Below are 144179 nucleotides of genomic sequence, written 5' to 3' on the forward strand. Positions count from 1 at the left end.
TGACAGAGCTCAGATGAGAATGAGGCCCTAGGAACCTAACTCCTGTATCCTTTCTGCTGTGCTCTGGTGTCTGGCTGCAGCAGAAACCCAGACAAGGAAAGGTGATGACGGCACCAAAGAAGGCAGCTCTGCCTTTTGTCCTTTCATTCTCCTCTCTGTCTTGGGGAATTTCATCTGTTCTATTTCCTAGTTGTCACAAATTGGGTTCCCTGGGAGCAGCTGTGAAATGGAGTTTAAAGGACAGGGTATTTATTAAGGAGTGCCCTCAAGACTGACATCAGTGAACAGGAGGAGGAGGACAGCCTGAGTGTGACAGGGAGCAGTTGAGCAGTGGTGCAGGGGAGACAGCTTCAGCTGACCCCGTGGGGACCTTGGGGGTTAAAATGACCAAATGCTAGGCCCTTATATGCCCTCTTCGATCTGCCATTTGCCTTGGACCACACTGGTCAGGCATCTCTTTGCAACTGAGGCCATCGGAGGGGGGGCCCACAGCCCTCCCGGCAGCTGAGGCCAGGTGTCCGTCATTGTGGGCGGAGTCTGGGCAGCATCCCTGTGTCTACGAAGCTGGTCCAGGCTTCCCGCTTTCTCTGCCTAACTGATGGTTTCTCCTTTGCTCCTCCGCCTTCCCTGCGTATGCAATCACCGATCAGTCTGGAAAGACTTCTCCCAAATGAGTCGCTCATGGTTTGTAGCCGAATGACCAGGGGTGGCTGTGTGTCTGTGTGTGGGGGTCTTCCTCTGTGATACTAGCGTGACGGTGGGGCCTGAGTACTTACAAATAAGCAGTAAAGGTGAGAGGAGCTTACTTGACCTTTTCCACTAGAGTTGTTCCTTTTCCAGCCTAGAGTTTCTATTCCTTTAAGTTTAATTTCTACAAAACTGAATGATTGTATAATGCGTATCCTTGCAAAAGGCCCAGTGGTCAAAGGCTCTGCATCCCAGGGACCAAGCTTCTGTTCTGCACTTTGTCATTCTTGGACGGCTTTCCCACGTGTGTGAGCTCCCCTATCAAGGCAGGCACAGCAGAGAGCCACACCTTCCTGGATCTGAGACGACATACAGAGGTGGGTATCATCTCAAGGCGATGGTACCACCTCACAGTAGGGCCAGGAGGAAAAGGTGGGTCTCTCAACACCCAGATCTCTTCATTCTCTTGATTTTTAATGAGGTCAGTCCCAGGGAGAGTATCCTTTTGCACAGTGGTTTAATTTTTGTGTAAATATCTCGACTCCTTTTATTGTCCAATTAGATTACTCAGGCTTTAAAGCTTGAGGTAATTTGCTTTCCTTTTGGGGTCAGAGGGGGCAAGAGTCTTTTTTCTTTTTTTTTTTTCCACTTTGCTCCTGTGAGCCTCAAGGGCCAGAAAGTGTAGACAGCAGCGGAAGCAAGCAAGCGGCTCAGTGGATGTCTAGTTAAGGTGCTGTCTTTACAGTAACAACAATGATGACAATGCTCCTGGCTGTGGTTATCATCATTATCTGCCTCTCTGGAAAGATGGGCTCTGATATCAACCGAGTGAAGCTTTACATTCGCTCTTATTTTTTCCCACCTCCTCTCTGCTCATCTGGGCTCTGAAAGGCGGTCTGTAAATCCCTGCCACAGACTACGGTTTTCAGACAGGCTAAAGATGATTTCGACTGGACTCGAGACTGATTTTAATTTTCCAGAAATAGACACAAGCCCGCATGAGCCCCACCACCTGGCAACTGCTGTGACTCGCAGCTGGTCTCTGTGTCCTTTCCTGTCTGTCCGCAGGCTCCTAATCTCCCCTGGCATCAGGGCTCAGACTCTTGCTGTGGGACCCGCACCCATGGTCACCGCTCAACCAAAGTGACCCTGAGACGGCCGCAGCATAAACACAGCCCCTCGGGAGTCGGGCGTCTGGGCTAAGCGAACACACGCTGGCTGCAACCCGGAAGTGGGTATTGTTTAAGGACTGTCACCTGCCCCCGACTCTGCAGCGCAGGGCTGGCCGGGCTCTGGAGTGTGTGCCTAGTCCGGAACCACACGGAGGCCAGCGTTTTATCAACACTCAACAGTCAAGTAAACACTTGATTCATTTACTTCTTCCTGGCTTCGCTCTCCTTGATAACAGAGGAAGTGTTCCGGGGGGAGAGGGGGACGGCAGTGTCGGCGGAAATGACTGCGCGGGTGTCCTTTGCGATGGGCTTCGTGCTCGCCAGAGCTGACGCTCACTCCCGGGCTGGTGCCGTGGCCGGGAAGGGGCGTTTCTCACCCAGGTCGGCCACAGTCTTTTGCAGCCTGTGAAGCTGCTGCGTTTGACTTGGTTGAGGTTGAGGCTGAGGAAGGGACTCCGGTTGTCATGAACTAGGAGAGATTGCGATTGTCTCACAGCCCAAGTGACTGAGAGCAGCACATTAAAGGGGTTGGCCCTTCAATCATCACACGATCCCCGCCATTCTCAGAAGCCCTGCTTGGCTCTAGTCTACTGCGATGCTTTGGGGCATTTATGAGGTCAGCATCTAGGGAGGAAACACAAGGCCAACTCTCGTTATAAATATGACTATAAAGCTGTCCATGACAACGTATTACAGTAGACAACCTGGGTGCTTCAGAGAACTTTACTCCTAATTTTGGGGAGTTTTGGGGAACTCCAAAACTTCCTGGGGAAGTGTGGCAGTACAGGTGGGGAAATGAAGAGGAACTTGAGAAGATATCTGTGAAGGGAATGTTCCCCCCTGGCCAGCTGAGGAGCTCCTGGGCTGGAACTCTCCATATACTTCTGACCACACTTGGAGATCATCTGGGGAAGTAAGATCACAGAAGAGTTCCCACCCACGTCTCACAAATGGGTAGGAGAGAGCAAGGCGCTTATGAGCAACATATTCAGAGACACAACCTTGGTTATAAGGAGCTGAAGTTTTCTCTCAGGGCAAAGACCTGACAGCTTTGCTCTTGGAGACACTCTGAGGCTGGCCTATCAGAAAGCAGGGAGAGGGGGGCAAGTCAAGCAGAGAAACAGGATGAGCACAACTTCGTCTTTCCACGAGCCTGGTGGAAACAGGCTCACCTAGCAGAGTGTGGAATTTCTAATCCTTCTGGTCTACCTGACTATTCCGCTCTACTTGGCCATAGTCAGAAAGGGTCTCCTGTTAGAAGCACTGGAGAACATGAATGTAGGGATGACAGGTAGAGCGGGCGAACTGGATGAGGGTGACCCTCACCTCCTGTGGGGGTGGTGATGAAGCCCTGCAAAGAGATCTTGCAAACTCTGAATTATTAGAGCAAAAGTGGTGATCATCAGTGAATTCTTGTGTCTGATGGAGTGAAAGTCTTGATAAATGCCCTCTCAAATCAGAGCGATTGCTTATTCCATCAATGTCTGTTTAACATTTATCAGCTGTCAGCAGTGAGCTATGCATCAGGGGTAAAATAAGGAATAAGACAGCGATGTCCCTGCCGTCACCGAGCTGAAGTGCTGTTCCGTGGAACAGCATGGCAGCAGTTAACTGGAGACATGGCTACCTCAGACAATGGTGCACACTTTTCTGGAACCCTGGCAGGCTTCACAGCTTTTGGTGGAGAGCATAAGAGATCTGAGCATGAGATGCTTCATGCTGAGCTCTTTGTATGGCCTCAAGGATCAAGATGCAAAGGTGAAGACTCAGCACAGAAGACGTCCATGTAAGCCTCCTGACCTCGCCAAGGCTGAGACACCTGACTTTGCTATATCAAGGGAATGGGAACTCTCGGTCACTCCAGGGACACCTTGGGCTCTAGCAGGGGTGTGTTTGGAACTGCTGTCTCTGGTGATGACGTCACATCTCTGTTTTGGCCTGTGGCATGTTGCCTTTGGCCGTTGGTCTAGGCTCTGCCCACATGTATCTTCTGGGTGAAGTTCTGATGATCACATGAGGTGCCTTTCCGCAGAGGCAAAAACAGGGTTTTTGGTCAGCGAGCAAAGCAGACTGGTGCCCCGCTGACCAGGATGCTGGCTGTGACTCAAAGTCACTGGGGGTGGGCACAGAAAATCCTCCCTTCTGATAACTGGTAGGGGCCTTGGGGAAAGAGTGGAGACTTGTGGTGGGGGATCTACAACTCTGGGCAAAAATAGACCTGGAAGGAAAGCAAAGGCGTGACTGCCAGGAACCAGGTCTGCTGGGAACTACTGGGGAGAGGGCCAGCCAAGAGCACCTGGCCAGGAAGCCAAGGGCACTGCAGCCTGTGTGCCTCCAGGCCCTGCAGGCTGGGCGAGAAGGTGCGTAGTTACAGGAACTATGTGTTCCATACCCCTCTCCCAAAGAGGGCAAGTTATCTGACAGCCCTGAATGTTCCTTGAAGGATAACAAATCAAAGTAGTGGAATCTGGGATCTATCTGGACTATGTGACTGTCAATTTTGCAGGGAGGTGATAATTCTTCCCCACCCCACAGGGAGGGCTATCCATTTTATACTTTGGTCTCCTATTCATCTTACTGTTTTCCTTATTAAATACTTGAGAACATGGGAACATATGAGGAGTTTTATTCTTTCCTATTGATTATTATACTTTATATTGTTCACATGCACCTTAAAAGAATGATGAAAAACCTATCTACCCCTGCATGTATTTGTAAGTTAGCATATGCCTGTTTCCATCATAAGCCTGAAAAAGTCAATTTCTTGGTAATAAATAAGACAAACATACAATATTCTATAAGATGAAATAAGATGATGACAATTGATGACAGTTAGAATAAATGTTATGTGACTTGATAAAATAGGTATCAAGTATTTTATTGAGTAAAACATATGAAGTCTAAAAGGAATCTCATAAAATTTTTATCTGCACATTTTATATAATGTATCTTGAAGAACTCAATAGTTGCACAAAACGTCCTGTTTACATTTAGAACAAGTGACAATGACCTAAACGGCTTTGACTGGTCTATATTCAGAACATCATAATATAGGTCCAGATACACTATCTCTAATTCCAACCTTCACCAATTAACAGAAATACGTATCAGATAAAGAAAGACAGGAGCCCTGCTGGTTCAATGGCCTTTATTTAATCATAGAAACAGACGTCTCCTCTGGAGCCATGGATGCGTTCCAGCTGAGGACAGTGGGCCACAGTATATTTGAAGTGGGTGAGACACACTCATTTTTTTCTTGTTTTACAGTGAGAAAAGGACTCGCTCTCAGAGAGATCAGTTTTAGGAAAAGGTACTATCCTAGTATAGGTACTTTGAAAACAGACTCAGAGAAATGGACGTAGACATTTGCTGGGAAGTGTTCTTGGGAGGTGTGCATGGAAGGAGGTGAGGAGGACAGAAGTGAGCCGAGGGAAGGGCTGCTGACAGCTGTGCCCCAGGAGGAGCTGGAGACTGGGCAGCGCGCACTGACGACAGGTACACGAAGCTGCCAGCACTGGCTGATGGAGCCGCCTTCTCTTGGCAGGAGCCCTGTGCCTCTGGTGAGGAGCTGACTCTTGGGCTGACTTTCTAACCAATCATTGTGTGTCCTGCCGTCCAGGGTGACGAGAGAGCAGCCCCCACCCACCCCAGGCAAGTCCTCATGTGAGACGTCTTCTTTGTCAGTTAGGTGCACCGTGAGTTGGGACAGGTTTGGAGAGAGAGTTAGTAGATGGAAATTAGAAAGACGTCCCGCAGATCATTTCGGAAACTTGAGATAGAAGAGCTTCCTCTGTCGGGCCATGCGATGCTGCCCAGCGGGGAGAGGAGGGCGTGTATATGGCAGAAAGAACCGGTTCAGAGTCTGGGCTCAGCAGAAAGCGGGACAGATAATCAAGAAGTAAGCTCTTCTGTGCCACCCTCCATAAAAGGTGTCCCAGCTAGGCAGGGGCAAGCAGGCTGGCTGTGGGGACCAGATTCTGATAAGGCTGAACTGGGTTCAGGGTGGAATCCGTCCACTGGGAGCAGGACACAGTTCGGCCCAGAGCAGGGGGGTAGGGAGACACCAGGGCTCTCTTTGGCTGCCCCTTTCCTTCTGTCAGGGAGGAGAAGTCTCGCCCAGGTCCCTTCCAGCAGATTCCCTCCGGGTGGAACATCTGGAAATGGGTCATGGGGTCTGTCACCTTAACCGCAAAGGACGCTGAAGAAGAGGGTATGTGCCTTCTCTGACCGTTATAGAGGGAGGGGGGCCTGGAAGGAGGGACTCAGCAGGGAGTTTAAGAAACGGACCCAAGCAGGCTACGCCCGAACCAGCTTTATGACCTTGGAGATGCCACTTCCCCTCAGCTTCTTTACCTGTGAAATGAGAGGCTTGGCTTGGATAAGATCTACGGTCTCCTTCAGTGCAGAGAAATTTATTCTAGAAACCCAAGCCCTGCCAGCAGGCCCAATGTGCTCGTGCAGGAGGGTGACTAATTCGGGGCCGTCCCGGGCTGGGGATTCTGAAGCACCTGGGAGCTGCTTGATCTGCTGGGACAGGTTCTCCTCCTCTGCGCTGGGCACTCAGAAGCGTGTCTGGAGCAGCCGGGCTTGTAGGCCTTTCAGGGGCCACTGATTAAAGTGCGAGGTTGAACATAAGAGGCAGAGCCGGTGGCTGGTGGTCGGTGGGGCTGTGACATTAACCCGGCTGCCTTCGGGGGAGGTTGTGTGGGACCCCGGAAAGTCAGACAGTGAACGGCGAAAGGGACTGTGTGTTTAAACTGAGCTTTCTGTCTGCGGAGGTGAAGTGTGCTTGCTGACCTCCCTAGTGTCTTTCTCTTTCCCCTCCTAACCTGTTTCTGGGGTGGACTGTCCCATTAGCCCCGGAAACAATGGCTTCTGGGGTCAGGCTCTTGGATTAGCAAGCCCAGATTTGGATGCCAGCTCGGCCACTTACCATCTGGCTAACACTGGACAATCCACGAGCCTCGAGTCCACCCCCTGTAAAGTGATGGGATGGTATTTCACAGGAGGGTTTTGATAATGAAGTACCTGGTGTGAGCCTGAAACTAAGGCTCAGTATGATGTGCTTCCTTGACATCTGTTCAAATCAGGAGGGTCTCAAATGACCTAACCTCTGCGTCCAGTTCCCTCTGAGTGCTGCCCCTGCCAGTAAGAGCCCCCTAATCAAGCAAACCTCCTTATCAAATAGACTCAGTGCAGTTCTTGCTTATTCCTGAGTAGCATTTTTTTTTTCAGTTCCCTGCTAGCCTGCAGAATTATTCAAGCAAGCCAATCACATCCTGGTGCCTGCAGGAACCCTGGGTCACCCTACTCTCTTGTTACTACAAAGCCTGCCCCCAGGTCCCAGCTTGTTCCCTCTGTGCCCAAGTGCACCCCTTGTGTGGTATGCAGCCTCTTCCTCCCCTGGGCTGAGTGTGTGTGATGGAGAAACTGCTATTGATCTCACTTCCCCATTGTTAGATGTTGTGTCATCCCCATAAGAGGCAATTAAAATCCTGTGTGACATCCTCAGAGCCTGGGAGATGCATTTGGAGCCCAGCAAGTGTTGGCTCTTGCTGTTGCCATTATCTTGAAGGAAGATGACAGTGTGGTTTTCTTTTAATGAAGTTTGATTTTGATTGGTCAGTGTGTTTATCTTGTAACATTAATCTTAGGTTCTTCTGAGTTTTCTGGACCTTTCTCTCCCTTCTCACATAACATATAGACACACCAATGTATGCCTGTGGGGCAAGTGACAGCTACATGTTTGAGGGTCACACTGAAAATATATGGAAGTTATCTAAGTTCCTATCAATGGATGAATGGATAAAGAAGATGTGACACACGCACACTCACACACACACAATGAAATATTAGTTAGCCATTAAGAAGGAGTGAAATCTTGCTACTTGTGACAACATGGAGGGACAAGGGCATTATGCTAAGTGAAATAAGTCAGACAGAGAAAGATAAATACTGTAAGATCTCTCTTACATGTGGAATCTAAGAAGAAGAAGAAAAAAAGAGCAAACAAATGAAAAAGAAGCCCATAGACCCAGAGAACAGATTGGTGGTCACCAGAGGTGATGGTTGGGGGCGGGAGAAACAGGTGAAGGGGGTCAAAAGGGAAAAAGAAAAAGGATAAAGTTGATACAAAATGGACTTAGAAAATTTGAATCATATTCAAAGTATTTACTTTACATATATACACATATATGTTTATATAGGAAAAAATAAATGGAATTTATAAATGAATGAATGAATGAATGAATGAAGTGAAAGCTTCCTTCAACAACCCATTTAATCTCTAGTGACTCAGCCTTCACTCTGGTCCTCTTCACAGCGTAACTTCTTGAGGGTGTAGTCTGTACTCACTGGTACGATTTCCTAACCTTAATTTTCTACTCGACCCGCCCCGTCCATTAATTTCCCCATCAGAACTGCTGTCTCGGAATCATCAGTGACACCATGACAGTGAACTCAGTGGAAACTTTTTTATCCTCATTTTCTTGGCTTTTGAGCAGCATTTGAGATTGTTCACCATGACCTTGGCTTCTGTGACGGAACTGGATTTTTTCTTCTCTTGATATTCAAAAAATAAAAAAAAATAAAAATAAAGGTCCTTTTTAAGTTAATGTAAAGCTATAACTCAACCCAGGGTGTCCCACTTCACCAGTCTGATGTCTCAGACTTGAGCAACGAGGGCCGCACATGCTCAGATGAGAAGGAAGCTTACTCTTCCCCCGGCTCCTCATCTGTGTTTAGGAGGCAAACTCAGCTCCCTGAGGCTGCAGGACCTCCCAGCCCAGCTGCTGCGGCTCAGAGGGAGTGCCGCTGCTCTTCCAATGTGGCCCCGAGATCTGACATTACTGTCCAGGTCTAGGGGGCTCTAAAAAGGTACCCCTTCTCACTGCCGCCAATGTCCCCTGGGGCCTGGCAGGCTAACGCGACGTGTCCATGCTGACCACACTCTCCAGCTGTCTCCTGTGGCTGCTGAAGCACTGCCAGTCTGAGATGGTGTGACTCGACTGAGGCCTTGCCCTGTCTCTTGGTGTAGGTCCCACCATGGGCCCAGCCAGGGGTGGGCCACACCGGAACTGGACTAGGCCCCAACACGACACCTTTCCAGGCACTCTCACAAACCCCTTTCCTCAGGGTGCAAGCCGGCCCCCAGCACGGCCGGGATGGACACTTCTGCCACCAGCAACCTAGCAGGTCGAGAATTCCCACCACTGTCCAGTCCCACCGCCTTCTCTTCCACGGTGAATGCTATCTCATCCAGCAAACTAAAGAGAATATTCAGCAAGGTGCCTATTGCACGCGGCATGCTTTCCTAGGCACTGTGGGGACGGGAGAAAAGAAGAAAACCCCAGCCCTCAACCGAGCCACAATTTCCGGTGTTATTGCCATTTCTTGCCTTTTGGGCTTAAATCAAGACCAGCTTCACCAGCCCATTATGTATTATGCAAAGTGCAGTGTTTCTCTTTCTCTTCTGTCTTTCCTATTCTGTTTTATTTTATCATATTCTTCTATGCAAACTCCCAGTCTGTACCAGCAGTCAGCGGGCTGTACCACACTGGGCACCCTGGGAGGTTGGCAGGCGGTGGCCACATCAGAAGAGGGCTGCAACTCCACATTCCTACACAACCAGGGCCCCCGTTACAAGAGAATTTATTTTTTCTGCATCACGTCGAATGTAGCTTATAATTTACAGCAATAAATGACCAGGAAGGCTTTCATGGCCACCTCGACATCTCAGTACGCAGCTTCATGGCAGGGGGATGGTCCACTTATTTTGAATAGAAAGGGTTGAGTTCCCTTCATTGACTCGTGAGACCAGGGAACACAGTAAGAAAGGAGTAGTTCCATGATTACCCTCTGCTCGCTGACTTGTGGCAGCTCCCTGAAGGCCCTCCTCCTGACCTGACGTGCAGCCCCCATTCCATCCCCCTCGGCTGCCTGCAAACCTGACCTAGGGTGATGGTGTGTGTGTGCTCTATGTCCACAGGTTCTTTGACCTTCTCTTGAAAAGGTAGAGCCTACTTGTCTCCTCTTGAGTATGGACTGGATTTAGTGACATTGCTAATGGACAGGGAAAAAAAGCCGAAGTGACAGAGCTGCAACATCAGAGGCTAAGCAAGAGAAGGCATGGTGGATTCCTGTCTGCTTTCTCTCTTGGATTGCTCTCTCTGGAAGATGCTAGCTTCCATGTCATGAGAATGACTGTGGAGAGGCCCATGTGGTGAAGACTGAAAACTCCAGCCATGAATCAGTGAAGAATTGAGTCCTCCCATCAACGATGCTTCCTCCACCCCTGATCAAGCCTTCAGATGACTGCAGTTCCTGCCAGCACCTTGACTGAACGTCACGGAGACTCTGAGTCAGAATCATCTGACTAAGCCACCCCCGCATTCCTGACCATCAAAAACTTGAGATAAGAAATGTTTATTATAAACCACCATCTTTCAAGGTAAGTTGTTATGCAGCAATAAGATAACTAATACAAGGTTCCATTACATTCTCAAAAACGTCTAAGAATCTAGCCTAAAATCACTAGTTTTATTATTGTCAGGGCATCATAATGACACATTTTAAATTAGCAACTCAAAGTTTACAGCTTGTGTCAGTCAGGCTGGTTACCACCAGCTGCTATAACAAACAAGCGCCCCTCCCCCCACAAATCCCAGGGGCTTAGCAGGCAGAGGTTTAGTTCTTCTTTGCAAGAAGTCCAATGTAGCTAAGCTATCTGGACAGACTGTAGTCCAAGATCACCAAGGGAAGGAAAATATGGAATGAGATTTTACTGGCTTAATCAGAAAGGGACACACATCATTCATGGTCATACTCTGTTGGCCAGAACCAATCGCAAGTCCCCAGCCTAGCTATGAAGGAGCCAGAAACGTCGGGAGTCCAAGGAACATTGATGACTGCTATTGTCACTGCCACGTGGCCTTCTGAGTCTTCTATTTTCAAAGCCAGAATAAATGTAGTTTTAAAGAGATATGTAATCTACGTTTGCTCTTCGTATACCAGCCTGGGGATTAAAATGGGGGCTACGTTAATCACAATAGACCTTCTTCTGTTATTGCCCCCTGCATAAAGTCCCTGCCACAAATTGTTTTTTGGGAATCCCCGGGTATGTGTCCCAGGCACCTGAGACAAACTTTGTCAGGTACTCAAGGAGCCCACCATTTCCTTCTTTTCTCCAGCTGGGCAGCGTCCATTACTCTACTAACTGTCCCTGCCACTATGAACAGAAGGGGGTCCATGAGGGTCTGAGGAGTACCATGCATCAAGCACAATGCAAATGGGTTGCTCCGTGAGAGGGGAGACAACTGCCTCTCTCCCCTTTGTGTCTTCCTTTGTCCCCTGGAACCTGAAGATGACCTGTAAGGGAAAACAGCTCCTTAGAACTCACACATGACGCTGTGGTCTGAGCCACACCTCTGAAACAAAGATGGCGCTGGGCATTCCTCCTGCCCCACCTGTGTCCACTTCCTGTGGCACATTTCTTCCCCCTTCTCTGGTCATCCATCCACTCCTAAGCATTCCATACCAACTCCTTTACCACATGTCTTAAAAGAAGAGACACGTGGAGAGTGCTGGCGATCCGTGGTGGTGGGGAGGCTTGGGTGCTGACTCTGCTCCACTCTGCAATGGCTATTAGGCACGTTGCCTGAATGTAAGAGATGAGACAATCTGGAGCTATTTTACACTATGTTGTATTTTCCAGACTTCCCCGAGCATATACCTATTGAATTTACCCAGCTTTTCCTCACTTTCCGAGAGATTTTCAAATACATTCCTTTAGCACACCTAACATACATGTAATTCTGGGCCCTCGGTCCCTGAAAGCGTAAACGTTCACCCAGACCCACATTTTCTGGCACACTAGTTTCCCAACCTTCTGCACTGTTTCCTCTCCCTACATAAACAAGTTTGAAAAAAGGCATAAAATATTTCTCAGACTTCCAGGAAATTGTATTAAACATCTTGATAGGTAAAGTGCGAAAGAAGTTGAAATATGCAGATCAAATTCCCTTTCAGACCTTGAAGGCTTTTACACAAAGCAGGGGAAACGTGCTTAGCAGAACCATGCTCTTGGAATTTCTGAACGAAAAGCACTTGAAAAAAAATATCATTGGAGACGTTCAGCAATTCCAAACTGTGGCTGGACTCACCCATCCCTAATTTCAAGGGAAATTAAATCCATGTGTTTCTCATTCATTTACACTCAGCTCACCAAACTACCATTCGGTAAGAGGGATGAGTTGACTGGGGAAGCTGCCCAGGCTGGTTCTAAGCCGTGTTGTCGTCAACTGGCAAGTGGGCTCGGCCAAGGGCCGTCAGCTTCTCTAGTGGTTAGTCTTCCATCAGGAAGCCACAAAGTCCTAATGGACTCGAAACTCGCTGAGATAGACTCGTAGACGTGGGAGGGCTTGGAGAGGTCAGCGGTCCAGTTCCCTGCCTCAGGCGGATCTACGTTCAGAGCACTTCTTACTCCAGCTTAACTCTGTCTTCTTTGCTAAACTCTTCTTCTCACCAAGAACCTTCCCCTTCAGCAAATTCCTCCTTCTTGCTGCCCTGAAAGATTCATATACTGCGCTGGGCACTGTCAAAGCATCACTTAGATTTCCTTGGACACCTTTTGCCAGCCTTCTGTCCCCAGCCCCCACCTTGTGCCAGCTGCTGCCAGAAGTTCACCCAGGGGTCCTGAAGCTTTCTCACCCTCAGCTCAGGAGAGGAATCATGGATTGTAAAGAACAATTATGTTGCTTAAAATGGGTATTTTTGATGATCAATCTGGTGTGGATACAGAACCACACCACAGAAGCGTGTGGAAGTGGAAGAGGTTTATTACAATCACAGGTCCTGAAGGAGGAGGCACAGCTGGGCGTACAGGGGCCACAGGCGCAGAGCATCCAGGGAGTGGGCTCAGCCAGGCAGGTGGGGAAGAGTGAGGACCCAAGAGCCAATGCCTCCCTAGGGCTCAGGTGGAGCACGCAAGCCAAAGACAGGAGGGGGTTTCACTGGTGTGTCTGAACGTCACAGTCAGGGGAGGGCAAGCAGTGAAGCCTTGTCACGTGCACCTGGTCACCTGGCTGGGGTGCTCACAGCCTGTTTGTGGGGATGATGAGGCAACTGGAAAATAGGGAGTTTTGAAAATGCAGAATTCCAATCAAAGACTGCTTGGAGGATGGATAATGAGCCCAGGTTCTTAGCTGCTTCCCTGGAGATTGGCTGGATGGAAGTGATTGACAGGCCTATAGGAGGGAACTCCAGAGTCATCCGTGCTTACAATTACATCTCAGTGAGTATCCTCCAGTTGCAGGGGTGGGTATCTTAAGAACACTCCATTTCCGGTAGCCAGAGATTGAAACGGCAGCCCAAGTCCCCAGAAGCTCACAGCCCGGATCTCTCATAGTGTGGGCTCTCTGATGCGAGAAGACACAGGGCAAAGCGTGGATTCTGGTTCTGCTCAAACATGACGCTGCCACTGGGAGGATGGAGGAGGGTGGTAGGGAATGCCAGTTGGCCTTCTTGGCAAAAAGCTCAAGGAGCAGACACTGCTCGGATGCTGGGTCAATTGGCAAAGGATAACAGGCTTTTAGGGAAGCATACAAAGAGCCGGCCTGTCTCGTGGACAAAGCCCGATCCGTGGCAAGAGCTCAATAAATATTTGATGTTGAAACAATAAAGCCCTCCGTAAGGAACAGCAAAGCGGGGAAGATTCTTGGATGTGGACCAGAGATTCTGATGTCTGGGTCGGAACCTGCCGTGTCTGGAGCACGATAATTTCTCTGAAGAGAAACCATAGAGCACAGGGTTAAGTGCGAGATGCAGGGGGTTTGAATCTGCCACATCTGGGTGTCAGCTCTGACCTTGGGCAAGTCCCTTAAACTTTCTGTGCTTTGGCTTTTGACATTTGTTATTATGGGATAACAGTAGTTCCTGCCTCTGTGCTGAGGATTAAATGAGTAAATTCACGTGCAGCCATGAGAACAGCATCGAACACTTAGTGCGACTTAGTAAATGCCAGATGTGATCGTTACTGTTGTTAGCAGTCTCGCAGACTGGTGGCACCGGGGAGGAAGTTGTGGGACATGACACAGCCCTGTAGGGATGAGAGACGTGGTGCTGACCACACTCGGAAAGAGGATTTATGATACGCTCTTTAATTATATCTTACCTAGATTGTAGCTCGGTCTCCGGCTCCTTTAAGTGTTGGCACTCAGACCAGCAGCTTGGAGGGGGAGGGTACAGCTCAGTGGTAGAGCGTGTGCTTAGCATGCACAAGATCCTGGGTTCAGTCCCCAGTCCCTCCACCAAAAAGTAAAATAAAATAAAATTAATTTAAAAATACATAAGTATGTGGGGAGGGTATTGTTTAAGTGGCAGAGCGCATGCTTAGCATGCATGAGGTCCTGGGTTCAATCCCCAGTGCCTCCTCTAAAAATAAATAAAGAAATAAACCCAATTATTTCCCCCCCCAACAACAACAACAACAAAAATACGTAAATAAACCCAATTACTCCCTCCTGCCGAAAACAAAACAAAAACAAAAACAGACCCACAACTTGGGTATCACCTGGGAGCTTTAGTTACAAATGCGGAATCTCGGGACCCAGCCCAGAGCTAATGAATCAGAATCTTCATTTTTAACTAGCTCCCTGGTGGTTAGCAAGTATATCAATTTTTAATCTAATTTATTATGTATGTGAAAATTAAGATATAATAACTGCATGGGTTTAAATTGCCCTGATTGATGTGTGTGTGTGTGCAGCTTATGGAGGTGTAATGATATACAATAAGTTGTGTGCGTTTTAATGCATATACCTTGGTGGGTTTGGTCATTGCTGTCGCTGCAACCAAAGTACTAAACTTATCCATTGCTTCCAAAAATGTCCTTATGTTTTACTGTGTGTGTTTGTGTGTGTGTGTGTGTGTGTGTGTGTGTGTGTTAGACCACCTGGCATTAGATCTAGCCTCTTATTTTAAAGTGCAGAACACTGTATTGTCAACTATAGCTCCTGCCACACAGCAGATCTCTGGAACTTAGCTTTGAGTGATGTATAGACCTATGAACCATCACCACAATAAAAATTAAGAACACCTCCATCACCCCAGGAGATTTCCTCACGCCTTTTTGCAGTCCATTTCCCTGTCCACCCCCGACCCCAGGCAACTACTGATTAGTTTTCTGTTACTGTAGATTATTTGGAAAATTTTAGAATTTTATATGGACGGAATCATATGGTATGTACTCTTTTTGTCTGGCTTCTTTTGCTGGGAATAATGTTGTAAGATTCATCTATATTGCTGTCTTCATCAGAAGACCATTAGTTTTTATTTATTCCATTGGATGGATAGATCACATTTTGTTATCCATTCACCTATGGATGAACATTTAGGCTATTTTTCTAGCTGTTATCAATCAAGCTTCCATATTCAATGATGTGTAAGTCTTCGAGTGGCTGTATGTTTTCATTTCACCTGGGTAATGCCTAAGGATGGAACTGCTGGGTCTCTGCTCACCTATACGGTAGATATGTGACATTATCTCACAGGTCCCTGGGGCTTATTCACTTTTTTAAAGTCTTTTTTTTTTTTCTCTCTCTCTTCTTTAGTTTGAATAATTCTACTGATATGCATTCAAGTTCACCTCCCCTTTCCTTTTCATTTCCATTTGCTATTCAACCCCTCTAGTAAGTTTTTTATTTCAGATATTTTATCTTTTCAGTTCCAGAATTTCAACTTGGTCCTTATTTATACATTTGGTATCTCTGCTTTCCTAATTTTTTTCCCAGTTCATTTCCACTGTATTTTCTCTCCCTCACTGAGCATAGCCTGAACAATTGTCATCTTAAGGTTGACCTCTGTTAATTATCTTCTCTCTTGAGAGGAGGTCACATTTTCCTGGTTCTTCATATGTCACTTCATTTTGGATCGTATCCTAAACATTGTCAAAGTCATGTTCTAGATAATCTGAATTCTGTCCTCCTCTTACTAAGTGTGCTAATGTTTTCTTTTAGCAAGCCATCGGCTTGGTGAGGGCCAAACTTCAAACTTAATCTCACGTGTGGTTGTGCAGTAGCTGTGTTCTGAGTTTGGACTTTGCAGTCTGCCCCATGTGTGTATCCTCCAGGGGTCACCCACAGACTTTTTAGAGTTTGTGTGCAGCATTCAGGGGTTACCATTCCATGCTCTTGCCTCCCCACTGCCCTCCAGTAGCCCTGGCTGCCCTGGGCACCTTCCCTTGTCTCCTGAGCCAGAAAACTGATGACTTTCCATTGGAGTCTTAGTTGCCCTATGGCACTGTCACAAATGCAGTTGTCCTTAGAGCAAGGCTGAAAAGATGGGAAGGTCCTCCATGCGTGTTGCTTCCTATGAGTTTCAACTCCTCAGAAGTTCACTGGCTTCTGTTCACTCTATTGTAGAGCCCTTGGGTAGTTGATTGTATGAATTTTTTCCAGTATATACAGCTGCTATCTGCGGGAGGGTAAGTTTGTTACCAGAAACAGAACCATTATTTGTGAATTTTCAGTTTCACTGATTTCTATTATGTTTTTAGTATTTCCTTCCTTTGATTTATTTTGGATTCAATTTACTTTTTTTTTTAACTTCTTGAAGCTGAAGCTTAAATCATTAACTTTAGACCTTTCTTCTTCTCTAATAAAATAAACTCCTGAAACTATGCATTTTCCTTTGCGCACTCTTACTAATCTTACCCTTATCTGAAATTTTGATAGTTTGTCCACCATGGATTTTTTAAAAATCCAAAAATTTAAAATTTTTACTTCAAAATGTAGTCTGGATTACTTCGTTTTTTAGCATCCGTTACATTTCGCACCTGAGGCAAGTGTCTCATTATGCTACCTTGCCCCAGCCTAGTCTCCTCAGGAGGGCCGGTGTCAAACCCCTCACCTAAGTGAGCCAGGGCCTGGGAACAGCCCAGCTGCAAGGCTTGGCTCTAGAGACGCCTCTGGGCAGATGTGGAATGTTATCCAGAGGCAGGGTGAGCCCAGGCTCCACGCCAAGGAAGCTTGCCGGGATGTTGGTATGTCATGGAGAGTGGATGGAGTGGCTCCCTTATCAGGAGAGATTATTGGCATTGCCAAGAAAACCCCTCATGCAAGGCAGCAAGAAGACCCAGCAGCGACGTCCCAGACAGGGGGAGAAGCATCGCCAAAGACCCAGAGGATGGCAAGAGGGGAAGCATTCAGGGACTCGCTAACAGCTGGGGATGTTCGAAGACAGAGCGCAAAGGGGAGGAGTGGCAAGGGAGGAGGTTGTTAGAAGCCAGATCAAGGAGCGCAATGATTCCCATGGTAGGACACTTGGCCTTTATTCTGAAGGATAAGGCTTCGAGTGAGGGAGACATAGGATCAGATTTTAATACGATCCATTTAAAATGACCCCTCCGGGTACAGTGTGATGGCGTGGAAGGGAGAAAGATGAGAGGCAGGTAGAACCAGTGTAAAAGTTTTCCAAAAAACCAGTGGGAAATGATGATGGCCTGAGATACGGCAGGAGTGACTGAAAGAGAAGAAACTGACTTGAGAGTCATTTCCGGGGTGGTGTGGACTGGGACGGGTGAGGAATTAGATTCAGTGGTGAGGGAGCAGAAGACAGGGTGGGCCCTAGGTTTCCAGCACTGGAGGAAGAGACGACTTTGGGGTGAAGAGCAATGTGTAGGAGCAGAAGCACTGTTCCCAGAACAACGTAGTGCTGCCTGATTCAGCAAAATGACGCAAGTGTGAGGACCCAGCAGGCACACCTCAGCCAGTGAGCTGGCGATGGCTGCCGAGCTGCTTCCACCAAGTATGTCTTTATAGCGGAGACACAAAATGCCAAAAAATGGCAGACACAGAATTATGAAACGCATTTAAAAGTCAAGTGCTTTCACTTCTTGGGAAATCAGCAAGCTCTCTGTGACAGCAGTTGAGAGGGGAAGCCCAGTATATGATTAACCTGTAGAGGCTACCACTGGCCTCTGACTCTTCGAAAACCAGGGTTATAAAGTCTTCCTGTGTTCAAAAAGGTGGTGAGAACCTCCAAGGAAGAGAATACTTTGTTCTCTGCACTGAGAACTGAAACCCTCTTGGGGGTTCTCAGATAGCCCACTGGCACGGCTCCCACAATGGAGCATCTGCTGGAGGTTTGCTCTGTCTGTTGCTTCTGCAGAACTGGGAGGCCCAGAACAGTCGCCATCACTCAGTGGAGCCTCTTATCCTTTCCAAGAACAGGAGGAGGGATGAGTGTTGAGAAGCTGGTGATGAACTGGAAAGGGAAGAAGAGTTGCAGGTTGAATTGGGCCCCCTCAAAAGGATACATGGAAGTCCTAACTCCCAGCACCTCGGAGTGTCACATTTAGGAATCAGGTCTTTACAACGGTAAGCAAGCTGAGCTCATTAAGTGGTCCCTAGTGTAATCTAACTTCTGTTTTTGTAAATACAAAGGGGAAATTTGAACACAGAAACAGACCCACAGAGAGGACAGATAATGTGAAGACACAGGGAGAAGTCCATGCGAAGAGGGAGGCAGAGATTGGAAACAGGCCACCACAAGCCAAGGGATGTCTGCAGCCACCATGAAGCTGGAGGAGGCCAGGGAGGAGCCTATCCCACAGGTTCAGAGGGAGCACGGCCCTGCCAATGCTGATTTTGGACTTCTTACTTCCAGAACTGTGAGGCAAGAAGTTTGTGGTAATTCATGACAGCAGGCCTAGGGAAAGAAAACAAGTGTCATGGCTCTCTCAGGAATCTGCTTTTATCTCTTAATATAATAAATTTTGCCAAATCAATATTAATATGGAGACCACAACACTCTAAGGACCCGGCTTGGTGATCGAGTGACTGTTAATGCGTCTAATTTGGCTGGGTAAGTATTAAGGGAGGCAACAGACCACTTAACCCAACGGTGAACCACACGCATCCTGCTGTGAGGATGCACCCCAGCCTCCTGGCCTCCAACCTCTGCCTTGGACGGCACTGAGGCCTGAGCTGTGGTCTCCAGCTTGGATTCCCACGCTGGGGGAAATGAAGGTGCTCTGGGCCATTGGCCCCTCACCCGGGCTGCTTGGCCCAGGGCTCGCTCTCCTTGAACCCCTCTTCTGGTGAGGAAGCCCTACTATACTACCCGTTCTGTGCCTGTCGTGGCCAGCCTCTGGCCTGAGTTCCAGCCTGAGTTTTTCACCCCAGAAATAAGCCTCTGCCTGTTTCCCTTCTTCACTGACTTCTGCTAGGAACAGAGTCCTGCTTCTGATTTGGCTGCCTTCGGTTCGGATCCTGAGACATCACTCCCTTGATGTCCACTCTTTGTTATGGACACTCGCCACCTCTCTCTCATTCACCCTTCCCTTCACCCGCCTGCCCAGGGAGCAGGGAGAGTTGCAGTCTAGTCTTCCTGAGCATCAGGGCCCATCCGTCAGCACCTCCCTCTACAATCAGCTTCCAAGGACTCCCTCGTGGGCTTGGCCTGTGTTTCTGCCTTTTCTGGGTGTCTGGGTCCTGATCCCGCCTGCTGAGCCCTGGTCATCAGTTACAGCAGTGACCGTGTGTGACTGGGGCCACTCACTTGTCCCCGTCAGACCCAGGCCCCCTACACTCAGGATCCAATTCCAGGGATCTCTGCTGGGTCTGTAGTGTTTGCTTATCTCTACAAAGCCCTCTTTGTCTCTCAGCTCCATCAACCAAGACTTTAAAATGATTGCTTACCTTACAGTTACTCGGGAGAGCCCAGTATAAATGCCCCTTGCAAATCAGGTCTTCGGAGCTCAGCAAAACAGTCAGTTGGAAACTCAGGACTCTGTATCGGCAGCACAGTGGTACATTCCCTTACTATTTGTGCTGTCGCTCACCAGTTATTCATTCAGCGCCCTGGGGTCAGGTCTGTGGCAACATAGCCGCCCCACCATGGTTTGTTTTCACTTGACAAAAACATGTGAGGACCGAGCAATGGCTGCTTTGTTCCAAGAACATCAGCCACTAAATCCGTGAGGCTCCTTTAGAGGCTCCTGTGCAGTGAGCGGTCCCTCCGGAAGTCAGGCGAGAACTCCGGGAAGAAGACGGACTTTCACTTTGGTCAGTCCTGGCTTTCACTCCTGGCTCTGTCACTTCCTGGCTACGTAGCTTTGGACAAGTTACTTAACTTCTCTGAGCCTCAGTTTTATCATCAATAAAATGGAGATCCTGACAAAACCTGCCTGCTTGAAGGAGATACTTTGCAATCATAATGGCTGTGAGGAACTTTGAACTAAACTAGGTATATACACTTGATCAACAAGACCTTCCTCTGGGGTTTCTTAATTCTGGTCACCCCCATGTCTGCTTTTTGGCCAACTGTTTGTCCTTACTGAGATAAACAGCGGGGCTGTAGATTTTGTTTCCATCTTAGCGAGTGACATTCATACACCTCTGCTCTTTTCTTTCACTTGATTGATTCATATCATTTCTACCTTCTGGATACTTACCCTGTGTGCTCAGCCCCTGAATAACAAACCCCTGGCAACATGTGAGGCCTTCGTGGAATTCTTCCAGGCTCCCGGCCTCATGCTTTCCCTGGTGATCCATTCTGTCATCACTTAGCCCTGATTTTTTTTTCTTATTCTTTAAAAAAAATTTTTTTTAATTGAAGTATAGTTGGTTTACAACATCGTGTTAATTTCTGGTGTATAGCATCATGATTCAGCTACTCATTATAGGCTATTACAAGGTATTAAATATAGTTCCCTGTGCCATACAGTAGGACCTCATTGTTTATATTTTATGTATAGTCGTGTATATCTGTAAATCCCAAACTCACAATTAGCTCTGATTTTGACCTATTGTACATAGAAATCAGCTCCACAGTGAGATCCCCATCCCCATGTTGTAGATTTAGGGGATGGATCATAAGGCCACAAGGGAAAGGCCTGGATTACAGGCCCTGGCTCACTGGGTCACACTGGGTGAGACATTGAACCTCAGTGAGCTGTAATAGGGTCTTCCATAAAGTATAGGAATTAGACTTGACCTACCTCCTTCATTAGGTATAAAATGGACTATCAAATATTTGAAGTTGCTTGAAGCATTCAGAACCCTAGGAGTGTGAGTGTTGCTTGTTTCTCTGCAAGTCCAAGGTGTGAGCAGAAGCCCTGAGACTGGTGTATGTGCATGTATGCGTGGCTTGCACGAGCAGAAGAGGCGTGCTGTGACAGGACACGCTACAACATGCTTCCCACGGGCAGGTCAGCCAAATTTGTGGTGGAGGCGGGGCAGAAGGAAGAGCACAGGTTGTTCTATGTTGATGTCAAACTGGGAGTCTGTTGTTTGCAGCAGACTTATGGGACGTCTTTAAATCACATGTAAACAGAGTTTCCAGCAGACCCAAAAGAGGCAAACCAAGGAAGATACAGAAAATAGCCCTTGGGACACTCAGATACGCTATGTGCTAAGCACTGTAATGGAGGTGTTACATTCAAGTAAAGGGAAGGAAATTTGGAGAACAACTACTCAAACAAAGTAAGAGTTTCTGGGAAGAATATGGACCTTTGCATGAAAAATTAAACCATAAAACTTGTCTGTCTGACTCTCTGAAGGCAGGAGAATGCAATCAAGGAATTCTGAGAAGAGAAATGATGGCTACCAAGGAGGCTGTGTTTCCAGCTCAGAACCAAAGCTTCCCACGCTGCTGTAACAAAGTCCCACATAGTCACTTCCTCAGGGACATGGTGTGGTGGGGGCAAAGCTGTCTTATGTCTTGGACGTGGACAGCTCGGTTCTCGGCCAAGGTCACCCTACAAGGGCAAGCAGAAGCTTGAGATAATAGGAGTGGAAAATAATATGGGTCTGAGAAATTTCATGCAAATTAAAATTAATAAAACGTATCTCACTGATGAGTCTCACGACTGTGTTCCAGATTACTGCACTTTCCGGAAAACATGTTGTTTTTTTTGCCCAAACAGCGTCCTCGAATTTGACTTCCTAACATATGCTCCAGCCTTTTTTTATTTCCACCTGTCACATTCTCACTCAAAGAGTGCAGTCTTGCCACCCCTGAGAATGTTGCAATGAGTGATTCAGAAAGAGCGGGTTCCAAAAGAGACACCTGCAGAAGGTGTGGAGCTGCTGGTGTGTGTGGTTCCCCCAGGAAAGTGCTTTGAGGACAACAGCTGTTTCTTGGGTGCATTTCTCTGCAGCGTGGCTCTTAGATGGTTGTGTGGCCTTACTGTCACACCCATAGCGATGCCTTTAAGGCTTATGTAACTATATGTTTTCGTTCTTTTAATCCATCAGTGGAAAAGAGCAATGGAATGGAAGAGACTCTGATAATGTGCTGAAAGGATTGTTGTTAAGTTGTTAACTTATTTTTTAATCATTGACTAAAATGAGCAGTAGGGTATTAAGGCAAAAAGAAGAGATGGGGAAGGGAATTCATGTTCTTTTCTTTGATTAGAAAGGAAACAAAGTATGTCCCTTTCGGCATTGATAGAAAATGCCATTTTAACCTAGTCATCCCCCCAGTTCTTGTCGCCATCATTGGAAAAGGCTGTCTCACATGAGTTTGTCTCTCAGCTCTCTGAGAAAATATTCCACCCCTCTCCCTGTAAGAGCACCACCGATAGCACCAAAACCTTCCCGACAAATGAAAATAAAACTCAAGACTATAAAATTGGCTTTATTGTATTTGCTGTCATTTCACAGATTAGAGTGATTCCATGTATATATATAAAGAAAAGATGATGGAGATACAATAAAAACAGGAAACGGTTTGACAAACAGAGGTATGAATCTGTAGATTGTAAAAGTACATATTTAAAGCTGAGTTGTCAGAGCATGACGGGGCTCAGCAGTGACGGGGTACACACATATTGGTTAGTCTGAGATTTCTAATATGTCCCAAAGAGTAGCTCAACCTTAAGAAACACGTCACTATTATGCTAAAGCAAATTTAGGCTGAAGACTAGTTTAAAAATTGGAGGAAAACAAGAACACGCATCTGGTAGCATGGTTTAGTGATCAGATGGAGTGCTATATATAGCAAGGGAGTGAAGTGTGATGGAGATTTTGGTAAACGCACACCGCCAGGACTTACAAGTAGTGGGACTATTTGCTCGTAAAATCTGCATGTCACGTGGGATTTCCACCTTCATAACATTCCTGTGAATTTCATTAAGTCGTATTTTGGAGCGGGTCCTTTTGGAATGGAGATGACTGTTTACTAAAGCATTCTTTTTTGTAACTTACAATTCCATGACACCCTGCAGAAATAATTCTTCAAAAATAGATCCAAGTTGGCTGTCATCCTGATGACAGCCTTCCTCTCCTGATGGCTGTTTAATACTCTGTGTCAGCACACAAACACAGCTTCCTCTCATGATCTGGAAGTTTGTTTTTGTAAAAAGTCCCTGATACAGTCATACTTCCTGCAATGATTTGCTTTAATACAACATCCTTAGTCTTAAGATTTGATTGCAGATGAAAGAATATGGTTAAATTAGAGTAAATGAAAAACAATCATTCCTTTGAACTCCCCTCCAATCACATTCTTGGAAGCTCTTTACTTTTTCAGGAATATTAAGGACATTTGCAATAATAAGAATAATAAGCCAAGAGCTCACATTTATTAGCTCAGAATTAACTTCTGATTTTTTTTTAAGAGAATAGGTACTGTGTAATCTATTGTAGTAGCTCCATTGGAGTCTAATCTTAGGTGGTTTCTATCTTTAACTTGAATATTTTTGAGGGATGAAATTGGACATCTTATGTGGGTGGAAAGGCATGGATACTAGATAAGATTTTGGCCTTGAATAAAGATCATAGTTAAGTACTATCTCATAAGATGTGAGCTGCTAAACAAAAAAACTTGGTGATGGACTTTTAGGTTGATGCCTTCATCTTTGGTTTTGCCCATCCAGCGCTGGTTAGGAATACAAAACCACTGACCTGATTCTCTAACAGGGGTTGGGAATCAGGGCTTCTGTGCACCATGTATAGGAAGACTTGGAGCTGCAACCTTTCCATGGAGGACAGGCTCAAAGAGGTCGCCGCTCCAGGCTGCACAAAATGTACCAAAGTTCCCTGCATTTGGCTGAAATTTACTTGTACTAGATTTATGGCCTTTACCTCCCTTTGTGACATCTTTGGCATTTATACTCATGTCCGTTGGGCCCTTCGACTTCTACAGCCAATTCTTGTGATTTTATTAGGAATTAATTATCAACTCCAATCAACAGCTCTTTCTTCGTCTTTTCTTTTTACGCACTAGTAACATACTAAATGAAAAATAAGAATTCCTGTCCCCAGTTTTTAGGCATCTAAATGCTCACAAATTATTAATTCGGGTTGATTATTTTTAACCCGCAGGATTTACATGACTTGACAGAGTGGGCAGCAAAGAAGATGAACAGTCAACCAACCATATGTCAAGTTGCAAGGAAACAGAGCCTAACAGGAGAACTGACAGAGGATGAAGATGAAATCAAATGGGTAGAGCTTTATTTCTACCTCCTGTTTATTTTTCATTAAGTGGCTAGGAGAAGAACTTGGGGAAAAAGCTGGACAAAACCCATCAGTGTTTCTTAAAGGCTAGGAAAACGGCTACTCCTGGAATCCAGAAGAAAACGTTGACACAATCTGTTGTAATGCAAGAACGAATGACCAAATTCTCCCCTGCAAAGAAATTCTTTTCCACTAACAGAAGTCTTCTTATGTGGAAGTCTAGTTGACCAACTATTAGTTTTTATCTTTTACACATTTCTCACTGCCTTCCTTACTCTGAAGATAAAGACTTTGTTTCAGATTTCTTTTAGAAAATCAAAACAACACAACAATAAAAACAAAATCTACTGACAAACACTAATGCCTCAAGAAGTTAAGTAACTCCTTTATTCTTTAAAATTCCAATTAAATTCTAATTATACTGTTTCATTGCAAATTCTCACCCTGGAGATTTGAACTCTGTTCATAAAGCAGCTTACTCTGAGAGCAAATCTATTCATTACTGTTCACAGACCCAAGGACCAGTTGGTAGATCATTCTGATTAAAGATAAACTGAAATTCACAAAAGGCAAAATGTATGTACTCAATCAGTTAGAAGGGAAGTGTTAAGGTTTAGACCTTCAAGAGTAAGTCTTCCCAGCGGAAAAAAACTTAAGTGCACCTTAAGCCTATGCAAAGTCGAATGCTGGAAGTGGAGTACACACTACGGAACGTGGAAATCAAGACTTGAAATGCTAATCCCTTTCATTTAGAAGAAAATCCCATCCCAGAAAACTATGATAAAATAACTTGCATTCAAAACTAGTCATTTCAAATATTTCCCTGATAAAATCTAGCAAGAAGAAAAGCCCAGACTGAGAGACTAAAAGGTTTCTTTATGCAAATGGTTGGATGTCTGACCCTTTGACCACAGTGACCAAATATAGAACCAAGCCCAAGGATGAGGGGGATCCTTGCAAAGGAGCTACCATGCAAAGGCCTCGTGTCTTCCTAGCTTTGCTTTTCTCTTTTCTTCTTTCTCCAGATGGCGTATGAGTACTGAGGATCTAAGCAAGGGAGAAAGATTCATACTGGAGCAGGTGTCGTTTTTCATATGTCTTAACATTTTTTTTATGGAAATGTAGTTAGTTCACAATGCTGTATTAATTTCTGGTGCACAGAATAGTGATTCAGTTGTGCATATATCCTTTTTATATGTCTTAATTGCATTTTGATGGGATTGAAATCAGTCAATTAAAATTGAAAGCTTGATTTAAAGAAAAATAAAACAAATGTTTAAATTCATTTAAATACCTGGTCCACTAACCAAAGACGGCTTGTGACTGTCAACGAGTAAATATTTGCTATGCTGTCTGGGGCCATTGGCTGCTGGGTACCAAGTAATTACAATATATTTTATTATTGAAATAAAACACGGCTTGCAGATTATACTGATTTGCTTGCTGCTTTTTGTGATTTCTCAAATAGAACACAACATTTTCAAATGGTCTCACTGAGATCTGATGCACTGGAAATGCTACAAAATGCAAACAAAAACTTTTTTGGGGGTCAAAACACCCTGTTAGTTTGACAATTCTTAGTTGGGTGTTAAGCATGAATCTGTTTCAGTCAGAGTCATGTCCAAATATAATCAAATAATTCTGCCACCTGAATCCTTTTGTTAGCACATTAACACAAGAGGATTTTGTACAAAGTAATAATAAGTAAGTGTGCCTGGAAAATGCTATTTTCAAACTGGACATAACTTTTGAGCTATTTATTGAATATTGTGTTATAATATGATTTAATGACCTGTACAAATATTGGATTTTAAGGCACTGCATATTTATTTTGTGTGTAGTGCAAGAGATCAGATGATCAAGTCTTCCAAATTTGGCCAAAATAAATATGCTAAATCAACACACAAAAAGATTTCTCAATCTTATGCTACATCTTTGCACGATATACAAGAATGCAAGATTCCTAAGCTTGATCACAGTCAAATCAGCACACCTCTAAATATTGTGAAAAAAAATTTAGTTGTGCAACAGAAAAACTGTAAACATGCCTGTGGCATTATTTTCCTATCATATTATACAATAAAAAAAAGGTTTAATAACTAAAAGAACTAATATCTATCTACACTAATTTGATTTTTTAAGAGAATGAAGATCTAAAACAATCTGCCATAAAATCATCAATAGAAAATAAAAACCTTCCTGAATAATTAAAGATAATAACCTCTTGTGCATTGAGATTGTTTCTTTAAACCTTTACAACTTAACCCCCATTATTCTTACACCTGCATTAAATGTTCAGTACCAGGTCAGAGGTCTTAGCCACATTTTCTGTTAGTGGAAGGACACTTGAAAACGTGTTAACATCATGATGTGACCAGATGTGCTGTAATGCAGAGCATCATTTCACTGATAATCGGAATCCAGATTCCTTGCCCCTTCTTCTCTGAGTCCCGATGTTCCGGTTCTTGTAGAACAAAATATAGTAAGCAAACTTGTTGAGGACTCGCTCTGTTAATCACAAAGGTCTTCATGGATGTTTCCGTCATTCGGGTTGAAGAGCCAGGGCACGCATCCCTCTGTGTGGGGGTTTGTGTGCAGGTCTGTAGGTACACATTTGTGGGCTCACGGGTACCTCTGCGTGGTGCCTACGCACTTACTTCCCGTTCTTCTGGAGTGAATACACAGATCTGTCCCGGTTTGAATGAAACGAAAACTCATCTTTTGCACCTTTAGCCAATCCATCCCATGTATTCTCTTTCCCAAAGAAATGCTGGGTGTCTGGCCCCTAAATTCAACCAAAGGCAAAATGTTACCTCTGTTAACACGGAGTTGTAAGAGATTTACTTAAATACTGAGGGCATCTTTTACATGATATCAGATTATGAAATTTTGTTCACGCTTCAAAGAGTCCTCTGCATTTCAATTCCTTATCCTCAGCTCCTCTTGTTCCTCACGGCCCCGACCAACCATATGAGCTTTCACATATGAGCAAGTTTCTGACTGTTATGCAGCTTAACTTTTCTCTCCTGTAATCAACAAACATGTACTTAGCATGAGAGGGACAGCCATTACTCCCAAGAGCATTATTTTGTTCTTGGAATGTCTGTGGCAGCTCCTTTGTGGACAAGGTATTCTAATGGATAAAGAATGAATGGCTGAAAGGAATATTGACCCACGATAATGAACTGGAGAAAGGACAGGTCCGTCCAGAGTCCCCTGGCTTCAGAAAGTTACTTTGAAAACATTGTCCAGAGTAGAGCTTTTCAAACTTCCATTTTTACATGAATCACTTAGGGGTCTTGTTAAGATGCAGAGCCTGATTCCCCAAGTCCGGGTGGGGCTAAGTGCCTAATAAACTCCTGAATGGTGCTGATGCTGCTGGTCTGCGAACCGCAGTTTGAAAAGGAAGAGTCTAGTATATTCCAACAAAAGCATGAGTGTGAGCCATCACATCAGCTCCATTTGCACGTGTTTTCATAACTGTTAATTCCTGATTCAATCAATTTCACTCTGTGTAATTAAAGTCACTGAAAAAGGTAAAAATGGAATTATTATATGTTGTGGGTGCAGAGTCCGTCTGCCCCTTTGTATGTATTATCAGATAGCCTCCATTATAAATCACATTTTCGCTGCTTGAAAAAAAGGGTTTGTTTTGAAACAAAGATATAAGTGGATACTGAACCACATTTCACCTCTCGGCTGGAACATCTTTGATACTTAGAATGAATAAATACCTTGTACTTTATATAGAAATGCCTTTCCTTTCCATATCAGCCTTGAGAAAGTTCTATCCACCCAGCAGGACATTGTTTCAATTGCCTTCCACTGAGTTCTTTGGGAGGCAGCCCCATTTTAGAAAATTTGAATTTGGGGAGTTGGTTTCAGACAAAGCGTTAAAAAGAAAGGAACCCTCTCAGACATGGAAATGCTTGTTTTCCCTCCAGATCAAAGGAAAAGGTCTGTACGTCTGCACAGTTTTTCAGAGCATGTCCACACATTTTCCTTTTTGAGGTGACTTTTGCTTTTGCAGGGAGCCCAGACATGGAAGCAGCCTAGAGTTAAGCTGAGGGGACATCACTGCCATCAGACATTGCTCTGCTGCAGCAAAAGAGTCCTCAGTTCCCTTTCCCTCTGATCTTCCTGCCTGTACTTCTCCTCAAGTTTCTGCTTCTCAGAATCTGCACAGTAAGAGATGCAATTTGAGCTCTTCCGGATCTGTTCAAACTGACTGAAGTCAGCCACGTACTTGCCGTTTTTGGAGAGAGAAACCACAGGCACAAACTCAAAGCCCCAGTAGATCTCCTCCGGGATGTAAGATGTGCGGCTCTGGCAGACAGCGCTGGTGGACTCCACGGTGGCATTGAGGAGGACCACAAGCTCAAACTCCTTCTCCTTGAGGTTCTGGGGGGTGAGGTCCCTCAGGGGGCTGGTCTCATCCAGCACATGGTAGAAGGTCATGGGCAAGATGAGGAAGGGGCTCTCGGAAGAGGAGTCCACGTGGAATTTGACGGTGGCCTGGTTGAGGAGGATCCGCTCGCCCTCCTTGGTGACGTGGGTCTGCAGGAGCTTGCCCGAGAGCTGGCACTGAATCAGGAGGCTCTTCCTCATGTTGGCCACCTGGATCACCAAACACAGCTTCCCATTGTGCTTGGTGATGACAGCACAGTGGCTGAACTTGATGGTCTCCGCCCGCTTCTTGGGTCTCGCGATTTTGGCCAGGAAGGTGCCCGTGATGAAGATCTCAATCAAGGTCGTGATGACCAGCTGAGCCACCAGCAGGAAGATGGCGTGAGGGCATTCCTCCGTGATGGAGCGGACGCCGTAGCCGATGGTCGTCTGGGATTCCAGTGAAAAGAGGAATGCCCCCGTGAGGGAGTCCACTTTCATGATGCAGGGGGTGCGGTTTGAAGAGTGCCCACTGGGCTCTAGGTCCCCATGAATGAAGGCGATGGCATAGTAGATCACTCCAAAAAGGAACCAGGTCATCACGAAGGTGGCAGCAAACAGGGTGAGCTTGTATCTCCACTTCATGTCAATGACAGTGGTCCACAGGTCTTGGAGGTAAAGCAAGTATATGCCATCCACTTTGTCAATTCGCACGTTGCTGTGTCCACTCTTGGACATGACTCGGGGTCTGCTGGTCTTGAGGCCAGCTCCCATCGTGGGCTTCACCAGGGGAGGACTGGACATGCCAACATGGATGGCTTCCATTGTCGGACTCCTGGGACCACCTAAGGAAATGACAGACGAAGACTTTCCATTACTACTTTGGGTGGTAGAAAGTCCAGAAAATAGAAACAGGACACTCATGTGAAATAAGTATGAATGCACATGGACATTTACAAGAAAGAAGAATTCTGAAGGCAATACTAATCAACTTGTTCTTGGGGAAGGCAGTAGGGTGGCATAAAGAACAGAGACTCTGGAGACAAGCAAACCTGGGTTAAATGCTGACTCCACAACTTATCTGCTGTGTGACCCGGGGCCATCTATTTAACCTCTCTGGACCTCAGCTTCCTAATCTTTAAAATGGGAATAAAGCTCACTTTTCAGGGGTTTTGTGATGGTTAAATGAGATAATGGCCATAAAGTGTCAAAACAGAGCTTCATGCTCAAAAAAATGATGCTAATCTTCTCTTTGTGGTATCACACTCACAGGCATTTACCCCACAGGGTACTAGGAATATTTCTATATGTTCAGCTATCATGGATTTCCAGCAACAGAAAACTTAAGAATAAGTTGACTGAGCCTAGGGCCAGGACTGATGAAACTAAAGAGTGCCATCCATAAGATAATTCTTGACACAGCAATGGAGAACGTTAACACAAATTTTAAAATCTTGGATAGTAATAGTAAAAATTTTTTAAAAGCTACCCTTTTGCAAGATGTTTCCTGTATTAGCAATTCATTATTTTCCCTAATCCAATGAATAATTTGGAGTCCATGACCTTTCCTAGTTCTTGATTACAGTGGAAAAGATTAAGTTATCAAACACCCCCAAACAGAGTGACTAATTAAGCTTTGTTAATGGCTTGATTGATAGGCTGGTTATTCTTGGAAAAGTGTTACCAGCATACAATATTAGATGTGACATTTAGGAATGGCAAAAAAATTCTGCCTTACTTCTTTTGAGCTAAGTCGAACCAGCATAGGAATCTATTTTAAAGAGCTAATGAACAAGTAAGTAAAAACAGGCATCTGACATTGTAGCAGAACAGACCTACCTAGAAGCAGCGCTCGGCTCCCACGCTGAGCCCCAGAGAGGGCTCTGCCTGCGTGAACAGTCAGGAGCAGGCTGGGGTCAGGCCATGCAGCATCTTATAGTGCCTGCCTGATGACTTAGCTCAAATAACCCCTACATTCCTTGGAAAAGATAATGTGAGTGATTACAGGGTAACTCAACCTGGCTGGTGTGTTTTTTTCCACCTCACTGGTATTTTTAAGAATAATAATAAAAGACATTCCCTCCTTTACAAAGGAACTGGTAGAAAGTGGTCTGTGATTCATGCAACAATCTTTGCTGTTAGAGCAGTGTTATCTCAGTAGAAGTTTTGAACATAATCCTCTGGGCAAATCCCTTCTAGGAATCTGAAACTGTATCCGTTAGAGGCTAACGATTTCTTGACAGTGCAGTGGATCTGTTGGGCTTTTTCATTTTCCTCTTACGTTAGTAAGAATGTGTCATTTACTGACCTCCCCTTGAAATGATTTTTTTTCCCCCTAGAGAGGAGAGTCACTTTTTCATTTTCATCACAAAGAAGGGCCATCAGTTATTTGGAATTCATTTTACTTGCTGAAGCCTATTTCATTTATTTGGGGATTCATTTAGAAGAAAAGTACAGGATATAATTTAGTGTGGGCTTTGTCAGACCCTCAGCAGGACTTCTTAGTAATCAGGAGGAAAGCAACCATGATGAAAGTTTGGAAACAAAAGCCCAAGTACGTAGTCAAGCTCAGAACACGGGCACTGCCAAAGTCAAATGCAGCTTATTGACAAGTAATTGCATGCACTTTAAAAAAAAAAAAAAAAAAAAGGAAAGAAACTGCCAGGGGAAAGTGCATGCCATTCAATCCATGGAAACAAAAACAGAGGATTAAGTTTTTGTATGTGAATGATGCACAAGTGTCCTGCGGCACCAGCAAAGCTCCAGGCTCAGCCTTCCGCCAGGTTCTGGAAAGCTTGGCTCTGCTTACATGAAGGCAGTGCAGTGACGCTTCTGCTTCAACCTCTTTCAAAGAGGCAACAAGCCAGGTTCGAGGTGAGCTGGATCTCTTCCCTGTTTCTGCTGAAAGCTCTTGTGCAGCATTTCTGCGCATCTAGTGTTGGCATCAAGGACACCAATGGCTATTGAAGATGGCGGTCGGAAGTGGGGGAATAAGACCCAGAGCCTCTCACGGGGGGCGGGGGCCTTGGGATGAGCATCTCTCTGTGGAAAGAGCTACTGGCGGACAGCACTCGAAGGGTAGCCGCCTACTCCCTCCCTCTCAACACCCTGTGCCCTCAGAGCTGTGAACGACCTGGTTACTCACTCAGCAGGTCAGGTGGCGTCTTCTTCAAGGCAAGTGGGACGTCCTCGCTCCCCTTCACCCGCCTGGCTACCCTGGGACTCTGCTACTGCCTGAAAGAGAGAGGGACACGTGGAGTTCACAGGTGTTGAGTAAGAAACTGACCCAGTGAAGTGATCCCGACTGATTCCCCCAGGGGCTGGGGCCCCGGCTTTCCCCTCCAGTCCCTGCAATCTGGCCTGGTGCCCAGAGGAGGAAAAGGCCCAGAGGCTGCTTCAGGAATGAGGTTGAAGCCCCAGCCACAGCCTTCCCTGTGGAATTCCCACCCTCTGGACGGAGCTCAGTAGTGAAACACCTTGGAAAGAGTGGGTTAACTCACCCCCACTGAGGCCCACTATCAACTGACCGGCAATCAAGGAGGCAGGAAGAGGAAGTTCAGGGGAAGTAAACAGTGACCACTGGGAGGGAAGCGTCTAGAATATTTTTACCGCCTGTGGAAATGCATTATTACTGTTGAGTCAGAGACCATTAGAGTTGAAAGGACCGTCAAATCCAAGGCATCTGACGCACATTTTTCAAACGAGGAGACCTAGGAGGTTGCAGTGACTTGTCTCTGTCACACAGAAGGTCCATGGCAGCAGGAAAGAGGTCCAAAGTCTTTGGAAGCTAGACCAGTGTTCTTGTCAGTACACCGCAAACCCCTCCTAAACCTCCAGAATTTAATGCAATCTGTTCTAAATCCAGTAGGTTCTTTTACATCCTACTTTTCTGAAATACTCCTTCCTAAACTCTGTCACTCTATCTATCTGTCTGTCTGTCTATCTATCTATCTATCTATCTATCTATCTATCCATCTATTTTATCTATCTCCCCACATTTTTATCTGTCTTACACACAGAAGCGTACATTCATCCACACTTCTCTTCTGATCCACCAATATTGTAAGTAATTACAACAATTTTCTTTTATCATTTAAGTTGTCTTGATTATCAACGCATATAACATCTTATTTACTAGACCCTCCCAGTGTGTTCACAGTATGTTTGGCAAATGACCTCTACATCATCGCTGTATCAAGACCCTTAATCTCCTTCTTTGCACCTGTTTTATCACTTACATTTCATTATATGCTGTTAATTTATAGTATCTTTCCTCAGCAGACTTCTTTACTTCATATAATTTTATGTTACTGCTTGAGATTTTTTCCCTTAGATTCTGCAAACCACTGGGCTTTACTTCTGAAATATTAAGGGACAAGAACAGTTTCCCAAAAGTGAAGGGTGGAAAGAAGAATAAAAGATATTTTCTTCTAATTTTCCCTCTCTTAATCCTGCAAATGAGCAATATTCCATACGAGCCATTAGTAGTTTTCTTTCGCCTCTGGAAATTGTGTTTATTTCTCCAGTTTTCATTATGTGATTCCTACAGGTGGGTTGGGACTAATTCTTAGAATGGCGATATCCTTATTGAAGTGAAGTCCTTGAAACTATTGCCTAGAGAGGTCAACGTTACTCTCTCCTGTTTCAAGCCAATGGCATACACGTGACATGAAGTCACTTAGCGCTTATGCCGCGTAACACTTGTTTTCTGGAGATAAAGGGAACACAGACACAAACACACTCTGGAAACAGAACTAAACAGTAGGCACACTGAAATAGACACTTGTCTGTATGAAAAACCACACTACCCGTGCTGGGGATAAAACAATGAAAGCAGAAAAGAAATGGAAAGGGAGTTCCCATCACCATCCTCAGGAGGGAAAAGTTCTGTCCAAGAAAGGAGAACGGAGGTCAAAGAAATCAGCCGCTGCGAGCTGGAGCGCACTGCCTTGTCAGAGGGAATCAGCCCATAAATGGCCAGAGAGCCCCTGGCCAGTTAGGAGAAATCTATGTGCAAATAATAAGCAAGAACAGAGTCAGGATAGAGCCAGAAATGCTCTGAAGCGGGAAGGATCCGAATAAGTAACAACGACAGTAAGAAAATAGATTCAGATTAGTGAGAAGAATCATGAAGCTTCAGGTCACTAGTGACAATCTTCATCACCACACACAGGTAACCCGAGAGCACCGCGCACCAGCCAGTCTTCCACGTGCTTTCCACGTGTGAACGCCATGAGCTCTCCCGCCAGCCCTGAGAGACCAGTACCATCATCTCATCATCGTCCCCGTGAGGAGGAAACGGAGCCACAGAGAGATGACATGACCCACCCAAGTTCTCAACAGTGGGCGCGTGGCAGTGGTGTCCCTGAGAACCCCCGTGCCCACGCTCTCCACCGCCCTGACCAAGATGCTCAAACTCAAGCTGCGTCAGAACCACCTGGAAGGCTTGGAGTGTCTGACTCAGTAGGTTTGGGGTGGAGCCCAAAAACGTGCATGTCCAGAAAGTTCCCAGGTGATGCCCCTGCGCCAGGAACACACACTGAGAACCACCATGCTGCGATGCTGATGTCGGATCATATCAGCAGCTTAGCAGCTGTTCTTGCTTGATGAATGTCCTGCTCTCTCACCTCCCCTTAGCACTGGAAAATAACACTGTTGCAAGTAGACATGGAGAACATCTGTGTATTACTTTTCAGAAACATCTGGTCTCCACCATCCTTCTAGGTAAATGACTGCCAATGACAGTGGCCGAAGACTAAGTACTAATTTTTCTTCAGTAGATACAAAGTATGTAATTACCTGCTGTAATATTTATCAAAAATGAATTGGTTTAATGGAGACTCACTGAAAAATACTTTATGAAAACTTAACAATAAAAGATCGTGTCCATGTTTGCACTTATGTGCAAACATTAAACCTTTCGATGAGGAGTTAAGACTACAGATATCTCCACTGATAGGTCTCCTTATTCTTTTTTTCAATTTTTTTCTTTCTTTTTTTCAATTGAAATATAGTCAGTTTACAATGCTGTATCAGCTTCTGATCTACAGCATAATGTTTCAGTCAATATACAATAAGCATTAACTTTTTAAAGCAGCAATATATGGTGAATCTGATCAAAACTGTAACATATTATTTATATGTATTATATAAATGTCATAGAAATATTATGTTATAAGATATGTAAACATTATATATTATAAAATTTATGTTATATAACATTCACAGTAAATATATAGATATTATGATACATTATTTATATGATACTGAGTCTATATTATAAAATAATATAAATAATTCTAGTGGAAATATTAGCCAAAATTAAGCACAGACGAATCTTTAGTTTCATAATAGACTTTTACCCACTTTTACTAGCCAACCTGTGTTTATAGGGTATCTAACTCTCAACATTGAGATAATCCAGCTAACTTCCATATGATGCTTGGTTACTAAAAAAAAAATGTATGACTTAAGAATATTTTCTTTCCCTCTAGTTAGTACAATACTGAGAACTTCTAAAAACTTAAGAGCTCTGTTGAGTCAAATTAGAGAAGTTTTCAGTTTGCATGTCCTTGGAAAATCTTGTGTGTTCCATGGTGGGCTAACACATAGAAAAATAATTTTAAAAAGTGGGGGGCAGCAGCTCCCCAAACCTGGAGTTTCTCAACCAGGCCCCAGGTGATGTCATTCCACGTACCTTCAAATGGAGCAGTGAGGCCTGGACGAACGAAACCCAAATCCAACCACAACTCTGGGCTTCCAGACTAAAATTAGAACGCGAGGGACTCTGACTTTAAAGCTCTGGCCAAACAGCTTCCTGTTTGTAAGAAAAGTCGCTTGAAAAGCTTTCTTGGATGTCAAATATTTCTGACAAAACAGGTTTTACTGATGATCTCTCTCTTTGCTGCAAATCCAAAGTACCTGGATGACATTTCGCTTGAAGGGTACACGGGTTTAAACATTAAGTAGAAAAAAGTGCTTGACAAGAATGTATTTGGGGTTGACTGAACTCAAAAGGTTGAAAAATGATGGAAAATAAACTCAGTGAGGCTTAGCTCTCCTTCCTTTGGATCCTGTGACTGGGGCCACACGCACACGCGCCGGGGCCTTTGGCTTTGGCCTTGCGCCATCCTCCACCTCGCTCTTCATAGCAGTCTCGGATTCGCTTCAACGGCTGTGTTCCCTGTTCTTAATCCAGTTCTTGACTCCATCAGTGTCAGCTGAGGACACAACGGCTTTGCCCAGGCGGCCTCAGAAGCAGCCATGTTCACTGGAGGAGAACAAGGTGGCCAAGGCTGACTCTCAGTGGATTCCAAAGGGTGGCCCTTTGGTTTTATCTGCTGGAGAAATCACTCTTTCCATCTGCAAACCCACGTTATGTCTCAGGCCACTGAGGGCTGAGGATGGCTAGAAGGAGGGGCAGCTTCTGGGAGGCTGTAGATTGGGATATTCTTCCCCGTGAGAAATGAGAGGCTCTGACGGGAAGCACCAGTCAAGTCGGGCCAGTTCACAGCCTAGTGTCCTCTTTCCTAATGTTTTGAAGATATGAACTTGGAACCCCGTTGGTAGAGCCGTGGTCATTTGTGGTTGTTGTGGTTGGCTGTTGCTTCCACTTGCTAGCTGCCCCTTCTCTGCTGGATCCCTCCAAAAGAATCCTTCCCTCGGCTTGTCCCTGCCAGGGAGTATGTTTCCACCCTTTTGTGTCAGATGCGGTCATGTGACTGCTTCAGCCAATGAAGTGTGAGCCGCAGTAACTCAAGCCTCACCTGCACAAAGGTGTGAGAATGGCTCGATTCTGCCACTGATCTCGGGTGAGGCTAGATAGGGCTGTTCCTTCCTTTGGATGGTGGGAGGAGGGAGACACTTGGAGCTAAGCTACAGCTGAGCCAAAGCTGACTTGTAACACGGGTGAGGGAAAAAACCCTTGTTGCCATGTTGAATTCTTGGAATTGTTTGTTACGAGGCAAAACCTAGTGAAAGTCTGACTGCAGGGATGGTTTTACTACATCCTTTTGTATGTTAGGATTACCTGCTTGATCTCAAAGGTACTGTATTTACATTACTGTATATAAAATAGATAAACAACAAGGACCCACTGTATAGCACAGGGAACTATATTCAACTTCTTGTAATGTGCCATAATGGAAGAGAAACTGAAAAAATATAAATGTGTGTATATATACAGTTATATATATATCTATCTCTCTCTATATATATATCGCTTTGCTGTACATTGAAACTGACATTCTAAATCAACTACATTTCAATAAAAAAATAAGTTAAAAAAAGCTACTGTATTTAAAGAAAATCTGCAAAGTTTTGAAATATCTCTTAATGTAAACTGCAAATGTTGGTCTACGGCTAAACCCTGAATAGAACAAGAAATACAAATCTAACAAGATTTCAGTGGGAAGAAAGACTTGCCTGATCCCTCAGAACAGCATAGAAAAGGTGAATAATTCTTCTCATGGACTTACTTCTAAATTAGTCCTTACATTTATCATGATAACTTTGCAGGGCAAGATTTAAGGACCTCAGATTCTGTCACTCTTACTTCTGTGGAGCAAGAAGTCCTTGGTTAAGGATCTGGTGGCCTCATGACCTGTGATGGCAAACACACCAGGCGAATGTCGATGACGTCATTGTCACTGATAACCTTCATTTGGGATGGGGGTACTTCAAAGGGACCAGGCACCTTTCAAAGCAATTACAGAGGGTATTTTATTTAACCCTTCTCTTTACCTTGTGAAGAAAGTAACTTCTTGGCTTTCTGAGTGAGGAAACTAAGCTTAGACTAGGTAAGTTACCCATGTTTGTAAAGTTAGTACACGGAGGACCTCGCTGGCAAACCAGATCTGTCTGCCCCCATCCCTGTGCACCTCTGTCCTCAAAACTAACTCATGGGGAGCATCTCTTCCAATGACATGGTGCAATGCAGCATAGAACAGGTTTCCTGCTCATTACGTGTTAGTAGCCCCTATGGAATAAATAGCTGTAATGTATTTATCGCTTATCCTGTGTCAGACCTTATACGAGGTGCTGTATGTTAACTTAACTCTCACTTTGATTCCGAAAGAGGAGTTACTACTATTATTCCTGTATTCCAAGTAAGGAAACTGATGCGCCATAAGGTCTGTTTGAGTCTGTAGTCCTTGCTTCTCACCTCTACAACGCAAGTTCTCCAACGTCAGTGAGTGTCAGAATATTTGGAAGTCTTGAGACACACATGGCCCCACCCAGGGTCTCTGATTCAGTGCGTCTAGAACAGAGCCCAGGAATCTGCACTTCTAGTAAGTCCCCAAGTGATGCTGACGCTGCAGGTCTTGAGACCACACTCTGAGAGCATCGTCCACGCTGTTCACCACTTAGAGTTACACGGAGCGTGTGGGAAATTCACAAGCATGCCAACTGGGTTACCTGAAAGTTCAGTCTCATTGCTTTCAAACAAAGGAATGGACCCCTTGGTGTGACAAGGAAGAGCAAGTCAACGGGGTTAAATATACAAAGATGGCAGCCACTGGGTGAGTTTCCAGCTACCTGGGAAGAGTGTCCCAGGAGAATCGCAGTTCAGGTGAACTGTCTTGGGGTGGGGGAGGGGGAGGGAATGAGAATTTCTGGGCAAAGGAAAGCAATTAGTTTAAAAGCGTTCTTCTCTGGGCAGTGGGTATCATCCCAGAGTGGATTTCAGGATTCACTGGCTGAGAACGTCAGAGGCCCGAGGAAAGACCCCGGCTTTTAGAGCCAAGAGAGCTGAAGCCAGAAGGACTTTAGCGGTCTTCTTGCTCAGCCTCCAGTGTGGTTACAGATGTTCCACAAATGAAGCAATTTGTGGTCAGGCAATTTGGGGAAGCTTTGCCTACCGAACCTCCAAACAACCCGCTGTCTCCACCCACTGGAGACTCACACTGCACGCTAGCCCATCACGGGGTCTGAGAAGTTCTATGGCAGAGAAGCACGCTTAACTCGGTAAATCTGGCATTTACCCGACACCTGGGAGCACTCCGGGGCGGGCTCATCGGGCTTAAACCTAGAACTTTACATCTGGAGAAAAAAGAGGGTCAAGAAAGTTTGAGTAATTTGCTCAAGGCCACTGAGCCAGTGGCAGGAGCAGGGCTGGAAACAAGCCTTTGTGAGTCTTAGTCCACTTGTTGGGCAGGTCTCTTTCTCTCTTTGTGGTCAGGAAATATCTTGAGATGAGCTATGTATCTCGCTGGACCCTGAAGACAGGGCAGCAGAGACAGGGAGGACCACGGCATCAAAATTGCTTAGCGATGTTCACCAGAAATGCCCGCTCTCAGGTACCATACTCCAGCCGCTGCATCAGGAGTGTCTTAAATTAGAACATCCAAATTCTGAAAGGATTATGTGGCTAGAGGTTGTCAGTGATGGCTCAGAGAACCAGCAAGGTCTATCTTTTGCTTTATTATACACTGGAAAAGCAACAAGTACTTCTTCCAAGACAAATCCCACATGTTTACATTGCATGTGAGCATCAGATGATCCAATTTGCCTCTGTGGTCGAATATTTAGCCTTTTCCCCTATGTTTCCATTCCATTATTATTGTATCAAATTCCATAAGTAACTAAAAAATCCTTTTCCACCTCTAAATGCGGTTTGCATAGTGATACCCTTTACTCCTCAATGCAGAATCTTAAAAATTTTTTTTTTTTTACTTTCCGGAGAACATCAACCTTTCTCTTGGCAAAGACAAGTTTAAACAGATACAGGGTTCACCAGGAGACTCATTTTCCATTTGCCATGGCGAAGAATCTGAACTCTGGAGAAAGGTATCATTTGCTGAATATTTTTGTAAAGACAGTTTAATTTCAGGCCCTTTATTTGGGAGCGAGCTGGCTAACCCAAATAAAACATTATCCATCTGTCTGTTGTTATGAGTGACCAGCTTCAGCTGAACGTTATTACTTAATAACAGCTAACTTTCCTATAGAGTAAGAATGTGCAACAGCTAAAAAGCAAATGGAAATTTCCTCTGGTTTACCACCCTCGGTCTCTCTGTGCTCCAACATGTGACGAACTCGGGTAATAAGCATATTCTCCCCTCTAATCACAACGTGGCTTGGACATGCATTGTTGTAAGATGACTGGAAAAACAGGAAAATTTATGTCTGGGGAGAAAAAAAAACAAGGCGTATTGTATTGCGTTAGCCTCCCTAACGCACTGCCCCCAGTTTTCTCTTCAGGGAAGAGATTTAACTAGCTCATGGAATCTTACTGACTCTTCTTGTCTGGGTTCGTTCAAATATAAAACAGAGAAGATGCCCCCCGCCCCTCCGATGGCCCCGTTCAGATAAAGAGATGAAAACGCAGAGCCATTGGGTTGGTCTGGTCGGAACCCGGAGCCCGGAGTAAGTCGGAATGGAAGGCATCTGGTTCTGCAGATGGTACTTGTCGAAAAATAAGCGTTTGTGTATTCTACTTAATGAAACTTCAAACTGGGCACAGTCAGAACATTAAAAGAAGAAGAAGAAAAAAAAGAAAGCAAGCAGGAAAGTTTGTTTTCTCAAACCCCCATCTCTGTACTTAAAAAGTTGCTTGAGACTAGATCACCACATTTTTACAATACATTGTTATATAATTTGCAACATTTAGATTGATTTCCCACTAAATAAATTCCTCACTAAGACATTGAACCCACGACCTGTGAGCACTCACATCAGCCCTTTTCTGCCTCACATTTATTACATTTTTTTCCTAAGATGAAGGCATAGGAATATAGAAAGAGTATCACTTTATAAATATACGTACCAATTACAGCCTGGTTTATTTTTCTGGCTTCATGCTGAATACTTTTTCTTCTATTTAAGATAAATTTGGTTTCTATCAACTGGTGATTCATGGGCTTGGGTGTGATTCACCTGGATGAGGGTAAAATTCTTCCCCTTGGTGATTTCTAGGCTCCTCATTTTCAAGATTAGAATCTCATCCCAGACAGAGGAAATTATGACTTTCACTTTATGGGAACCAAGTTATTCAACAATGGGATGGGTGTCAAAAGGTTTTGAAATTCAGTTTCACTATCAGTCTAAACTTCGACCACATTTCTCTGATATAGAAACTGGGTATCACGGGATCTCGGGGGGACACCGTTAATACCAAAATTCTTGGATTGCGGTCAATTTACATTAAGGACTGGTAATATTTCTGCTTGTCCCAAAGTTGAAAACACAGGTGTTTGTGATCATTGTGTGATAATATGAAAATTTCAAATTTCAAAATACCTTCACATTTAATCAATGTCTGAGACCTTTGGCAGTTAACTAATCTCCAGTATAAGAAATCACATTCTAACCACCTGTAGTTAATTAGTTGGGGACATTAGCTCAGTTTTGGTGTTTTTAGGGTTGCCAGGTAAAATACATGACGCTGAGTCAAAACTGAATTTCAAGTGACAACAAGTAATTTTTAGTTTAAGTATGACTCATACAGGACTTGATATATACTTATACTCAAAATTATTCATTATTTATTTGAAATCCATACGTAGGTACTATGTGGATATAGTACAAAGGCACCCCATATTTTTATTTGCTAAATCTGGCATTCCCAAGGAGGAGCAAATCTATGCTCAAGAGTAGCTCAGAAGGTCAAAAATTTCAAAGACTGGGTTTAATGTACAGAGAATTTTCTTAGAAGAACAGCAACCCAGATTTCCCCAGTACTAGGAATCCAGGAAATAAATCTAACCATTGTGCAATGGGAGTGCAGCTTTTTCACTCATGTTGCACTGGAAAGTGTCAGGAAGTCTAGTAAGTCTAGGCTCATTCTTAATATTTTAGCTCGGGGATTCTTAATCATTTTTGTGTTATTGTCCTTTTTGGCAGACAGGTAAGATTTATGAGTGTTTAAACGTGTTTCAATAGATACAAATAAAATAAATATGATTGCAGAGACAAAAATATTCAAATGCACTCATTACAATATTTTAAAAACAAAATGGTAGTTCTTTTTCAAGTTTTAGTTAATAAGAATTCGCTTTTTGAAGGAGTAGTGAGCAGAAATGTTATTTCAAGATCTCTGGATGGTAGCTCACGGCGAAAAAAATGTGACAATGAATATATGTATGTTCATGTATAACTGAAAAATTGTGCTCTACACTGGAATTTGACACAGCATTGTAAAATGACTATAACTCAACAACAAAAAAAAAGTTAAAAAAAAAAAAAGGTCTCTGAAGCCACTGCATGTTGAAACACTGGGCTTTCCACTATGACAAAGTCACAACCGGGGCTGAAATGATTGTGGTATGTGATATATTCATAGTAAAACAAAAAGCCTAACTTTTAGTTAGAGGTGATTGAGAATAAACTGTTCCTCTTCCCCCACCTCCCTCCACCCCTCCCCACCATCCTAGGTCATGGTCACTCCTGAATTCTGCCTCTAATCTCTCCAGGCTCCATGGACCTGGATGTAACCCTTGCTGTGAGTGAGGCTTCTCCACGCAGCAAATCTGATTATGTCACAGAAATCAGGCCCAACTACTGAATCCTTAATTGATTTCCCTACCAACACTCTTGCCATGGTAAACAATTAGCCTCTCAAATAGATGCTGTTTTCTTGTGGAAGAAGAGTTGGGACACTTAACAGTTGACTCCTTTTCCAGTAAGACATCCCTGCACGCACTAGTGGTGGCGGTGACCACCATCTGGTTGGTTAGCAAGTAATCTGAGCAGCGACAATACCAGCAGGGAGACGTTCCAGCACCTCCCACCCTGGAAGTAATGGTACAGCTTCTCACAGGGAAACAGAGGAGGAACTGCTGCTCGGGGAGATATGCAATTCACGTGCTGCGTTTCTCAGAACTCGGAAGCTGGATTTTCACAGTTAATATGCTATTCAGTTGCATGCAACTTTAGATTCCCGTGATTTCATCATAACTCTAACCCAGAAGCAAAGAAAGCTTACTCATCTAAAGGGTAGTAATTCGGACAGTTCACAAATCCTCCAGCAGCCTCCACGGCTGACGGGATAAATCCCAAACACCTTTGCAAAGCAACAGGCTCTCCTAAGCCCTGGCTCTGGCTCCCTCTTCATCTTGGTGCCTGCAGGACTTGGTCTGGGTGTGAACTTGCCCTTTCCCGACAGCTCAACGCGTCCTTGGCTCCATGAATGGGCAGCAGCTCCTTCCTCAGGGGCTCGTCCTGAGCTTTGCTGCTCCGTGAACTCCCTCTTGCTTCAAAGGTCAGGTTGAATATTACCTCCTCTGTACTTAAAAAAAAAAAAAAAGCACTTCTTCAGAGGCAGCGTCGTGTAAAGGTTAAGAGGACAGGGCCCTGCTTCTGTTAAAAGTTGCTGTGTGACTTTGAACAACTTACTTAACCCCTCTGAGATTCAGTTTCTGCATCTGCAGACTAGCCTTAATAATCATGCCCATTTGTGATAGGACTGTGCGAGGTTAAAATACAAAAAGTGCCATGAAACTCTGCCTGTTCACTCTTACTATTGTGTAAGAGTTAGCTGTTATCATTGTAAGTTTCCAATAAACAAAACACACAAAATAAGACTTACCCAAAGGAAATTACATTGACCACAATAACAAAAAATTCTCAGGTCAATAAGAATCCTTGTCACCTGAACAGTAACATTTATAAATATACAATTTAAAAAAAACTTAAAAGGTAAAAATACTTGAAACTATTTCCATATTTTTTTGATCCTTTGTACACCAATTTCTTGAGCACTTGCTATGTGCCAAACACTGTGCAGGCCTCTGGAGATCCAACAGGGAAGAAGACTGACTTGATCTGTGCTTTCATGGAGTTCACAACAGAGCAGGGAAGGGAGGTATTAAATGAATCATTAGGTGAGTTATTTCAAGACATTTGTGGGGAAAACTAGGGAGAAAGTGAAGGATGGATGAGGGACTAGAGCATGGGATGTATAATATGTCCTAGCCTGGAGGTCCAGGAGGGCTTCCCTGGGGAGGTGGCATGAAGGTGAGGACAAAGGAGGAGGAGTACTTGGCAGATGAGGAGGCAGGCTGGGAGGGAGGTGGGCCGAGGGCCACAGGGCATTTGTAAACGCCTGGAGCTTGCACCTTCCAGGAAGTGAGGAAGGGTGCTGAGAAGGGGAGGGTGGAGCGGGGTGAAGCAGGAGCATTGGGCTGAGCCCTGCCGTGCAGGGCTCAGTGGGTGGGCCCTTTGAAGACCGTGGCCTTCATCCTAGATGAACAAGAAGCATCTCAGGGTTTCCACCAAGGAAGAGATAGGATCAGACTTGCTTTTTAAAGCCATCACTGGTGACATGACCTGGGGAGTGGATTGGCAAGAGGCAAGCGTGGATGCTGAAGTCTGGTTTTTTGGTGCTTTCAGTAATCTGAGCTAAAACTGCCCATATGCATGGACAAGGATAGTGCCAGCTGACGGAGAGAAGTGGGGGCTCTGGGTTACATGCTCCTGATGGAACCAATAGGCATCTCTGACAGGTGGTTTAGGACGAGGATGGGGGTACAGACAGGTCTCCAAGAGGACTCCTGACTTTCTGGCATGAAAAAGAGGTGGATGGGATGTGGGTATTGTGACTCAGGGGACATCAGATCTTCCTCTGTAATTTAAAAATCACTCATGTGTTATTAGATACCCGTGTTGTTTGAATGTTTTGGTATTTTATCAGTCTGGAGCTCACTCTGGTACATAATACGGAAGGGGGGGTCCAGCCTCGGGTGGGGAGGTTTGCGGGAGGGGCTTGGGGCTGCTGGGTCACACCTAAGCAGAGATGCAGACGGGAGTTTGTGTGGATGGGCCTGATGTTCAAAAGAGAAACCTGGGCAGGAGGGACACCGTTACTGTGGAATTCGAAGCAGGTAAGTGGATGAGGTTCTTCTAGACATAGGGTGTGGGAGCAGCAGTCCCAGACTGAGTCTGGGGCAGCCCCGGGGCCAGGGAGAGCAAGAAGGAGCCAGGGGGGCAAGACACACTGATTTCACTGATCAAATAACCCAAGGTTTTGAAAGACACGTCAACACTCTGTATCCACAAGCACACAGAGACGAATGGCTTCGTCCGTGACCTCGGGTAGAGTCATTTGGCATAACTTTTTTGGCAGCAATTTGACAATGCATACCCCCAACTTAAAACTATTTATTTATAATAAATAAATTTACCAAGTCTAAGAATTAATAAGAAATGTGCCTCAGAATTACGTCCAAGAGTGTTCTCTACATTGGCTATAATATTAAAACAGCCAAACCAACCTGGATTGCCAATAATATATAAATGATTTTAAATTTATAAAATATTTATTAGCTGAAATAGCATGTCGTCTTTAAAAGTCACGGCAAACACATTAAATTTTTAAAAAAGGCATTCAATAAATCTGAAGAGGTGGAGTCACTGTTCTGCTTTTTTCTTTTTAGATAAGATTCAAATGAAATGTCTCTAAAAGATTAACAGCAGTTATCTCTTCAAAGGAAAATAAAATTAGGAAGTTCTTTTTTCCTTTTAACCAGATTTTCCATTTTTATGCAGTTAATCTGAAAATTCAATTTCCCTAGCACAGATCATTCCCAAACATTCCAGATTTTACTGTAAATGAGAAGCACTTACTGTGTTCTACCGAGAAACTTTCCACACACTGTCGAGTCCAAACCGTATGAAATAATTTAGTCTCAGAGATGTTTCGGTTGTACCAATCCAAGAGCCTAGTGTTTAGTACGCGTTCAGAGTTGTTATTTCGTGTCAATTTAAATGATTTTACTTAATGGACTGAGTTAGAAGTTTGTACTTCACCCCAGAGGAATGCTGATAAAGCAGGTTTCTGGCCCAGTGTCTTCACTTAGGCAGGTCCCTTTACCCCAAATTACTTCTCTGTGCCCTGTGCTTGGTAAACTCCTATTTATCCCTTGAGGCCCAATTCAAATGTCCCCTCTTCCAACCTCCAGGGAGAGTTCCTCTTGCTCTGCTCTTCTGCCTTCTGCAAGTTGTCCACACCTCATGATAACACTTACATGTTGCTGGAATGATCTGTTTTGAAGCTTCTTTTTCCCCTTAAACCAAGCTCTGTTGGGGGTGGGGGGCAATCAGTTTGTCTTTTAACCCTAATGCCAACACAAGGCCTGCTACATGGTAGGGCCTTAATGTTTGGGGAAGGAGCAGGGTGGGCAGAGATGCCCTTCCAGTGACCTCAAACCCATCCAGATTTAGTAACTAATGCAGCTCCTTTAAAGATATGGGATGTGATATTCTAGATCAAGGAGAGAAGCTAGTCCAAAGCTAGGTGAGAAACTAGGTCCTCTCAAGAACCTGCTGGGCATATGGCTTTACCTATAGGAGAAAGTTCAAGGTCACTGGTTGACTTCACTTAAAAAAGAAGCACTGCTTACAAATCACCAAGCAGTATTACAAAACAGTACTGCAGTCAGCAATCTTCGCCAGTGTTTGGCTTGTATCTGGAAACTTCCTTTACGAGAAGCATAGCTAGAAACCAAGGTCTTGACCACTCCTGATGGTCAAAGATCCTCTGGCGCTAATGTTAAGTGGAGGAGTGGGGTCAGGAGTTTCTGAGTAATAAGGGCTGACTACACACCCTCACCCCAGTGCGACCCTGATGTTGGAAGTCGGTGAGTTACAAATGCTCTCTGTCCAAAGGAAGAGAAGAAAGAAAACCACACACACATACAGCCCCCAATGACTATTTGTGAGTGAATATTTACACTCACATACACACACAATATCGACAAATAATAATAATAAAATGATTCTCTTAATTCACAAAGTCTACCCAGCAATTCCTGTTTGTGTGTTTCATACAACTTTGAAAAGACTGCTTTGACCCTATTTGAACCATACGCCTTAGCTTAACGACTGCGCTGGTTTACTATGCGATGGTGCTTGCAAGCATGTTTTCAAATATCTCACATCTTTCATACTGTGTAACTGGTGTCAACAAAAAGGGACAGATAACGGAATTGGAAAGACGCTTCCTCTGAATCTAGGTCCGTCACCCACACAAACATAACGCAGCCCAACAGGACACAGCCTCCAGCCTCCTGGACACCTAAGAGCACACGGTCAAGATTAACAATGACAGTGGAGACAAGAGAATGGAAGAGGAAGTACCAAGGGGCCTTTGAATTGGCCACTTGAAATGAGTTCGCCTCTGAATGTAGACCTGGTTGGCCAATTCTTAGTGGAGTATCTTGGATCTGTCTTCAGCCCTATTTTCAGCTGAGATATTCCATTTTCAGGGGGTTAAATTGGAAATGGGACCCTGGTTGAAAGGTCTGGGCATGGCTCTCTTGTTTGTTCTGTGTGCCATCTTTTGTTTCCTTTTGATCATTGGTAATTAAAGTCATGAGACGAGAGAGACCAAAACACCTGTCTTTGGATGTGGGGAGAGACAAGGTGTCTGGCTAAGGAGGATGCCTGGTATCGTGAAGCTAAGCTTCGGGGAACTGAATTGATGAGGGTGGAGAGGATCCTTAAGGAGGAAAGATATGACACTTTGCCTCCATTACTTTGGTGGCTTTGAGATGGCTCTTCTAGCTGTGGGAGTAAGTCCTCTGCCACCACCCATCAGAGTCACTAACAGCTTAGCCAGTGGGCACATTGCACCCATCACTTCCTTGACCCTTCATTTCAGACTGTGCTCCAGTCTTCTCCCAACTTCTCCCTACTTTTCTGGTCCTTTCTCAGTCTTATTTTAGACACCTCCTCTTCTGCCAGTTTTTTAAATGGTACTTTTCCCAAGTCCCCATACTCCAAACCATCTTCTTCTCATTACACACACTCCTGTACCCACTCCCAGGACTTGAGATGTTATCTTTATTGTTCAGGAAGCCTAGAGCTTACATCTCCACCCCAGGACTCTCTCGTCACTGCAAGAACATCAGTAAAGCCAATGAATGGTTTATGGTGTCCCATTTGGTGGCCCACAGCTTTGCTTCATTATCCACTGCCCAGGTCAACTGTCCTCCTCCTGTTGACCCTCAGGCACTGAAAGATACTGAATACCCCTAGTTTACCTCAATATCCCTTAAAGCGGGCCCCTCTCCCTTCCCACTACCACTGACTTGGCTTAGATGCATGTGCTCGCTTCGGTGACTGCAGCAAGTCATCCTCCCTCTAAAGCACCCCTCGCCCTGCAGCCTCAGTGATGTCTGTAAAGCATGGCTCAGCTGCCCAGCCCCGGGACCCCACTACGTACAAACCAAAGCCTCAGCTCCTGACCTCACCTCCTGAACACGGCATGTGGGACCTTCAGGAACTGGCCCCACCTACCTTTTGGCCTTGGCATGAGCCTCTGTAGCCTGCTACCTGCTGAATGAGGTGCAGTGGCCCAAGTGTGTTGGTCCTCTATTGATTGATTCAGTGCATTGAAACATGCCAGGCTGTGCTGGAAGGTCCTCTTCCTCTTCACCAGCTTCCTCATCTCTGTCTTTTGAGATGTGGCCCATTCTAGGTAGGTTCTTTCTCTACCTGTTCTCATGGGCTGGAAGCTCTCCCTGCGTGCTCCCCTGTGCTTCTGTCTCCCAGAATATTTATCTCAGTGTAGCAGAATTACCAGTTTACTTGTATATCCTTACTTGCCTTAACAATTATCAGACTGACAGCTATTGTGAGTGGAGAATATATGTGATCAGCACCATGCTGGCTGTTCGGATACTATGACTCCAGATTTCAGAGCAACTCTGGGAAAACTTTGGTAAAAATAAGTAAATGGAGGCTCAGATAAGTTGGAGAGTTTGCCTGAGGTCATACCATCAGTCAGCTGTGGTGACCATATTAGATCCTGATTCCAGATCAGCTCGTTGTCCATCACAGCCCGCTGCCTCCCACTGGAACGGGAGCTACCACATCTTATCTTGTCTGCGCCTTGTATGTGCCGCCGCCCGGGTTCTGGAAGAGGCTCAATGTCTGTGAATGCGTGAATAAGTGAATGAATGAATGGACGCAAAGGGAGCTGGGACTCTTCCAGTTCTGGAAAAACAGACTGGAGTCTCCAGGAAAACAATGTGCTCCTGCGTATTGATGGTACTGAAGAGCTAAGCGGAGGCAAGGTCACTTCGTCTCAGTCCGCGATCACACACACAGCTGTTTACCGACGGAGGACTCGGCGGGTATCGTGCCTGCAGAGTCCCTGCTCGCTGGAAGGACATCGTGCTGCGCCGCCTGCAGCCCTCACCCGTACTGCTCCTCGCCCTGTGTTGTTTATCTCTGTGAGCGGCTCCGCAGTCACCCAGCCCAGATGCTGGGGTCTGCTTCCCTTCCTCCTTCCTTCGCGACCACAGCCATATGGTGCTCAGGTTTAACCCCCGAATGACTTGTGTTCCCACCCCCCGCTTCTCAGCCCTTCCATGGCTGCCCCCTGCTCACTGCACCCCTCATTCCTCCTGACCTCTCTCCTCTCTGACTCCCTTTCAGAGCCAATCTAACTGCAAATATAACCTTCCAAAGCCTAGAACTTGTCTGTGTCAGTTTCCTGTGTCAGCCCTCAAATTGTTCTTCAGACCTCACATGATAAGATCTAAACTGCTCACCCAGTGTCCAAGTCTTCCGGCCGCCATTCTGGTCACATCTCTGGATATTCCATCCATCATCCACGCTTCCACAACAATGAGCTGCTTTCACATCTCTGCACACTGCACGCTGCCCCCACACTTTCCTATGTTTCCTCCCAGTGCTCCCCCTGCCTGAAAAGTCCACCCGAGTACCAGGCCCCGCCACTGTCCCTGTGGTTTTTCCCTGGCTCACTCTCCCCTGCATGTGCATTTAAGATCCTCCCTCTCGTTTACTGTTAAAAGTGTAGTGTCAATGCACTCACCACAGTTAGCACGATCTTGTCTTCACGCGTCTGTCTCCCCCTCTAGATGGCAAGTTCTTTGAGGGCAGGGACTGGGTCATGTCCCTCTTTGTACCCATAGTAACAGCCCCTGGCATGTGGTAATTGCTCAAACAAGAAGAGTTTCAGTGACTCATGACTCTGTAAATGAGTCAAGGAATGAATCAACGAAAGGATTAATAATCAATCCATAAATTAAAGAATGAATAAATGTCAAAGAGATGGCCCAAAACATGTGAGCATTTTCAATGCATTTATTGTTACATGTGAAGTTTTCTAAATGGCTTCTTTGACATGATTTATATGGGCACATTGTTCTATTTCTGTGGGAAATGAGTTGCCACAGTGTTCAGATCCTCTGGATTAAGAAATACTTCCTTTTATCTGTCCTGACTCAGATGTTCCCGGAAGCGGGACAAATGCTTTCAGCTCACTCAGTTGATGACTCTTAGGCTGTGGTTTACTAGTGTCCTCAAAGAGTACACAGATGTTCAGATCAGCTTTCTCCCCGACTTCTCCCTCACTTCTTGGAGGATGATTAATTACTTCAAGGATTAGAGGTTTCCATTGGAGAAGCACAATTACTTTCACATGTGCTTTGGTTCGTCACTTGTTTAGTTCTGCACTCCTCCCACCCCCTCCCTTCCACCAGCCTGGACGTTATTGCAGGGTCCTATTTGTCTTCATTCATTTGGTGGCCATTTTAAGCAGCTTTTTCAACAACATCGTTAAGAGGCCCAAAGACTCAACTTGAAGACCATGGCAAGGTCGAGAAGGAAGAAGGGAAGGCTCATGGATCTGTAGAGGGGGCAGGTATGTCTTCTAAACCCCCCCCCCAGTTCTTCTCATCAGCCATCAAATCATCACAGTGGATCTCTAGGATCTGCTTATTAAAATCAAAGGGGCCAAGTATTGTTTTGGACAGACCATTACCACCATCTAGTCATGAGAGATGGAACCCAGTTTCTAATATGCTATTCTTGTTACTGTTTAAAATAAGCTGTGGAATGGACAGTTGAGGGAACTTGTAAAACTCACACATAGCTTAGGACTGACAATGGTGATGTGAGTCTTTGAACTCCAGGGAACAAGCTCCACCCTGGCCGGGCACTGAACTATGGCACTGTCTCCTTGAAGATGCCACTATTCCCCAGTGACTCCTAATCACCAGTATATCACTCACTCACTCACTCTGCCACTGATTCAGCAAACATTTAACACTATTGCAAGAAAAATGTGGTCCTTGAAATACATAATGGTGAATGACGCATGGTCCTGGCCCTCAAACATGTACCGATGACATAAATTGTGACTACACCAAGAATAGTCTTTTATGCCTACACACCATCCCATGGACTCTTCCATATTTCTGTCATAAAACTGATGGTATTTGTTGTTTTATGTGTTTCTTTCATCCCACAAGATGCCCATCTGTGTGAAGACAGGAACCTTGTCTTGTTCTAGCAGTCTGTGCTGTCCTTGCCTAGCACAGAGCCTTCCCAGCTGGCATGGACGGCTGTAAAATATGGAAACATACCGAGGCATCCCAGGAATAGGATTGATTCTTTCCAACTGGAAGAATCACAGACTTCTTCACGCATTTTTGGTAGGAAGAAAAATAGAGCAAAGAGAATTGCCCTCCGGGGGATCTGACCAGGCAAAGTGTGGGGTGCTGGTAAAGTACTTTCCTAAGTACCCGCATTTGATTGGACCAAAGGGTATAGCAACGATTTTCAACTATGGCTGCATATAAGGAACACCCGGGGACATTTTAAAATGCTCTAAAACCTTAGCTCCACCCCAGGTCAACTGAATCAGAATGTCTCATGGTGGCAGGGAAGAAGACATCTGAGTAGAAGACTGAATTTGGGTACTTTTTCAAAGTTCCCCATTTGCTTCTAATGAGTATCCATGGTTGAGAATCACTGTGGCACCTGTGGAAAGTTAATTTGAGGCCAGGTTGCAAGCTACCTGGGCAAGAGATTTTAAGAGGCCATGGAGATCCTACTGAAATTTAATCTTTCAACAGGCAGAAAGACGCCAGGCTCCTCCAGCTGGGCAGACCGAGGACAGAGTGGCTGTAAAGAGGCTATTTCAGAGGCTGCTGAATTCAGGTGAGAATACATGAACTTGGGGCGTCACTGCCAAGAGTTACCAACAGGGAAGCCTCACACACCTATTAGCTGTGACGTGGTGATGGGGGAACAGGAGCGGAAAGGGCTCTGGGGCTTGGTGCCTGGATGAAGAGGAAGCCTTTCCTGAAAAGCAGAGGGCACTGAAGGCAACACGCTGAGGCTGGCTCTAAGCACGTTTGCTCTGAGGGGTCCATCTCCAGGAAATGAACCTGGGGCTGATGATGGGGAGTCCCTGCGCAAGAAGTAGGAGTTGACCCCCGATGAGTCAGTGAGATCTGCCAAAGAGGAAAATACCAGAGAAGAAGGCAGCCGAGGGCAGAATCTCGGGGATCGTCTGAAGAGGAAGAGAGAGGACTTCCCAGCAAAGGGGCCGGAAGCGAGCAGCCAGTGCAGGGACGGCGATGTGAACTCACTGGAGGGGACAGCCAAGGAGGCTCGATTTCCAGAACAAGGGCGTGACCTAGAGGTCAGAGATTGGAGGGTGAAGAAGGAGGCCCTGGGAGTAGGAGGTCTTAGAATGGAAGGGGGACACCTGCTTCCCTAAGACAGGAGGGAGAGCGGACAGGTTACGTCCACTGCACGTGTACATGTCAAGCACTTACTCTTTTCCAGACTCTTCTAGACACTGGGGACCCAAGAGCACAGATAAGATTCTTGTCCTCATGAAGCCTCTTCTCCAGGTGTGGGGAACAAGGAGGAAGATGAGAAGCTTATTAAAAAGTCCTGAGCAGTGGAGGATGCAACTTGAGGAAATGTGCTCTTTCTTAGTCCGGGGACTGGCGGTAGCACCCCTTGGTGTAGGAGGACCAAGGTGGAGAAACGTAGAACGACCTGGACTAGCCCCCAGGAAGCACGCAGGGGAGGTGATAAGAGGCGGAGAAAGGAGACCAGCCAGTCGCAAGGGCCCCGTCAGCTCCCCACGCGGGAACTGGCACCTTTGGCCACACACACCGTGGCCTCGCAGCCCAGGAGCACGGCTGAGTGTGGAAGAGGTGGGCTGCTCCGAGTTAGGTACTGGCAAGGTCTCAGTGGTGAGAGGTTACCGGGCCTCGGGATTGCGGATACCACATTAGAAACATGAACATTTGAAAAACCGCAGAATGGAAATACTCAAGGTCACGGCACACTCATCAGCTCGTGGAATCTAGCTAGTAACTGAGCACATTAGGAAGCCTGCTAACTCTGCTCTCGAGTTTTAGAAGGGCTATAATTTGGTATCGCCAGCTATCAATTAGTCCTGTTTTCCTCATCTGTAAAATGAGAGGGTTGGACAGCATGACCTCAAAGTTCTCTCCCAGCGTGGTCAGTGCTGATCGTGAGAGCACACGTGAAACCCTGAGAGTTAATTTGCTTCCTTCACGTTTACATCTCATGTTTCACTATTAGCGTTCAAAAATGCGTCTGCAGAGCAAACACGACACTGTTAAGTCTGTGCCTGCAAAACCCTTAGTTTTATGGGCCATCCTGGTTTTAAAACAAATCACCTTATGAAAACATACAACTTAATCCTGGTTGGAGAAATCACAAGTGTCATGGGCAATTGAGCAGAGTAATTGGCAGGTCATCGACAGGACATTGATGAATGGGGTCTAATATTTGCATGCCTGGGAAATTGCTTTGTGAATAATGGGAGAAAAGAGAGATATGGTCAAAGTGTATTGAGGGAGAAAAGGAGCTTTTCAAATATTAGGGCAATAGTAGGTAAGGATATTAAATAAAGTCACACAAATGGGACTTGTCTATCAGAGTTAGATTAATTTAGAACGATCTCTCTCAAAAATTGTGAATTAAGAGTCAACCAGGCCTTGGGTGGATTCTGAAAGCCTCAGACAAACTGATCAGTAAAGATCACTGGGGTGCTAGCTAGCTACAGTCATTTAATATTTTTAAAATCTCATCACTTTCCATACGGACTTGTAAATAGTAATATACACGACTTTGAAAGAAATGAACCTAAGTGTGTGTCCTTTTTCAAACAGCTGCATTTTTATACACGTCATTGAAATCAAGGACGTTAAGGGTCAAAGCTCAGCACTAAGGCTGCAAGTTATTTACTTGTAAATTTAATCTGATTATTAGCTGATCCGTGTTTGTAGAAGCTGTTTGATCCACTATTGTCAAAAGGAGTCTTTGCTAGCTAACTACCTTTCAGTTTTATACTAAGGCCTTTGTCTATGCAAATAAACTGAGGTCTCAGTCTTTACAGCACAGGGTACAAGTATTCATTCTTGTTTTCCTGATGAAGTGAATGCTGTATTCTATTTGCAGCCTCATAGAGTAGTTAGTGCTTCATCATTGTTAAGCACTGGAATTTTCAAAAGTATGAATTTTCAAATCAGTAAGATAAATATATACATAAAAGAGTGGTGAGTAGGGGAAAAAAATCGTGTCCAAGGTCAAGATGAATCACTTTGGCTGGACCTTCCGGAAATTCCCTGGTCCTTTGAGCTTTGAGCTTTTTATTTTTCCCTTCCTTCTCTACCACCCCGGGTGATCAGTGAGAAGCTCGGGGCGGCGAGGGTGGGGCGGGTTGCAGAGGGACTTACCTGGCATTCAGGTGCTGGGGCTCCAGCCCAGCTAAAGATCTCAGGGACCTGGGGAAGCGATGAGGGGGCCTGGCTCTGCAGGGAGGAAGCCCAGGTGCTGGGAGGCTGGTGTGCAATCCACACCTATAGGCTGTGTGCTCACGTGCCAGCTGAGAGACTGGGCGGGGCGTGAACATGCCCTCCGCCCCGGAGGTAGAAGCCAGGCATTGGAGCAGGGGCCTCCGTCCTATGCTAGCAGCCTCTGCCCACCTCCAAGGACAGAGCCCTTGAGCCACGAGGGTTTCCATGACAAACAAGACTTGGTTTCAATGGATGAAAAACAGTCCCCTTGCATCATAAGGCAATTATACCTGATATAGCTACAGATTTTTTTAAAGCTATTCAACAACAAAAGGTGCTAAGCAGAACAACCCAGAGGCCTGGAAGGCAGCACAGTGTTTTCTTATTCTTCGGAGGTGCTAAGGGACACTGGAAGCTCTTTCTCTCGCCTGAATTCTAACCAATGGGCTCTGGGACTTGGGAAGTTACCTGGTGAAGCCTCGCATTTTAACAGCTCTCAAAGCTGCCCAGGGCGTCACACTTTCTCATGGGTCTGATCCGTGGCACTAAGTCACAGGTTTTGAGTGTATGTGTGTGTATGTGTGTGTGTGTGTGTGTTTTCAGCTGAAGTACAGTTGATTTACAATATTGTGTTAGTTTTAGGTGTACAGCAAGGTGGTTCGGTTATATATATATGTATGTATCTATATTCTTTTTTTTTCTGATTTTTTTCCATTACAGTGTATTATAAGGTGTTGACGTGTGCTTTGCATTTAAAACGTCGGGTCAGTAAGCAGCCCCTTGTGGTGGATAATTATAGACAAACAGGAACATGCTAGCAACTTCTTGTGACACGGGGTGGATCTCGTGCTCCTTCGCTTGTGATGACCCCCATGTGCATTTCTACAGACGTTTCTTCCCTGCACAGTCTGTCCCCACAATGAGCTCAGGACAGGATGTGGACTATCTGCACAGAGTAACAAGGACCAGGTCCGGCAGCCAGAGCTCGGGTGGTTGCACAGTGTAAGCTGTCAGAATAGCACGCGGCTCTCCATCCTCTGCTTGGAAAAGCACTAAAATGCCACCGAGCCCGGTTCCCAGGGGTTTCCCTGACAGGACCCTCTTTGGGAAGGACAGAGCTCAGAGAAGGAACTACTGACAAATGTCAACAGTTTAGGAAAAGCTGGAATCCTGTGTCTTTTTAAAACTTGCAAATGTTTTACTGATTCCCTATTTCTTCCTACTCAGGCCTCTCATCTGTTTCCAAATTGTAAGACAGTTCAATCATTTTGCTTCCCCCTGAGGTCGGGTTTGTCTTTTCCTCTTGGGCTTCACCTGGGATGGGAGGAGACCTGGTGAGGGGTCCCAAGCTCCTTCAGAAGAACCAGCTCCTCTACGTGCTGCAAAACCACGGGCAAGTCACATCATCTGTAATGGGAGAGAGGGTCGTGCTAACTTCTCTGAAACACCCTTAAGCTTTAGCTATCTGTGATGCGAAATTTCAAGTAAAAACGTGGAGAGAGACTCAGCTCCAAATCTGAGCTTCTCTAAGCCAATATGGGCTTCAAGAATGCCTGTCTTTGAAGATGCCCAACCCTGCTTTGCATCGAGAAGGTTTAGAAAGATGGATCCATGCAGCTGAGACCCCTGCCGATTCTGGTGCTTTCTGGTGGACTTGGGTGAAGGGGACGTGGCTCTGTAAGATGAGAACAATGCTGTCACTCAGAAATACCCTTGGCTATTCAAGAAACGGGCTAGCGACGTATCTGCCACATTTCAAATTCTTTATGAGGCACGTGGCGAAGTATGGGCGACCCGGAATGATAAAATAGTTATGCTCTCCCTAAAACGTTAACACGCTTATAAATCTTTTCAGCCTGTTACTACAGAGCCAAGAACAAGGAGTCCAGCTTTGCCTTGGTCCTCTCAAAAATCTACAGGGAGAACGCGCTATCAAGTCATGAAAAGACATGAAGAAAACTTCAGCGTATGTCACGAGGTGAAAGTAAGCCAATTTGAAAAGGCTGCTTCCTGCGTGATTCCAACTACATGAAGTTCTGGAAAAAGCAAAGCCATGGAGACAGAAAAAGATCAGTGGTTGCCAGGGGTTAGGGAAGGCAGGGGTGAACAGGGGGGACGTGGAGAGTGTTTAGGGCAGTGAAACCTCTCCTGTGAGGTCATCATGGTGGATACGTGTCAGAACGTGTTTGTCCAAACCCACAGAACGTTCAGCGCCAAGAGTGAGCCCTGTGCTGAACGACGGACTTGGATGATGAGGCTGTGTCGTCATCCTCGGTTAAGAAATGTACCATCTGATGAGTGGTGTTGATAAGGGCAGCGGGCGATGCATGAGAAATCTCTCCCTCTCAGTTTTGTTGTAAATCTAATATTATTCCATGCTCGACTCTGTCTTGAGCATTTGGGTGCTAGGGAAGCCGTAATACAGTGTAAAGGTACAGGGTTGGAGCCACCCACAGACTCGGGTTCAAACTTCAGGTCTGCTGGTTAGGATGCGGGCAGGGGACAAGTTACTTCAAGTCTGAAAGCTCGTGTTGCCGACTGTCTGCTGGGGTCGCCCTGATGATGAAGTGAGATGTTGTATGGAAAGCAATTGGGTGGTGACTTTGGACGAGTGATTTAATCTCCCTGGTTTTCAGCTTCCTTCTTTTGGAAAAGATAATAAAGCTGGCCTAGCATGAGACAAGAGCTACAAACAGTGAGTTGAATGTACCTAACTCAAGGCATAAGCTAGGACTCGACTAGGGTAGCTAGCTGGTTCTCACTGGGTCAAGCGTGACGTGCCCTGGGCCCTCAGCTGTCCCGGGGCTGGTAATCTGACTGGGGAAAGAGGTGGAACCTGTGCCTCACAGATATTCAAATCGGGACACAGTGTTTGATTCGCTCTTAGTGGTACAGACACAGTCTAGGTTCGATTCAGCCTAGAGAAAATGAAATTCAGGAAGTGCAGAAGTGGTCAGGCTCCACGGAGAAGGGAAAAACCCGAGCTCAGCAGGCCTTGAAGGAGAGAAGGAGACTCTGATAGAAAAAGGAAAGAAATGAGGGCTTTCAGGGAGAGACCTCGCAGGCAATGGTGACAAGGTGGGTGAATCCAGAAGCAACAGAACACGGGCCCGAGTGGGTGGGGAGGGAAAGTGCATAACTGAGGTCGGGTGATGGAGAAGCTTGGTGATAAACAGGTCATCAAATGGATAACTCCCGGACACTGCGCTACATGCATGCTTACGACTACTGGGGTCCCCAGAGCTGGTTAAGATGGCTACTGACTGCAAACATCCCCAGCTCCTGAGGGCACCTGGTGTTCTCTTGGTGCCATATTTACTCTGTCTCCTCATCTCTGATTTTGGGAGCATTGTGGTTTCTTTCCATACCAGCCTGTGCAGTGTGAAGTCAATTTACAGTTTACAGGGATTTCTCCCACACCCATATATGTTTTCCACTGAAGTCTGTACTTTTTCCTAGACCCACCCAGATTCCAGAGCGTGATTCAACTGTATGCCAGGACCACAGTCTTTCTCTTTGTCCCTCTCCTCTCCTTATAAAACCTAAGAGAAAGTTAACGTTGATGTTGTCTCTATGTATTTTTCACGGAGAAGAATGAAGGAACTCAACAAACAATTGCAAAGGTAACTTCCGATTCAATCCGCATTGAGAAGAGCAGTCATTTCTAGAAGGAAGCCCAGTCAGCCCGCTGTGCCAAAGCTAAGCTCTCATTCACTGAAGTCTGAGCAGCTACAGGCATAGAATCCCTTTTAAAAGTTGAAAAATTTCAAAAAGCTGCTTGAAGATTTTGGAAGGGTAGTAACCTAGACTCTGGAATTTTGAGTTTCCTTATAAAGCAAATTTTTAAAAAGCAGAATTGTATAAAAAGGGAATTAGGTCCCCAGGGAGGAAAGGAGGATTGCTTTTTGGTCATTTTGAGAATGCTCGTTCCCTCCTGACTCCTAGAAGCAGAAGTGGCTTCCCCACGCTTTCAAAAAGTCTGTTCATTTCACTTTTCAGTTTTATTCTTGTGGGGAGGAATTTCTCAAGTTAGCAAATGAGAAACTAAGAAGTGAGGTAACATGTGGAGGATCACACAGCCCAGAAGTGAGGACTCCAACCCAGGGCTTCCATTTCCAAGTCCAAGCTTTTCTTCACCAGCTACCTTAAGGGAGAGCCTTGTGTTGCTCCTGGGGGTGGGGGGTGATGGTGGGGAATCGGTGGGGGAGGGTGGGGACCCGGAGTGGGGAGAGAAGGGACCAACCTCTGCTGATTACTCCCCATACACCCCACAATATACGCTGAGGCTCTGACGGTCGATGCCCCTCCCCTAAAGGAGTTTGCACACCTGAAATTCACATCCAGGAATGACAACTCCCAAGTCCAAAGTCTCTTTTCCAGAGACCAGCCTGCCGCTCTTCACAGAATGACTCTCTGTGTGTCAGTTTCCACGATCACTAGCCACGGGGCTTTTCCTCACTCCTCGCCCATCTTTTCTTCCCTAGGGCTCCAAGAGCACTTATCAGATCACCGAACTTCCTGTCCAGCAGTTCGCAAAATATTACCCATTTGACTTTTGCTAAGGAATTAAGGCTGTGACTTTTGAGTCCACCTCCATATTTTTCAGAAGTGCTATAATACCATACCTTAGGTTTCGCTGAAGTTTTGCTTAATCCCAGAACAGCACTGAAAAGGCAGAAGACAGCCCAGCAAAACAAACTTTAAACCGCAGCTTCAAAGCCAGCAGCAACGAACAGTTCTGAGGGACCTGGCGTTGCCTGCCGTCTCCCTAGACTATCTGTCAGATCCTGTTTGTGTTCAAAAGGATGCCGATCTTGTAAAAGAGTAAACTTGAAAAGTCTTGCTTTAATCATGGCAGCAATTAGCAAGTTTGGACACTGAATTATCTTTCCCTTTGCGTTGGAAACACAGTCAAGAATGGACTTGTGCTTGATCCAGGACGTCTCAGACAACTGATTCACATAATTCACAAAAGCCAGGTATTCATCTGAAGGGGCCCGGCTTGCTGGAATCTTCCCTCAGAGTCGTGTGCAACCACCCTCTGAGTTGAGCATACACTTTTAAAATCATGACAGATGTTAATTTAGTGAATGGCTTGATTGATTTTTAAGGAGGAAAGGGAATGGGTTAGCCAGGCTTGGAACAGGGAATAGAGGAAAAGACACTCATGACACTGCCAGGTTCAGAGGGAGCCACCCTCCAGGCTTCTGCGACTGATGCGCCAGCCGAACCATAATCTCCCAATTCCTCTGATTTTCTATCTGGAGTGTGCATGGCAAGGGGGCCACCAAGCCCTCCTTCACCATCTTTTCTTGTTGGCACCTTCAGCCTCTCCGCTGCTTCTCACCTTCAGCTCCCAAAATTGCTTCTCCTGATCTCAGATGTGTGAGTCAAGGCGGGGATTCGTAGCAGTGTCTTCGGAAAGTTCCTAATGCCTGTTGCTACTGGGTCAGAGACCTTTTGGTCTTCCAGCTGCTGCTCTGATGATTCATTTTCTTTCCACTTGGTGGACTTTTCCTCTTCACCACCCCCTGCCCTCAGTTATGTTCCCAGGGTCTGATACTCATCCTCTGCTATTTCTCTTTATCCTCTTTCAGCATCCTCCACCACCCCCTCTTAACCACTCCCAGTCCCATTTCTTTACCTCTCACCAACAGAACCTCCTTGGAGATTCCATCTGTGTTTCTGACATCCCCTGGGACACCCCCCCCCCCCAGAGAAATGCTCAGAATGGACAGGTCCAAAACATCACCACCATTATCCTCCCTCCATCCAGCTACTTCTCCTGATTTTTGGTTCCAAACGACGGCACCCTCGTTCTCCCACATGGCCGCCTTGAAACTCCTTCCCTCCTGCCTCATCTAGCGCGAGCCCAGAGCTGCTCCCTTCTTACGCATCTCTGTGTGTGTCCTCCTTTGCCTTTCTGTGGCCACTGCCCTCCTCCGAGTCTGTATTCCTTATACCCAGCCTCTCAGAATCCCCCTCTGACAAGTCACTGCCGGATACATGTGCTCAAGTGCATCTCAGTCCAAACCTGCAGTGACTCCTCGTGGCTTGTCAACCCGAACCCCAAACAGCCCTTTCAACCAGCCTGCCCTCCACTCTCAGTTCCTGGGGCACAAAACTTAAAGATCTAGCTTCTAGAGACCAACAGCCTCACTACAAAGCCCAGGCTCCCTCCTGAAACCTGTGACCATCAGCAAGTGGCTGCCCCTCCCCAGCCCGCTCTCCTTATCCCTCAAGCAAGGCTCATAATAAAGCCCACTGGGCAGGCGCTGGCTGTGAGAACAGAGATGCACCTGGAATGGCGTGGCCTTTGGTGGGCCCTGGGCTGTGTCTGCATCGCCAGCATCATCTCGATTCTTGTCACTCCCACTCCTTCCCTGACATAGACTCAACTCCTTTGCACCTCACAGGCCTCGCTACACTTGCCTCTGGGTGCACCTTTGTGCCTACTGGTCTCCTGACCTCCGGTGGCTTCTCCTCCCACCCTGACCTTCAAAGTCCTATTTGTTCTCCAGGGCTCTCTGCCTTTCCCGACTGTCCCAGGTGGATCTGGTCTTTCCCTCTTTGACTCTCTAGCCCTTCATTAAGGATGCATGCCATTCTTGTCACAGTCTGCCCGGCACTGCAGCCCTTTGTGTGCTTGGAGTAAATTTTTTCTTTTTAAATTATTTCTCCACCTCTACTCCCGTCCACACTTCCTCCCAACAGTGGAATGGAGGATGAGATCAAAAACTAAGTCTCTTTCACTCACATCTTCTCAGCCACCCAGCCTCCTGGAGAGCAAGCTACCAGACACCTGTACTGGGTGGAGATAACCGAGGGGCGGAGCCTAACTAGCCAGAAATCCTGATAGGAGTTGATGAACAAACCCATGAAATACACGTTTTCACCAACTGTGGCGCTGGGAGGTCACAGATCGTTTCTTCAGATACTGAAAACTCAACAACATGCTCTTCAAAGAGCCCCGCTTAGAGAACATGCCCAGGATACTGGACTAGACAGGTTAACATCCATAATTATAAAATGCATGTTTAAATATACGTATCTTCATGCAGCCTGAGACTCTGAAACACGATGTACTGGCACTGGCCACTCCCAGGTGGGATGATACACATTTGATTGTAATCACAGGAAGTGGCTCTTAAAAGTTTTAGCCCGATAATATTTCATCTTCAAAACGGGCAAATCTGAGAAAATTCTCTTCATCTTAAAATTTAAAACACATTGAAAGCCAAGTACCCTTCCTGCCATAGGTATGCTAACACAGACCGTGTCTAAGCATAGCATTTGAAGGAGACTGAAGTGTTGCGAATTCCCTGATCTCCTGGATGGGTCACGCCATGGAGCAGATCACCCTTTCCACACCAAGACTGCAGTACATTTTTCCTCTCCTTTCTTTCCCTTATTTTCTTCTCCAGGGTCAAACTTTCAGTCCACAGAGAACCCCACTGGCTCTGCATCCGCTTTTCTGTTTGACTTCAATTTTATTCTTTCCAAAATACCCCACATGTTTCCTATCTTCCCTCCATGGGGTTCACACAGCTACTGTATTGTAGGTACTTGATGCTCTGTTTCTTCTCACTCATAAAAATATGTCTTTCCCTTTAATAACTCCCTTGAAACAATTCTAACTCTGTCTCTTTGTAATGGTCATCAAAGGAGAAAATGCACTATTTGGGAGTTTTCAGATACACATGTTTTCACAGTACTTTAGATTACAAAGTTCTGTGCTCTGTGTTTGTGGGATGGGATGGATGTAGGTTATGGTTCAACTGAAGATGTAATTACAGCAAAAATTGTGCCTTCGTGTCAAGGCCTGTTGATTCAACAAGCATTGCCTGAAGAATTATTCGGGCCAAGCTCTGGAAGCACAGAGGGAGGATCAGGTAGAATCTCCCTTGACACCCAGCTTACAACCCAGCTGGGGAGAGAGACAAGTGGACAGGCCATTTCAAAGAAGGACCAAGCGGGACGGACCAGCTACAAGCAGGAGCGGGAGGGAAGTCTACCCAAGCCTCCCAACCCAAACCTGGTGGCTCATAGGTGGTTCCTTGGTGCTGATGCTAAGCCTGAGCCTAAGTCAATGGAGAAAGTTTGCCATCTCACTTACAGATCCTTGAATTATAGACACAGTGAGGACAAGACAAAAGAAAGAAATTTTCAGAGGCAGAATCGCAATGCTGTTTCAAAAGAATTATAAAATACAGTGCATGTACAACTAGATTCAAAGAGTGCCTCGTTGATTTCCAGTGTCAAATGTGAAGCATATTTAAAACCTATCTCTAATTCTGAAGTCACACACAACGTTCTGCCACTGTGGGTCTGTGTACATTAAGTTTGTGGTTTTTAAAAACAGATAAAAACTGATATAAGTAAATGATTTAATCCACTTACTTCTTTGAGGCTTACTCTCATTTTTCTTTTCCATCTACTTTTAATTCAAGTCATATTTGTGGGAGGGTATGTGGATGTGTCTTTGTAAATGTACATGAATCCTTTGGGGAATAAAAGGTACATAAAGAAACAAAGAGACAAAAAGTAAATAAATTATTTGTGGCTGACTGTGGCTGACTGTGGCTGACTTTGCCTGACTACTTTGCAGTCCCAAGGGCTGGCCAGTCACCTGCAGGTCCTAAAAGTACGTCTCGCAGCCAAGTGGCATATGAAACTCAGAACACGTTCTTTCTTTGAGTACATGAAAACTTTCCACCCTACACCGATCATGGTCAGCAAAAGTGTCCCCAGTAGGTTGCATGACACTCTAGTCAGAGGAGTGAATAATAGTTGGACGGAGGTGGAGGGAGGTGGGAGACAGTTCTGTAGTCCAGAATGGTTAAACAATTTGGAAGTCAAAGTTAAAGGATGCCTTTGCTGCTGGATTTCTTAGACTTTTTAATATAATAATAATGATAACTGGGAATTTCCAAGTGGGAACTATAGACTCTGACGGAGTTCCCAAACCTATCGGAGTATAGACCTTCATATCCCTTGCAGAGCAAGAATTGCACAGAACTCCCTTCAGGACTCACTGCTGGCCAGCGGGACTTCCCAGGAGAGATGCTGCTTTACTGTTAAACTTGATTGTGTTTCAGGATGCTCCTTCCAGCCTTCTGGCTAGGGGATTCGTCCTGCCCCTAGACCTCTAAGGCAAGAAGCGTAGGGCCAGCTTCTAAGGGGGCTCCCCCCAATTCCCAGGGGACTGGGTTATGAAGGCACTGGAGTGGAGCCCTCACTGTTCTCACCTCCCCAAGGCAGCAGGAGTCAGGTGGGTCATGGTGCCAGGAGCTGCAACCCTGAGTGTTTCTTGATCAGGTTATCACAGTATCCGTGTCCATGAGAACTGAGTCACATGACATGCTACCCACCTAATTTGCTAAAGAGTGATGCTAAGATCAATGTCACTATAGCAACTCTGTCTAGAAGGCAATTTTGGGGACACTTATTCTTCAGTATAGACCTGAGGCAGAAATTATAGATTTGAAATTTATTAAACAAGACAAGATATCAAAAGTAAAGCACCACTGTATTGTGACATTGTTGGCATTGGAATATTCCATCTGTATCTACACAGTCAGTTTCATTATTAACGTTATGGCTAAACACACACCCACATTGCCTTTGTCACTTGCACATGTATGTCTGCATGTAACGTAGCTCACTATCTGTTTATACATACATTCTTTCCATGGACTTTTGAGACTAGGCAGAAGACAGGGTGGGTTCTCACTCCTTGCATTTAGGGGATTCTTGACAAAGGAGCCAAGTGTCCCCCAAGAGCCCATATATTTTCTTTCACTTGTGACAGGTGTGTGGGGTGGGGTTGGTAGGAAGCGTAGAGGTGATGTCAGATTACATGATATTTCAAAGCAAATGATAAATGTCTCAACGTTGCTCTTCAAAGGTAGGGCTAGACAAAGGGGTAACTGAGGAAGTAAGAAAGCCAGATTCATTTGGGGAACAACCTTGCATTCTTTGGCAAAGAAGATGAGGATGAGCAAGATATCCCTCTGTGAATATTTGAAGCCCTAAACATCGCTGAGCAAGAGCGTGATTTAGCCTGGAAGGTGTGGGTTTCGCAAGCATTCATGCTGAGAAATGACACTGATAACTGCTATTGGAACTGGAAGCAGGATTCGTAGAAACAGAAGGGGCTGTCCCTTGCCAGACATGTAGATATTTCACTGGACAAACCCTCAAGTCTGTTAAAAGAGAAGGGTGTTCCTGATGCTTTAATATCTGTCTAGGTTCTAGGCTCGCAATTAGCAGGATGTTCTTTGGGTTTTAACTTGAGGGCTTTTCAAATGGAAAAAGGGCACCATGAGTTTCAGTTCCCACATCCTCTGCTGTAGGGAAAACAGAGTTTGGATAGCATCTTACCCTTGGGTTTGGTAACGACCTAAAGTTTCGACCATGGTACAAGGATCTGCCTTTCACGACAATCTGCCAGTGAAACGAGAAACGTTCTAGGCATCTCTCAGATCAGTTTCCATATGTCACCGATCATTAGATGTGTATAAACATGATGATTTGATATTTTCGCTTATCATTTTTCAGAGTTACTTAGAGGGCAGCCAGCAGCTAATTTACATAAATTAATAAACCATTCCTTCAGGAAACAAGTATTGAGCCTTTATTACCTATGACACAGAGTGGATTTCTCATGAAGTTAATGGAATGCAAGCTTCAGGGCTCCTCCCTTGCCCCAGCCCTTTCCAAATTTTGTACTTAATTTTATAGTCATCCTTTCAATCATTCCTTTCCCTTAAAGAGGGCCCTTAAAATTGTAGCATCTTCAAGCTTTGTAAAATATTGATCAGCCTCTGGTCCCGGCACTGGAGAAAACTCACAAGAAGTTCATAGCGATCAGCTCCCGACCTGGGCAACAAGGACTGAAATAGCATGTGGCTTGAAACCCAAATCTGGCCACCTGGGTCCTCAAAACAGCCTGGGAACTGGATCCTTTTCTGCAGTGTTCCTCCTCTGAGCCATTCCTTTGTATTCCGACGGCCCTGATGGTGACTCTGAGGATGGGTGGGATTTGTCATCCCAGGGACACAGTCAGACCCTGAGGTCATTTCCCTGAACCTGGAACCCTAAATGTGGGCATAAGCAGCCAGTGCAGCCCCCTGGTTACAGACCAGCCCCCTCCACCACACCACAGGAAGGAACGGCTTGCTGTGTTTAATGTGGATCAATACACTTCTAGCTTCCTCTGAGTCTGAGCTGCAGGGTCACAGGGAAGAACAAAACAAAACTGTGCTCATTCTGTTGCTGATTCTTTCCAGCATCCCCTCTAGGTCCTCAGCCCCCAGGTAGCACTGACGCTGCCTTCTCTTTCACTGTTTCCTACGGATGGGAGTGTTCTGGTGCCACAGACCACCCGCTTGTCCTTATGTATCTTCTGATGCCGTGAACCTGATCAGGCAACCCAAGTTCATCTCCATCTCATAACTAACGTGTCTAGAGTTCTGTGCTGGAGGATTTTAGGTCCGGAAGCACAGACTGTGTTCTGGAGTTAGGCCATGTGTGAACGTCTAGAATCAAACTGGATTGCAGTGACTGTTGGCTGATGGAGCCCTTCATCAGGTGATGCATGATATCAATCGAAGGGAAGGTTAAGTGTGCAGACTCCTCACAGGCGCCAACCTCTATCAGAAGAGCAAAAATGGTTTTTGGCTGAAAAGCCCTGGGAATATGGTTGAACTTTCTATGTGGACTCCAGCTGCACTGTGAGGAGTTGCCCACATCACTGTCCGCATCAGCCCACTGAGCATTCTGCCGGCCGGGGGCAGGGGTGGGCAGCCATTTCTCAGTCTCCCCTTTCTGGCTTTGCCTTTTATCAGGAATGCCCACATGCTCATTTTTTCCCCTTTTCTCCCAACAAAGTAACACTGAGCAAGTAAAACTTCTTTCCCGGAACTTTTGCTTTTAGATTGTAAGTTATTCTCTCTTCCTTTGTGCCCTCAATTCTCCCTTCCAAGGTGAGGAAGCAGGCTGCCCTTGGTTCCTTTAATTGTCGGAGGGTTTGACTACTTCTGGCCACACTGCATTCTCCCCATTTCTAAAACTGGTGGCAGAAAACCACCAGAGTGGCAGCAGAGAGTCAGGTGTGTTGAGTCACATCTGCCTCCTCCGTGACGCTGCACCCTTGAGGGGCACAGGGCAAGTGCAGTTAGCTCCTCTGCTCTGCTCCTACCCAGCCCGGCCGCTCCAACTGCGCCCAAGCCTCCTCCCCAGGTGTGTCTACAAGTCACAGGTGAAGGGCTGGAGAGAGGACGGGGGGTCATAACCTCGGTCTGCCGTGCAACTTCACTTACCCATTAGCAAGCACCACACTCTGCTCGGCCAGCATAAGCTAACGTTAACTCTTGCCATGGCTTTTGAACTCTTTCTGGAGCAGAATTATGTTTATTGAAAAGAAGGGTTGATACTACATATAAAATAGATAAACAACAACTTTCTGCTCTGTAGTGCAGGGAACTATACTCAATATCTCGTAGTAACCTATAATGAAAAAGCATATGAGGAGAAATGTGTGTGTATATGTATGACTGAAATACTGTGCTGCACACCAGAAGCTGACACAACATTGTAAACTGACTGTACTTCAATTTAAAAAAAAATTTTAAGTTAAAAAAAGAAGCGCTGACACAGCACCTTTGGAGACACCTGATGTGCCCCAGCGCGAAGCACCGGCATTGCCGCAGAGGGAGGGGCAGCTGGGTTGCTTGCAGCGTAGCGGCTGAAGGAAGTGGTCAGGGAACTCACGTGCCTCCAGCAGTCCTCGGCAACTCTGCCACGCTCACGGCTGACCCTGGGGACTCTTGTGCCGGTTCTAAGATTCTGCTGTGTCCACCAGCCAAAGAAATACTCGACCATCAGCTCTGGACCCTGAAGCAGTGGGAGGAAGGACGTTGGTGGGCCGCCCCATGTCTCTGACATGAGAGGAGGTGCGGCAGGAAAGGTGTCAGGTGCTTGACATTGAGTGATTCGGCCTGAAAAAGTTTGCCTCTATTTGGTGCCTAAAGCCACACATTGGTGGTTCTTCTTGTATGAAGCATGCTGTCGTTCAGGTGTATAATTACACAGGCACATCCCAAAACAAGAAAGTTCAGCCCTTCCATGGTTTCTCCTACGCTAAGGCAGAGCAAGAGAGTGCAGGGAGCCAGCGGACCTGCTTTTGTTGGCTCCCCGGGGCTGCTGGCAGCGGGGAGCCTCGGGTCTCCCCCCCCCCCAAACACGGGCTGTCTGCACCGGCTGGAAGTGTGGGGAGGGGAAGTTGGGGAAACAGCTCTTTCTGTAAAATGACCACAACTGTTGGTGGGAGGAAGGAGTGCTGAGAGGGTGGGAGGGATTTTTAAAAATGTGTTTTCCTTAAGCAACCAGAATCACACAAATCAGCTGTCTCCTTCTCTAACCCCTCCAAACTCCTTATGCATTTACTTAACTCGGTGAGGACCTGTCAGCTCCGTTACTTGCTTAGCATTTCTGAGATCCGGCTACTGGCGACTTGGTGACGCTTTTCTGCCTTCCAAACTTTTGCGGAGACTTGTCTTACAACCTCTGGGTTGCCCCCTGCGTGGTCATTTATTATACTGATGACTAGGGAAGGAGGAAAATGGCTAAAAAGTACAAGCGCCGAGGGGAGCTGTGTGTAAGGTAAGAGCTTACTTGTTCGAGCAGAAATCTCCTGATACCTAGCTTTCATAAAATGATGGCATTTCAAAACACACGGTCTCTGTATTTGACTCTTTGGATTTTTAGGACAATTTCAAATTGAGAGAACTTATTACCTAAGGCTATTGTTGATCATTACATATTTGTTTAAATGTTTATGAGAGAGGGAAAAAAAGGGGTAGGATCTGGGATTGACAATTGTGTGTGTGTGTGATTCTGAGGTTTCAGAAAAGGAACTTTAAGAATCACTTGTGATTTTTTTTTTCAAAATCCTTCCTTTAAGGTAAAAACAAAAAAGGAAGATTAAGATATCTTCTGATCAGAAGAGATAAACTGAAATGTGTGAATGAAATGGGACAAATTTTGGTCTTTAATTTTGCCAAGTTGAATGCTGCCTTGGTTGTAATTTTCCTAACTGGTGACTTAAAGAAATCATGAGGTCAAGAGACCTCTGTTGAACAACACATTCTTATGCCCTTCAGGCAGCTAAACACGGAAGTGCAGAGAGGAGATTAAAAAAAAAAAAAAAAAAACTAGCTTCACAGGAACAACGTGGAAATTTCACCCAGTATAACATTTATTAGCTGAGAACAGTCTAGACTCCCATGAAATTATGCACAGGGTATAAAACCCATTATCCATGGGTTGGGAACCATGTTCCTAATGTTTCCAAAGTCAGAATTGTTTACATTCCTTATACCTACCACGGAAAACTTACATAACTCTTTTTTCTCATAAGGATAGGTAACAGATTTTAAAATATTCTGATGAGGTTTCGCCTGACGCCAGCCTAAACTGATTTCTCCACTGACAGGGAAGTACGTGCCGAAGGACGACCCCCCCTCCAAACTATATAATCACTGAAAATCAATAACAAACTTGCTCTCACAGACACTAGGAGGAAAAACACTTGCAAAGAGAAGGCAGAGCAATTCTTTCTCTCCATCTAGATCTCTTACACCCACAGCAAACAAGACAACATCTGGATATTGTTTTACAGGCACGAATAAAGCCCCCCACCTTTTTTTTTTCCTGCCCCATCATTAAGTAAAAACCCGTTTTCCACAGGCAAACAGCACTTGTAAATCCCCCAGATAAGCTTGGACGTCTTGAATGATTTAAGTCAGTTTTAAAAGGATCACAGGCTTTTCATTACCTTTTCGAAGTCAAGTTTTTCCGCAGTGTCTCCAGCAGGCAGCCTGCTCGGTACTGACAGAAGCCTGTACCTCTTACCTGGGAGGAGGGATGAATGCAGACGCCTGGCTGGATGGGAAGTTGGGACAAGGAAGGCGAGGGGACGAGCCGTCCACGCAGGTTGCCTTGGGAGGGACAGGTCTCTAAGTTTCTCTCAGAATGAAGAAAACACTCTCGCAGTTTGCTGTCAGTCAAAAACAAGTTGGTACAAGCTTGGGTAGGATTTACCTGAAGGGACTGAAAGAGAGAAAGGAAGAGATTGGGAGAGATTGAGTGGAGGGAGGGAGGGCCGGGGAAGGAGGGAGGGAGGGAAGGAGAGAAAGTGAGAGAGGGAGAGAGAGACAGAGAGAGACAGAGAGAGAGAGAGAAATCTGAGAAAGGAGGCCACGATGTCAGCAGTGTGTCTTAAGGGAATCCACAGACCCACGACAGATTCTAATGGACACCCAGTCCCGAGTCCTCCAAACACCTGTATAAAAGAAAGCTAATGCCCGTTTAAAGGACGCTAGTTAATCTTTAAGAAACTCTGGTCACTCTTATCAAAGCCCTTTTTTTAAGGCCCTTTGCGGAAATAAACTATAAATAAATAACCAGATTATCTTTTCTGACAAGCCCTCCTTTACCCCTGTTCTCTCCTCTCCCCCCTCCACTCCAAATGAATATTAACAAAAGCCCCTCCTCTCGGGAAGATTGGAATGAACCCATCCAGATCATACGCGTGCCAAATCTGTGTATAAACAGAGGGACACTGTGTGCCTTTAACTCAGTCCCCTTATGGCCATGTTGATCTGTTCCTATAGCCTGTCTTCCCTGATCCCAAAACGTGGAGAAGTTGTGTAGATATGGGTGAAATCGAGTTCTTCTGCAGCACGGAAGCTGGGATTGAGATTCCATGTTGGAATCATCCCCAGTGTTCATCTACACAGTCTAGGACCTTTCTGAGAAATGGTCAGAATTCCATCCTCGAAACGGAGCCGTCTCTCAGTCTCTGGAAACAGAGGCAGCGGGCTTCTTTCTGGGATGCATTTGTGTGTCCCAGCAAGCTGTTTTGTGCAGCTGCCAAGGGAGGCCAGTCCAAGGCCCCTGTGGGTCACCAGCTGTCCCGTGGCCAGAGTGGACGCTGGTAAACCCTAAGAGGGAGGATTCCCACCGGCACTGTCTCCAAGGAGATCCCTGCACTGATCCAGAGACAACACGTTGCAGGGAAGCAAAGCGTCTCCGTCGCCCAGGAGACGGAAGGCACACTCGCGCAGTCCCCTGCCTTGGCGCCTGGGCAAGGCAGGGCTCTGCATCTGCTTTAAATTGGAGGGAACAGGGAGCAATCTGATATGCTGGAAGAAGATGATATGTCCCCTTTCCTGCGTTTGGGGTCCCACACTCCTGTGTACCCTCTCATTCTCCCTGCATGCAGCTGCATCTGTCCTGGGGGCTTGAACGAAATGAAGGCAGGAAAAGGCAAGGTGTTACTCTGCTTTTGGGGGGAAGGTCTGAGACCTCCCCCATTTTCTCCCCTCCTCTCCGTTGATTCCAGACCCAGGCATCAGTCACTCCCTGTCCCAGCCTCCCCAGTGGGAACGCTGCATCGCTCTCTGTCCTTCTGTCCTTCTCTTTCCCACGAAGCAAGTCTTCCTTGGCTGCCAGGGAGAGCGCGGTGGCCCCTGAGAGAGGACACTGGGCTCCCCGGGGCTCAGGGCTTGAGACAATGGAGAAGCCACATAAGGTCCAGACTGCTTCACGCAGGTGGTCTTCCTCCAGATCTTAGAATCAGGTAGACCTCACGGGAGGGAGGATGTTATAAAACTCCCATCTAAAATGGGTTAACACAGAGGGGGAGGAAAACACAAGAGGGAAAACCCACTGTGCGATCTGACCGTATCCTACCCCAGATGATTTGCACCAGCTGTTCCCTCCACCTGGAAGGTTCTCCCTCATCACTCACCTTCTCTATCGCTCATCACTGTTCAGGTTTAGCCCAAATGGTGCCTCCTCGTTGCCTGTGGTGCCACCTCTGTGCCTCAGCTCTCCTTCTCACTTTGTACCTCACCCAGCACTGTCTAAATCGTCCTCTTCATCAGTGACTGTCTCTGCCCCATCTCAGAGCTCGACCACACCTGGCTTGTTGGCTACGTGTTCCTGGAGGGACGTCTGACACATCATAGCCCCTCAAAAAATTAATTTGTCAAGTAGACTGGTGAAAGATTATAAATGAATGGCATGGTTTGTTAACATGGGAACTTTCATTCTTATTTTAATGCATATTTCCAGTCTCAGCTCTTATTAGTAAACTGACATTTGAGTGTTCTGTCTCAATTTATAAAGCTCTTTGAGAAATGTGATTGATTGGATGCTCAAATCCCAAAAGGCATAATTAGTCACATTTTAAGGGCGAGGAAGTGGAAACCAGAGAGGGTAAGTGATTTTCTCAACGTCACACAGCCAGAAGGAGGTGGGTTGAGGCTCAAAGCAGCTCTTCTCACTCACCACCCACGCAGTTTGCATTAGGCTGCATTCTTCTCGGATTAGTCTATTGTGGGCATACATATGCCTGTGTAGGTTCCTGTGAGCAACAAGTAATACATCACATGAATTATAATCGTAGGCTCATCCTCTGGCAAGTTTTAGTTCTTGCAGGACCTTACACAGTACAGCTCATATCCATTCATAACAGCCTTTAAAAATGATGAAAGGAGAAAGGAGAAACACCGAAGCAGTATGAATACACAAAATAACTCAAAGTTTAAGACAATATTCTTTATTTTGGTGACGTTAAGCTAGTTTTGTTCTTTTTTATTTGGGGAGATGTGGAACAATTAGGTCCTGAGGTTGAAGAGCTGATGGAATTCACAAAAGGAGGGAAGGCGTAATAAACACATGCCTGAAGATTTGAGAGGTGAGTGGGAAAATTCTAGACTCAGCAACCATAAGGCTTCTGTCACCAGGGACAGGTTTTATTCTATGTTTTAATACTTCAATGATCTAAGTATTTTTGGAAGTTTCTGAGGGTAAATGAGGGAAATAAGGCAAATTATTAATCTTCACATAGCAGTTTTTGTCACTCACTCTCCCTCCCATCCAATGAGTAAAAGTTACGTCATAATCTGGTTCTAAGGAGTCGGGTCTGCAATCTACCATATGAGCTGTCTTCAAATAACACAGCTAATCATTTTGTAGTGGAAGATGATCAATGCTATTGACCTTTTAGCCTAAAACAGAAAACATGAGTGACTATTCAGTAAATTGTCTTTCTGTCTGTCTGTCTGTCTTTCCTTCTTCCTTTCTTTCCACTTAACTGAAAGCAAGACTGTCATGTGTGTCAAATGTAAAAAGAATATTCATCTAAAGTCTGGATTTTTATCCAAAGTTCTAAAAAGATGTCTGAACACTGGGCAGAAAAGGTCACAAGAACCAGCTTTTCCAAGAGAACCATTTCCCAAAAATAATTTCCTAAAAAAAAAAAAATTAAAAAGGCTGCAGTGATTCCAATTCTCATCTTGGCTTCAATCAAGACAGAAAAACCTTCAAGTATGATGAGAGGGAAAAATACACATTTTTACCTTCGAATAGGTCTGTTTCAGTTGGGTTAGATATGGAACTGCTTATGGGGGGTTATGTCAGATTTCAAAACTTCTGGAAACCACCTAGGATCCCCACCCCAGCTTACAGCATCCTCCATGGGCTAGGCGGGATCTGGTCAGTTGCCTCCAGTTTGCCCCCATCCAAGGTTTGTAAAATTCCCCTCTGAGTGCAGGTGAGCCATGGAGGGTGAAGGATGCTCTTCAGACATTTCAGTATTCTGCAACCCCTGCCTCTGGCCTGCCCAGTGAGAAGTTGTCTTAGGAAGCTTTTGGGTTGAAATCCTGTCTTGAAGTGGGCGCTGGAGAAGCGCGTGTGAGACAAGGTTGCTTGTGCACGTTAGCAAAGAAGCACTGCTGGGAGGAACCTGGGGGTGTGGGGGAGCTGGCCGGAGGAGGGGAGAAGTCAAGGGAGTGTGAGACCTCAGGCCAAGGCCAGCTCCCCGTCTGATTCGGGGGGAGTTCTGGCATAAAAGTAGCACCTCGGGTAAGGGTAATGGGTGATGGTAATGAGGTAATGGGGCTTCCGTGATCTTGCCCCAGTCAGTCTGGTCTAGGAACAGAAAGCGTGATGGGTCATGCAGTCTCCCGAGTGCTCTGGCTCTCTGCATCTGCAAAGAGGGGGCTCCTCTGGTCCAGGGCACCCTTGCGGAGCTGGTCGCAGGAACTGCGGGTCCTCAGGGGTAATGCACACACAGGCGTCGGCACGGGCGCCCGGAAATGGTGCAGGAGCTCCAACAAGATCTGGGCAGACGACCAACCACACTGGCCAAAGTCACTAACCCTGTGCATGCTGGAGTGATTCCCTCCCCCGGCACGCCAGCCCCCCCTATCACGGCCCCTCACTCCCTCCACGTCTCCCACCCTCCTCCTCCACTCCACCTGGTTTCCAACCAAAATAATATCGGGGATCTCAGCACTAAGACTGGAGTCTGATGTAAGATGCACGTGGTCTTATTGTGGACATGGTCAGCGACTCCCAGTGCCAGAAAGGCTCCCTTCTATCGCTAATAGAGCCCTGAGTTATTGGTATCATGTCCGTGTTGTTTGGTTAGTAACTAAATTGGGTGCCTTCTCTTTGCCACAGTCCCTGAACTGGAGTCAACTGCAGTTCAGCAGAGAGATAGGCAAATAGCTGGGTAATACATCATAGTAGGTGCTACATGATCAAAATATTCTAGAAGCCCATTGGAAGGGCAGTGGACTTTGCCTGGGAGCTTGAGGTAAGGCTTCCAGAACAGGGGTCAGTCAAGTTCAACGGACAAGATCTCTATAGGTGGAGATAAAGAAGGGTTGTACACATTCCGGGAAAGAGAAACAGAACAAATAATGGTGACGATTAAAAGAGCCCAGGGGGAAAAAGGAGACAAGAGAGCTGAACTCCGGGTCAGCTTCACGATGCAGCTCTGCCATTAGCCTCACAGCGTTTAGATGGGAGGGATCTAGAAAAATGCTTGGGTCACAGAATCATTAAGAGTGTTTCATTAATTACGAGAGAATATAGGTCAAATTTGCCTGCCTATGGCCTCAGGGGACAGAAAGTTACTCTTCTCTTTCAACATCAGAAGAATCAAAGCCACGTTTCATTAATTAACATTAACATTTTATGTATGTTATTAGTCTTTTAAACTATGAACTCAGAGCTCAGATTGGTTCTCTCTCACGTCTACCTTCCAGATTCAGACTTTTAAGTCACTAAACAGAAATGAACTAACTTGCCCTGAACGGCTGTGTTCCAGAAAGGGCAAGAAGAAGAATCACAAAGGCTCGGTTAGAGCTTGAGGGAGACCGGAGAGCATCCTGTCCAGACTCCTAGTGATTCCAGATAAGACCCTGAGGACAAAAGAGTGACTTTCACAGCATCCATAGAGCCAGGAACCCATCAACACTTCATGGAAGGTTCTTGTACACCGTACCGTGCTCTGCTAAACTCCACTGACACACGGTTGTACCCGTATCATTTATTCAAGTGCCAGAAACCTTTGTACAAGTTTGTAACGGTGTGAAAAATCACCATGAGTGTCAGTGCGGGGCTGTCAGGATGTGACCACAGGCTACCTGACACCCTCTCCCCCAGACGTGGCCGCTGGGCTGACACTGATGAAGTTTTGGTCAAGCAGTGAGAATGATTACACCAAAGACGCGGGTGTGAGAAGCTGCCCTCTTGAATACTGCACCAGATTAAGTGAGAAACAGAGCGGTGTCCCAGGCATTTAACTCAAAGTGGAAGCAGGGGCCGGCTCCTGTCTCCAGAGCCACCCTTTGCTTTCAGTGCTTCAGTGGCTGATTACTGAAGATGCTTGGAGCATCTCTCAAGAAAACGACGGCTCACTCCCAGAGCAGTTTCATCTTGCCTGGCGAGGATGCTGAGGGCTTCTAGCATTCTCTCCCGCTTTGCTCCCCTTTCCCACAGCTTGTGACCGAAACACCATCCCTGCCGCGGGAACGTCTTCCTCTGCCAGTTTTCCACAACCCAGAACTCAAAGGCCACTTAATGTTTTTCTTCACCAAAGGTTCAGAGTCAGCGGAGGAAATACAGTAAGTGTGTTTGTCCCTTGCTGGACAGAATCGTGAGCACGCCTGCCCAGTTTTAGGGCACTTGTTAGGGTGAGGACTGTGGCTGTTTTGTGTTCTGTGAAAGACCTGAGAGATTTTGAACTTAACAACAAATTCTGACAAGGAGCTTAAGAAGCCGACTACTTAAGTCCCAGGGGCAGCACTGAACGCTTAAGGCCGAGTGACGGTTTTCCCAGAAACTGAATAGAAAAGCTGGCCTTGCAGGTGAGCTGGCTTTTAAAAGTTTTCCCAGCCCTTGTCACAAGGCCAGGTACTCCTTCTGGGCTGAAGGAAGACCTCTTGTGAAGATCAGGTGAATGGGCCTCTTGGATTAGTTAAAATTTCATATGCTCTTGAACTTGTTCTCAGCTACAGTTTTTTTTTTTTTTAAATTTAAACAACTTTATTGTGGTATAATTTCTGTACAGTAAACTACACATATTTCAGATGTACAATTTGATGAATTTTGGTAGATGGATACACCCATGAAACCACAGTCAAAATACCTAACAATTCCATCAGTCTCCAAGAGGTGCAAATTTCAAACTCCCAATTTATCCCTTCCCACCCCCTTTACCCCTTGGTAACCATAAGTTTGTTCTCTATGTACAATGGAATACTACTCAGCCATCAAAAAGAATAAAATAATGCCATTTGCAGCAACGTGGATGGACCTGGAGATCATCATTCTAAGTGAAGTCAGCCAGAAAGAGAAAGAGAAATGCCATATGATTCACTTACACGTGGAATCTAAAAAAAAAAAAAAAAAAGGACACAAATGAACTTATTTACAAAACAGAAACAGGCACATTTACTAGTTTTTAAACCAGGTCCTGTAGGACAAATCCACCCCCCTCCAGTGGGCAGGTCACCTGTCTGTGGACTCTTCTAGCAGGTTTCCAGTTACCTGTCTCCTTTTGTTCCTTGGGGCTCCCAGCAGGGGAGCAAATGAGACTGAGAGTAGCCTCCATTCCCCTCTGGAATTTTTGCCATCTTCCCAGCACCATTCCCAACAAAAAAGAATTCAGCCTCAGGAAAACCCTGAGGCTGCCTTAGGGCTTTCTCCTATTCCTCTTTAATGGGATGGCACAAAAATTATCCCCAAACTCAATAGTTACTTAATAGAAATGTTACCTCCATGTGATTCCTCTGTAGAGGGACAGGTCATCCTGGTTTTCCCACGACTGTCCCAGTGTTAACCCTGAAAGTCTCATATCCTGGTATATTCTGTGTGGATTCACAGAGAAATGATTCAGGACGTTACCAATGAAAGCGTTCCGGCATAATAACATCACTGGATGCCAAGCCAAATAAAGAGCCAGAAAACGTATAATGTGCACCCAGCGGCCTGTGCCAGAGGCCAGGGACTGCACTTGGGGAAAACGCGATGGCTGGTTACCCTATTTCCCTGTGTGTCCCCAGCTCTTTTGTAGACAACTGTCAAATTTTAACACAAAATTTTTAAAGTGTTAATCTAGGCATGGTATCCTAATTTGTTAACACCAACTGAACATTTACTAGAATATATGGAAAATCCAATTTTGTCAAATGGGAAGATGTAGACTTAAAAAGTTAGATGCAGGAAATCCCTGACACTCTGTACAGAGGCTGGTCTCCTCGGTGACTCTGAGTCCCCACACACATCGTGACTTGGGAGAAATGAGCTGCACAGCACCACTGACACGAACCCGGTGGTGATCTGGTCTCCTCTTGCCTTCTTCAAATGGCGCTTTATTGCCTTAGCAATTGTTGGTGCAACTTTATACTGCACGTTAAATACACACATTTTGTTCCTGGTTCACTTCAGACCCACTCTTACCAAGTGAACTGTTCCGTGGTGATTTCCATCAATGAAGGTGCGTGGTGATGACTGGTTTTCACTGTTGACGGCTTGGCTGGTCAATAGAAATGCAACATCCACAGGGCAGTTTCCATCTCCAGGCTGCTGCGACCAGAATGACCCCACCTTCCTTTCACAGTCTAGCCACATCATTCATCTGGCACGTGCTACGTACTGGCTTGAATTAACCTGCCTCTTCTATTGCTGTTTTATTGTTGTTAGCTCTGAACCGACTCCCCAGGTGACCATCTAGGCCAGACAGTGAGACGTCTGTGGCCATGGACCCCCCTCTTCAGCAGATGGCCAACCACAGTATTTCAGGCATAGTAGGTGGAGTCTGAGTCCAGAACTCAGAGCCACATTTGGGCTATTTAAACTACGGTAGTACGGAAAATGCTATATCATCCTGAATAATTTCAGTGATTAACTGGGGAACACAAAAGTAGCGAATCATTCTACCTTTTCCCTTGGTTTTCATATTTTAGTGCTTTGTCTTTGATTTGTGATAAGTCACATACCTTGGCTTTAAAAAAATCAGGGAGTCACTGGGGTATCTTTCTTCTCGGCTTGGAGATGTCAAACCATAGGCAGTGTGTTTGACTCTATCTGCTGGACGCAGGCACTGTCCTCCCTCACCAAGCTCCGCCCAACTGCACCATTCTTAGACCTCACTTGTTCTAACATTTCTTGCCGTAATATTTTGGTTCCTGAGCACATGTAAAGCCTCTTTCCCATTTCCCCCAAGTGCAGTCCCTGGCCTCTGGCACAGGCCGCTGGGTGCACATTATACGTTGTCTGGCTCTTTATTTGGCTTGGCATCCAGTGATGTTATGCCGGAACGCTTTCACTTGTAACGTCCTGAATCACTTCTCTGTGAATCCATATAGTCTCTACCTCTGATAAGCACACAGAAGAAAGTGACTAACACCCTGGTTCCACATCAGTATCACCATTTCTTCTACAAGGCGTAACTGCAGGAAAGCCTAGGAGAATTCTCCTGACTCATTTTAGATATTTATTATTTGCAGAACTGGGTAAACAACTAGGATTTTACTTTGGGAGCCTTCCCATTGCAAAGTTGTAACTCGTGGCCAAACATTCTAGTTACTGTGGAAAAACTGAGCAATGCAAATTGGCAAAACGATGTAAAATGAAGATCCCAGCCGAGCTGTCATAAATTCTAGTGGACTTCATACTGAAGATTAGTAGGAGTATGGTAAGAGGGGGTTGGGCACTCAAAATCTCAGCTCCTCATCCCCCTGAGCCAACAGTAGGTGCTAATTAAGCCAACACTACCTTGAGAAGTAGCTTTCCCCAGGGCTATGCATACTTGTTAAAGAAAAAAAGTGTCTGCGGTCATTCTTGGTCTAGCATTGCACTTTATCTTACCAAGTGCACTTGTAGAGGTGACTGAGTCACCAGCCGAACAAGGTGATGATAAAGAATGCCAGTAAAGGGATATTTTTTCCTTGCTGTTCCTCTTGATGGTCCAACCTGAGGAACAGGAGCTGGAGACATAGGAGGCAAGGCTGGGCTCCTGAAACCAAAGAGGTACAGGATTTGAACTTCTTGATGTTTGATAGCACCAGTGCAACTGAAAATGGAGTGATCAAACGTTCTGTGCTCTTCCTTTAAGAAATATTGCTAAGGTTATTGCACCTCGTGCATTATTTTTGATCACATGCTGAAGGATATTGTCCGTCTGCATCACTGGCTCTGCCCCTCTAGCTTTGGTTTGCCATCACGGTCGCCCTAACCAGAGTGAGCGCGGACTTGTGACCCGCTCTTCTCCAAACTACTTTCATTGGCGAATGTCTCCTAACCCCTGCCAACTTAGCTCCCTTCTCTTCTGAAATCTGTGTGTACTTAACAAGCAGCAGTGATTGCAAAGGCTCAGCATTATGGTTTATTAGTCAGTAAACACCACTTATCACCCAGTGAAGAAGCATGCACACCAACAAGAGGGCTCGGATTATCAGCTTAGACTCCTGGCAGTCTCTTGGGCAAACAGTGTTATGTTTTGTTTTTCAAATTGCTTAATGGTGTATCTTATCTTATTAGTCAACTCTCACTTTATAGCACGGAGACCAACCTAAAATGCAATCCTTGCCTCAAAGCACTGAATTGTTATATGATTTCCTTCTGGTAAGCAGAGCAGTACAATGGGGGCGGGGTATAGGTTTAGCCTCAGACAGGCATGGGTTTAATTCTAGAATGGCTACGTACTAACACAAATGCATGTCTTGGGGCAAGATCACTGAATCCTCTGAGCTGGTTTTTGCACTAGTGAACTGAGGAAAACAAATTTACATTCCAGGGTTCTCATGCAGCTTAGATGAGGGAGAGTGTAGAATGTGTGCAACCCCATGAGGGCTTCCATCAGAGGACTTGGGGAGTGACATTCCACGGTGACGGTGGCCAATGTCAAGACTCTGCCCATTGTGTTCTGCCACCGTGACAGGGTACTCGCGTGTCTCGTCCAAGCTCTCATCCAGGAATGGTCATATGCAAATTCCTGCTCTCGCACCTAGATTTTCCTCTCTTCCTCCGTGCTTAAATTGTGGGATAGATGAACCGGGTACTCCGGTTCCTTGAAGACCTGCTGTTGTCACCAGTCCTTCTGCAGAAACCCTGAGCTGGTTTAAAATACCTTAAATGATTTGCATTCCCTAGAAGTCCTGCTGCTTCTTCAAGGAAAGCCTGGAGGTAGGAGGGCTTTCTGAGTCTTACTCTATTTCTTTTATCGCATAGCACTTGAGTAGTCAAATAGTTCAGATTACTTCAATAAACAGAACTTAATTAATTTGTTCCTAGGAAACTGAGTTTTCTCGTGCCAATTTTCCTGAAGTGCACTGCATTGCAGTGATAAGCTATAAGTGTCATACCACTTAGTTAAGCACTTTTTTCCCCTTGACTTTTGCAGGACATTAATATTCTCAGCAATTGAGAATGAGAGTCTATCTCCTATCTTGGTTAGAGAACCGAGAATAATTTTTGTTATTGCCCCTTCTTTTCCTCACTTGCTGTTAAAGTGCTTACACCATCCAACACTGAATCAAATACAGATGTAACTAATTCGCTGGTGTGTGCAAGACTGGGAGAGGGGAAAAGCGAAGAGGGTGGGGAGTGTTATGTGTGGTGTCGGCTGTTCCTTGTGATGCAATGTGCTCTTACTGGCAATGAGTACACAATGGAAACTCCCACCTGAATTGCAGGAATCACAAGGGCAGGTAATGGAGAACTTCTTTCCGGTTGTGCAGGCTAAACTGTGTGTGTGTTTATGAGGACGCTGGGGAGACATGGAACCTGGGCACAAGACAAAACGAAAATGTCAACAGTAGCACCGCCCTTCCACCATCCGCTAACTGTACACATGGCCGTGAAGAACACAATGGTACACAGATATCTTCCAATTCCAGTGTTTTATTAAATCTAGCTATCTACCTATTTACCCAGCCAGCCAGCCAGCCATCTGTCCTTCATTTTCTGGTTTTGTGATATATCTTTTCCCTTTTCTTGAAACTGAAGCTCAAGATAGCTTTCCATTTTAAATATCTCTTGTCAGAAAGGCTAAGTTCAAGTTTGGTTCTCAAACATGCATTTATACTACTGTGAACAGCAAATCCCAGATGTTAAATTTGTAGAGTAGGACTGATTGACCTACCAGTCTGATAGATAAGTAGGTAAATACATGTCCCTTTAACACACACACACACACACACACACACACACACACACACACTCTCACACACTCACACCATACTGGCCAGGTAGCAAGAACATAGTGGTCACAATGGAGGGTGATGTGAAATATAATTTACCTCCTAAAGATTATGTGGGAATTCTGCTCGCTTTTCGTAGATTGCCTCTTTATTATTTTTTTAAGTTAAAATCAAGCACTGGAGAGATTCATACTTTGCCTAAACACTTAACTCCAATTTTAACCAAGAGGTCAAATACACCCACTTCAGGGCACTATAACTCATCTCTTGACCCCCAGCAGAGAGTAGGGACTATGGAAATATCTTCACCCCTCACATGAGCTGCTATGACTCCAAAGGAAATCAAAGGTGGCCTTGAAATTTCTATTTTTGGCCTACTTTCTTCAGCAAGTTTCCTTGAAACGCCTGTCTTCATTGTATGCCGACGGCAAACAATACTCTTGAATCTCACTGAACTTGGCAACACAAGAAAACGCTAGTGAGCTCACTGCTTCGAGAAAAATCAAGACTTAATTATTACTGGGCTCTGTTCTTATTCTTGAGCTATTATCCCATGTGACAAGGAATTGAGCCCAGACACACAATTCATTTTGGTTCTACTAACAACAGCTGCCATTTGGCGAATGACTACCAAGGGGCAGGGCTTTGATTTAGGTGTGTTAAACCCACCGCCCTGTTTAGTTATGAATAATTATGAAGTCATTTATTGTAACTGTACCCTTACTGTCATATTAACAAGCTGTCCGTGAGATAAGGACTATTCTTCCCACTATATAGGTGAGAAAACTAAGTCTTCAATTCAATCACTTGCCCAAGGCCAGGTAGTTAATGGTTTGAGGCACAGAGATTCAGATCTCGATCTCCCTTCAAAGTCCACACTCTGAATCACAGTATTTTAGAGTCACTCATGAATTCAAAGCCCATGTGGAGCATCTAGGCTTCACTGAGCTGTAGGAATGAATTGCATCGTGAAGGCTGAAATGGCCAAAAACGAACACATGGCATCAAACTCGAGTCCTGTTTCATTTCCAGCTGTAGACACTGTGCATCTTTTCAAAACATATTTATAAATGGAATTATTTGTAAGGTGCCCTCACAGCCTAGCTTCAGATGCAGCCCTATCTCAGCCTTATCTCATCTGAAAGACTAATCTGAGGAGGTTCTCAGATGAAGGGATCCTGGGGTGGCTGTTGCCCTTCTTATTTCTTTCCAGGAATAATTTAGCATCAAGGTGATAATGGAGTGGAACAGTGGTCCCCAACCCTGACTACCCATTAAAATCACTCAGAGACTTTTTAAATGGCCAAGAGATTCTAATTTAGTTGATCTGGGGTGAGATCTTGACATCAATATTGTGTTTAAGAGCTTGAGACGATTTAAACAAAACCAGGATTGAGAACAGGGAAGTAGACACAGAGGGAGACGGTTGGGGACAGAACCAGAAGGCAGTCGACTCAGCTGTCGAATCTGGGTCTCCAGCCCTCCATCTCTTCCACTGAGCGCCTCCCTCCAGCCTCGTCCTGTTCTCAGGCCCTGTGATGACGGCGCCTGCGGCCACAAGGGGGTTTCCCTGCACATCATGGATGAGTCAACAACCCCCCCTGCAAAGAGCACCTTAGATCTGCAGTGTCTGTGTGGCCGTCTAGCTCAGGCCGTCTCATTCCCTCAGCTGGCCCTTCGATCTGCTGCCAGTCTACAGCTCTGGTCGCTTGGATTAGCTCTTCTCAGGAAGAAAAGAGGCTGTTCTTAGTTCAGAGTGCCTACTGGTTCCCATTAGTTCTGCAGAATAAATACCTTAAAAGTAACAAGATGCACCCTCTCTGTCTCATTAGCTGCCAGTGCTCTTGCCCCCAAGACCTGGGACAAGAGCTTGTTTTCCAGAAATCAATGACTTTCCTAAGTAATTTTGAACTCAGGGGTGTGTAAGGACTGGGGTAGAGCCAGAGATAAAGATCTTACAGCGTGGAACTTAGTTCTTCCTAGAAGGAGCTGTTGGAGACCAGGGAACTCTGGGAGCCCCCACCTGCCGGGGGAGCCGACAGATCTCGAGACACCTGACTCACTCCGGATCTGATGGAGATGGCGTTCAGGTCAGTGGAAGGCACAGCTACGCGGAAGTTGGTTTGGTCACCACTGGATGAGGAAGGAACAGTAGCTCGATAGGCAGGTCCAAGGCCCAGTTCAGGTCGGGTTTCCATGCCAGGCCTGACATGTGGACTCATCTCTGCTCGCTAGTATTTTTAAGTCTCACCTAAGGAACCAAAGTCCGCCCCTGTGTCCCCACTCACATCCGACTTGAATACGAAGATTGCTTGTTCCTGGGCCTGGGGAGAATGAAGGAGGTGCAATCTGGGTTATATTACTTATCGATCCCTCCCCAAAACACGTCTAATCTGGTGTTTCGTTCCCTCTTCTTGAGGCCAGTGGGTGAGAAACCAGTTTAACCACAAAGAGCTTAGGGAGCCGGCGCTGGAAGCTTGGTCTCAGGTTTAGTTTTTGTAAACAAGCTGGTCACAAAGAAGGGACATGACTTGGAAAAAAAGGAGGGAAAAAGGAAGGGCACGTTTCCTACATGGGTCAAGTTTTATATAATCTAAAAATTAAGTAAATAAGGACTCAAGCTTGAGAGTCGCTTAGCAAGTCTTTGTTCAAGTGACAAATGGACAATAATAGAAGTGCAACTAAAACCATCTCACATAGCTTATGTCCAATTCAGAAACACAGGAGAACCAAACAGCTCATTTTTAGGAATGGTTGTTTTATGGCGAGAATAGTCTAGAATGGGGGCCAGTAACCTACGGCGCGCAGGTCAAACGGGGCCCACCACCTGTTTATGTAAATAGTTTATTGCAACACGACCACATCCCCTTGCTTACTAATTGTTTGTCTGCTTTCATGCTGAAAGGGCAGAGTTGCCAAGCAGCGACAAAGAAAGAGAAGCATAGCCCGAAGGGGGAAGGGCGCGGGAAGGGATAAACTAGGAGTTCAAGATTTGCATATACCAGGAGGGTGCAGCTCAGTGGTAGAGCGCCTGCCTAGCATGCACGAGGTCCTGGGTTCAATCCCCAGTACTGCCACTTAGAAAACAAACAAACAAACCTCACCAGCTGAATAAAAGACAAAAATTAAAAAAAAAAAAAAGATTTGCGGATACTGACTATGTATAAAATAGGTAAGTTTCCACCACACAGCACAAGGAACTATATTCAGTATCTGGTAGTAACCTATAATGAAAAAGAATATATGCATGTACATGTGTGGCTGAAATAGGATGCTGTGCACTGGAGACTGACACAACATTGTAAACTGATTCTAAATTAAAAAATAAATTAATTAAAAACAAGAAGTATAGTCTGCAAAACTGAAAATATCTACTACTGGGTTGTTTTCAGAAAAAAGTTAGCCAACCCCATGATCCAACAGATGGAACAATTTACAACGTGACATCTGAAACAACCTTCCTAGTCTCAGTGAGGAGACGTCTCCGGAAAACAGAAGTTCTTTCCAACACGTAGTTACTGAGCCCTGACTGAGTGCAAGGTTTGTCCTGTGAGCATCGGAGAATAAAAGCGTATATGTTTTCTAATCTTGCCCTTCAGAACATTATAGTCCAGCAGGAAAAGTCAGTCAGCAAGGAGAATTTCTTTATTTAGAAAGAAACTATTTCTAAAATGTCATAGCTTGATAAAACCACCCAAATTGTTATAGCTTGCAAAAGCATCCAAATTCTTAACTTTCTTTTTTTCTCTTTAAAAAATTTTTTATCGTAGTATAGTCAGTTCACAATGCTGTGTCAGTCTCTGGTGTACAGCATAATGCTTCAGTCATACACATACATACGTATATTCCTTTTCAAATATTTTCTCATTACAAGTTGCTACATGATACTGAATATAGTTCTCTGGGCTATACAAAAGAAACTTGTCGTTTATCTATGTTATATGTAATGGTTAGTATCTGCAAATCTTGAACTCCCAATTTATCCCTTCCCACCCCCTTTCCCACTTTCTGAAAGGTTAGCCCTAATCTCAGTAACTGCACAGATAAGAGCCAGAGAAGTTCACTGTTTCTGAATTAGACGTAAGCCTTGTGGGATGATGTTAGTTTCATTTCTATTGTGGACCACTTGTTACTCGGGTAAACGTTTGCTGTGTGACTCTCTAGCTTGAGTTGTTTTTTTTTTTTTACTTCATTTTTAGACTGGGCTGAGGTCACACGGCTGGGGGAGAGGCAGGGAAGTCAGTCTCTACCATTTGTTTTCTCCTTGTACACTGCAACATGGGGCCTGATAATTTTGTTTACTCAACATTCACCAAGTTTAATTCAGAATCTAAATTACGGGCCAGGCACTCTCCTATTGACTGTGGAGACAACTTTCCCACTTTCTGAAAGGTTAGCCCTAATCTCAGTAACTGCACAGATAAGAGCCAACAAAACAGACCCTCCATCCCTTCCAATTTCCTTTCTTTTTACCTCGGATGTGTAAATAAAGCATACACACATGGTGGTCAGGTGAGGATGAGTGCTGGCGGAAGAGAGAGCAGGTGAGGGTGATGGGCAGTAATGAGGTGGCCGGGAAGCCAAGAAGGTGCCACTGCTGAGCCTACTTTGGGATTGAGCCCTGTAGAGCTGGAGGCGTTAGCTGCGCAGACAGGCAGAAAGAGCCTTAGAGGGGACATCCGGAGAAGGGGCGGGCTGGGCGGTCCAGGGCAAGAGCAAGGATGCCGGTGCGGTAGGAGAGGTGTGGGGTGAGGGCTAGGGGAGGAGATTTTGAAGAGCTTTGCAGACCTTTGTAAGAACTGGCAATGAAGCTACTTGGGCATTTAAAATGATTTAAATGTTGGATGAGAGCCTCTCTCTCTTTAAACCCCTTGCCCTGGGTTTTTGTTTGGTTTGACCTCAAAGGGGGGCGTCCATGCAAGTGTGTGGAGGATAGGGGGTCTGCCTGCAGTCTCAGGTGAAATCCTGGTGCTCAGTTAACCCCAGATCACCCTCAGTGTGGCAGAAGTAAGCATGAGAGAAGCAGCAGTGGGAATGGCACTTATCCAGGAAGAACTTTGAGTCGAGCTGGGACGCACACAACCAGCCTCTTGCCTGCCCCTTATCACATTTTCTGTTTGGGTAAACAAATAAGAGAGGGTGGTCATGCGCCGTCCAAGTCCTGTCTGCACAGAGCCAAGGACCAGCGACCACAGTGTGGGCTGGGGGTGACCAGAGCCAGAGGGGCAGGCCCGGCTCCAGGCACCCCTGCATCTGCACCTGTTAAGGACAATTAACCCCTCCCTGGACAGAGGAAAGCAGCTTACACACAGTAACCCTGGGCCTTTGTGGACAAAGGGAAAGGGCGGGGGCAAGTCATTCTTGAAACATCGAAACTGAAAAATGAAATAATCCACAGAGAGTGGAAATCCCATATTGCACCGAGAGTGTACGTTCTGCCCAAATTTATTTCCGTCATTGCCTCAACTCTACACCTGGTCACAAATTTGCTATTCCTAGCAAAGAGCTTGGATCTGAACCGTGAGCTGATTTCTACGAGATGAAGATTCACTCAGCTGCCTGTGGCCTCCACAGCCTCCGAGAGCCGACCCCACCTAGGAACCCAACAGCGCTGCGCAGGCCGACACCCCGCCCTGCAGTGAGACCACTGGAGAAACGGCGCTGCCCCGCTGAGCGGGAAGGCGACCCGGCCGGCCCGCGCTTGGGGAGATTGCAAACCTGAAAATTCTCGGCAAAAAAGACACGTCTTACCAGAGCACAAAGCAGACACTTGGCCTCCACTCTCCGTGACGCAGGGCTCCCCGACTGGCAGGAAAACCACAGTAAGGAGCTGATGATGCTGCTAGAACACATTCCATGGGCTGTCCGAGGCTATCTTTATTTTACAGTAAGGTACAATATGCTCCACGATGCTCCCTATGCCGGGCATTTTTTTTTTTAAATTGTATTTGCATCCTCGTTAATCCCAGCAAGTCACAAGCAAACTCTCCATAATTTAAACAGATTCACTAGATCTTTCCCACCTGTCGACTGTGGAAATCTTTCATAGGAGATGGGCATTTTGAGAAACTGAGTTCCAGAAAAACTCTTACATTTTATAGACCAAAAATGCTTGCCTTTTTAAATCTTTTTTTTTTTTCTTTCTTTCTTTTAAGAGAAGTCAATGGTGAAAGCAATGTTTGGCCAAGTGTTATTTGGTCAAGAAATGTATTAAATCCTCATAATAGGAGCATTCCAAGAACTTCACCCTTAAGAAAATAAATGTTCCTGTTTTAACTTAGACTCCATAAAAATTAAAATTGTTTTGGAAGAAGGACTTCCCTGTAACCTAACGGATATTCAACAACTCAGATGCGTTTTGAGAGCAACTTTCCATCCATCTCTAAAGGGAAAACAGACAGCCGATGTAAGATTACTCGTAAAAAAAAAAAAAAAGATTATTTGTAAAGCCCAGACCATGCGTTAAGACTCACGCTCAAGAAAAACTTCCTTGCTAATGCTTAACTTGCTATCATAACCATTTCTGCTTTTTCAGAACGTCCTAGATCCTTTTTTTTTTTTTTTTTTTTTTTTACCACTTTCAATCAGGGAAGCTGGACAGAGTGCATCACAGCCAGTCATCAGGCCCACAAGGGAGGTCTGGACGTGATGAGCTGTGAGCCTTCCCCGTTGTTTTCATTCTTCGCAGACTCTGAATAATCTGGGGGTCACGAGAGGGTAAGACATCTGCAGTGCCACAGTGGGAGGCTACATTTCTTGATGCCTTTTTAATAAAAGGAGGGGTGTGGAATAGCCATGACTGTTACAGAGTACTGTGTTGTGGGGGTCCCTGGAGGGCTGAGGGTGGGGACAGGTAGAAATGACCAGTAAATTTAAGTAATACATATAACTACTCACAACAAGGAGAAAGAACAGGAAATACACCCCAGAATTAGAAGCTCTGTGAGGGACTGCAGTAAAAATAATGCTCATAGACGCAATTTCACACCTCATGAGAAAACATAAACCGAAGTCTTATTCTAATTTTTTAACAGCAATTTTGCTAACAAGATCAGGAGGCTTGAGCCAAACATCTGCATCAAATGATGACGTCATGGCAAAAATGTCCTTTTTCCATTGCAGGGCAGTCACAGCAAAGCAGACGCACAGAAATGCTCTCTGCTTCCACTCAGCGCTGAGAGGAGGCGCCAGGCAGAGTCCCCTGGGCCGGGGTTAGCAGCACTTGCATTTCCCTTGTGACCCCGATTTCTACTTTAAGATGAGTTGGAGGAGCTGACCTTTTTCATATCTTTGGTTTGCTCATTGGTCTGCAAAACCTTGCGCGTCTAGTTAGTGCTTCATTCATTGTTTAACTATTATTTTTATTTAGCTTTTATAGGGTACCAAAAATGTGGCTGAAGTTAAGTTCCTTTCCTGTCTTTCCAGCTACAATGGAAAGTTATTTTTTTAAGCTCTTTTAAAAAAAGGGGCAGGGGAGGGAAAAAATAAAAATAAGTTAGGACCCCAGAAGAGGTTTTTCAGAGCTCATGTGTTCAGATTCCCAAGGGAGCCCCGTGGGCTGCCCGTGGGTTCCCAGAGGAGGCAGGGTGCCGTCACTGAGCACCCTCGGTGACTATTACATTTGATGTCCTTTCTGGGTTGGTGGCTTTGTGACCCTGGGCTGGTCAGAGAGCAAGCTTGTGGGGACTGAACAATGGGACAAATATTCACGCTGTAAAGTAAATGTCACATCCAAAAGGTTTCTGCTTGGATTCTTGGTAGTATGTGTGAACATGCCTCTAGGAGCATCTGGCTCCCTGAAATATCAAAAACAAAATCAAAACAGCTAGTTCTGAATCCTTCTCCATCAGCTGCTGCAGATAGATAGGTCTTTTCTCCTCCTGTCACTGCAAGCTGGCTTCTACAGTTCAGTGGGAAATGGCTTGTTTCTGCAAGCTGACCCGCATCCGGAAACACCCCATATGTTCACTGTCACATTTGCAAACCTACTTGTAGGGTTTTAACTTTCAGACCTTCCCAGGGGACTTGCCTCCCAGTGACAGGGTCATTTCTAATCAGAGAGCAGCCTCTGAGTACAAACATACTCCATGAGGGAAGGGCAGGTGGAAGATGTAGGGAACTGAAAGGGAGAAACAGGTTTTTTCCCTCTCGTCTTTCTTTTCCACACCAAGTCCCTGACACTGAGGACTGGAAGATACTTTTATCCAATCGTTCGATCCCTCCTCTTTTCCTTCCACTGGGGAAAATGTCGTCCCGAAAATTTTGAATACTCTTTCAGAGGACTTCCCTCCTAGGGTTTAAAGCATATGATCTCCAAGCTAGAAGTCAGAGTTAAGCCGTTTTTTATTTTAAATTGTGTATTTGTTCTGTCTTTGCAATTAATCCGAGTACGTATCATTGTGATTAAGTTTTAGGATGCCTGTATTCATAGGCTTGTATTAATAACCAATCAGATGCATTGGGTCCTGCTATGACCCAAAGGGTAGCTTTTAACGCCCTTCTCACAGTTCTCCTGTGGCTCCTCTGTGCCTTGGGAAAGGCCACATGACTGTGGTTCACTGGACCTGGTTTTCCGCCAAAATCGAGCAAAGCATCTGAACACCACTGATCCTGATGGACAGCCAAGAACCAGCCAAGGCTGGTGCACAGCAGGGCGACTATTCAAAGGGTTGTTAAATGAAGAGCAGCAGGAAGGAAGAGACGGCTGCTCGCCTAGCTCACCACCGTCCTCAACTCCCTCTGCACTAATGGCCAGTCCTCCAGTAAAGCAGCTCAAAATACCACATTCCTCAGCCATCAGATAGAAGTAGAAGAAGGCTGAGATGATGGAATAAAGAGTCCGGCTCCATTTTTGATGTCTGACTGCTTCCAAGCCCCACCATCCCCTCCCCCTTTCTGTCCCACCTCCAGGAAGCACCCGGGATTCCCTCTCTCCTTCGGCATCGGTGGGAAGTTCAAATCCCAAAAGCCCTACTAACAGCCAGGATCCCTCACCCATCATCACCCTCTGCCCTCAGGGAGGGCAGGGCTGTCTCCTTTCCCTGTTGTCTTAAGCCAAATTTGGATCATCTCAGGAGCCTGCTCTGCTCACTTTATAAAACCTCGTTATGTGAGTGAGAAACATTTCTGCACCTTCGGGGGCGGGGTGCCTGTGTGGCACCGTCAGTGTCGGCCTCCAAACCACATTTTGGGTGAGAGCGCCCGTCCCACCTCGGGAGAACCTCTTTTCGAGAGTTTACTTAATGGCTGTGTCACCTTCACCCGTCGCCCTTCCTCTTCTTCCTGCTGGAAGTATTCCAGCCAGCCCTCTTGTAACATGGAGGAACAACCCCGTGCTAAGAGTGAACAGTAGAAAGAAAGAGGGAACCCAGGTCCCTGGTGCCATTGCGAGCTACCCTCCCATCCGCAGACTGCCTGCTTCTGGGCCTCTCGAGTCATGGAAAACAGCCTCAATAGCTCCAAACACAGAGCTATGACTGAATTGTCTCGCCCTCATATGTGTAGATCAGTACTTTTCCTGTGACGTGAACAGGCGACTATTATAATATTTGCACTACACCTGGGATGAAGCCCTTCTCAGAGGGAGTCCTGCAACTAGACGCTTTCTGGGCTGAACTCACTTGAGGGCTGAGCAAACTCACAGAGAGAGCCTGTCTGCATAGCTGGAAAACGAACTGGAAATTGGTCTGCAGTAGAATGTGGAGAGAGGGTCAGAACCAAGCATTTTGTTTGGGAAGCTACCCAATCTCTCTCTCATGCTGTTAATGGGTCTGAAAGAACCAAAGTGTCAGGAAGAAAAGGGCCTGTTTATTGAGGACCAAGCCCTCCACTGGTGATGTGTGAGGTATGCAGAGACGAGAAGCCTCATTTTCCTTCTCTTAACCCTGGTGGAGGACGTTGACTCAGGAATGCTAAGAAGTCATAAAGAGAATGACAACAGACTTCTGATACTAGAAGACGTCAATCAATTAGAATTTGATTTATTAACATTAAATCTGTACAAAACTTTAGGTTTGCCTGTATTTTTGTAAATGGGCACAAGGCGCCAGTGCAAGTGATAAAGGACATCACGTGAGTCTGGAACAGGAGGCTGAGCAGAGCCAGACCCACCGTCACTGCCCTCAGTGGACCACACAAAGCGTCCCAACCTGACCTGGTGATAATGCAGAAAGGGGAGGGAGCTGGCAGCAGCCTCCTGCTGGTGTGGCCTTTCCATGTCAGCGCTGGGAGGAAACAACACAGTACTTACTTTTTAAAGAAATGAATGAATTAAAAGTTTATGGTCAAAAGGAAATAACAATAAGATTGCAGAGCTGAAATATTAGCACAGTCTAAATCATCTGTCTTTAGAAAAACGACTTGCGTATTCTAGAGAAAACCATGTCTGATTGGAGGTCATTGAAGATGTCAAAACAGATCAAAAGTGTGTTTTATCTTCATGTTTCTCTTTGTTGTCCGTTAAAGTTAAAAATTAACTTTCAGAAAGCTTCACCATCCGATAGACACTGATGGCTTTAAGGAGTTTTTTAAGACAGTTCTAAGAACTCAACACCTTAGTATTTTTGGTGGTCCAATTTCAGACAAAATGCTAAACACGTGTATTGTTGACAGAGTAAAAGTGCAGCCACAGGAAATAAGGACAAGCTGGCCTCACTAGGCTCCCATCTCAGCACCCCCTGGGGTGGCAATGGGGGTGTCTACACCTTTTTTTCTGGGGGAAGTAAAGCTCAGATTCTAACTCAGCTTTTTGAGCAAAAAGAAGAGTTTACGTCAAAACCTGAAGCAGTGTGTTTGAAAGATTTTCCAACAAACAGAGGTAAAAAGAAAAGGGAAGAAATGTCTTACATGCTTTAAGAAAGGCTCCAAAGACGAGTTTCTGTGTCCAAAAACCTATTAAAACTGTTCATGAACTATACTGATTTCTCTCAAAAGTTAAGACCTCAGCTGAAATCCTAGCATTTCCTGATTTTGGCAGGAAGCCACCTCTGTGGGTGTCTGGACATCAGGCGCTGTTTGAGCACGGAGAAGGTGATCTGGCAGCACACCGAACCCGTCTGACGGGTGTGGCCTCTACCTGGATGGCTTACTCATGAGTCAGAAAGCACCTCTGTTGCCAGGCTTGCGTTTCATTTTGTTTTAGCCTTGTCTGACTCAGGATGCTGAACAAGCTTTAAAATTCAGAAATACAACATGTTGTAAAAAGCAAGTACTCATTTTTCAGATTCTCAAAATAGCAGATGTCTTCATGCGTACACTTACATTTATTGGAGGGTTTACGCAGGTAGAAAGGAGCCCTGTAGCAGCGCCAACGCCAGCACTCACACGGGGTCTTTACAGACAGAGGGACACCAGACACTGAGGAGGTTGTGAGAGTTTCAGGGCCTCATTGTTCTGTTCAGAAAGGGCTCCCAGTTGTGAAGCTGCCTTTAATAAACTGGGGAGGATCTTTGGACCCAGCCTTGGTCAGTCCTTCAAGAGGTTGTGAGAGTTTCAGGGCCTCATTGTTCTGTTCAGAAAGGGCTCCCAGTTGTGAAGCTGCCTTTAATAAACTGGGGAGGATCTTTGGACCCAGCCTTGGTCAGTCCTTCAAACAGATCACCAAGTCAGTCCCTTAACTGTCATTGTTACGTCCTGCTAGAAAAAGGTTGTTTCATCTGAGTGTTTCTGTTTGGTCTACAAGGAACCCAGGGCTGCAGTAACTAATCACATTACTATATTGCGTAGAACTTTTATTCAAAGTATAACTTATATTTATATATAAATGTATAAATATAAAAATATAAAAATGTAATATATCTGACAATAGCAGCATAAAGGAGGTTGGAGGGAACACAGATGTGTTGGAGTAAAAAGATGACACCAGATGATAACTTGAATCTACAGGAACAAAGAAACCAGGAGTGAAAAATAAGAAGAGTCATATAAGCAAGTCTTTTTTTTTAATGTATAGGGTGGTTGATTTACAATGTTGTGTTAGTTTCTTGTGTACAGCATATTGATGTACATATATATATATATATATAAAATACATATATATGATCCCTTTCATATTCTTTATCATTATAAGTTATTAGAAGATACTCAATATAGTTCCCTATGCTAAACATTAGGACCTTGTTGCTTATTATAAACAAGCCTTTAGATACACATTTTCTCTCCTTTCTTATCTCAGCTTCTTTAAATGATATAAAATTATATAAAGTAATAATTATAGCAATGTATTGTTGAGTTTACATATCTATATCTGTATCTGTATCTCGAGAGAGAGTGAGAGAGAAAGAACATGTATAGCAATATCGCAGAAAAGGGAGGAGGAGGGCACGGAGCTATGAAAGAGTGAAGTTTCTACATCCCCTTGGTACTAAGTTAGCACAAGTCTGAAGTCAGTTCTGATAGATGAAGACGCATACTGTGGGCCCTAGAAAATAACTCACTGTAAGCCACTAAGGAAGTAATTCAAAAATACAGTCAAAAATTATTAAAGGAATTAAAATACTGCACTTTAAATATTCATTTAATGCAAAGGAAAGTAGTAAAGGAGAACAGAAGAACAAAATGTGACATGACATAGATAGAAAGCAAAAAGCAACATGGAAGATGCAAATCCAACCATATCAATAACAGTGTGAAGCATGAATAGATTAAGCAGTCCATTGTCAGACTGGATAAGAAAATATGATTCAACTATATGCTGTCCACATGACATAAACTTTAGATTCAAAGACACAAACAGGTTGAAAATAAGAGAATGGAAATAGATATGCCATGCAAATAGCAATCATAAGAGAGCTACCACTATCAGGTAAGATAAACTTTAAAGCCAAAGAAATGATACTAGAGATAAACTGGACATTTTATAATGATAAAAGGGTCAATCTATAAGAAAAAATAATAATTATAAACATATTTGCATCTAGCAGCAGTGCCCTAAAATACACAAAGCAAAAACTGAAAGAATTAAAGGAAGAAATAGATAATTCAACAATAAGAGTTGAGGATTTCTATATCCCACTCTCAACAACGTGTAAAACTACTAGGGAAAAAATCAAGCGAATATAAGATTAAACAACACTGTACGCAAACAAGAGCTAACGAATATTTATAGATGACTGCACCCAGCAACAGCAGAATATGCATTCTTCCCAGTGCACTTGAGCGTTCTCCCAGCGAGACCCCACGCTAGTCCATAAAACAAGCCTCGCTAAACTGAAGAGGCTTGTAATCATGCAAAGCATGTTCTCTGAACCACAACAGAACGAGATTGGAAATCCATAATAAAAGAAAATTTTCCAAAAATTTTTGGAAATTAAAAATATGAGGGAGTTAAACAACACACTCCAAAAACCAATGAATCAAAGAAGAAATTACAAGGAAAATTAGAAAATACTTTGAGGTGAATGAAAACAAAACAGAACACACCGACATGTATAGGATACAGGTGAAGCAGTGCTTGTAAGGAAGTGTATGGCCATAACATCTACACTGAAAAAGATGGAAGACCTCAAATCAACAGCCCAAACTTCCACCTAATACAATGGAAAAATAGAGCTAAACTTAGCATAGGAAGTAAATTTTTGAAGATAGGGCAAAAATTAGTAAAATTGAGATTATAAAAAACATGTAAAATTAGTTAAACCAAAAGCTGGCTCCTCGAAAAGATCAACAAAACTGACAAAATTTTGGCTAGACTGATAGGAAGGAAAGAGAGAATATTCAAATTATTAAAATTAAGAGTGAAAGAGTGGCCATTATCACCAACCTCACAGAAATAAAAGTCATAAGGCAAGAACCTGAATATCGATGGTGCAGATGGCATGGACAAGTACTCAGAAAGACACGGCCACTACGAGCGATCAGGAAGAAACAAAACTGAATAGATCTACAACAAATAAGAAGACTGAATTACTAAAGGAAAAAAGAGAGACGCGCAGGCCAGATAACTTCCCTAGCGCATCTACCAAACATTTAAACAAAAACGAGTACCAACTATTCAAAAGCCACCTGAAAGACAGAAAAGGAGGGAACAATTCCCAACTCATTCTATGGGGTGGGGAGTGGGGGGAAGGGTGGGGAGACTATGACTGAAGGGCGTGGCGTCTCTTTGGGGGGCAATGAAGTTGCCAAGTTGACTGTGATTACAATTCTACAAACACGAAACACCACTGAATTGTATACTCCAAATGTGTGAATTATATCTCAGTAGAGGTGTTAAAAACTTAACAGATTTATAAATCAGTCATGGGGCTGAGGTTTTGGTCTCTTTAGTAAGATCATTTAATATTGTAGCATTTATTATTGTTGTCCCTTTTGATATTTTGGGCCAAATCATTTGTTGCTGTTGCATATGTGTGTGTGTGGCAGTCGCGGGGGGTAGGGCTCTCTGTCCTGTGCGTTGCACAATGTTTAGCTGCATCCTTGGCCTCCAGTTCCTAGATGCTAGAGCTCCCCTTCCCCCAGTTATAACCACCAAAACTGTCTCTGGACATTGACATGTGTCCCTTGGGGGGCAAAACAGCTCCTGGTTAAGAACCACTGTATAAAGTATTGAATAGCAGTAATTCTGCTATTGACTAAGACTTCACCTTTCAATGCTTTATATTTCTAGAGGCTTAAACACTTGCCCCTGATTATTCACAATCAAACTAAAGAAAAGATTGTGTTTGTTACTTTCAGCTTATATCCTGGAGCTCAAAGGGAACCCAGTTAGGAAAGTGGTCTGGGTGCAATGATAACTTTCCACGGATTAGGACTGGCACCGTGTCTCTATTTAACTACCATACTTTGTATTGCAAATTGAGTCAGTGTCCAATAAAATACTAAGTTTTCCTGCCACACATTTCGTAGAGAGTCCTCCTAAATAAGAAAATATTTGAGGAAGTAAAAATGCCTTTATCTTTTACCAATATTGAATTAGTAATTGAAGGAATACTATTCATACTTACGCAAACAAAGTAAGGGGGGAGGGAAGCAGGATTCTCTGAGGGTTTAAATAAAAATATTTCACTTGAATTCTTTTTGGTAACTTAGCCATCGAACTTCTCAGTCTGTATTCAAGGACTTCAACACTAACTCCAGTGATTGATTGGAAAACACAGAAGTTGATTTCCAAGTCAAGCAAGAAGGCCTGTGATTTATTCTACTGCTATTTAACACAAAAACTAAAAGGAAATGAATGAGAAAAGTTAACTATTTTGAAACCCCAGGGGAAAGCAGAATCAGAACTGTGAGTCCTAGGGAAAAAAATGAGAAAAATGTGACAAATGTGACAAGAGAGCATTAAATCAGTCATTCATACAAGGAAACGCATCACTTTCTCTCCCAAAGAATTCAGGCAGTCTGCAAACAAACAATGAGGAAAGCCACCATCCAACGTAACGGGAAAACATCTCGGTTCGACACGCACTCACAAACACATTACTTACCACTGAACAGTCATACTCACTGTCATACACTCACTTAGCATTGTGAACACTGAAGCCTCACACTGACCAGCTTCCCCTCCATGGCAGAACAGTCTTTCCATGACTGCACTTCCATCTGATGATAGGTGCCTCTTTGTCCTGCAAAACACACACAGAGGGCAACGGGATGGGGTTGGGGGGGAGGCGGTCTGGGCTGAGGATTTGCACTCTGCGCTTTCCACATTGCCCCAGATCAGCCAGAAGCATAGCTGGTGCTTCTCAGTGTGTGTGTTTCATGGTGGTTTCTTGCCTCACCCAATGTTCACTTCTGTTTTCCAGGCTACGCAATTCTAAGAGTAAGACACCATCAAAATCATCTTTCTGTCCTTCCCTCTACATCCACATCCTGATCTGAATGTTTCGCATCCCCCTTTCCCTCTTCTTGTGACCCAGTCCCACCCTGGGCTTTTTCATCTTGAAGTTCTGCCCTGTCTCTCATGCTGAGCCTCCAGCCGCAAAAGCCCGGGTGACCTTAGCCATGTGTGAAGGAGGTCGGGGGGCCTCGCACCACCGAGCTGTCTGCTGTGAGAAGACGTTCTGGACCATCTTTGCTTTAATACTTACCACTCAGATGGGCTTGTGCTTTGTTGCTCTGGGAAATCCTGGACTCCAGTGTTGAGGGACAGAAAAGGTAAGGAAGGCCACCCCAGAGGGTACATGTGGGTGCAGGTTGTGTGTTTGCATCTCTGCTGCTACATGTGGAGCCCAAGGTGGAGTGAGAGCTTCGGTTCATCTAAATTAAGGTCCCAAGGCTGTGGATTTGAAAGCCGGCTCTTCTCCAGTAGACTTCCTTGTCTCGCGAGGGATTTCTTCTATGTCTTCGGAGTTGACAAGAATCAGACAAACCTTTTTCTTACCACAACCTGATGCACTAGGCCGTCCAAGGTCTGGATTTTCTCCCCATCAGCATTGAGATTGCCAGTTCAGAAGGACCTGGAGCTCCTTTTTTGAAGAAGAAAGTCTACGCTGGGGCAAAACTGACTGAGCATGGTTTATTTTTTGTTTGTTTTGTATTTGGGGGGGGAGGGGTGCAGGGGTGTCATTTTAAATCAACCTAGGTAAGCAAAAGAAATGATGTTTTACCATCAAAGAACCACTTGGTGAGAATGTTCCATAAATGTAGACTCTCCCCCTCTTTAGATATTTTTCTCCTTTTGTCCTCTTGCCCTGCTGTTGGGAGAATCACTTTCTCTTTTTTCTTTTTCCTTTTTTTTCTCCTTTTGAAGGTGTTGAATGAAGTTAATTTAAAAAATAGACTAGCGTTGTCATAAAATATTTTCCTGTGTCGTCTCAGACAGATTGATGTACATTAGCTTCCCCGACTGTCTTAAATGTCACACAACTCTAGCCCCTCCAGGCAAAACTCTCCTTTAAATGATAAGTGGTTCTTACGTCTTATTTCTATTCTGAAGGAGCACTCAGACCCTTCCTTGGAGCCTGGCTACATTTGCTCCACCTGCTGGGTGCTGATGGAACTGTATTTGCTGCTGCAAGCCACAGTACCATCTTTCTGCCCCCAAGGCTTCCAAAGAATTAGAGGTCTCAGCATTGGTGGACAATTTAAGAAACATAAATATGTAATTCATCATTTAGGACAACAAGACCGACACCTGAGATGCTAATTTTATTTTTGGAAGTATTTGTAAGGGAATATGTTCCGTGTTTTAACTCTCCAGCTCTTATTATACTGAATCTAAGGAAACATTCTCTGAGATCAGACTGAATAAAAGCCTAAGTCAGGTTGTAAACATTGGTCTTCAAATGTCAGTGTCTGTGGCCAGCACTGCGGCAGACTACACAACCTTGACAGTTTCATGCCACAAATATTTAGAAATAATGCATAACATTTAAAAGAAAAATTCACTGCTGAGTTTTCAATAGAGTTACCAGAAACCTGCAACCTGATGCTACAGCGGCTGGGAGTGGAGTGGATTTTGGTTTTATAAACATAGGACCCTACATTTTCAATGCCCACACAGGGGCAGGAATTGAGGTCTTGGAGCCAGACAAAGCAAGAGTGGGAGTGCAGAGTGCCACATTAGGACAGGATAGTAACAGCTGGACAGAAAACTGTCTACCCATTAGTTCAGCTACAGCAAGGAAGCCCATCTCTCTGCCTGGACTTGGGTGTGAATGTAGGGTCTCCTTAGGAACCCAGTAGAAGACCCCTTTGCCAGTCACTGAGTTAGGGTTCAAATTTGCACTCCCCACTTGGTCTAGGAATTTTCTAGCTAAGAATTTAGCATAAAAATTGTTCCAGACCAATGAGTCTCTTTGGACTCTTAGCAGCGCAAGGAATAAAAACCTCTCTTGAGAAACACTCTGATAACACAGGCCATCTGGAGAAAAAGCAAACCAGCTTGAAGGTTAATTCCCTTCTTAAAAAAGAAATACACACACACTACATTCCACATGGGGGTAAACAGGCAAAAAAAAAAAACAAAAAAAAAAAACCAGAATTAGAGCTTCAGCACCTGACATATACGAAGACAATCTAACAGAGAATATAAAATAAATGTATTAAAAATGATTAAAGGCAAAGGTTAAAAAGAGACAGTAGTGAAAAAGAATAAACAGATTGAAAAGAATAACCTATGTCTTTGAGAAATAAAACACAGTCATTGAAATTAAAAGCTCAGTTGTTAGGCTAAGTAACAAGAGAGATATGGCTGAGGAGAAGATTGATAAACTGAAGGGTAGAAGTGAGAAAATTACTAAGAATGCAGCATGGAGAGGAAAGGAGATGGAAAATATGCAAGAGTAAATAACTTTAACATATTTCTTATAGATGCTTCAGAAATAAAATAGGAAAAATGAGGAAGAGACAACACACGAGGAGATAATTACTAAGAATTTGTCAGAGCTGTTCAAAGACAGGCTACTCAGATTTAAGAAGTATACTGAGTCCTGAGCAGGAAGATATAAATTTAAATCCACGTCTGGACACATTATAGCAAACCCACAGAATATTAAAACAAAGATGACATACGAAAAATCACCAGAGGGAAAAGCAGACCAAGTACAAGGGAACAGCAACCCGTGCAAAGCAGAGTTCTCAAAAGCAATAAATAGAGATCAGAAGATAGTGAAATAATATAAAGTGCTGAAGGAAAAACACTAATATAGAATTTTATATACAACTGAGGTATTGTTCAGGAGTAAGGATGAAATAACAACATTTTTATTTAGACAAAACCATTTGAATAAGAATCACAAACTTTACTGAATACACATATAACTCCAAGTCATTAAGGGACCATTAAAAAAGTTGCAACTAAATATAAAACACAGAAATGACATTCTATTAAATTAATAGAGGACAATAGCATAGAAGGTGAGAGGGGGTGATTGGACTTCAAGCAAACTCGTATGTTTGTATAGTTTCTGAGACTGGGTGAGATTTCCTCGATAACATGACACTCAGGTAAAGCATGTATGCTGAATATTAAGTATCACCAGTTAAAGACCAGAGTGCTCTATATAACTTACAAAAGACTGGAAAAGGGGGAACTTAAAAAACTTAATTTCTAAAAGGAAAGAAAAAGAGAGGAGAAGAAAAGAAGCAAAAATATATAGTATGTGTAAACTCAGAATGATATGGTACAAATTAATTTTCTTAGTGACTAATTACAATGGACTGTGTTTATTAATTAAAAGACTGGGAATTTCAGATTGGATTTTTAAAAATCCAACTATATGTTGTTTAAATTTTTTAAAAGGAAACAAAAACAGAAGAAAACTGATATCAATATTACTAGTGTCAGAAAAAAATTGGCTTTAAGGTAAAAAAAAAAAAGAGATAAAAGTAGTCACCACATCATGAAAGAGCAATAATTCAATAAAAATATATAAAAATTCAGAAGTTCTGTGTTTCTAACTGTGCAGCCTAAAAATAAAGTGCAGTAAAAGTAAGAAAATGATCAGGTTAAACTTTTAAATCTACAATAAGAATTGAAAAATTTAGCACATCTATCTCGGAAAAACAGATCAGTTAGAAAAAATTATTAGGTGTGTAGAACTTTTAAGTGAGAAAATTGACAATCTTGATCCAGTGAACATTTATGGAACCCCTGTCTCATCATTAGAGGACATACGTTGTTTTATGCACCCATGGAACACACAAAAATTGACCTCTTTTTGGGGGCGGGTGGAGATAATTAGGTTCATTTATTTAATTATTTATTTTAATGGCGGTACTGGGGATTGAACCTCGGACCTCCTGCATGCTAAGCATGCGTTCTACTTCTGAGCTATACCCTCCTCGCCAAAACTACCTCTTAATAAGCCTCAAAGCAAATCTTTAAAGTATCAAAGTACTTACATCATGAGGCAAATGTTCTTTTGGCACAGTATTTTAAAAAATAGGAAATAACAATGTAAAGTTAATTAAAAACGTGTTTTAAAGCATTTTGAAAGTTTAAAAACACACTTCTAATAAACATGGGTCATAGAACAGGTCAAAATGGGAGACTGTTAGAAATAAATAAAAATAAAAATGTCATACCCACACATGTAGCAGTATTTAAGATGAAATACATAGACCTGAATAGGAATATATATCACACTCATTAGGGAAAAAAAAAAGCAAAGTCAAAATTAATGAGCTAAGCAATCAGTGTAGAAAGTTATGGAAAGATCAGACCTAATTGTAAAGACATTAGTACAGGGAAACAATAAAAGCCCCACAGAATACAGTGATAATTGAAGAAAGGATAATCAATGTCACCTGAGTTAAAAGAATATTTTTAACACCCAAAAAATTTATCAAGAAACCAAGGGAGAGACATTATATCAGAATAAAAGATAGTCATGTAAATTGAATAAACATCTCTTTATGAAAAACTTGTTACATTTTTCTTATGATTTACAGTTTTCCCTTGACTCTTGGAAATTTCTTTATACTAGACTGGGGCCTCAATTTTTGAGCCGTTTGTTGGAAATGACTGCGTTATGCCCTGAAGTCTCCTATTTTGATTGAGTATGCTCAGCATACTTCTAAAAACCAAGAGGTTTTTATATAAAATAACATTTTTATAAGATGCACACAAATGAATTAGAAATTGCGTTTTATTTTCTTTGAAGTACCCCTGAGTTTAAAAATTAATGAGAAAAAAATGTTTATCTCAACACACTGAGGGTTTGGAAAGAACTTTGATGTGTTCGGTGACCCCTCGTGGGGGGCACATCTAGAATTTAGACTCCGCTCTCTTCTCTGACAACAAATTGATGTGTGCTCCAAGCTGCATGTCAAAGAATTTCCCTTCTTTTAGGATTTTTCTTTCACAGTTGAAGCAACCACAAAAGCTAAATGGTATCTTGTTCTTCAAGCGTTTTACAGTCAATTTTTCTTTCTGGCTACTATTCTTTTTTTTTTTAATTGACATATAGTTGATTTACAATGTTGCATTAGTTTCTGGTGTATAGCATAGTGATTCAGTTACACATTTATATATATATATTCCTTTTCGTATGCTTTTCCATTATAGGTTACTACCAGATATTGAATATGGTTCCCTGTGCTAGACACATTCCCTTTGCAGTATTATCAATAGTTTTATTAGAAAATAAACTCACACTGCCTAGTATGGTAAGACAAGTATTTACAGTGCCGCGTATTGTAAATTAGTAAGTGAAAGATATGCACAAAATCTTCAACTCAAATTCTGCTCATGTGGAATCCTTGAGACCCACAGGTCAGTTGAAAGAGGCGACCTGTGTTGGTTGAAAGAATGATTTGTGTTCTTTAGACTCGTTCTGTTTCTTACGAGCTAATGAATTACTCCGCAAGTGACTATCCTCGTCTGTAAAAGCAAGATAATGGTGACACTTCTCCTAGGGAATTGTTGTAGGTGAAATCATGGACATTGTTGCTGTATTTATAGGAATATCATATACAAGGTGCTATGCTATGCAGTTACAAACTCATTAACACACCCTCTAAACACCCACTTTGAATGGGTACCATTATTATTATTATCCCCATTTTACAGGTGAAGAAACTGAGGGCTAGAGAAGTTAAACTAGAGGTCGGCTTCTAGGGGCCAGGCCTGGAGCTGCCTGCATCACTTCTACACACATCTCCTGGGCCAGGGCTCAGAAATACGGCCTTACTTAACTACAAAAAAGCCTGGGAAATGCAGTCTACCAAGAAAGGGAAGTGGGTTTAGTGTGCATATGGCCAGTCTCTGCTAAAGTATAATTCTGCAACTTGCTTTTTTCACTCAATATTACGTATTTAAAATTTTATCCATGTTGGTACGTGCAGACTGAGTTCATTCATTTCACTTCTGTGTAGTATTCCATTGCGTGGTGTGACCGCAATTTTTTAATGCATTCTACTGTTGATAGGTCTCTAGATTGTTTCCAGTTTAGGGTGATTGCAAACAATGCTGCAACGAACACAATGGAGTTGGTCCCCGTGGATTTACAGAAAGTGTCTATATTGCATTTACCAAGAAGGAGAATGGCCAGGCCCTGTGGTCCACTGACCTGCAACTTAACCAGGCATTGTCAGGTTGCTCTCCAATGCACCTGAGACAATTGACATACGCAGCAGAAGGAGTTAGGACTACTTTCCCACGTGCTTCTTACATGTTTTAAATTTTGTCCATCTTATGGGTATAAGGAAACATCTCATTATCATTTCAATTGTTTCATTAAATTTTGAAAAGATTGACTTGCATCCAGACTCTACAAAGAACTCTTCCAACTCAACACTGGAAAGATAAATAAACAATTGAAAAACTGAGAATGAATTTGGATAGATATTTCTCCCCAGAAGACACACAAATGGCCAATCAGCACATGAAAACACACACAGCTTCACTAGTTACCAGGGAAATCAAATGGATAACACGGTGAGATGCTGCTTCACTCCCTTTAGGAGGCCTGTCATCCAGGCCAGGCCATAATGAGTGTTGGTGAGGATCTGGAGAAACTGCAACCCTTGTACATTGCCAGTGTGACTGTAAAGCGATGAAGCTCTTTTGGAAAGCAGCTTTGCACTTTCTCAAATGTTAAACATGGAGTTACCACACAATCCACCATTTCCAATTCTGGGTAGATGCTCAAGAGAAATGAAAATATATATTCACACAAAACCTCATACGTGAATGCTCACAGTAGAATTATTCGTGCTAGCCAAAAAGTAGAAACAACCTAAATGTCTATCAGCTGATGAACGGATAAATAAAATGTGGTCTCTTCATGCCATGGAATATTATTCAGCCTTAAAAATGAATGGAGTCCTGATACGGGCTAAAATATGGATGAACTCTGAAAACTCCATGCTAAATGAAAGAAGCCAGTCATGAAATGCTCAATGTTGCATGATTCCATTTGTATGAAATGTCCAGAATAGGCACGTACATAGAAACAGAAAGGAGATTAGTGTTTTCTAGGGGATGAAGGCCGGAGGAATAGGGAGTGAGTGCTAATGGATACAGAGTTTTGGGGAGAGTGATGAAAATGTTCTGAAACTAAATAGTGGTGATGGCTGCACAACTCTGTCAATATGCTAAAAACCACTGAAGTTTATGCTTTAAAAGGGTGACTATTATGGCAAGTCAGACCCTGTGAAATAATAAATTTTCATTGCTTTAAGTCACTATGTTTTAGGATAATTTGTTATGAAACATGGATAACTAATATAAATAAATAAAAAAAAATAAAGCCAAGAAAATATTTATATATAACATAGTAATATCATCAAAAGCTTCTGTAACACAGCACTAAAACTTAGTAGAAAAATAAGAAGAACCTGTAAATAAATAATTCAGAAAAAGAAGTGCCAATTACCAAAATATGCAAATACTCAACTTTTCCAAAATCCAAAGTAATGTAAATAAGAAAAACTATGTTACATTTTTCACTTATCAGATTAGCAAAAATTTAAATAAGAGCCTTAATGTTAAGGAAAAGATGATAAAAGCTGAACTCTCCCTCAGTGATAGCAAGGCTATGAATTGACACAATACTTCCAAAGAAAATGTGGGTCTACAGTCCCCGAACTTAATGCCACTCCTGAAACCAATGACGTCTCCAGGGATTTCCCTGTAGGAAATTATTAAATAAATAACTTAATTAAGTATTAACTATACATTGAAAGGAGACTCATCTCAACATAAATGGTCATTTTCACAAGGTGATTTGGGTGATGTTTCTTTAGAAGTCTTTGTATTTTCCCAGTTTTTCTGCAATATTTTTATAAACAAACAAGTATTAATTTTCAGTAAAAAGAGAAAATTGTCTATATATAAGTATGAAATGTAAAATTGTCAGTCAAGAAATGTTCAAGACACATACAATGCCCACCCTCTAGCTTTTTAAACGTCCATCTTTCTAGGTCACCTGAAAGCTTACTAGGTAAAAGCTAAACTCACTTAAGGGAAAATGAATTATGTGCTTAATATGTACAGGGCACTTTCACATGTGTAAACTTTTTACCTCCTGCAGGGAACATTTTAAATCCCAGGGTTTCAGATTAGGAAAAGGAAACTCATCAATGTCATATGATTGTCTCAAGATTCCACAGACCACTGAGCTGGGACCGATCTCAGAGCATGTGAACACAGAGTTAAGTGCTTTCCAAGATCCAGCAGACCCTTCATCCTGCAGAAATGTCTTCCATTCATAACTGAAGGTGGCCAAGGGCTGGACATTGTCCTGCAAGATAAAGGCAAAACTTGAACTGACCAGGCATGAGGTCAAATCATGGTGACTGCCAGGTCCTCTCCCTCTGCCATCACTCCAGCTGTATGCTCCAACAGCATGGGCTTCTGATGCTCTTCAGTGCACATCCCTCATTCCTAACCCCAAACTTCTCATCTGGATTTGGAGAACATATTTTGCCACACTGTTTTGACTCTGATCTTGTCAGAGGGCAGTGCCAGCACACACATTCTTCACACTCCAGTCCTTTGGGGCTACCTGCTCAGCTCAGGTCCCTAGCCCCCAGCTGAGACAGAAGTTACTTCAAGGTTAGCTATTTTCTAATTATCCCCAAGGTTTTGATTGTTTCCAAGACTTGTATGGTCTAGAAGAACAACAACTAAACATTGTTTCCAGATAAAATTTTGTTCTACCCAAAACAGACTCACAGACATAGAAAACAAACTATGGTTACCAAAGGGGGAAGGCTGGGGAGGGCTAAATTAGGAGCTTGAGATTAACAGGCACACATTACTATATGTACAATAAATAAACAACAAGGGCCTACTGTATAGCACTGGGAACTATATTCAGTGTCTTGTAATAACATACAATGGAAAAGAATCTGAAAAGAAAAAATACATACGTATGTACATGTATAGCTGAGTCACTTTGCCGTGCACCTGAAACTAACATTGTAAGTCAACTACACTTCAATAAAATTTTTTAAAAAATTAGGTTCTACGCAGGGCTGCTTTCTTCCAGCAACGTGCATGCACACGTACACATGCACACAACACACACACACACACAGAGCCTGAATAAGAAGCCTGGCACTACTTGGCAGGCAGACTAAATGGGCGTGACTTCCTGGGAATGAGCCTTTCCAGCAAACCTAAGAGGGTTTCAAGTGGAGAAAGCTCTCAAGTGAAGAGCATCACGTTTCAGTCTGTGCCCTTGAGCACATACCTAATGCTGCTAATTCTGGGTATTGTTTCCTAATATTTGGACAACAGTAAGCACACAGTCACACAGTAGATTCCTAAGCCTGATCTTTGTTGCTTAATGTCTTGCTGCCAGATTGTTCCAACAACGCCCTGGCGCAGTGAGAGCCCCCCCCCCCCGCCCTTCACCCCGCAATCAGGAGGTCGAGAGGTGGCCCTGACAAGGCCAGAGGACGTCCATCATGGCGCCTGTACAGACGTGATGTTGAAGGAGCTGATGGCTTAATCAGCTGGTCCCACTGGAAAGACTTTGAATGAAGAATGTTCCGTGTTTGCAGACATAAAGCGTGAAGGTCGTGGGAAATAGATAAGGTAACTTAAGATAAATGGGAAATCTCACTTCCTGTTGAGGATTAATAACCATATTCCTTTTGACTTCCTCTAGGTGACAAGTTGATAGTTCTTTTATTTTTTGGTATAAAAAAGTTTTAAAAATGTAAAATCCTAGCGTCCTGAGGAGGCTTGCTGTTCTCACTGTTAACGTTCTCTGAACTGAAGACAATTCTATGGGAAAAGTGAGTCTTCGATCATTCAGTGTTTGAATTTTAACCTTCTCCTGGGCAAGACCTAGAGGCAAGGTTGAAATATGCCTCCAGAAACATGGGTATAATTTATTTTTAAGTTTAGACACAATTGTGCAACTGTTTAAGAGGTATTTAATTAAAGCCACGCCAAGAAGGAGAAATCTGGCGAAATTTGGCTCTGAAAGACCATCTGGGGCGTGCCTGTCAGTTCCCCAGCTTGGTGCAAACATCCAGGTTGAGCTTTAATTTTTTGTGATCCTGCTGTGATTAGCTGCCCTTACTGGATCCCCACATATTACTGAGGATGGGCCTGGACCCTTCATGGGGCTGTGGGCGGTGATGGGAGGTGCCTGTTAGGCTTCTCAAAGATGCAGAACCAGGCCTGCTGTCCCCAGCCTCCAAGGGCACAGATCAGCTGGGGGAAGAGGAGGTGTTCAGGGCTGAATTGTGCCCCCCAAAAGATGTTGAAGTCCTTAGGACCTTTGAATGTGACCTTATTAGGAGATAGGGTCTTTATGGAGGTAATCAATTTAAAGTGGGGTCATTAGGGTGGACCCTAATCCAATATGACTGGTGTCCTTCTAAAAAGGGGAAATCTGGACCCAGAGACAGATAGGCATGGAGAGAAGATGATGTGAAGACAGGGAGAAGATGGCTGACTAGGAGGAACTAACCCTGTTAGTTCTAACTTCTAACATCCAGAACTGTTGAGACAATACGTTCCTGGTGTTTAAGTCAGCCACTTCGTGGTAGCTTGTTATGGCGGCCCCAGGAAACCAATATAGGAGTCAGGTGGCTTCCGCCACTGTAGGGTTTTGACAAGACAGGGTAGGTGAGATCAGTTGCAATGCCCTCCGAGTCTACTTGAAAACAGCTGGTACCTAGACCTCTCTGCTGGGACTTGTGACTGAATGAAGGCAAAACTTTGGGGTGGATGGAAGGGTTTGATCTGTGCCATGCAAACCCCTTCCTAGGTGAACAGAAGGAGGACAAAGGTCCAGATATTTGTTTTTCTCTTTTCACAGTGTATTTATACAAAGTCTTCAGTTACTAGACCCTCCTGGAGAGAGCAGTTAATAAATGACTACTCCAGGAAAAACAAGGCTGGGTCAGTGCCCTGTCCAGACTCCCCTTTGCAAACTTTAGTGATGGTCACTGAATTACCCCCTGGAGATAATCAAGTATCTCCTCTGCAATCAAGAAAGGATTCATAATTGCATTCATTTCAGGATATAAATCATTGGTTCTCAGATTCTAATGTTCATAGGATTTTCCTGGAGGTTTGTTAAAATTCAGATCCCCAGAATCCTCCACAAAGCTTCAGAATCTCTGGGGGTGGGACTTAGAAATCTCTAATTAATCATCCTCCCTTTTCCCCCTTCCTCACCCTAGGATACAGGCAACTTGATCAACCTTCTTTGAGAAATACTGTTGCAAATGACTGATTCAAGTATGTGGCTGTATTTCAGTGATATCTGAACATTTGGAAGCAATACAATATCTGTAGCTAGTGCCAAAAAAAACGAAGATCTGACTGTGGAATGTTAGGCTTTGGTGAGCTAGATGGTGGAGACATCTCCACAAAAAGCTCCTTGGCTAGGCTCATTCCTCCAGTAAATGGTAAGTTACTGGATTGGAGAGTCATATCTCTATCTTTCAGTCCTTGTGTCTTTCTGATACCTAGGTATACAGGGTGGTTCCCTGCAATGGTGACTGTCAGTCTAGATCAGATGGCACAGTGGGGAGCCAGGACACCCAGTATAGTGAGCCATGGTGTATTGATATGTCTAATTCCATTTAGAAACACCACACTTCTGCCTGGAGAAAAAGCGACTTTACCACATGCGATGGAAGGGACAACCAGGAGAGTGTGTGGAAAGCAAACGGCTGTGTCAAGCATGAGTCCCTATTTCTGAATGATTCTATGGTTCATCTTTGGCCACGTGGTGACTCATTTTCTCAAAGGCCAGAAAGTGGCAGAGCAGATGCCTAAGCTGCACGTGAAATTTACTGGAGAAGATTTTAAAGTGAAAAACTTTATGATTTATCAATGACCCATAGATTTTTTTTTCTGTAAATTGATAGATTTTGGTCTAGTGAAGGAACACCTCAGACCAGTTTTAGAGCTGGATTGGAGATTCTTTTTTCTTGAGGAAATCCACTTCCACCAAGCTTTGAAATTATGGTCCAGGATTTCCTTAATAGACTGTGTGTGTTTGTGTGTGTGTGTGTGTGTGTGGCGGTGGGGAAGTTGTGTATGTGAAAACTTATCACTGGAACCTGTCCAGTAACATAGTGTATTTTAAAGATGCTGTCTAAAATTGAGCAAAAGTTCTTAGGGATGTGGTAAAGAGAAGTGTTTAAATGGCATACAAGTAAAATTTCAAGGAGTACAGGAAAATAGCACCTTTCACTTACATGGAGCTATGTTATTTTACTTACTTTATTTTTGTATTCTTCATATATTTATTATATAAAATTGTATTTTATGTTATATATTTATTTACCTATAATAAATTTTTATATTTATATAATACATTTTATATTAAAAACATATGTGGATATGTTTTAGAGTAGACTGGAAAATTGATGTGTTTTAGAAATAAATTTCAAAGAAATGTTATGTTTGCATTGGGAGCCAGCTACTCAGATACTACAATATAAAAATACAATTATATTAAGTGGGAAAGTACAGGACAAATACAAATACAGCATAAATACAGTCTTATGGGATAAGAAAATAATATGTATGTATCAGAAAACAGCTATCTTTAATGACAGAATTGGGGGATTTTTATATTCCTCTGTATGCCATATTTTTATTGTTCACATTTTCCAAAAAGAACGTGTGTATTACTTACATAATCAGAAAAAAATACACAATTCACTTCCAAATTTTCCATGCAGTTTCCTATTTACTTTAATTATATTTGTAAATCTATTTTCTAGATGATATTATAAGCTCTTGGTCAAACCATAAACAGAACTTTTCAGGATTCAACACTCCAATTGCCAGGGGAACACCATTTCCCAGCTTCAGATCTGTTTTTATGTTCCTGCTTATGACCTGGCTCTCAAATTCTGTTTGCGTTATTTCCAGTAAACACTCTTCTAGCTAAAAGAACATTCACATACACATGTCTCTTTCATCATATAGTGAGTAATCGATGTTAATTCCAAGGAGCTTTTTGAGCAGTCTCAGAAATATTTACTCTAATGTTTTCGAAGTAACAAAACACTTTGATCCCTTTTAAGCTTTCTACATTGTGGGGCAGGACTGCAGAGTTCAAGGGTATATCTGTCTTGGCAAGGTTTAAAATGTGAGTTCACTCGAGGAGGAAAGAGTTGTTAGTAAATGAAACCCCACACACTCTGGTGCCTGTGTGCCATGCCAGGTACCAGGTCCTGATTCTTGGCACCCAGGGAACTTGCTAGAAGCAAGTGGTCATATTTGAATCATGTGTTATAAGGAAGGCACTACCAAGGACAGTTCCCGACTCTAGGAAAGGTGATTAACATCAACTGGAAAAACAAACCCCTTTTCACCTCCTCTTGAGACTTTCATTAAAAGTGTTTATTTGTAGGTGGTGGGGATTAAGGGAAAAGGTATTTTGGATGTTGGTGCAGGACCAGATGCTGAGATGCTGGCTTTCAGCTTGTGATGAGATTATATAATGTGCCCTTGCGTAAGAACTGTTTAACCCCTTCTAGTTAGGGATCTTGCTAACTGAAAACAGGCTTCCTTATTTTTGTTCCTTTTTTTTTAAATTGAAGTCTAATCAGTTTACAATGTTGTGTCAGTTTCTGGTGTACAGCATAATGTTTCAGTCATCCATATACATACATATCTTCTTTTTCATATTCTTTTTCATTATAGGTTATTATAAGATATTGAATATAGTTCCCTGGCTATACAATAGAAACTTATTGTTTATCTATTTTATACATAGTAGTTAATATTTGCAAATCTCGAACTCCCAGTTTATCCCTTCCCATCTCCTTCCCTTCCTGGTAACCATAAGTTTGTTTCCTATGTCTGTGAGTCTGTTTCTGTTTTGTAAATAAGTTCATTTATATCATTTTTTAAGATTTCACATTAGTGATACAATATGCTATTTTTCTTTATTTCTGGCATAATTCACTTAGAATGACATTCTCTAGGTCCACCCATGTTGCTGCAAATGGCATTATTTTATTCATTTTTATGGCTGAGTAGTATTCCATTGTATAAATATACCACAACTTCTTTGTCCAGTCATCTGTCAATGGACATTTAAGTTGCTTCCAAGTCTTGGCTATTGTAAATAGTGCTGCTGTGAACATTGGGGTGCACATATCTTCTCGAATTAGAGTTCCCTTTGGATATAGAACAGGCTTCCTTATTGATTTTTGTGATGTTTTGGTAGTTCTTGCTTAATATTTTCTCTCTCAAAATTTGTTTAAGATGATTGTTTTTTAACAATTCTTTACAGTGGTATGATGAGAGAGATGATTCTTTTCTCCCATTTGGAGGGAGTGAATCCAAGCACAAAAAAGGAGGTGAGTTTCTAGGAGGGAAAACAGGGATGAACTTGACACCTTAGAGGACAGACCACTCCTCTCTCCAGACAGTGATTCGTACCATTGCACACCCACCTGCCCCATCCCAGCACAACCAGATCTGAGTGCTGGCCGTGAAGGTTACTGTCATGTCAGCATTGCCATTGTAAACTGGGGCCAATTCTGCCCCAGAATCAGTCTCCCAAGATGGGAGAAGGAGCCTGCTACCTACAACTGGATACCTCTGCTCTGTCGGGTTTCATGCCAGGTCATTTCTTTAATCTTTTCAACTTGGCTGTGAGGTTGACATTACAGGTGAGCAAACTGAGACTCAAAGAGGTTAAGGGAAAAACCCAAAGTCATGTGTGTAGGTGGCAGAAGTGAAATTCAACCTACAGTTGCTTTGAAGGCTGAGCTGTTTTCCACATACTATGCTCCCTTGTTTTTTTAAACTTGTCTTTCAAGTAGAATAAAAAGAAGCCAAGAGAAAGATACACAGATGAGAAAGGAGCTAATTTCCAAGACAGACAGGTTTTCTTTCATGTAAAGATTAAGTTCTGATGGTACCTTTTTGCCCTTTCAAAGCTCAAAGCCTTAAACAGAGTATTGAATGAATGAGTCATACCTGTGACCAAACTACGTACATTCGAGGCCAGCCTCAGAATCAAAGCAGTGGGATCGTCTTCTCATCTGTACATAAGGGCAGCCTAATCCACGCCTCCTGCTGCAGACTTCTCTTGAGACCAAGCCCAAGTCCGAGGTTTGTTGATGACCAAGCACCAGAGGTGTTTCTACCGTCACCCTTGTTTTTTCCGAAGTCTGGCCTTTGTGTAGGTGCAGTGAGAAGGGCAGCCAGAATTTCTTCTACACAACTTGAAAGTGAAGGAAATCATTAATTTCGTTCCTCTGGACATGTCATCCTAAAGGATCAAGACTCACAATCTACAGTCTGGATCTTTTCAGTTGATCAAATATGCAAGTAAGTAACTTTTCTTTATCTTCAAGCCAAAATAACTAGAATGAGGTTGAATAGAAACAAATTCAGTGGTTCAGTAACTTTTCTTTATCTTCAAGCCAAAATAACTAGAATGAGGTTGAATAGAAACAAATTCAGTGGTTCTTGACAAGCCATAGTCCTCTGAGGAACAGAGAACCTGGGAATAGGCACCCCAGTGTACCCCTTATGGCCATATCCTGGACAAATACCTTGACAAATAGAGCCATGCAAATTTTTCATTTTTCAGGATCCTACTTAGAATCCACATGTGGGGCCCAGAATGTGTTTAATACACCTGGATTCTGGGAGCCAGGGCTGGGTATGGGAGGGGCATAACCTGTCTCTGTGGAATAAAGAAAAAGGAAGTTGAAAGAGGGATGTGGGTTGGGGGTACCCTGAGAGGTGGGTAGAGGGTTAGAGCCCTATGCTAAGGTAAAATCTAGATCAAGAAGAAACTGGGGGAGGGCATAGCTCAAGCGGTAGAGCGCATGCATAGCATACACAAGGTCCTGGGTTCAATTCCCATTACCTCCTCTAAAAATGAATAAATAAGTGAACCTAATTACTCTTCTCAAAAAAATTAAAATTATAAGAAGAAACAAGGATAAGTCGGGGGTTTTCAGATTACCCAGAAACTCCATGGGAATTGAAGTACCAATACTAGTGTAATGGGTTGAACAGTGTCTCCCCAAATGTTCATGTCAGTCCAGAACCAAGTAAGAATGTGACCTTATTTGGAAACAGTCTTTGCCGATGTAATTAAAGATCAAAATGAGATCATGACAGACTAGCACCGGGCTTAAGTCCAGATGGATACCCTCAAAGAGGGGACAGCACAGAGACACACAGAGAAGGCCACAGGCGGAGGGAGGCGGAGACCAGTGTGTGGGAGCGACAAGCCAAGGAGCACCAAGGACTGCTTGCTGACCCCTTGCTTTTAGAGCTCTGGCCCTCAGGACCACAGGAGAGCAAACTGCTGTTGTTTTATAAGAGAATAAATGGTCGTTGCCATTGTGGGCATTCAGAGACAGAGCTTTTCACAGAAGCCCGTGGGGAGCCCGGGAGCCAGAAGCTGTTCAGGCACAAAACCACTTCAGACATTTTAACGGCAAGGGAGAAGGAGGAAGGGGGCCTTTGAAGGTGGAGTTAACTGGAGGAGGACGCCCACCCGGTCCAGGCAGTGAGACTGCTCCGTGGTCCCTGATACGCCCTTGGAGGAGGCGTTCTGACCCCAGCGGGCCCAGGGCAGATCTGGACCACCCTGGAGCGTTAGTACGATCTTGTGTTTTCTCACTGAGAAGAGAATCCCCCCCAGCAAGTGAGCGAAGACCTGGCGTGAGCCGCTGCTGCGCTATCCCAGCAGGACGAAGGCCGGTCGAGAAACCGTCAGTCGCTGACAATTTTTGACCAAGTTAAAGCCATAAAGCCTGTTGACCCCACGAACACTTTACTATTTCCTGACAATAGTACAACGACCAAAGCTGGGATTTAACACTGCCATAATGCTTATCTAACCCACTGTCCATGTTCAAATTTTGTCAGTTTTTCAGATACTATCATCTCTGAGTGTTTTGTCTTCCCTCTGGCCCAGGATCTAGTCGAGGATCATGCATTGCATTTAGATGTCATGTTCCCTGGGGTTTTCATCGGAAACAATCCCTCAGCTCCCTTCTAAAGGAATTTTGTGACCTTCATAGTTTTGAAGCATATGTGCCAGGAATTTTGTAGACTGTTTCTCGCTTCGGATTTGTCTTATATTTCTTCATGATTAGATTCCAGTTATGTATTTTTGTCCGGAAAACCAAAGAAATTGTTGTTTTCAGGGCGTCGTGATAGGAGGCACATGGTGTTAGCCTGTCCCAATGTAATTCCTGCAAACTTTCGTCACTTGATCTGAGGGTGCACCCTGATTAATCCTAAGCTACTGTTTCCCTCTGCCTAGAAATCATTCCTAAAGTGTGTAGAGACCTGGACTCCAATGTCAGATGCGCGACCTCTGCAAGAAGATGGCCCAAGACGCAGGCGAGGAATTGGAGAGAATCACCTCCTACCACCTCAAGGAGATCCGCTTCCAAGAGAAAAGAGCTGAGGAAGGCTGGCTGGCGGTGCCGGCCACCGAGAGAAAGCTCCAGGAGCTGCGACAAGAGAGTGACTGCACCAGACAGATGCTGGCCCAGGTCGAGTCCAATATCCAGCCTCCCCCCAGGGGCCCTGTTGCTCCTGCTGCTCCGCCCGCAGCCCCCAGGGGCCCAGCAGTGTCGGGGGGGGGGCCTGGGCCATCAGGCCCCCCGGGAAGGAGGAGGGCACCGCGGTGAGGGAGCAGGGACCTGTGGTCACCTGCAGGTGTGACTCAGCTCACAGCAGCCGGTCCAGACACTCACAACCACAGCACAACATCTGCATGTTTCTTTCTTATATTAATGTCGATGTATTTCTTTTCAGTTTAGCTCCTGCTGTTTAACTGATGCCGCAATTGCTCTTATAGAAGTTTGGTATGTAATTTTAAGTTAGTATTTTTAAATACAAATTTGTTCATATGATGCTTATGAATACATTATTTCTCCATCAATGGACCCTTTAGAATTAGTGTAAATTTTATATTTTGACTTAAATGAAATGTCTACCATGATTTATGCCTCCTCAAACTCTGACACGGAGAGAAACGTTCAAAACCATGCAGACCGTTTCTGTCTGCGAGGACCTGCTACGAGAAACCTGTACGAGTGATTTAATATCTGCAGGGAGGAATTTAAACTGGTTTTAAAAATGAATGCAAAAGAAACCTTGAAAACGACGACACAACCTTCAAGTTCTGTAACATTTTTATTCGGGTGGCGGTAAATTCATTGATTAGTTTAGGGGCATTGATATTTCTCAGTCATTGGTTTCTTCTTTAACATTTTTTTAAACAACGTTGTTGTGGTATAGTTTCTGTGCAGTAAACTACGCATATTTCAGATGCACAGTTTGATTTAAATGAAACGTCCACCTTTGCCGTAAACTTATTTTGCTTAAAATACTGTGTGTGGTTTAACTATTTCTAATACTTAGCAGTCAAAATTAAAGTCTTCCCTTCATGGCAAACAAACCCACTCACACACACACACTATTACACACACACTCACACACACACACACCAGGTTGGGGCAGCTCAAAGGGGACACTGAGGAGGAAAGGCTGGCATCACTCTGCACAGGAAGGGGACCCTGGGAACAGAGTAAGCGGAGAAGACCCTGGGACGAAATGAAGCCTGGGCCCCGAGTGCTGACCCGCAGGAGGCACAGGCTGGTCCAGGACGTGGTACTTCCACTTCCCTCAGCAGAAGAAGCAGGAAGGAGGGGCTCACATCCTGGAGACAGTGGGGCAGACCTCAGGGGACACTGTGAGATCTGGGGGACCAAACCCCCACCTGGCTACATGTCAAGTGTCACCTAAGAGTTACAAATGACATATGCTTGTAGTAACAATATCAAAAATTTTAGAACATGTTTTTAAAAACAGAAAAGAGGAAGGAAATAGGAAGACAGAAGAACAGAGGAGAGGAACTGAAGAGAAGACAAAAGAGGTGCAGACAGGGGAGGGAGGGGGAGGATGGGAGGGGCGAGGGAAGACCACTTCCTGCTGCTTTAAATTCCCGTCCCCAGAAGGCGCTGGAGAAGTGCTATACGTCCAGAACTTGTCTGGAATTCTCTCGCTATATACCGTCTGGCCCCGAGCTGTTTTAGGCAATAAAACACCCTGGACCTCTTGATGGGCCAATAGTTTTCATGCTGTTTCTCTCATCTTAGGGCTAGCTGAGTGCTCGGGAGAACACTGCCATTTCTTTCACCCACGCGTGATCTATTTTAAAGATCAACCACGTGCACTTGCAGACGTGGTTCTGACGGCCCTGAAAAGGCCCGACTTCCCTGGGAGGGTTCCTGCCCCCAGCCCACCCTTTCAGCCCTGGGGCTCTTGGACCTGGCATCCATCGGGACCCTTGAAAAGGTCTCAGATGCCAGTTCCCTTGGTTCCCTGTGCAGTAAAGGAATGGAGGACGAGGTGCTGGGACAGATCCAAGAGTCTGACTAGGAGTCTCTGAGCCCGGGTGTGCCAGAGAGATACTAGGGGAGCACGACGTGGTTTAGTGAAATAAATGGGGCCAAAAGAAAGGCCTGTCCCCTTACACAGAGGCCACTTCTGAAGATGGCTCAGTGGACGGGAGACCCCCATCAGGCCCACCTTGGGAAGTACGAGCTGAAATGGCAGGACCACCTGGGGACACAGCCCATGTCACTGTGTCCCTCCTGGAACAGAATCAGCCCCTTCTAGGAGCCTTAAATTCAACAGGAACATGCTGGCTCCACAGATAACACAGGATTGTAAGACCCTGAAATTCAGACTGATTCCTCCTGAGTTGTTACCATTGGAATCCTGGTCTCACACGTAATATCGTCGAGAAGACCTTTCAGACTGGGGCCCTGTCTTCCCACAGTGACCACACAAGGGGGAGGGTGGTCTCAGAGCAGGGGGATCCCCGGGACCTCTGGGGCAGGACCAGCTGTCTCTGCAGCAGAGGGAACCCTTAACTCAGGAGCCTGGCTCTCACCAGAACAGGGTCCCACCACTCTGCCCTGACCTCCTCTTAGGCACAGAACGGGACCGGCCTGGCCCTGCTTTGACCCCCTAGGTCTGCTGTGGGGCCAGGCGGGCCTCGAGTGGCCCAGCTCCAGGCTGTGCTCAGCCCTCCCCCTCCCCCAGGGCCTGGGTAAGTGAGGTCGCTTTCCACTGCCAGCGACGTTAGGGACAACTGCGGACCAGGACCTGGCTGGCCTCCCCTCCCCCGGCCCAGCTGCCCGCCCTGGCGGGCAGGCGCTTGCTTACCTTGGAGACGGAACACCGCAGGGTTCTGAGCGGGCAGTTGGGCCCACAGGACGCTGGTCCTCAGAGGCAGAGCTGCGGAGGCCTCGCCGCCATGGAGGTCCTGCAGGCTGCCCGCGGGGCCACTTTCCAGCTGATCCTGGAGCCCCTGTGGGGCGCTCTGCTGCTTGTTTACGAAAGCCTGACACACGTCCCGGGTCTGCCTGTGCTTCGCTGGGAGAGCCTGGTGTGTGCTGGGGTGCTGGTCCTGGCAGGAAGTGGACGGTACGCTTTAAGAAGGGGGAGGTCGCTTGGCAAAACGTGTTCAGCCCGAGACGAAGTCTGTGGAAAATGTGAAGAGGCTACGGGCCCGACGACTCAGGCCCACGAAGCCCTCAAGCCACCTGGGCCGGAGGCCAGTCCTCCCTTGTTAAAAGTCTTATGCTTTTGGGCCTTGAAAGAAAACCTGAGAAAGACATTGTTTGAGGACACTGTTGCCTTTATAGAAAAGGCACTGAAGAGCCAGCCTCCTCAACTCTCCCGAGTCGCTGACGGAAAACACACCTTAAAGCCATCAGAGGAGAATGGAGAACGAGCTCAGAAGACAGAAAAGAATGATCTGAATAAGAGGGTTGGTTTTCCAGAGAGTCCAGAGCGGTTTCACCCAGAAATTGGAAGAAGGGAGCGACAAGTCCAGGGAAAGGAGGAGCTGGGCGGGAGGCTGGAGCGGCCGAAGGCAGGAAAGGCGCAGGTCCTGCAAGACAGAATCAGCCGACTCAGATCCGTCGCGGACCACCTGCTGAAGGCCAGCCCCTCGCCCCGCCTCCGTGGGGGCCCCGCGGGTGGCGGGCGCGCAGACATCCAGCAGAAGGAGGGGGCAGAAGGTGGCCATCGCCCTGTCCCCGGGGCGGAGGGCGATCTGAAGGGCGTCACTGGTGATGCTGGCCGCAGTGTGCGCCTTCCCCGTCCCCAAGAGGAACATCAGGGGGCAGCCAGGTGCCTGCGGGAAGAAAAGCAGATGATCCAAGAGCTTACAGCACAAGTTACAAGTCTCCAAACAAAAGAAGCCTCTGTGAAGGGTGAGAATTCCCGGCTCGATGGTGAGATTGAGCAGCTGAAGCTGAAGCTTCAAAGTCTGCCTGACGCCTATAACGACTGTGTGACGCAGCTTCACAGAGAGTTGTCCCAGGTGGAAGCTCGCTGCTTACAAGTTGAGAAGCAACTCACCCACGTGTGTAGAGACCTGGACTCCACACGTCAGATGCGCGACCTCTGCAAGAAGATGGCCCAAGATGCAGGTGAGGAATTGGAGAGAATCACCTCCTACCACCTCAAGGAGATCCGCTTCCAAGAGAAAAGAGCTGAGGAAGGCTGGCTGGCGGTGCCGGCCACCGAGAGAAAGCTCCAGGAGCTGTGACAAGAGAGTGACCGCACCAGGCAGATGCTGGCCCAGGTCGAGTCCAATATCCAGCCTCCCCCCAGGGGCCCTGTTGCTCCTGCTGCTCCACCCGCAGCCCCCAGGGGCCCAGCAGTGTCGGGGGGGGCCTGGGCCATCAGGCCCCCCGGGAAGGAGGAGGGCACCGCGGTGAGGGAGCAGGGCCCTGCGGTCACCTGCAGGTGTGACTCAGCTCACAGCAGCCGGTCCAGACGCTCACAACCACAGCACAACGTCCGCACGTGTGCTCACTTTTGAAAGTAATTTTGATTTTTCTCTTTATATTTAGCTACTATAACTTAATTGTTCTTTTCTAAGTAGATAAAACTTAATTTATAAGATTTTCTCAAATTTTCATTTCCATCTGCATGTATTTCTGCTGAAGGAATTTCGTTTGTTCCTTGTTTAGTTAAGCTATTATTGCTAAATTGATGCCACAATTACTCTTATTAGAATAGCATGAAAACTCTATGGTAGTGTTATTTAAATGTAGACCCAATAATGTAATTCTCATGGATACATAATAAGTATTTTATTTTGATTTGAGTTGAATGCCCACGATGACTTGAAGCATCCATTAAGTCTGACATGAATGGAAAAGTTGAACACAATAAAGACCATTTCTGTATGCAATGGCTAGTTTTACAAAACTGAGGAGGTAATTTAACACTTACCTTAGTCAACTTCTGTTGATTTTAAAAAATGTGAAAACAAAACAAAACCCAAACAAAAATGTTAACAAAATAGCACCACATTCCAACTAGGTAATCTTTGTTAGTGTACCCCTAAATTCACAGTTTAGTCCTAAATTCGTCGGATTACATTAATCCTAAACTCACAGATTGGAGTACTTAAGATTTTGCAGCCATGTCTTTCTGTTTTGTAATTTTTTTCTTAACTGTTGTTATTTTGTTAAAAAGTTTTCTCTTTTTTTACATTTCTAAAATTTATGAAGTCAAAATTAAAAAGTGTTCTCTTGATGGCAAACACACACACGCCAACCACAGTACAGATACTCAGCCTATTCAGTTGCTTTGTGGGTAGCTGAAAATGTAAAGTTAGAGTTTCATTTTTTTTAAGTGATTAAATAAATGTTGAAAATAAAAATGGTGTTGTTTTGGTATATAATTTGTATATAGACAAAAGAGTCATAGATCATATCGACAGAAAATGAGAGGTACCTGATGATTCAGTAAGGGTCCAACTAGAAACCCTTCATCCAAACGGTGCAGCCGAGGGCGCTGAGATGCAGGCAGTCACGTGAGCTGTATCAGGGATGCGGGGGGACCGAGGAAGAGGGCTCTGAGGTGCCGGCAGTAAGGAAGCTCTTCTCACTGCTGGGTCTGGAGGATGAGGGGCGAAGACGGCATCTGAGCTCAGCGAGGGGCGTCAGGGGGACAGGGAAACCTTCCCCGCCTCTGTCCTGTCCCTCCTTTTACTGCTGGAGCAAAAGGCAGCCACCCAGGGGGGCCAGGGAGGGCAGGCAGGAGTCAGCCTCCGGTGCAGAACAGCCCAGAAAAGGCCCGTAGAACCTGGAGAACGACCAGCACACTTGACCCTATTTGATCCAATGTGTGTGTGTGTCTATTGCCTTCATTCACATCCACTTATTTAGTATGTTTGGAGTGTCTGTGACCTTTGACAACGTATAGGTGTTGGAGTGATGGAAAAAGGCAGCCAGGTGAGGCCTGTGGCCCCCTCCCCATGGACCCAGGGAAGGACGAGCTCAGATAATAAAGAAAAAAGAGACAAAGGATGGCAATCTCTGCTCTGCAGACAGCTCCAGTGGGTGACGCGCAACATGCGAAACCAGGAGGTGGTATTTATGCTGAGATTTTAAAAGGGAAGAGGAGTTGGCCTGGGAAAGTCAGGGGGCAGAGTACTCCAGGCAGAGAGGACAGGAGTATAGAGACCTGAGAACTGGGTTTCTGGGCAGGGAAATGGGGCAAAGAGGACGGGGAGGGGGAGAGGGGGCGGGGAGCAGGCCCGCTGCACAGACATCTCTCTAGCGCAGGGTAGGGACACCAGGGAGGGTGCAGACCTGGGGGAGAGGGCTGGAGGCCGAGGACACGGAGTGATGTGTATCCTACACAGGTCTCTGTGGGCGGGGAGAGAGCAGAAGGTGGGGTGGGGGGAGGGGGGAGTTTGGAGGAAGGGGGCTCACAGGGGTCTGCGTGGAGCACTGGGGGCTGTGCTGGGGGGCGAAACACAGATACAGGAGAACACATAGACCGTGTGCAGGTGACTGGAGGGTCAGAGAAGAAGACTGAGGAACGACTCCTAGACTTTTCTAAGAACCCTGTGTATTTTTGTTCTACTTGAAGGAACTTTGAACAAATCTCATCAGAGGAAGCCTGAAAAAATCCAGCCAGGCATCCCTGAGTGACACCCCGTGAAAGCCTGCGTCTCTGGGGCACAGAGGGTTGAGCAGGCGAGCACTTGGGCTCCCCAGGTGTCTGCCATCCCTGACTGCCCTCGGGATCAGTGGTCTCACCCCTGGGGGTCCCACCACAGGGACTCCAAGGGCAGGTACGGGAGGGGCTGGAGGGGAGGGGGAGGATTCCCAAGTGTGAGGCGCTGGCTACCCGAGTGGAGCTGTCAGGACGCTACTCGTGGGGAGACCAAGGTGAACCCTAGGTTTCCTCCAGCAGGGTGTGCGGGCTGTGGAGAGACGGACTCAGGGCCCAGGAGTGCTGGTGAAGGAGGCCTACACACTCACTGTTGGCTCTGCACCGGCGCCCAGACTGCCTGCAGCAACCTCGGGTGAGGTGGGAGGTCAGGGAGGGCTCCCTGGGGGAGGTGGCCCTGAGCTGAGTACTGAAGCACCAGCAGGAGTTCTCTACAGGGCTTTCCACACTTGGAGGGGCCTGCGAACCCCTTGGAGGTCTTGTCACAAAGCAGATTCTGATTCATCAGGTCTCGGTCAGCCTGTGTCTGCGCTGGCACTGGACCTGAGCCAGGAAAGGTCTTTCGCTGGTTATGGGGGAGGAGCAGGGGGAGTGGAAGCGGGCAGAGGCATTTCTGGCTGAAGGCACAGCGCAGGCGAAAAGGCAAGGACCTAGAGCAGCCCGGGCTGAGTGAACAGGAGCGTCTGTGCAGTTAGCTCTCTGGGGCCAGAAACCGAAAGCCAGGAGGGCAGGCCCAGAGGGCAGAGCAGGTGTGTCTCCTGCACACACACGGTTCCCACCTGTCCCGTCACTGCTCCCTCTACCTTGTTGTCCCTGGAAGTCCCCTGTTTCAGAGGAGCACAAGGAACCACAGAGGCCCCTTGGGGGGCCAGCCCTAGACCTGTTTTGCAAGACAAAAGGCTCTTTAACCAGGGGAAGAGTCTATGGCTTCGGACCACAAACACGAGCTCCTCTGTCCGTGAGTGGGGTGTCTGACAGCTCAGTTGTCTGTGCGGCTAGTGGACACCTCAAATGCAAACACATCTTACGTGTAAGTGTTGGGTGACTAATACAGAAATTTACCCACTTGTGAAGAGAAGTAGAAGTGAAAGAATATGTATTGCTCTGTCTCCACCTCCAGCGAGGGTTTAGAGAGAGATGTATTTAATATATGGTGCTTTAAAAGCGTCACAACATCTGTACGCTTTGTCATTTCAACCTACAAAATTCTCAAGCGACAGCTACCCCAGGCACAAATTTCCAAGACAGCGGCCAAGAAGGCTGTGTGTTCTTTCTCAGGGTTAAACTGGTGAGACTTTTATTTTGTTCATTCATGCATTCACTCATTCACCAACAATGATTTACATATTTATTAATAACAATTAATTACAGTTTATTGCAGACCTAGAAGGATCACAGCATCAGAAAGATCATGAAATTTAAAAAGAGATGAGTGCAGAGTCACAGCAGGAAAAGTCACCCATTAGCCTGCTCCCCGTGAGCCTCGGGGCAGGACGGAGACCTCCAGCTCGCCCTCGGACCTGCACAGAGGCTCTTCTCAGGGAGGCTTCCATTCTGAGCCCGCGGCCACCTCCTCCTCAGCTGGACACAGCTGGAGAGGTCGGTCTGCAGAGGCCAGAGGCACAGGACTGACCTCGGGCAAGTGCCTTAACCCCAAGAAGGCTCAGTTTATATAACTGAGAAGTGAGAACAATTGTGCCTTGGCGGGGTTGCCACCCGAGTGAGAAACCACACTCGTGCTGTGACCAGGATGTCAGCTCTCAGAGAAGGGTGACTCTCAGAGGCAGGCTGAGCCTTCGTGGAGCCCGGGGCAAAAGGAGAAGTCAGTCATGCCCTTTCTCTTTATCTAAAATTTCGCTATTGTTCCTCGTGGATTTTTCTCCTTTAATTTGGATTTTTTAAAAATACACTGCCTTCAAGGATTAATTGGTTACTGAATTTTGAGAGCCTTTTTTGGGCACTCTTGAAACTGTTTTATCAAAAAATATATAAACCATTTTAACTATGTTTAAGTTAATAGTTACCATTTTAACTATTTTAAATGTAAAGTTCACTGGCGTTAAACATAATTTGAGTGTAAAATTCACCCCCACGGTCATACAACTATCTCCACAATCCGTCTCCAGGACTTTCTCATCTTCCCAAACTGAACCCTGTCCCCATTAAACACTGACTCCTCAGCCCTTTAAAACCTCTATTCTAATTTTCATATATATATATATATTTTTAATTGGAGTATGGCCGGTGTACAACGCTGCGTCAGTTTCAGGTGCACAGCACAGCGCGTCAGTCTTTCATGGACGTGCATGTATTCGTTTTATGCTCTCCTTCACCGTAAGTTACTGCAGGGTATTGAATACAGTTCCCCGGGCTGCACAGCGTGAACTTGATATTCATCTGTTTGTCTACCTTCTGTCTCCATGACTGACTACCTAGGTACCTCCTTGAAGTGAACATACAGTATCTCTCCTTCTGTGACTGGTCTATTTGGCTCAGCTTGTTTTCAAAGTTCCTGTTGTAACATGTGTCAGAATTCCATTATTTTTAAAACCTGAATAATGTTCCATCGTATGGATAGACCACAAACAGGTCAATTAATTTATTCAAGGTCAACCATGCACCCAGGATCCGCACCAACCCTAATTCCCAATGCGATGGCCTTTGGGGATGGAGCCTTTGGGAGGTAATTAGAGCATGAGAGTGGAACCCTCACGATGGAGTTAATTCATTTCAAAGAAGAAACGAGAGAGAGCTTGCTTCCTCTCTGCCGCGTGAGGACACAACAGGAAGACCGCCACCTGTAAATCAGGAAAAGGGTCCTCACCAAGAACCCAGCCACGGCGGCACCCTCCCCTCGGACTTTCAGCCCCAAGAATGATGAGAAATCAATGTTTGCTGTTTCAGCCACTCAGCCTGCGGTAATTTGTGACAGCAGCCCAACTGAGATAACCAGCTATGTAAGAAATGGCTTTGCTTGTCTTGAACTTGTTTCCTTATCTATCAAATGAGATAACCACATCTGCTCAGTTTGGGGGATGGTGAAATGAGATGAAATATATCAAGTCCTGGGTACACCGATGCCCTCAGTTTATAGAGCAAGACCCTGGCATGACACAAGGGTTTGAGACGTTGCCATGAGCTTAATGACACACCTGCATTCACTGTCTAAGCCCAAGAAGACTTCTCCTTGAAGCATCCCCATTATGAGCTGTTTACAATCGGCAGGATTCCAGTCTTGGCTCATCAGAGTCTGAACTCCCTAAGGCACACTCCCTAAGCCACTCTCCCAAAGGTAAATAGCCCTGAAGCAGGTAGTTTTGACCCTTCCCCTGTCCTTCTCCCTGGAAGGGCAGCCCCAGTCAGTCTTGCCAGGGTTGACCATTCATTCTGGGTAAGATCTCTTCTGCCCCTCCACTCAAGCCGTCATCCATCTCTGCTGTCTGCTGCTCTGCTCTCTGCCACTCTCCTCTCTGTCCTTCTCCCCATCCCTGCTCACCCCACTTAGACTAGGAACAAATCATTGTTCACTTAGATTGTCGGAACAGCATTGCAGCTGGAAGGCTCATCCCCAGGTCCACCCCTCTCCAATTTCTAACCTCTTGATTCACTGCGACCAGAGTAACCTTCCAAGAACACATGTGCAGTGCTATCCTGGTAACTTCTGCTCTCAGAGGACACGGTTCTCCACCTCTATCATTGGAGATCACAAATGGAGCTATCAATCTGAGAGAAAGAAAACCTAGCAAGTCTATCAGGAACTCCTTTTTGTTTCCATCCAAAACCCAGGCTTCTCACTACGTCTTCCGGGGTCCTTTAAGACCTGGGTGCCAAGGATGCTACAACTCCACCTCCTATTGCTCTTCTTCGTATGCTCCTCTCATATTAAACTGGGTGGACCCCTGCATTTGCCCATCAGTGTCCTGCGTCTGAGCTTCCTTCATCATTTTCCCTACACCTAGATTATCTTTGCTTCTTGTCTTCACGCACATAACGCTTACACACCTGACTGTCTCAACTCAGGGTTTCCTGCTTTCAGAAGCCTTTCTTGGGGCCTCAGCCAACTTAAGTGTCCTTCCCATGTCTCCCCACAGCCTCAGTGACCCCTCTAGGCTGGTCCTTATTATACCGCATGTCAGTTGTCCCTTGAGTTGTCCAACTCCCTCATCAGACAATGGACTTTTTGCGTTACTGCTCACCTAGCACGTCACTGTCCTCTGTGTGCGACTCTTCTTGTATCTATGTGAGTAGCTGGGAGACCCTCAGTTTGGGAATGAGCTGGGGGGAATGCAGACATGTTCACATATGAAGTGCTGGGTGGACCAAAAGGCAACCTACAAGAGAGATCAAAGAGTCTCCTGGGAGAAAACTCAAACTGTGGGAGAGTTTCTAGCTACAGAGAGCTTAGTTTCAGGCTATTGTTGATGAACTGACGGCCTTCCGCTTCCCCCAAAACTCAGATAAGAGGTCAGAGGTGAGTGGTACGGGAAGAGGGCTGCACTGGGCAGAAAGCAGGCAGATGGGAAGTACTATGTGGTCCCCGTCCTCTCTGAGGATGAAGGTTTTCCTGCTGGGTCACACCACCTGCCACATACCACACACACATGTGCACACACTGTCCCTTCTAGCTTGCTCCTAGCTGAGTCTCCTAACCCTCAAAGCTCTATTTCCTTCCCTTCAGATGACCAGCATGGAGCCTGGAACATAGTAAGTGCTCAATGAACAGCATCACTCTATTCGCGTCTCCCTTTGAGGAGCCAGAGGCATCAGTGCTCACATGAGGAGACTCTATTTAACAGGCAACAGTGAATATAGGTGGTTAACGTACTCACACAGACATGCCCAACCATTTGCGTGGCTGCGGAGAAAGGACACCAAGAACACAGCAAGGAGGGATGTTTGCATGCTGGAGTGTTGGTCTCAACCACAGACATGTCTAATTCCACCGCGTGGCTTCTGCCATCGTACAAAACCACTGCCCATGAAATTGATTCGAGAGTCACACGTACACAGACACACTACGTGTATGAAGTATGTACAGAAAGGGGCAAGACACAGCGGTATGGCTGTGTGAGCATCCAGGGTGCATTCCTATGCCTGTATCTACAGCAGCTGCCATCAGATGCTTGGTTCTGTGACACCATTATTCCCAAAACTTTAAAACACTTTTCACTTCCCGTATATCCAGACACTTGATCAGCCTTTAAAATCTACCTCTTAGAGATAATACCATGTGTAGATGAAACTAAAAAACATCAGTGTGGTTGGAGCCATTAATCAATGCCTAGGACTCGTAAAGGAACAGCAAATTCGCAGTAAAAAGTGCATTTACAAATATCTACCTTGACTTTGTTTGTAATAACTTTTACAAGTGGGAAAAAAGTGTGGTGCTAGATCACTTGCTTAAATTATATTTGTTTCCTGGGAGGAAAACGTCTAAATCATTAGTGAGAGAAGAAGGAATTCACTTTTCTTTGATAAAAACAAAGTTAAAGAGTTTTAGTAAGCTCCTGGAGTTTAAGGAAGTATGGAAGGTTGATCTTAAAGGTTGGGGCATAACATCAGGCCATTAAGGGTGCTCTGGATGGCCATGCTGGGATAAAGTCGTCACAAAGGCACTGACAACGTGTCGTATGAAGCAGCACGTACTTGTTACATTTGTGAACTTTTTCATTAGAAGATACTGGCTGCCTGCAGGGACAAGGCAATTTACATGCAACTCTGCCTATGGTCCGGTTTTGTCCAGTAGAATCTTCCCCACCCTTCTATTCCTCTTTCGTCTTATGCCAAAAATCTGTAAGAAGGGAAAAAGCCAAGATGTGCTGGTTCCCCTTTTGAAACATTGTTTAATACACACAAAAATTTTCCAAAAAATTTCTGATGGAATCCAATCAGGGTCAAGATTGATCATCTGCATTTAGCATTTACTCTTCTGAAGTTTGAGAAGGTCAAGTTATGCATATATAGAAGAAAATATACCCCAAATGAGCTTACCAGTTTGTTTTATTATAATAATTATTATTATTACTTTTTTAAGGAAGTTTAAAAGTTTAAAAGCAAAATTGAGGGGGAAATACAGAGATTTCCCACATACCTCCTGTCCCCACACATGCATAACCTCCCCCATTATCAACATTCCCCACCAGCATTTTGTCATACTTGAAACTACATTGGCACATCTTAACCACCCAAGGTTCATATTTCACATGACTGCTTACTCTTGGTGCTGCATGGTCTATGGATTTGGGCAAATATGTAATGACATGCATCCACCATTATGGTGTCATACAGAATAGTTTCACTGCCCTGAAAATTCTCTGTGTTCCAACTCCTCAACCCTTATCCTCCCTACCTCAGCCCCTGGCAAGCCGTTTGCTGTTAAGAATTATCCAGTCCTGAGAGGGACAGGCCCTCTCTAGTCATCAAGCCCCCAGATGCCAGGGCATCAAGAACACAGAAAATTTAAAATATATAATAATATGTAATTTAGCAACAAAATAAAATGAAAGCATATTGGTTTTCTATTGCTGCATACCAAATTACTTAGTGATTTACAACTACAAAAGTATATTATCTCATATGGCCATGGGTCAGGAGTCCAGGCACAGAGCTGCTGGGTCATCTACTCAAAGTCTCATTAGGTTGAAATCGATCAATTAGCCAGGGCTGGAATCTCATGTGAACCTCAGGGTCTTCTTCCCAATTCACTGGTTGTTGGCAGAATTAAGATCCTTGCAGTCGTAGGACTGAGGTCCCCATTTTCTTGCTGGCTGTTGGCCTGGGTTTTTCTCAGCCTCTCCAGGCCACCCTCAGATCCTAGCTACATGGACCCTTCAATGGCCAGTTCAAACATGGCAGCTTGCTTCTCCCAGGCCAGCGGTAGCATGAGGTTTCTTTTAGACCTCAAGACCTTAAAAACTCACCTGATTAGATCAGGCTCACTTAAGACAATAGCTTTTTCATTAACTCTGCTCTTCAGGGACCTTAAATGCATCTGCAAAAATCCCGTTTATCATCTGTGGTAACAGAGTCACAGAAGCCATATCCTCTCATATCCATAGGTTTTGCCCAAACTCAGAAGAGGAGATTATGCAGGGATGTGGGTTATCATGGATCATCTTACAATTCTACCTGCCACAGAAGAAAAGTACTCCTTTGGAGACAAGATTAAAGAAAAGCTGTCAGAAAAATTTTCTTCTTTCCATTTGGGTGTTTTCTGTATTTGAAATGGATTTGTCTATTGAAAATTAGCATCAAGCAGCATACAGTCTCCCTGCAGAGGTGACGGTTGCTCCCTCTGATGGTCAGAGGTGATTTGCCTGGCTCCCACGACTCACCCTTGGGTCTAATCCTAGGACCACCTCAATGTAATCATCCCCGAAGGGTGGTGAGGCTTTGGTGCATGTCAGCATCAACCTTCAACACCAGCCTGAATGTTCTCCTATTAAGGAGACTGAATGTCTGCGTCCCCACAAAATTCACAGGTTGAAGCCTAAATCCTCAATGTGATGGTATTTGGAGGCGGGGATTTTCGGAAGTAATTACGTGATGAGAGCGGAGTCCTTATGAATGGGATTCATTTCATGCCCTATAAGAAGATGAGAGAGAGAGAGAGAGAGAGAGAATGACTTTGAGCCATTCAAGGACACAGTGAGACGACAGCTGTCTGCAAACCAGGAAGTGGGACTTCCCCAGACGATAGGTCTGCCGGCACCTTGATCTTGGCCTTCGCAGCCTTCAGAACTGTGAGAAATAAATGTCTGTTTTTTAAGCCATCCAGTCTGCAGTATCCTGTTACAGCAGCCCAAACGGACTAAGACAGGTACTGTTACTGGACCAGGCATTAGACGGCATGTGGAAGACAACAGGGAGGGTGCTGAGGGTCTGAGCAGGGCAGCCCCTTCCCCCCTCTCTCTGGGGTTCCCAGACATGCATTCTGAATCTCTGTAAATTACCCAAACTCTGGGCGTTGATGGTCAGTCGTCGCAGATTTTCAGGCGGTCTGCTGCTAAGAATAGTTTAAAGGCAGTAGGAAAGGAAATATGGGAGGAATGAGAGGGTTCAGTCCACATTCCCCTTCATCGTACAGAAGATTTAGAGCTTTAATCTGCCTCAACTTTGCTTGCGGAACCCTAGGGCCTCACTGCGACCATTGCATTCAAAGTATAGAAAGTTATTTTAGGCTGTTTTTGAAGCTTCCTAAAAAGACTGTTGAATGAGGTAGAGAGAAGCTGTGTGGACTAGACATGTCTGAAGGTTCCTTCCCAAATGGCACCATCCCCCTCACTCCTCCCTGAGCCAATCTGAGAGGCCGTTTCAAGGCTAATCTCGAATAATTTGGGAAAATCAGGTCAACGCTGGGCCCCATGCAGGGGTCTAGGAGGGCTGAGCTAAATTCCAAAAGGTTTTCTGTTGTCATTATTCTGTTGTTATGAGACCAAACCAGTGGTTCTCACTCAGGGGTAATTTTTCTCCCAAGGGGACATTGGGCACTGCCTGGAGACATTTTGGGGGATCATAACCAGGGAAGCACTCCTGGCTTTTAGTGGAGGCCAGAGATACTGCTAACATCTTACAGTGCACAGGACAGCCCTCAAGACAAAGAATTATCTAGTCCAAAATCTTAACAGTGTGCAGAGTGGGAAGCTTGGGCTAAACCAAAGCCTTGGGCCTGCACACTTCCACCAAGGCCAGCCTGTGTGTGAGGCCAGAACATGGGAGGCTGGGTTTCTGGAGCTGTGGACACTGGTGCCCCTCCTCATGCCCTTTCCCCAAGGAGGTGGCATGCTGCCTGATCCCCAGCATCATGTGTCTGCCGGCCTGCCCTGCAGAAAACTCAAGATCCTCGATCTAGAAGCCCAGCCCTCCCCAGGAGCTCCAGGCAGAACCTGGGTGCAGCTGAGCTGAGCACCAGGGGGCGCTGCTCCCCCCCACCCCTGGGTCGGCTGACCTCTAGGGGCAGGTGGGAAGGAGCCAGAGCCCGGGTCTTTAGCTGAGGATCATTGTGTTCAGGACTTCATTCCCTGTCACATAGGTAGATCCCGAAAAATCGTGGTGCGGAGAAATGATTTTTACTTTCCAAAGAAAATAAAGGATTCTGTGAAAGGAGAGAAAACGTCCTGCCGGGTGATGACAGAAGCCAGCCAGCACACGAGGCTGCAGCTTGAACTCAGTGTGCGCACAAGCAACCCTATTTTGTACATTTGTGTTAGCATGTTCCAGAAAAAAATAAAAGAAATAGAAAATACTGGAATTTGGGGGCTGGGGGGAGGCTGCGGGTGCTAACTAAACCAAGGCTCCTGGGTGTTTCTGGTCACTGGCATCTCTGGGGAAGCCTTGCTCTCCTTGCCCTGTGACCTCGGGTGTTGTGCAGAGGCTTTGGAGCCAGACACGCTGGGTGTGGTTGCTTATCATCTGTGTGTCCTTGGGGTTGTTACTTGACCTTTCTGGGCTGCGGTTTCCTTATCTGTCAATTGAGATAATAATACTGCCTAGGCACAGAGCTGTTGAGAGAATGAAGTCAATAAACATTTGTAAGGTGCTTAGAACAATGTCTGGCCTTTAGCTCCCGCTGCCTAAATGTCGGCTGACTCATCCCAAGGACTTTTTTGGTAGCTGTGACACCCAGTGATTAGGATCTCTTCCTGTGGCTGACCCTGGAGGCAGTGCCTCATTCAGGACCAGCAGACACGGCACCACGGTAGCCACTCTGCCTGGCTCTGTAAGCAGCGCACACACCTTGAAGGACCTTTCATCCACAAGGAGAAACCCAGAAGTCTTCGTGAAGCTGAGCTTCGCCAGAAATTCAGTTCACTGGACTCTGGTCCAGCGGCATCATTTTGGCTGTTTCCTCTGAGGCGTTCACTCTTCCCGCTGGATGGCATGCCACTTTCCTGGGTTTCTGCTTCCTCCTGCTTCTCCTGGGTGTAGATCATTGCTCTTGTTTTGTTTTGAAGGGAACACTGGTGCTGGAGAAGTTTCTAGAAAGAGCGTGGAGACAGTGAACTCTAACAGCCCCATTTAGCCCTGGGGGGACAGAGGCCTGGGGAGGGGAGGGACTCGTCCAAGGACAGGCCAGCTTGGAGCAGCACCATCCCCTCCACTCCCATGTCCATTACATTCTGGATCATGGAGAAGTGACCAGCAGATGGTGACCAGCCAATGGTCCTGCTGCCTTCCTGGTAACAAGAAAAGTGGCCCTGTGGCTATCCCTGAGGACACTATGGGCGGTTGTGGGGGGAGGTGAGGGGTTGAGAAATACATTCTCTTCCCCTTCCCCATCACATTTCCCACAGTGGAGGTTCCACCAGGAGTAGGGGTGCCAGGTTCCACCCTCCCAACCACACAAAATCCAGATCGACTGGGCTTCCTTAGAAATATTCAGTGCCTGGCCCTTCTGTCTACGTCTCCTGGTCTCACAGCCTCCTCTGCTGGTGGGAGGTGACTGGAGACTGTCAAATAGGGAGGGTGATGTATGCTGTTTCCACCTGCTGTCCTGGCACAACCATTAAATGCCTCTCTACTCTCATAGGTGCCCCAGTTTGGAAGCTGTATTATAGAATCCTACACTTCGCATCTCCTGGAACTCAGCAGCCGGGAGGCATATTTGTGTGTCGTGGAGGGTGGGCGTAGGGAGTGTCAGTTGTAGCAGTGGGTCCCCCACCCTTCCTCCCCTGCCCAGTGCAGGCCCCGCTGGTACAGCCAGACGTGGGCACACACAGGGCAGGTGGAATGGGCTACCCCAGGGCTGGCATCGCAGTGCAGGATATGATGGCCCAAACTCCATGTGAAGTAGAAAAAGGAGGGTGGGCTCAGCCTCCAGGCAGACCTGATAGAGCCTCGCAGAGTGTGAACGAAGACTAGGGATAAGGTATATATCGTGCCTGGCATATCTGAATTGCTCAGCACCACAGCAGAGTTACTGCACGGCAGCCTGTACTAACGTCCTCACACCATTAACACCATTATACCATTAATGCGTTTGCATTGCACATAACCACGGCTGAAACTGGGCTGTGAACTTTGGGATCTTGGTGGGACTGCAGGGTGTTGTCTGTGGGGAGCAGCATAAGCCAGCACCTGCAGCCTTCTGCTGAGCGAGAGAGGGGCTCACTGGATGCTTGGGGTGGTCTCTCCCCAAGAGGGGCATCTAACTGCACGTGCGTAAAGCAAGCACTTCTCCCAAATGCCCGCTTACATCTATTGCTTTCATGGGACCGAGGAGGCTCTGTGGTGCAAAAGGCTTTAAGTACCTCTTACTTACCGGATTCGCCCAGACCTGTCGAGGGATGCACAGCACTCACAGGAGCACACTGCAGGAGGGACCAACTGGAGCAGAAAGAGGATTTGAGACAGAAATCTCCAGGAGGGAGGGAGGAGATGGGCAAGTTCCCCGAACCCAGTGCCAGGCACTGAGAATTGGAACCAAATGATGGTTAGATCCATCAGCTAGATCCAGTGTGTCTCTGTCCGCAATTGTAAGTGATTAGTAGGTGTTTTTGTTAAAGGCATCTTTATCCTCTATCCCTTCTACCGCTAGACCCCAGCTCCACCAGGGCAGGACCCTGTCTTCTCCATCACACCATCTCCCTCATCCTAGTGCGGAGCCTGGTACCCGGCAGGTGGTGATGAGCTCCGTGGGGTGTCTGGCGGGCCCTGCATATGGGAGGAGCTGACCCCTCTCCTCCTGCCTCCCCAGCCAGGTGTGTGGGCTCCAGGTGAGCAGCTGCGGGGGAAAGAATTCAAAGGATGGGGTCCCACTGAGTGGGCACAACTCAAAGAGCATGTATGGGGCCAGGAAAGCACACAGGGGTGAGGAGGGGGATGCGTTTCCAGATGGCTGAGGGGGCCTGTGCTGGCCGGGGAGGAGCTGCCTTTTTGGAACTGTCAGCTCTGGGAAGCCAGATCTGTCTAGACCAGCTGCAGTGACAACCAGGACTGGAGGTGCTGGGACTATCAGAGTCGTGGGTTCTGAAAAGGATGGGCTTTCTCCCAGACGGGCACCAAGGTGCACGTACCAGTGTAATATGTAACGCATATTAATGTAACATGGACGGTGTTATTCATGCAGTATGAAAGGTCTCAGTGTAATACACGGTGTGTGGTTGAGATGTATAATGTGTAATGAGTTATTAATGCAACACACAATGTGCTGTTCATGTCATGTAAAATGTATTAGTCATGCAATGCAATGTGCTATCGATGTGACGTGTAACGTGTCTCAGGGCAACATATGGCACGTATTCATGTGACATGAAATGCACGTTCATGTGCTGTGTAGCGTGTAAACACTGGAATACGTAGCGTGTGTTAGTGTGGTGTGTAAAGTGTGGTCACACGCTACGTAAGGTGCATTGATGTAATCCGAGAGGTGTTAAAGTTGATGGGCTGTGGAATGTAAGTTGGATGCAGTTGGAATTAGAATGGCGGTGGTGCCCAGACGGCCTGTCTTGACCAGGTCTTTTCTTCTCAAAGGCTGGGTGGGGACACAGTCCCAGGTACAAGGTCGCAGGGAAAGACCTGGACTTTCCACTGCCGAAGGGAAAGTCCAGAGGAACTGAAACAGAGCCAACCGTGCACGCACATACACACTCCCTGCTGTATTTTCAAGGAACAGTAACTTGTAACTCACTTTGCTCTCTAGCCCTTTAAACAAATTATTTTTGAAGGCTTTCAAAATAATGACTACTTTAAAGGACCATTCAAAACACTAGGCCTTCCAGCTGCCTTCTCAGAGCAGAGGGAGGATATAGACAGAAAGACGGATGACAGGCAGATGAGAGATGGATGGATAGATGGATAGGAATAGACAATGGATGGATAGATAGAGGAGGATAGGAATGGACGCTGGATGGACACACATGTCTGATATGTGCATGTGTGTGTCCTGTGCCTTCTCTTCATTAGGGTTCTCACCTCAGCACCACTGACACTTTAGGGCAGATAATTCTTTGTTATGGGGCTGTCCTGTGTTTTGTAAGGCGTTTAGCAGCATCTTTGGTCTCTACCCACTAAATGCCAATGGCACCCCTCCAGCTGTGACACCCAAAAACATCTCTAGACAGATCCATTGATCCCTGATAAATGCAAAATCATGGCCAGTTGAGAAGCCCTGCTCTGCCCTCTCAGGGAGGGCACAGCGACACATGGAAGGGCTCAGACCCTGGAGCTGAATGGCCTTGGTTCAAATCCTGACTCTCCATGTAGTAGCTTGTGGCCTCAGGCAAACTGACTTCTCTGTACCTCGACGTTCTCATCTGAAAAACAGGGCTGACGACATCAGCACCAACATGGCGCCTTTGCTCTGAGAACCAGATGAGTTAAGGTGCGTTGAGCATTTGCTACAGGCTATGGGAAGCGAGAGGCTAGCTCTTGTCATTCTAAGTCCCCAAAGAAACAGAATGGAGATGTAAGGAAACGGTGTTCCCCAACCAAAAACCACCAAGAATAAAGAAAATGAGAATGAGCATTTCTGGACATGCATTTTGACCCTTAGCCAGCGACCCCTTGTGTCTGTAATCTGATGGGGTTCATGTGAGGTGGCATCTTCCGTGCATGACAAGGGGACTTAGGAAAACACAGAGCGTCTTCGTAATAAGGGGGTGCCAAACAGGGAGGTGTGTAGTGCTTGGCAAAGAGCAAATTCCATTTATGTTTAACCCCTTCATCCTCTTCCACAGTTACTGGCATGAGGTTTCTACCCTTACCCGGAACCCCCAACCCCGCTGCTCAAGGGTCTCCGTGACCCTCCACTGGAACCTGTGGGACAGAGTCAGAGGGACCGTCCTCAGCCACAGGGTGGCTTCACCCTTGTGCTTCCATTGCAAGGTTGGGAACCTCTACTCTTGTAAGGATGTGGGTCCCATTTCAGGATCATCACTTCCTTCTGAATCGTTTCACTCTTGTGACTTTGCTGAGGACAAGCTCAGCACTCGGGACCCGAGGGACAAGGAGCGAATCCACACACCCACCAGGGCGACTGGAGAGTCACAGAGCCCAGGCCTCCCTGAGATGCCCGGGGTCCCCTAGGTGCTGCCGTAATGGGCTCCACCCAGCAGGACCCTAGAGCGCAGAAGGCTGCCCTGTGGCTGCCTCACCTCCGGGGGGAAGGGGACAGAAGTGTATTTCCCTCTGTGAGGCCTTTAATTTTCAAGGGGTACAAAATTCCAGCTCTCTAATGATAGGAGCATGTGGGGTGCTGCAGATTTGTGTGTGTCTGAGTGTATGTGTGTGATTTTTTTTTAAAATTCAAGCTCCCTAATTAGCCATAAGAGGTTTGACTTTTCCTCGAACATACAATTCCTGGGAAGTATGAGTTGCTCATGGAAGGTCATTGTCACCATCTGGTCTCCAACTGACTTGGCAAACAAAACAGGTAAATAAGGCTGGTTTTTAATAAAATCGAACGCTTTTGGCCTACAGATGAAAATGTATTAAAAGAAGCCAAATATTATAATTGCTGGGAAATCTGTTGATGATCAGCTTTGAAACCTTTGTGGCTCCTTTCTTGCCATGTATCACCATTTGTCATATTCTGCTTCCCACGTTTTTGGAAAGATGATCAGATGGAAACCAGGCTGCTGCTGTCAGGCAGGTGAGAACCAGATGGCCCAGGAGGGATAGAAACCAGAAAGTTAGTGGGCAAGGAGCCCGGCCCGCCAAGCCTGCCTGGGGCAGGCGCCAGGGCCAGGCGGGCTCCGAAGACTGTCCCAGCTCTCTGTCCCTAGTTATCAAGGATGGGGTATAGGTCACCTTTAGCTAAGGAGACGTGTGACAGGTGAGGAGAAGGGGGGTGCCTGCAGGATGGAGTGAGGCTTCCAGCTAACAGCACCGTTTGCAGGTGAATAAAGGTAACACTACCTGTCTTTCTGAGACCTTTGAACCCGTGAGACAGTAAGTCTTTTGCATCCTTTTCCATCTGTATTTTGTGTCTTTCCATTGTCTTTTGTGCATCCCATAGAGAGAAGCAGGTCCTTTGTATCCCCACCACTTTTCTGCTCACAAATCCCTTGACAGTAAATCTAGATGTGAGTCTGGTCACAGCAAAGCAAAACTCAAACTTGTAATTCCTGCTTCCCAGTGTCAGAAGGTCTACGGGATCGCTCCTCCGAAGGGGAGCCCTCAGCAGAGATCCAGACGTGACCTCGTTACTTGTCAATAACCTACCAGGAAAAATTGGCTTTGATAAAACAGAATTCAGACCTCGTCTCTCGGGAAAAACTATTTCTGAAATGCAGCACTGAACCTCAGTTCTTCCTGCTCGGCCCGGTTCCCTTTCCTCTTTATCGAGGGCCAGACGTTCGTGATTTGAGCACAGCAGTTCAGAAATCATCTCTTCTCTCCACCATCAATCAGGTATTTCTCTTCGTGCCATTTCCTTCTGCCTTGGGTGGGGCAAAGGACACTTTCAGATTTTCAACCACCAAGGGAGAGCAAGCCTTTCAGCTTGGAGGGCACTGCTGGCGAGGAAGAGGCAGAAGCCAAGAGACAGAGGAGAGGAAAACAGAAGAAGATCCAAGACTAAAGGGAAAGGGAGGGAGAAGTGGACAGTGCGGGTACCAGGGGCGACCGCGCAGTCGCCGACAAAGGGCACTGCTCTATTTGCAGGCAGCTGCCTGGAACTCTGAAAATCTTTGTACAGAAACCAGCTCTGCTACTTCCTAATTGTGGGATCTTGAGTGAGTTCCTTGGTCTCTCTAAGCCTCAGCTCTGGCCACACAGCATTATTAAGATGAGAGGAGCAGGGCATGTTATGAAAGTCCCAAGAGTGTGGCAGGCCGATGATGCCTCTGAACTTGCAGTCGCCAGGTGTTGCCGTGACCACATTGCGTGACATCATAGGCTGTCATTGTTACCATGTTCTGCACTGGTCCCTAAACCAGGGCGGGGAAAATGAAATTGGATATTATATTCTCTTACATTTAAAACCAATTCTATTTTTTAAAAAATTTTAAGTGTTGTGGGAGAATAAGTCCTTGCCTCACCCAGGAAAGAGTTCAAGAGCAAGGCGTGGTAAAGTGAAAGTAAGGTTATTTAGGAGACGCACACTCCGTGGCCAGAGCCAGGTCTGTCTCACTCAGAAGGGAAGATGGCTTAGGAGACACACGCTCCACAGGCAGAATGTGGGCCATCTCAGGAAGGTGAGAGGGAGAGAAGCCGAGGTGTGGGGTGTTTAGTTTCAAGTAAAAGTAGACACACCCTCCATGGACAGAGAGCAGGCCATCTCAGAAGGCAAGAGAGTGACAACGAGGTGCGGAGTTACTAGGTTTTGTGGACCGGCTAATTTCACATTCTAATGAGTAGGAAGATTATTCCAACTACTTTGGGGAAGGGGTGAGGATTTCCAGGAAACACCCCTGGCCCACTTTTCGCTTTTTATGGTCAGCCTGGGAGCTGTCCTGGCGCCCGTGGGTGTGCCGTGAGGCTGAAGGTCCCCTGGAAGCCAGACCTTCCGCCCCCTTGGTTCTAACCGCTGTGTCCTGCCCTCTGTGGCTGTGTCAGTCCTCCAGTGGCTGTGCCCTGCCCCTTTCCTCCCACTTCATAAGAACAGGGCTTTAAGCTGTAGGTTTTCGTTTCATTTATACTTTGTAAACCGTGGTCACACATTGAGACAATGAAATTGTCCTAAAAGAATAGATCCTCAAATCGTTAAGTAAAAAGAAGGAGGGAGAAGGTGAGAGGGGGAAGGAGGAGGAGGGAACAAAGAAGATGAAGAAGACAAATAAGAGAAAGGAAAAGGAAGAGGAGAGAAAGAAGAGGAAGAAGAAAGAAGAGAAGCAAGGGCCGTAGTCAGTCTCGGGTCAATTATGTTGCCTCCAAGTTCGTTACATCTACAGAGAACCCTGCAGAGCGGCCCAAAGGAGGAAGGTCATTTGCTGAAGAACCAGATAAGAACCAGCTGCTCACCTTCCTCAGGCTCCCTCCGTGTTACCCATCTGGGGAGCACTGCCTGCACCAGTGCGCAGGGAACCCAAAGCAGTCGGATGAGCAGGTGGAACAAATCTGCCGAACAGACCAGCGCAGGCCCCGTCTCAGTGCCAGCCTCACACGCCCAGCGCCTGCCCTGGTGATGCACTCGTCCTGCAAGGAGCTCTCGGGGGAAAGACTCTGGACAACTGTGTTTGGGACATGCCCCAAACCCTATTCTTCCCTCACAGAGTCAGAGTGCCAGCTAGCACAGAGGCAAGTCCTGAGGTTGAAACAGAGGCTGAGTGTTTGTTACCCCTGGGGAGCTGGGATTCTCTGGTCGTATGTGCGGAGTCCCTGGATTAACAACAGTGCAGAGAGGCAACACCTCGCATTTGCAAACCATTTCACAGTGCACAAAAATTGTCACCTGTTACAAGTTTACTCTTCCTCCCCATCTTATGAAGGAGGTTTCACAACTCTGACACCTTCCGTTTTACAGATGAAGAACTTGAAGCTCAAATGTGTAAGGAACTGGTCAAGATCACTAGTGAGTAAGGAAGCCAAGGCCAAGGCCCCCATCTCTTAACAACTTTTCCTGGTAAATGAGCACCTATAAGCTAAAGCAAAGTGTAGGAAATGCTTCCGTCCCCAAGGGGTCCCTTTACTCTTTACTAATTTATCCAAAACACACTTGTTCTTGGCTATTAGGAGACTGGACCAGGCTCAGCCTCCAGACATCACAGAAGACGACACAGTTTTCGGTGAGAAATGCCTGTTGGGCGTTAGGACAAGACTTTGATTCATCACTCAGAGTCATTTAATTGGCTTCCTCAGAATTATAATTTAGCGAAGATAATACCTTATAAACATGGATTTTGGGTAGTAGATGTGAAAGTCACTCAAGAAACACATATTTTGTTTTGTTAAATTATATACACCATGTATTTCAAGAACTGCGTGCAATTATTTACATCATTTAGGGGGACGAATTATTTGTGTTGATTGGGTTGGTGCCAGGACCAAGGCCAGGCACAGGCTAGGGGAGCTCACTCAGGCTATACAGCAAATCTATACAACAGCCCCACAAAGAAGGTTTAGTGTTTCTGTTTTGCGCATAGGAGAACTCAGGCTAAGAGGATATTAACACTTGTCTGAGGTGGCTGAGTGGGAGGTCAGAATTTGATCCAGGTCTGCCTGATTTTAAATCCTGAGCTTTCCCCACCTGCCCTGCAGTCATTCTGCTAGGAATGATATGGAATCTGGGGGGCCCAATGCAAAATTTAAACTCAGGACCCCTTGTTCAAAAAGTATGAAGAATTTCCAAGATGGCGGCCGCAGAACATTAAACCGAGCTCGGGGTCCTGTGTGGCTGCACAGGATGCACACCAATGAAGCCTGCCCTGCGTCCTCCCAAGCCGCACACCTGAAAACAAGCTCCTTACCTTAGGAGTGGAGTGAATTACCTGTGAGCAAGAGACTCACCCTGAGGGTACGTTCTTTACTGTTCACTCACAATTTTCAGATTTTGGTCAGATCTGTTACTGATTTTCTCTCAATAAAGACTAAATCTGAGCATTGGATGGATGCACTAAAAGAGATTTTTCTCCTAGATACAGCTTTAGCGGGAGGTGTGCAGTGTGTTAATTCTCCAAGGCCCTGAGTGTTTGATGGGTAGTTGGCTTTTCTGTTTTTGCCGACACGTGGGAGGCGTGTCCAGTGAAATAGTCCCTGGTCTCTGTACTGCTTGGAAACCAGACAGTGTGGCTAAAGGGAAGATGAACTGAGTCCAAGGTTCACCTAGAAGTGGTTTCCAGAAGCAGAAACGGACACAGGGTGTTTGAAAACCAATTTCCGACCTAGCGTTCCATTTCCGTTTCCTTATAATTGGAATGATCTGGATTTAGCCTGTCAGCCTTCACCTTGTGTTTCAAGAGTTTGAAGAGCAGCACAGGGCGCCGCGTCCTCTGTGCCCTGGGTCTTTGCCCACCGGATGCTGCGGAGGCGGTTCCACGGCACCCCTTCCACTACCGCTCCTCACCCTCTCCGGCTCCTTGGAACTGTAGCGTCTTGTCATTGAGACACCTCTTGTCACAGGCACAGTCACGGATGCCAGCCTATGGCTCAGAGCCCTTCAGAACACAAACTGGAGAGTCACAAGTCCAAGGGACCCCCTGTGGCAGAGTGTGTCAGACAGCGTGTGTGATTCTGCGGGTGAGGAGTCTCAGGGCCAACAGTTCTGGTCATTTGGGGCTTTGCTGTTGGATTGGACTTTTCACAGCAGTAAGATGGTTCAAGGATTCTTCTAGGTGGTTGCAACTTGCTGGGACAAAGGTCCTAAGGAAACATCCTTAAATGTATTCCCAGAGTCAGTGGAGTTAGAATTACTATTATCTTCTAAAGCTGTGGTTCTTAGATTTCAGGGATGTGAAGTCACCTGGGAATTTGTTGCACATTCCTGGGCTGTACATCAGCAGAGTCTAATTTGGGAGCTCTGAGGTAGGGCCCAGAAGCTGGAGTTTTGGCGAACACCCAGGGAATTTTGAAGCAGAAAATGCCTGGCTACACTGGAAGAGGTTTGATCAATGCCCAAGAAATCCTACAGACTCCTTTGCCCAGCGGTGCTGGGGAGCATCAGTTTTTCCCCTCTGAGAAACGGCTTTCCTAGCTGGACCATATTTTGCGCTCTGCCCTAGTCAGGTATATTTGCTTTACCTCTCCCTGGCTTTCACTTGCTGTGGATTCCAGAAGCCCATTGCAACTCATGTTTCCCAGGACTTAGTTACCTTCAAATGCAATAAAAGGCTAATTCTGCTAAGAAAAACCATATGGTTTCTTAGATATCTCTGGACCATTACACTGTGTCCATTTACGAGCCACATTTAAAAGGCTAAGAAAACGTATGGCTTCAGATTGAAAGGTGTGACATAAACTTGATTGTTTCTAAAAGTCTGAAACGTTTCACATAGAAGAAAAAGGACTGAAAGTAAAGGGGGCTAAGTCTTTTTTTAAGTGTGCGTCCACAATAGTTGGTGAGTTACCTGGGAGGAATCTAAGAAAACTCTTCAAACAACATGAAAGGGTCACCACCTTCCCCAGAAGAAATAGTCAGCACCTTTCTGCATCAACCATGTCCAAACCTTGCTCCACAAAAATAATTAGTTAAATGATATTCATTGCAGGGCAACAGACCCAGCCTTCAAAATTCAACTCCTTCTTTCCCATGTAATTGGTGCCCCCTAGTGGCTGAAAGGACCATCCCTCATCCAGGAGGTGGATGGGCTCAGAAACGGATCTGATCAACTCTGTGCCTTGAATTCAGGAATTCGTGCTGTGCCCTCATTTGCGTGTGAGATCACCAGGGACTGAGGCCCGAGACTGGGAGTGGAGGGAACTTCACCGATTTGCCATACGATGTGCTAAGCATTTCCCCTGGATTTCTCATTAAATCCTAAAAAAACGACAAGAGGTACTATTAGTACCCTGTTCTACCACTGGGCAGTGGAAGTGTGAAGTCATTGGTCTAAAGTCACTACACTGGTAACTGGCAAAGCCAGGATTCGAAGCAAGCCTGCCCTAACCCCGTCGCTCATACCTTTTCCCAGTGCTCAGTAAAACAACCAGAAAGGGATGGAATGGGATGGAGCCCACTGCTCTCAGGGCATCACAGGGAGAGGGGCAGGCTGCACTTCCTGGGCTTCTGCAGGTGCCTCTTTGCCTAATCAGCCTGGGATGCAGGGTGTTCCCCTTTTGCCAAACGTTCCCAATGCTTTTTCCATCCTCTTCCTGAAAAGAGCTGCAGGCTGCACTAGAGTGCACGGCCGGGAATCCCCGGGACTCAGTTTCCCTCTGGATGCGTCATCTGCAGCACCGTGTCTTCAGCAGCTGCTGCCTTGACAATCAGGGTGGTTTCTCCTTCCTTCTAGGGAAAAAAATCCACCCTCAGATAGATGTTCCTTTTTTCTCTCTTCCCACGTTGCTGGTCACATACATTGGGTTGTTACCTAGTTCCTTACAAGAACCCCTGTGATGGTCTACGTCTATGTGGACATTGATTTTCACACTGAAACATGCACCGAGTCTGCCTGTGGGTGGTGGAGGTCACATGCTGTTGGACTTGAATCGTGGGCTTATAATTAGGGTCCATTGAGAGTCAGATGGGGTGCTTCATTCAGCCCATCCTGATGAAGGGTGAGGACCGAGATGTCTCATTCACTATAGTGTAGAAACTGGAGAATGTGTAGCCAGAGAGGCTTAAACCGTGTGAGCTAAGTCCAAATGCTAAGATGGCCCGTGTAAAACCCCGGGGGTCCCTGTAGAGTCATCATAAATCTACTTTCATGAGTGAATTTCTTCTCAAAGGGAAAATGCTAGACACTGAGCCACAGTCACTATCTCCTGCTGAGGCAGGCATATTTGAGGCTGAGGACACCTGGGTACTTGCTGAGCTAAGCCCTGCCTTGGAGAATGACAAGGAGAACCGGCTGAGTCTATCTCCTCCAGGATGGGTGGAGGCCGTATGGACTGAGAGCATGTAGGCACGATCTGCCTGAGAGATACTGGGAGCAATCACAGGACACAGGGGGCTCAGGGAGCGACAGAGAAATCATACACCCGGGGGGGGGGGGCGGGTCTTGCTCCTTTCAGCAGCTCAAGGCAGAACGCTGCAGTGGGTGAACTGTCCAGAAGGATGACGGCATCTCAACACAGACCCACCTGCTTGAAAAGCCGTGTCTTGGCTTCAAAGGCGGCCAGAGCCAAGCAAAGGTTTAATTCTTAGGAGGTTACGAGAGGTGTTGTCTCCTGCGCACTTCAGAGCAAGGAAAACCTGAGCATGAAAGATCTGTCTTTCATTCAAATACATTTGCTGGGGGCCCAGAGGCTGTCGGGCTTTGAGAGGAGGCAAAGCTCATCTCAGACTCGAGTGAGGCTGTGCGATGCAATGTCTCCTCAAGCTGGAGGAGACCTTGCTGACTGACCGAACTAAATTCCAGACATGTGACTAAACCACCGACAGAACCAGTATTAAGACAAGACAAGCTCCCAGCAACAACCAGGAGTGGATGGAAGAGAGAACCAAAACTCAAAACGCTGTGTTTTCTACATCACTGAACAGGGAATAAAATTGCAGCATTAAAACATTCCTAGAAGTGAGTGAGCAGCAGTGTGAGCTCACTGGAAATAAACGCCCGGCATGCAGAAGGTCCTCAGGTTCAGTGAGACACCAGCAGAGCACAGGAACAGAGACGCCACCACAATCTAACCTGTGCTCATTACAGGTGACCGGCCTTTCCTTTAAGTTAACAGAATCACCCTTGCAGAGCTCTGTGCCCTGAGGATTTAACGGCTTCTGTTTGCTTTAATGCTTTTAACAAGGTGCGTGTGTGTGTTGTGTGTCTGTGTGTCTGCGTCTGTATGTTCATTTTCTGGGTGAGGTTATCCTATCTCCTCCGAAGCATTTCCCATCTCCTTGCTCTGAGCCTGCTTCTGTATTTCTCTGGATTACCAGCCACCCACCACCCCTTCATCATTACAGTTTCCAGAAAAACCCCATCCTCCAAAAAGCCTAAAGAAGCATGGTTGTTTGGCAACACCAGGTGCTGCAAGGTGGAGACGTCATTCTCCACTACTTTACAGAAAACCAGAAAGCGTGAGCACCAGTTACCTTCTGGTTGAGCTCTTCAGTGAGCCGGACAACCCTGCTTTTTCCAAAGTCACAGCATGTTCACTAATTCACACAGAAGGATGATTCCACATACCACGACGTGGGCTGATGGGTCAGGGGCATGAGTCTCTTGGGGGTTCCTAGGATGACAGAAAATGGAATCAAAGGATACTATACCACCTGGGTGAAGACACACCAGAAAATGTGGCCATCACAATGACACTTTCTGTGACATCCTGACAGAAATACTTAAGCTATCCCTTTAAACTTACCAAACTTACCTGGTCTTAACTTCCACCTTCTTAACCCTAGAAGCATGTTTCAGCTACTTTCTCCCCACCCCAACGTTCCAGTTTTCCTAAGAGCACAGAAAGCAGAACTTTTTTTCTGGAAATCCAGATGAGAGAGATTTTCAGAACATAGCTGCAAAAATTATTGTAATTTCTTAAAGCCTGTTTGGGAAGGCAGTATTGCCAATACAGTCTTTGTTTCAATAAGATGATGAAAATCAGATGCAGAATTATTAAGCTTTTGAAAATGTCTAGCACCCATGGAAGATATTTGTGCAATGAGATACAATAGGAATTTTTACTGAAGGAGGCTTTGCAATTAAGTATGTGTATGCTAAATACGGGAACAAATGAGAACAGACAATAAAATGAGCTCCAAGGGAATAGCCAGGGCACGTCCCGAATGGACTCCTAGTGGGCTGGTATGGAGGTCTTGGCGTGGACGGCTTCATTACTCCAGAAGAACGTCCTTCATTCCCAAGGCTTACAGCATTACTTTAGAGCAAGGAATTCATGGATCCACTGACATGGGCAAAAATAAGTCATATTTTCACCCTATTCAAGAATCTAGTGTCTATGACTCATTAAGTGGATCCTTATTATTCAATGGGTGAAAACCAAGACCCTGACTCAGGGCCCCCAGCTGTAGCCCCTCT

At 45.4% G+C, this 144179-nt stretch overlaps 1 protein-coding gene and 1 long non-coding RNA gene across 22 annotated transcripts; one reads left to right on the forward strand and one right to left on the reverse strand.

The window, feature by feature from the left end:
• Window positions 1-22476: 22476 nt before the first annotated feature.
• Window positions 22477-69643, reverse strand: KCNJ15 (potassium inwardly rectifying channel subfamily J member 15). 21 transcript variants are annotated; one of them, XM_032465590.1, is made up of 5 exons: window positions 69160-69643; window positions 67018-67140; window positions 42630-42932; window positions 31851-31939; window positions 22477-29550 (listed from the first exon to the last, which is right to left on the reverse strand). In XM_032465590.1, the coding sequence occupies exon 5, from the start codon at window positions 29528-29530 to the stop codon at window positions 28403-28405; it is 1128 nt and encodes a 375-aa protein (XP_032321481.1). In that variant the 5' UTR covers window positions 29531-29550; window positions 31851-31939; window positions 42630-42932; window positions 67018-67140; window positions 69160-69643; the 3' UTR covers window positions 22477-28402. The 21 variants fall into 21 exon arrangements, with proteins under 21 accessions (XP_032321481.1, XP_032321427.1, XP_032321161.1 ...); XM_032465536.1 differs by having other exon boundaries at window positions 42630-42927; window positions 69083-69643; XM_032465270.1 differs by having other exon boundaries at window positions 69083-69643.
• Window positions 67797-75883, forward strand: LOC116659251. The gene is made up of 3 exons (XR_004314502.1): window positions 67797-67908; window positions 71920-72010; window positions 74370-75883. It is a non-coding gene; the product is annotated as an uncharacterized LOC116659251 (long non-coding RNA).
• Window positions 75884-144179: the final 68296 nt, after the last annotated feature.

The sequence above is a fragment of the Camelus ferus genome, chromosome 1 (assembly GCF_009834535.1).
Source record: "Camelus ferus isolate YT-003-E chromosome 1, BCGSAC_Cfer_1.0, whole genome shotgun sequence".
Taxonomy (NCBI): domain Eukaryota; kingdom Metazoa; phylum Chordata; class Mammalia; order Artiodactyla; family Camelidae; genus Camelus; species Camelus ferus.

Coding starts and splice junctions, on each gene's coding strand:
- KCNJ15 (XM_032466384.1), bottom strand. CDS start 29,530: ATGGAAGCCATCCATGTTGGCATGTCCAGTCCTCCCCTGGTGAAGCCC.